The sequence below is a fragment of the Nerophis ophidion genome, linkage group LG18 (genome assembly GCF_033978795.1).
Source record: "Nerophis ophidion isolate RoL-2023_Sa linkage group LG18, RoL_Noph_v1.0, whole genome shotgun sequence".
NCBI lineage: Eukaryota > Metazoa > Chordata > Actinopteri > Syngnathiformes > Syngnathidae > Nerophis > Nerophis ophidion.
The window spans coordinates 39,284,150-39,416,649 of NC_084628.1; the positions used below are offsets into that span (position 1 = coordinate 39,284,150).

At 42.4% G+C, this 132,500-nt stretch overlaps 4 protein-coding genes across 7 annotated transcripts in view; 1 reads left to right on the top strand and 3 right to left on the bottom strand.

Moving 5' to 3' along the window:
• Window positions 1-12,768: 12,768 nt before the first annotated feature.
• On the top strand, window positions 12,769-22,647 carry LOC133537178 (high affinity immunoglobulin gamma Fc receptor I-like). The gene is made up of 5 exons (XM_061878095.1): window positions 12,769-12,901; window positions 12,967-12,993; window positions 15,018-15,311; window positions 16,993-17,265; window positions 22,240-22,647. Exons 1-5 carry the CDS (start codon window positions 12,886-12,888, stop codon window positions 22,509-22,511), a joined length of 882 nt encoding a protein of 293 aa, XP_061734079.1. The 5' UTR covers window positions 12,769-12,885; the 3' UTR covers window positions 22,512-22,647.
• Window positions 22,648-30,229: 7,582 nt separating this feature from the next.
• On the bottom strand, window positions 30,230-69,507 carry otol1b (otolin 1b). Its single transcript, XM_061878098.1, has 7 exons — window positions 57,847-69,507; window positions 45,392-45,561; window positions 42,613-42,784; window positions 41,841-42,220; window positions 41,674-41,763; window positions 31,482-31,553; window positions 30,230-31,234 (listed from the first exon to the last, which is right to left on the bottom strand). The coding sequence occupies exons 2-7, from the start codon at window positions 45,516-45,518 to the stop codon at window positions 30,342-30,344; spliced, it is 1,734 nt and encodes a 577-aa protein (XP_061734082.1). The 5' UTR covers window positions 45,519-45,561; window positions 57,847-69,507; the 3' UTR covers window positions 30,230-30,341.
• A 1,307-nt stretch (window positions 69,508-70,814) lies between these two features.
• Window positions 70,815-75,262, bottom strand: sptssb (serine palmitoyltransferase, small subunit B). The gene is made up of 2 exons (XM_061878100.1): window positions 75,106-75,262; window positions 70,815-71,093 (listed from the first exon to the last, which is right to left on the bottom strand). Exon 2 carries the CDS (start codon window positions 71,083-71,085, stop codon window positions 70,843-70,845), a length of 243 nt encoding a protein of 80 aa, XP_061734084.1. The 5' UTR covers window positions 71,086-71,093; window positions 75,106-75,262; the 3' UTR covers window positions 70,815-70,842.
• Window positions 75,263-95,142: 19,880 nt separating this feature from the next.
• Window positions 95,143-132,500, bottom strand: part of nmd3 (NMD3 ribosome export adaptor) — a 59,615-nt gene continuing 22,257 nt past the window's right edge. For all 4 annotated transcript variants that reach the window (XM_061878103.1, XM_061878102.1, XM_061878101.1 and 1 more), the window contains 9 exons: window positions 128,209-128,287; window positions 125,628-125,724; window positions 118,255-118,372; window positions 110,733-110,878; window positions 102,490-102,602; window positions 101,784-101,856; window positions 101,541-101,647; window positions 98,142-98,212; window positions 95,143-95,396 (listed from right to left, as the gene is read on the bottom strand). In XM_061878103.1, coding sequence (XP_061734087.1) covers window positions 95,263-95,396; window positions 98,142-98,212; window positions 101,541-101,647; window positions 101,784-101,856; window positions 102,490-102,602; window positions 110,733-110,878; window positions 118,255-118,372; window positions 125,628-125,724; window positions 128,209-128,287 — 938 coding nt within the window. In that variant the 3' untranslated portion in view covers window positions 95,143-95,262. The remainder of the gene's footprint in view (window positions 95,397-98,141; window positions 98,213-101,540; window positions 101,648-101,783; window positions 101,857-102,489; window positions 102,603-110,732; window positions 110,879-118,254; window positions 118,373-125,627; window positions 125,725-128,208; window positions 128,288-132,500) is intronic.

Consider the following 132,500-nt stretch of genomic DNA (forward strand, 5'->3'; position numbering starts at 1 on the left):
TTATGTTAGATCCACTATGGACTGGACTCTCACTATTATGTTAGATCCACTATGGACTGGACTCTCACTATTATGTTAGATCCACTATGGACTGGACTCTCACTATTATGTTAGATCCACTATGGACTGGACTCTCACTATTATGTTAGATCCACTATGGACTGGACTCACACTATTATGTTAGATCCATTATGGACTGGACTCTCACAATATTATGTTAGATCCACTATGGACTGGACTTCCACTATTATGCTGGATCCATTATGGACTGGACTCTCACAATATTATGTTAGATCCACTATGGAGTGGACTCTCACTATTATGTTAGATCCACTATGGACTGGACTCTCCCTATTACGTTAGATCCACTATGGACTGGACTCTTACACCATTATGTTAGATGCAATATTGACTGGACTCTCACAATATCCTGCGATATCCACTATGGACTGGACTCTCACTATTATGTTAGATCCACTATGGACTGGACTCTCACTATTATATTGGATCCATTATGGACTAGACTGTCACTATTATGTTGGATCCACTATGGACTGGACTCTCCCTATTTTGTTTGATCCACTATGGAGTGGACTCTCACTATTATGTTAGATCCACTATGGACTGGACTCTCACTATTATGTTAGATCCACTATGGACTGGACTCTCACTATTATGTTGGATCCACTATGGACTGGACTCTCACTATTATGTTAGATCCACTATGGACTGGACTCTCACAATATTATGTTAGATCCACTATGGACTGGACTCTTACACCATTATGTTAGATGCAATATTGACTGGACTCTCACAATATCCTGCTATATCCACTATGGACTGGACTCTCACTATTATGTTAGATCCACTATGGACTGGACTCTCACTATTATATTGGATCCATTATGGACTAGACTGTCACTATTATGTTGGATCCACTATGGACTGGACTCTCCCTATTATGTTTGATCCACTATGGAGTGGACTCTCACTATTATGTTAGATCCACTATGGACTGGACTCTCACTATTATGTTAGATCCACTATGGACTGGACTCTCAATATTATGTTAGATCCACTATGGACTGGACTCTCACTATTATGTTAGATCCACTATGGACTGGACTCTCACAATATTATGTTAGATCCACTATGGACTGGACTCTCACTATTATGTTAGATCCACTATGGACTGGACTCTCACAATATTATGTTGGATCCACTATGGACTGACCTCTCACACTATTATGTTAGATCCGCTATGGACTAGACTCTCACTATTATGTTAGATCCACTGTGGACTGGACTCTCACTATTATGTTAGATCCACTATGGACTGGACTCTCACTATTATATTGGATCCATTATGGACTAGACTCTCACTATTATGTTGGATCCACTATGGACTGGACTCTCACACCATTATGTTAGATCCGTTATGGACTGGACTTTCACTATTATGTTAGATCCTGTATGGACTGGACTGTCATTATTATGTTAGACCCACTATGGACTGGACTCACACTATTATACAAGATCCACTATGGACTGAACCCTCACTATTATTTTAGATCCATTATGGACTAGACTGTCACTATTATGTTAGATCCACTATGGACTGGACTCTCATTATTATGTTAGATCCACTATGGACTGGACTCTCACTATTATGTTGGATCCATTATGGACTGGACTCTCACACTATTATGCTAGATCCATTATGGACTGGATTCCCACTATTATGTTAGATCCACTATGGACTGGACTCTCATTATTATGTTAGATCCATTATGGACTGGACTCTCACACTATTATGTAAGATCCACTATGGACTGGACTTCCACTATTATGCTAGATCCACTATGGACTGGACTCTCACATTATTATGTTAGATCCACTATGGACTGGACTCTCACTATTATGTTAGATCCATTATGGACTGGACTCTCACACTATTATGCTAGATCCATTATGGACTGGACTTCCACTATTATGCTAGATCCACTATGGACTGGACTCTCACACTATTATGTTAGATCCACTATGGACTGGACTCTCACTATTATGTTAGATCCACTATGGACTGGACTCTCACTATTATGTTAGATCCACTATGGACTGGACTCTCACTATTATGTTAGATCCACTATGGACTGGACTCTCACTATTATGTTAGATCCACTATGGACTGGACTCACACTATTATGTTAGATCCATTATGGACTGGACTCTCACAATATTATGTTAGATCCACTATGGACTGGACTTCCACTATTATGCTAGATCCATTATGGACTGGACTCTCACAATATTATGTTAAATCCACTATGGACTGGACTCTCACTATTATGTTAGATCCATTATGGAATTGACTCTCACACTATTATCTTAGATCCACTTTGGACTGGACTCTCACACTATTATGTTAGATCCACTATGGACTGGACTCTCACTATTATGTTAGATCCACTATGGACTGGACTCTCACTATTATGTTAGATCCACTATGGACTGGACTCTCACTAGTATGTTAGATCTATTATGGACTGGACTCTCACAATATTATGTTAGATCCACTACGGACTGAACTCTCACTATTATGTTAGATCCATTATGGACTGGACTCTCACACTATTATGTTAGATCCACTATGGACTGGACTTCCACTATTATGCTAGATCCATTATGGACTGGACTCTCACAATATTATGTTAGATCCACTATGGACTGGACTTTCACAATATTATTATACACATCTACAGTCCCCTCCAAGGTTTCTCATTGTCATCCCATTGGTTTGAGTTTTTCCTTGGTCTGATGTGGGATCAGAGCCGAGGATGTGGTTGTGGCTTGTGCAGCCCTTTGAGACACTTGTGATGCAGGGCTATATAAATAAACATTGATTGATTGATCAATGCACAAACTCAAGTTCGACCGATTATCGGCCCCGATATTTGCCAAGTTGACGTACAGTCCGCGGATATATTTGCTCAGTAATCTGCCAAATATGAGATGATGTAAGTCAAGCAGATCAGGCAGCAGCTCACACATTCTCATACTTTCTGTAACACCCAGGAAGAAATGAAAAATGTCCCAACCTGTGGAATGCTGGTCTTATATCTTCTTAGGACAAGGACTCTTTAATGGTGAAGTTGAACACATGTGGTGTAGGTGTGAGTGTGGTCTAAAAGGGAACACATACACAGAATGATTATACATTTAGGAAATATAATATGCAATAATATAACAGGATATGCATGTTATATATAATATAATACACTCTACAATGTGTTATAAAAGAAATATACAAACAAATGTTCATGGACTATGAGACCAGTCCATTAGAGATCAATGGAGAATAAGCACTGTTGATTTAGATCAGACCAGGGCATTCCTGTCCGGCCCGCGTGAGGCCAATCATAAATTACAAAATAAATGTAAAAAAGTATCTACGTCGAGTGTGCAATACAACGGTGCTGCTTTTGTTTTGAAAAGCGTCATTTGTTTTACTTCCGTATGCTCGTGCGCCATTTTGTGAATGTGAACAACGGCGATCACAAATTACAAAATACATTTAAAAAAACATCTATGTGGTGCGTGCAATACAACTGTGCTGCTTTTATTTTGAAAAGTGTTATTCATGGGAGTATGTCCGTGTGTAAGCTGTGAGGGAAGGTGCACGGCGACGAGTGATGCCCGGTTACCCCCGAGATGTCAGCTCACGCTAAAAAAAGAAAAGTTGATGAGGGAATTTTCTACAAAACGTGGACTGCCAAGTATTTCTTTACAGAGAATAAAGGTAAAGTTGTATGCTTGATTTGTGGTTTAAAGAGTATAATTAATAGATTTTATTTGTAAAAAAAAAAAAGCACTTTACGTTGAGCAAACAACCTCAAAGTGCCATAGTGTAAAAAAAAAAATAGTAATAATAATAATGATAATAAAAAGATAATAAAAATAAACTAAATATAAAACTAGAAACAGCCCAATAGCCAGAACCAACATGCACATCTATAAAGTTTCTTTTTTAAAAGATGAATTTTTAAGCCTTTTTTTAAAGCATCCACAGTCTGAGGTGCCCTCAGGTGGTCAGGGAGAGCGTTCCACAGACTGGAAGCAACGGCGCAGAAAGCCCGGTCTCCCATAGTTCGTAGTTTTGTCCTTGGAGGTTGGAGGACGTTAGCCTGTTTGGAGCGGAGGTGCCGTGTGGAGGATTTGGGGGTGAGCGGTTCTTTGAGGTAGACTACTATGAATTAATTAACATGGACCAAGACTTAAACAAGATGAAAAACTTATTGGGGTGTTATCATTTAGTGGTCAATTGTACGGAATATGCACTGAACTGTGCAATCTACTAATGAAAGTTTCAATCAATTAATCAAAAAACGGGGGCATTTCCATGGAGGCACTGGTGAATTAGTAGGGAGATTTTGAATTCAATCCCGAGTGGAACAGGAATTTAATTTGAATCACCACTACAGGATGAAGCAGAAGGAAAAATACCGGAATTTGTCTGATGCGTTGATGGTAAAACGGCAAACGCAACAAGGACTTTTTGACAAATTTCACACCCCCAGATATGCAGCCGTCAGGACAAGTTTCGTCATTTCTCACAAAATCGCCAGAAAAAGGAAGGCGTTTTCTGACGGAGAGTGCTTATTGGACTCTGTTGCGCTGATATGCCTGGAGAAGAGGGGCGCATTTGAGAACGTGTCATTCTTCCAACGGCGGGTTGAGACCATCGCTGGGAACTTGGAGCTTAAGCTGAAGAACAGAACGGCCGACTTTGACCGTTTTTCGCTGGCTTGGGGTGAGAGGTGCGATGTGTTTGGACATGTTAGGACTGACATGTGACAAGCTGGCAGGTGTGACAACAGATGGTTGTCCGAATCTGACGTGGAAAAATGTTGTATTTTGAAAGAGGTTGCTGTGTTTGAAGAATTTAATTTGAATCGCCACTACACGAGGAAGCAGGAGGAAAAATACCGGAATTTGTCTGATGAGTTGATGGTAAAACGGCAAACCCAACAAGGACATTTTGCCAAATTTCACACCCCCAGATATGCAGCAGTCAGGACAAGTTTCGTCATTTCTCACAAAATCGCCAGAAAAAGGAAGGCGTTTTCTGACGGAGAGTTTACTAAGGAGTGCTTATTGGACTCTGTTGCGCTGATATGCCCGGAGAAGAGGGGCGCATTTGAGAACGTGTCATTCTTCCAACGGCGGGTTGAGACCATCGCTGGAATCTTGGAGCTTCAGCTAAAGAACGGAACGGCCGACTTTGACCGTTTTTTGCTGGCTTGGGGTGAGAGGTGCGATGTGTTTGGACATGTTAGGACTGACATGTGACAAGCTGGCAGGTGTGACAACAGATGGTTGTCCAAATCTGACGTGGAAAAATGTTATACTTTGAAAGAGGTTGCTGTGTTTGAAGAATTTAATTTGAATCGCCACTACACGACGAAGCAGGAGGAAAAATACCGGAATTTGTCTGATGCGTTGATGGTAAAACGGCAAACCCAACAAGGACTTTTTGCCAAATTTCACACCCCCAGATATGCAACAGTCAGGACAAATTACGTCATTTCTTACAAAATCGCCAGAAAAAGGAAGGCGTTTTCTGACGGAGAGTTTATAAAGGAGTGCTTATTGGACTTATTGTGCTGATATGCCTGGAGAAGAGGGGCGCATTTGAGAACGTGTCATTCTTCCGACGGCGGGTTGAAACCATCACTGGAAACTTGGAGCTTCAGCTGAAGAACGGAACGGCCGACTTTGACCGTTTTTCGCTGGCTTGGGGTGAGAGGTGCGATGTGTTTGGACATGTTAGGACTGACACGTGACAAGCTGGCAGGTGTGACAACAGATGGTTGTCCAAATCTGACAGGGAAAAATGTTGTACTTTGAAAGAGGTTGCTGTGTTTGAAGAATTTAATTTGAATCGCCACTACACGAGGAAGCAGGAGGAAAAATACCGGAATTTGTCTGATGCATTGATGGTAAAACTGCAAACCCAACAAGGACTTTTTGCCAAATTTCACACCCCCAGATATGCAGCAGTCAGGACAAATTTCGTCATTTCTTACAAAATCGCCAGAAAATGGAAGGCGTTTTCTGACGGAGAGTTTATAAAGGAGTGCTTATTGGACTCTGTTGCGCTGATATGCCAGGAGAAGAGGGGCGCATTTAACAACGTGTCATTCTTCCGACGGCGGGTTGAGACCATCGCTGGAAACTTGGAGCTTCAGCTGAAGAACGGAACGGCCGACTTTGACCGTTTTTCGCTGGTTTGGGGTGAGAGGTGCGATGTGTTTGGACATGTTGGGACTGACACGTGACAAGCTGGCAGGTGTGACAAAAGATGGTTGTCCGAATCTGACGTGGAAAAATGTTGTACTTTGAAAAAGGTTGCTGTGTTTGAAGAATTTAATTTGAATCGCCACTACACGAGGAAGCAGGAGGAAAAATACCGGAATTTGTCTGATGCGTTGATGGTAAAACTGCAAACCCAACAAGGACTTTTTGCCAAATTTCACACCCCCAGATATGCAGCAGTCAGGACAAATTTCGTAATTTCTTACAAAATGGCCAGAAAAAGGAAGGCGTTTTCTGACGGAGAGTTTATAAAGGAGTGTTTATTGGACTCTGTTGCGCTGATATGCCCGGAGAAGAGGGGCGCATTTGAGAACGTGTCATTCTTCCGACGGCGGGTTGAAACCATCGCTGGAATCTTGAAGCTTCAGCTGAGGAACAGAACGGTCGACAATGACCGTTTTTCGCTGGCTTTGGGTGAGAGGTGCGATGTACTCGACACCGCCCAGCTGCTCATCTTCTTACGTGGGATAACTGCTGACTTTCAAATCACGGAGTAGCTGGCGGCCATGCAGTCAATTAAAAGGGACAACTACAGGAAAGGACTTGTTCACAGAGGTAAATGCGTGTTTGGACATGTTAGGACTGACATGGGACAAGTTGGCAGGTGTGACAACAGACGGTTGTCCAAATCTGACAGGAAAAAATGTTGGACTTTTAAAGAGGATGCAGGATAAAGTGACAGAAATTGACATTTTTGCATTGTTTTATACAAACCCAGTTTCCATATGAGTTGGGAAATTGTGTATATAAATATAAATGGAATACAATGATTTGCAAATCATTTTCAACCAATATTCAGTTGAAGGCACTACAAAGACAACATTTAAACATTTTTTTCTTTGCAAATAATAATTAACTTAGAATTTCATGGCTGCAACACGTGCCAAAGTAGTTGGGAAAGGGTATGTTCACCACTGTGTTACATCACCTTTTCTTTTAACAACACTCAATAAATGTTTGGGAACTGAGGAAACTAATTGTTGAAGCTTTGAAAGTGGAATTATTTCTCATTCTTGTTTTATGTAGAACTTCAGTCGTTCAACAGTCCGGGGTCTCCGCTGTCTTATTTTACGCTTCATAATGCGCCACACATTTTCCATGGAAGACAGGTCTGGACTGCAGGAGGGCCAGGAAAGCACTCTTTCACTACGAAACCACGCTGTTGTAACACGTGGCTTGGCATTGTCTCGCTGAAATAAGCAGGGGCATCCATGATAACATTGCTTATGTTGTTCCAAAACCTGTATGGACCATTCAGCATTAATGGTGCGTTCACAGATGTGTAAGTTACCCATGCCTTGGGCACTAATACACCCCCATACCATCACAGATGCTGGCTTTTGAACTTTGCGCCTATAACAATCTGGATGGTTATTTTCCTCTTTGTTCCAGAGGACACCACGTCCACAGTTCCCAAATATAATTTGAAATGTGGACTCGTCAGACCACAGAACACCTTTCCACTTTGCATCAGTCCATCTTAGATGAGCTCAGGCCCAGCCAAGCCAGCGGCGTTCCTTGGTGTTGTTGATAAATGGGTTTGGCTTTGCATAGTAGAGTTTTAACTCGCACTTACAGATGTAGCGACCAACTGTAGTTACTGACAGTGGGTTTCTGAAGTGTTTCCTGAGCCCATGTGGTGATATCCTTTACACACAGATGTCGGTTTATGATGCAGTACCGCCTGAGGGATCAGAGGTCCGTAATATCATCGCTTACGTGCAGTGATTTCTCCAGATTCTCTGAACTTTTTGATGATTTTATGGACCGTAGATGGTAAAATCCCTAAATTCCTTTGCAATAGCTCGTTGAGAAATGTTGTTCTAAAACTGTTCGACAATTTGCTTACAAAGTGGTGACCCTCGCCTCATTCTTGTTTGTGAATTACTTAGCATTTTTTGGGAAGCTGCTTTTATACCCAATCATGGCACCCACCTGTTCCCAATTAGCCTGCACACCTGTGGGAAGTTTCAAATAAGTGTTTGATGAGCATTCCTCAACTTTATCCGTATTTATTGCCACCTTTCCCAACTTCTTTGTCACATGTTGCTGGCATCAAAATCTAAAGTTAATGATTATTTGCACACAAAAAAAATGTTTATAAGTTTGTCTTTGTAGCATATTCAACTGAATATGGGTTGAAAATGATTTGCAAATCATTGTATTCCGTTTATATTTACATCTAACACAATTTCCCAACTCGTATGGAAACGGGGTTTGTACATCATTGTGTAAGACAGTGTTAAAAATAAAACCATCAAAAGCAATCTGATTTTGTATAAAGTTAAGTTAGGTTAATTGAAATAATAATAATAATTATTATTATTACTATTTATAGGGGGGGTTGCCCACATATGTGGTCCTCTCCAAGGTTCTCATAGTCATCATTGTCACCGACGTCCCACTGGGTGTGAGTTTTCCTTGCCCTTATGTGGGCCTACCGAGGATGTCGTAGTGGTTTGTGCAGCCCTTTGAGACATTAGTGATTTAGGGCTATATAAATGAACATTGATTGATTGATTGATTGATCTTATGGTATATCAAAAATAAGTGCTTTAGACAGTGCTTTAAACGTGGTCTATGTCGCCCTCTAGTGGTCGGGTAGGGTAACTACTGTGTAACGAGAAGTATTAACAGGGGGAAAGTTCAGCTGATTGATTATTGAAACATTTATTAGTAGATTGCACAGTACAGTACATATTCCGTACAATTGACCACAAAATGGTAACACCCCAATAAGTTTTTCAACGTGTTTAAGTCGGGGTCCACGTTAATCAATTCATGGTAAACCGCTGGCGAATTATATCGTCAAACAGGAACATTGGTGCAAACAAACACTCGGTTAAGGCTACATCGAACACATTTATAGGCATTTTAACATTAATAACCGTGCTATATTCGACGTGTACTTACATTTAAGTCGAAAACGCACACGATGCTGTTAACACAATCACCTGAGCCCATTTAGCCTAGAAATGCTACAAACAGGAAATGACGTCACAGACTAGATCGCCAAATTAAGAGCACAGGAAATCTAACATCTCAAAACTGCGTCGGAATAAGATAAGATTAAAACACTTCCGGACACAAACACTTATTTCTTGTGACACCTACAATTACTAGTCCCAATTGTTTTACAAATGAACGAATCCTAATTTTGTTGGATGTATTTTTGAGTCTTAGGCTATGTCGTTTAACTCCTTAAACCAGGTGTGTCAAACATAAGGCCCGCGGGCCGGATCAGGACCTAGAACAGGTTTTATCCGGCCCGCGCGATTAGTTTGCTAACTATAAAAATAAGCCCAGATTTTTGTATTATAGAAACTGCTGTTCTAAATGTGTCCACTAGATGTCAAAATAGCAAATTTGTATCTTTGTAGATCAGGGGTAGGGAACCTATGGCTCTAGAGCCAGATGTGGCTCTTTTGATGACTGCATCTGGCTCTCGGATAAATCTGAGCTGACATTGCTTAACACAATAAGTAATGAATAATTCCACTTGTAATCACAGTGTTAAAAATAACGTTCAAAATACAAAACATGCTCATGCATATGAATCCATCCATCCTTTTTCTACCGCACTTGTTCAAGAAGTTGCATTATGGGTAAGAAGTCATTTATTTATTTATTATTGGTTAGTGTAGGACTTGCCCTCCTGGGGGTTCTTCAGACCACCAAGCACCGACATGAAAGCCTGTTTCAGGGTTACAATATTGTTTTATTTTTCAATAAGTCTCTCAGTTGCTTTCCAGCAATTGTCTTTTTCTCTTTCGTTCTCGCTCGCACTCTGGCTCCAGCCCCAGCCCTGTCTTTCCTCCTGGCTGCTACTTATAAACAGAGCGACAGGTGATTAGATAACAAGGCCCAGCTGGGCCATTTACGCACCTGTTGCTGATTTTGAGGCCGATCCTGGCAACACCCCGCTTCGCCGCAGGCCCGCAGGCCACGCCCCCTCCATAGTTAGCTTCAGAATTACAATGTAATTACGAAGAATACGAGACCTATTATACTCTAGAAATGTTGGTCTTAATTAAAAATGCACACGTTTTGTTGTGTTCAGTGTTAAAAAAATATATGCTCTTATACCGTGACCCCAAAGGGAATAAGCGGTAGAAAAATGGATGGATGGATGGATGGTTTAAGGCAGGGGTGTAAAACTCATTTTAGATCAGGGGCCACATGGAAAAAAATATACTCCCAAGTGGGCCGGACTGGTAAAATCACGGCACGATAACATAAAAATAACAAAACTTCAGATTGTTTTCTTTGTTTGAAAATAAAACAAGCACAATCTGAAAATGTACAAATCATAATGTTGTTGGAGTTCTTTTTTACACTTACATGTTGCGGTTAATAGTTTTCTATCTTTATTTGTCGTTATTTATACTTTCAGGATAAATTATGTGATAAGAATCATCAGTCAACTTATTGGTGTTAATTTCCCAGCTATCAAGATTAAAATAAATTAAAGCTGCAAGCAGCGTTGGTCGGGTCCGCCTTTGGCCGCTGCCAAGCCCTGGTCTAAGTCAGACTTACATAGAGGTCGTTGTTTCATGTCTCTACGACATTCCTAACAGAAGTTACAAGCAGTTTTGTCAGTTTTTTTTCCTAGGGGGCGCTGGAGCGCAATTTTGACTTTTGGGGTTTGGTTTTTTATTAGATGGCAATTTTCGCCAGTCCTGATGTGTGTGTAAAATTTGGTGAGTTTTGAAGCATGTTAAGGGGGTCAAATTACAGATCAGCGTTTCTGGATGTTGTTGATAAATGGCTTTCGCTTTGCATAGTAGAGCTTTAACTTGCACTTTGAAGCATTTTAAGGGGGTCAAATTACAGCTCAAAGAGGGAAAAATGACATTTTTTAGGAAACTTTGCGCAGGGTTTCTTTGAAGGCGCGTAAAATCAAAACCGGAGCAGTGGCCCATTGCAAAAGGACTCCTGTGGAGTCCTTTTGCAAGGACCCTATTGAAACTGCTGTGTTTTATTATTATTCCGCACCTTCGCACCCTAATTTGACCCCCTTAACATGCTTCAAGATTCACCAAATTTGACACACACGTCGGTATAGCAAACCTTCCCAAGTTATTAAGCAACCAAAACCCAAAAATGAAAATTGCGGGCTGGCGCCCCCTAGGAAAAAAGACAACAACAGACTGCTCATAACTTTCGTTAGGAATATTGTAGAGACATGAAACAAAAACTTCTATGTAGAACTGACTTAGACCTACAATTCATAATTTTACTTTCTCGGGCAAAAATCAACAAAAAGTTGGCAAAAACCCCTTCAATACAAAATTTTTGCAAAAAATGCTATTTTGGCCTCTTTGAACTATAATTTGACCCCCTTAAAATGCTTCAAAACTCACCAAACCTGGCACACACACCAAGACTGGCAGAAATTGCGATCTAATGAAAAAACTAAACCCTAAAATTAAAAAATGCGCTCTAGCGCAATTTTTGAATAAAACACAGCAAAAACTGCTCCTAGGAAGAAAACACAAACAAAATTGCTTGTAACTTCCAGTAGGAATGCCGGAAAGACATGAAACAAAAACTTCTATGTAGGTCTCACTTAGACCTACATTTAGATGATTGACATCCTTCGGCAAAAATCAACAGGAAGTTAAAAATTACCCCTTCAAAATAAATGTTTTGTAAAAACCCGTCACCTTTTCCAAACGTAAACTCCTCCGAGTGCGTTTGTCGTTTCGGCTTCAAACTCGCACAGGAGAGAGATTGAACCCTTTTGATTAAAACTATCCAACAAAGTTTTGATCACTGCTCCGGTTTTGATTTTACGCGCCTTCAAAGAACCCCTGCGCAAAGTTTCCTAAAAAATGTCATTTTTGTCTCTTTGAACTGTAATTTGACCCCCTTAAAATGCTTCAGAATGCAAGTTAAAGCCCTACAATGCAAAGCGAAAGCCATTTATCAACAACATCCAGAAACGCTGATCTGTAATTTGACCCCCTTAACATGCTTCAAAACTCACCAAATTTTAAACACACATCAGGACTGGCAAAAATTGCCATCTAATAAAAAACCAAACCCCAAAAGTCAAAATAGCGCTCCAGCGCCCCCTAGGAAAAAAAACGGTGTATAAAATATTCCTCTACTACTTGTCCCTTTCGGGTATGCAATGTCACCTTTTAGAATAACTTTGTTTCAAACTTTAGCTTGATCATGTCTATGATCTGAGGGACTGAAACGGGCATTTAACTTTTCCACATACCATCCTGACTCACGGTTTCAACATTTGCTTCTTCTTAGAAGTCTATTAAAAGACTTTGTACTTTCTGCAACCGTTGGCCAAAGTAAAGCGAGCGGAGACAATTCAGAGATAGCACTTTAGCAATATCAGAGAAGGGCTACTTCCACTTTTTTTGGAACAAAAGGCAGAAAAGAGGATTTCCTGAGTCGTGTGTTGTTTGGAACTACTTTCACTTCCTTTCCCACCAGGAATAAAAGTTGTCTCCACAAGTCTGATCTGTCGGACAAAAGACAGCTGCTAGGATGATCTCCTTCCTGGGTGAGTTTGCTTTGTTTCATTACAATATTTCTTAGCAACTCCTGAAAGATCTTCTCCTCTCACAGTTGTAGCCCTGCTGGCGTCCCCACTAGGTATGTATGTCATACACACACACACACACACACACACACACACACACACACACACACATATGAAAATCTGCTATACAGTACGTGGGCTTGGGTCCTATTTTTAGGAACAGTAATACAAAACCTCACAATAATGTCTGATTGAAAGCTAAAAGACGTTATGACAGAATGCATTAACAAAACAGGATGGAATTTTAATTTTTTGACTGAATGAGACACCCAGAATGTAGATGGAAGTAAAGAATGTGGGATTTACAATATTAACTATGAAGGATAAAACACTGAATATTGACAACATATGAATGTCACACCCTCCCTCCATCCACATATTTTATTTTACAATCAAGCGAAACGCAACAAAAATGCAAAAAAAAAGAAAAGAAAACAACAAGGGTAAAAAAAAAAACACCTACAATCTGATGTATCACTAAGTTTTAGAACTTTGTTGTACAAATCTCCTTCTGCTCTGTGGAAACACTCCCCGCCCACACTGCTTGGTGCCTCGTCTGAGCTGCTGTGACTCACATTAACATAGTGACTAATTAGATGACCATAGTAACTAATTACATGGCCAGAGTAACTCATTAGATGACCATAGTAACTAATTACATGGCCATAGTAACTCATTAGATGACCATAGTAACTAATTAGATGACTGTAGTAACTAATTAGATGGCCATAGTAACTAATTAGATGACCATAGTAACTAATTACATGGCCATAGTAACTCATTAGATGACTGTAGTAACTAATTAGATGGCCATAGTAACTAATTAGATGACCATAGTAACTCATTAGATGACTGTAGTAACTAATTAGATGGCCATAGTAACTAATTAGATGACCATAGTAACTAGGTAGATGTCCATACTAACTAATTGAATGATTATAGTAACTAAATAGATGTCCATAATAAACAAATTAAATGACCATAATAACTAATTAGATGACCATAGTAACTAATTAGATGACCATGGTAACTAATTAGATGACCACAGTAAGGAAATAGATGAGCATAGTAACTAATTAGATGACCATAGTAACTAATTAGATGACCACAGTAACAAAATAGATGAGCATAGTAACTAATTAGATGACCATAGTAACTAATTACATGGCCATAGTAACTCATTAGATGACCATAGTAACTAATTAGATGACTGTAGTAACTAATTAGATGGCCATAGTAACTAATTAGATGACCATAGTAACTAATTACATGGCCATAGTAACTCATTAGATGACCATAGTAACTAATTAGATGACTGTAGTAACTAATTAGATGGCCATAGTAACTAATTAGATGACCATAGTAACTAATTAGATGACCATAATAACTAATTGGATGACCATAGTAACTAATTAAATTACCATAGTAACTAATTACATTACCAGTGCAACTAATTAGATGACCTTAGTAACTAATTACATTACCAGTGCAACTAATTAGATGACCATAGTAACTAATTACATTACCAGTGCAACTAATTAGATGGCCATAGTAACTAATTAGATAATCATAGTAACTAAATAGAAGACCATAGTAATTAATTAGAATACCATGGTAACTAATTAATTACTAGTTTAACTAATTAGATGACCATAGTAACTCATTAGATGACCCATCCATCCATCCCATCCATCCCTTTTCTACCGTTTATTCCCTTTGGGGTCGGGGGGGCGCTTGTGCCTAGGCACCATAGTAACTAATTACATTACCAGTGGCTGGGTAAAGGGAAGGCTGGGTTTCTCTGCTTAGGCTGCTGCCCCCGCTACCCAACCTCCGATAAGCAGAAGAAAATGGATGGATGGAAGGGTGTATATATTATTCATTTTGTTATTACACATCTTTGTAGTGTATAACTAGAAAGGGTGTTTTGTAAAGGGTGAGGCATTTTCAGAGGTCTCAAGAAGGTAAGAAATTCCAAAAAATGTGTGTGTGAGTGTGTGTGTGTGTGTGTGTGTGTGTGTGTGTGTGTGTGTGTGTGTGTGTGTGTGTGTGTGTGTGTGTGTGTGTGTGTGTGCAGCACCCTCCGTGACCTCCACCAGCGCACGACTGGAGGTGACCTCAGGACATTCCCGGGTTTTCTCCGGTGAACAGGTCCAGCTGAGATGCAGCATCAGTGACAGCCACAATTCCACTTGGGACTACTTGTGGTTCAAGGACTCCAAGCGGCTCCCGCAAAATAGCGAGACTCCGACGTTGACGCTGAGAGGCAGCATCGCTGAGAGTGGAGCGTTTCAATGCCAGGGCGTCAGGGACACGGCGGTGGGAGACATTTTCACCCTCAAAAGCCCGCCTGTGGACATCAATGTGGACGGTGAGATTCTTCTCGTGGGGGAATTATTGTCGCTCTTGTCTGGCTGCTGTCCAAAACCCTCTCTTTCAAATAGAAATGATATATATAAATGATGTACAAACCATGTTTCCATATGACTTGAGAAATTGTGTTAGATGTAAATATAAACGGAATACAATGATTTGCAAATCAAATCAAAACTTAGAATTTCATGGCTGCAACACGTGCCAAAGTAGTTGGGAAAGGGCATGTTCACCACTGTGTTACATCACCTTTTCTTTTAACAACACTCAATAAACGTTTGGGAACTGAGGAAACTAATTGTTGAAGCTTTGAAAGTGGAATTCTTTCCCATTCTTGTTTTATGTAGAGCTTCAGTCGTTCAACACTCCGGGGTCTCCGCTGTCGTATTTTACGCTTCATAATGCACCACACATTTTCCATGGGAGACAGGTTTGGACTAAAGGCGGGCCAGGAAAGTACCCGTACTCTTTTTTCACGAAGCCACGCTGTTCTAACACGTGGCTTGGCATTGTTTTGCTGAAATAAGCAGGGGCGTCCATGAAAAAAAAGGCAGCATATGTTGTTCCTAAACCTGTATGTACCTTTCAGCATTAATGGTGCCTTTACAGATGTGTAAGTTACCCATGCCTTGGGCACTAATGCACCCCCATACCATCACAGATGCTGGCGTTTGAACTTTGCGCCGATAACAGTCTGGATGGTTCGCTTCCCCTTTGGTCCGGATGACACAATGTCGAATATTTCCAAAAACAATTTGAAATGTGGACTCGTCAGACCACAGAACACTTTTCCACTATGGATCAGTCCATCTTTGATGATCTCGGGCCTAGAGAAGCCGGCGGCGTTTCTGGATGTTGTTGATAAATGGCTTTCCCTTTGCATAGTAGAGCTTTAACTTGCACTTACAGATGTAGCGATGAACTGTATTTAGTGACAGTGGTTTTCTGAAGTGTACAAGAACCCATGTGGTGATATCCTTTAGAGATTGATGTCGGTTTTTGATACAGTGCCGTCTGAGGGATGGAAGGTCACGGTCATTCAATGTTGGTTTCCGGCCATGCCGCTTACGTGGAGTGATTTCTCCAGATTCTCTGAACCTTTTGATGATATTATGGAGCGTAAATGTTGAAATCCCTAAATTTCTTGCAATTGCACTTTGAGAAACGTTGTTCTTAAACTGTTTGACTATTTGCTCACGCAGTTGTGGACAAAGGGGTGTACCTCGCCCCATCCTTTCTTGTGAAAGACTGAGCATTTTATGGGAAGCTGCTTTTATACCCAATCATGGCACCCACCTGTTCCCAATTAGCCTGCACACCTGTGGGATGTTCCAAATAAGTGTTTGATGAGCATTCCTCAACTTTATCAGTATTTATTGCCACTTTTCTCAACTTTTTTGTCACGTGTTGTCACACAATTTCCCAACTCATATGGAAACAGGGTTTGTAGATCCCCTCCACTTGGTCAATTGAAAGAAAGTAGCTCACCTGCAGAAAAGGTGTGGCCACCCCTGAGCTAAAGACTGCAAGGACTCTTGTACCTCAAACGGTTGCTGGTAAGGTAAAGAACCACAATTAGCCGAGAGACGGCTCTTACCTGGAAGCACTCTTTAGTTGAGGTACCGGTGTAGAGAAATACCGGCTGGGATACATTGTGGTCGTCATTGATCTTTCTCCAGGAGGTTGGGCCATTCTCCAGGGCCCCCTGCATCCCGTCCTCGTCGGCGAAGCCATGAACGTGACGTGCCGCGTCCGGGGCAGCCCGCCGCTCCACGAGGTGATTTTGTACAAAAATGGCGTGGCGGTCACGACCCAGAGTGACTTCAGCCCGCGTTTGTACCTGCCCCGCTTGAACCTGGAGGACCAGGGACTGTACTCCTGCAGGGCCTCGTGGGACAACCACGGACAGACGTATTCCGGGATTTCAGCCGGCGTTCAAGTTCAGGTTTTGGGTGAGTTTACGTGCACGTTTTGACCTCCAAGTTAAGTTTTGATTATTTTCCGTTCATCCATCCATTTTCTTCCGCTTATCTGAGATCGGGTCACGGCAAACCTGAGCAAGGAAGCCCAGACTTTCCTCTCCCCAGCCACTTCGTCCAGCTCTTTCCGGGAGATCCTGAGGCGTTCCCAGGCCAGCCGGGAGACATAGTCTTTCCCGTGGCCTTTTACCGGTCGGATGTGCCCTAAACACCCCCCTAGGGAGGTGTTCGGGTGGCATCCTGACCAGATTCCCGAACCACCTCTTCTGGTTCCTCTCCATGTGGAGGAGTAGTGGCTTTACTCTGAGTTCCTCCCAAATGGCAGAACGTCTCACCCTATCTCTAAGGGAGAACCCTGCCACCTGGCTGAGGAAACCATCTACTCGTGATCTTGTCCTTTCGGTCAAGTTTCTGCTTTGGGTTATAGACTTTGGGTTATAGACTCCTGTGGCTTCCTACCGGTCGGATGTGCCCTAAACACCTCCCTAGGGAGGCGTTCGGGTGGTTCCTACCGCTCGGATGTGCCCTAAACACCTCCCTAGGGAGGCGTTCGGGTGGTTCCTACCGGTTGGCTGTGCCCTAAACACCTCCCTAGGGAGGCGTTCGGGTGGCATCCTGACCAGATTCCCGAACCACCTCTTCTGGTTCCTCTCCATGTGGAGGAGTAGTGGCTTTACTCTGAGTTCCTCCCAAATGGCAGAACGTCTCACCCTATCTCTAAGGGAGAACCCTGCCACCTGGCTGAGGAAACCATCTACTCGTGATCTTGTCCTTTCGGTCAAGTTTCTGCTTTGGGTTATAGACTTTGGGTTATAGACTCCTGTGGCTTCCTACCGGTCGGATGTGCCCTAAACACCTCCCTAGGGAGGCGTTCGGGTGGTTCCTACCGGTCGGCTGTGCCCTAAACACCTCCCTAGGGAGGCGTTCGGGTGGCATCCTGACCAGATTCCCGAACCACCTCTTCTGGTTCCTCTCCATGTGGAGGAGTAGTGGCTTTACTCTGAGTTCCTCCCGAATGGCAGAACTTCTCACCCTATCTCTAAGGGAGAACCCTGCCACCTGGCTGAGGAAACCATCTACTCGGGATCTTGTCCTTTCGGTCAAGTTTCTGCTTTGGGTTATAGACTTTGGGTTATAGACTCCTGTGGCTTCCTACCGGTCGGACGTGCCCTAAACACCTCCCTAGGGAGGCGTTCGGGTGGCATCCTGACCAGATGCCCGAACCACCTCTTCTGGCTCCTCTCCATGTGGAGGAGTAGTGGCTTTACTCTGAGTTCCTCCCGAATGGCAGAACTTGTCACCCTATCTCTAAGGGAGAACCCCGCCACCCGGCTGAGGAAACCATCTACTCGTGATCTTGTCCTTTCGGTCAAGTTTCTGCTTTGGGTTATAGACTTTGGGTTATAGACTTTGGGTTATAGACTCCTGTGGCTTCCCACCGGTCGGATGTGCCCTAAACACCTCCCTAGGGAGGCGTTCGGGTGGTTCCTACCGGTCGGATGTGCCCTAAACACCTCCCTAGGGAGGCGTTCGGGTGGCATCCTGACCAGATGCCCGAACCACCTCTTCTGGCTCCTCTCCATGTGGAGGAGTAGTGGCTTTACTCTGAGTTCCTCCCAAATGGCAGAACTTCTTACCCTACCTCTAAGGGAGAACCCTGCCACCTGGCTGAGGAAACCATCTACTCGTGATCTTGTCCTTTCGGTCAAGTTTCTGCTTTGGGTTATAGACTTAGACAACGCCGGCTGAAATCCCAGAATACGTCCGTCCGTGTTTGTCCCACGAGGCCCTGCAGGAGTACAGTCCCTGGTCCTCCAGGTTCAAGCGAGGCAGGTACAAACGCGGGATGAGTTTGTCTAAGTCTATAACCCAAAGCTCATGACCATAGGTGAGGATGGGAACGTAGATCGACCGGTAAATTGAGAGCTGAGCCGGAAGGCAAAGCTCCTTCTTCACCACAACGGATCGATACAGCGTCCGCATTACTGAAGACGCCGCACCGATCCGCCTGTCAATCTCACCATCCACTCTTCCCTCACTCGTGAACAAGACTCTTAGGTACTTGAACTCATCCACTTTAATTATTTCTAATAGTTGGACACGGGTTCTTTACCTTTTTGACCTCCGGGCAAATGTTCTCCCTAATTTGTGCGTGAGCAAACGCAAAAACTCAGTGGAGCACACCAGCAGCACACCTGTCCCAAACCTGACTAGATAACGAGTTCAATGTTTAATTATTTATGGACAGACTTTCAAGGTGCAGTCAGGGTGGGGTAGGGTTCTAATTTGGTGGCCAGAGGATCGCGTCCCTGCTTTTTGCAGATGACATGGTCCTGTTGGCTTCTTCAAGATGGGACCTGAGGCGTTCACTGACCAGGTTTTCAGCCGAGTGCGAAGCTGCTAGGATGAGGATCAGCACCTCTAAATCTGAAGCCATGGTTCTCAGTCGGAAAAGGGTGGACTGCACCCCTTTGTCAGGAGTGAAGTTCTTCCTCAAGTGGAGGAGTTCAAGTATCTCGAGGTCTTGTTCACGAGTCAGGAAAGAATGGAACGCGAGATCGACAGGCGGATTGGTGTGGCGTCTGCATGGATGCAGTCACTGCTCTGGTATGAAGGAGCTGAGCCAGAAGGCGAAGCTCTCGATTTACAAGTAAGTCTACATTCCTACACTCACCTGTGGTCATGAACTTTGGGTAAAGACCGAAAGGACAAGGTAGCGGATATAAGTGGCAGGAATTAGATTCCTCCGCAGGATGTCTGGGATCACCCTCAGAGTTAAGGTGAGGAACTTGGTCATCCGGGAGGGACACGGAGTAGAGCTGCTGCTCCTTCACGTCAAGAGGAGCAAGCTGAGATGGCTTTGGCATCTATTACAGATGTCTCCTGGATGATCTCCTGCTGGCCCCACTATGGACTGGACTTTAAAACTATTATGTTAGATCCACTATGGACTGGACTTTAAAACTATTATGTTAGATCCACTATGGACTGGACTCTCACACTATTATGTTTGATCCACTATGGACTGGACTCTCACTATCATGTTAGATCCACTATGAACTGGACTCTAACTATTATGTTAGATCCACTATGGACTGGACTCACACAGTATTATGTTAGATCCACTATGGACTGGACTCTCACACTATTATGTTAGATCCACTATGGACTGGACTCTCACACTATTATGTTAGATCCACTATGGACTGGACTCTCACTATTATGTTAAATCCACTATGGACTGGACTCTCACAATATTATGTTAGATCCACTATGGACTGGACTCTCACTATTATGTTAAATCCACTATGGACTGGACTCTCACAATATTATGTTAGATCCACTATGGACTGGACTCTCACAATATTATGTTAGATCCACTATGGACTGGACTCTCACTATTATGTTAGATCCACTATGGACTGGACTCTCACTATCATGTTAGATCCACTATGGACTGGACTCTCACTATTATGTTGGATCCACTATGGACTGGACTCTCACTATCATGTTAGATCCACTATGGACTGGACTTTCCCACTATTGGGATGGCGTGGCCCAGTGGGGAGAGTGACCGTGCGCAACCCGAGCGTCCCTGGTTCAATTCCCACCTAGTACCAACCTCGTCACGTCCGTTGTGTCCTGAGCAAGACACTTCACCCTTGCTCCTGATGGGTGCTGGTTGGCGCCTTGCATGGCAGCTCCCTCCATCAGTGTGTGAATGTGTGTGTGAATGGGTAAATGTGGAAGTAGTGTCAAAGCGCTTTGAGTACCTTGAAGGTAGAAAAGCGCTATATAAGTACAACCCATTTATTATGTTGGATCCACTATGGACTGGACTCTCACAATATTATGTTAGATCCATTATGGACTGGACTCTCACTGTTATGTTAGATCCACTATGGACTGGACTCTCACTATTATGTCAGATCCACTATGGACTGGACTCTCACTATCATGTTAGATCCAATATGGACTGGACTTTCCCACTATTTTGTTAGATCCACTATGGACTGGACTCACACTATTATGTTAGATCCACTATGGACTGGACTCTCACACTATTATGTTAGATCCACTATGGACTGGACTCTCACTATTATGTTAAATCCACTATGGACTGGACTCTCACAATATTATGTTAGATCCACTATGGACTGGACTCTCACTATTATGTTAGATCCACTATGGACTGGACTCTCACTATTATGTTAGATCCACTATGGACTGGACTTTCCCACTATTATGTTAGATCCACTATGGACTGGACTCACACTATTATGTTAGATCCACTATGGACGGGACTCTCACTATTATGTTAGATCCACTATTGACTGGACTCTCACACTATTATGTTAGATCCACTATGGACTGGACTCTCACTATTATGTTAGATCCACTATGGACTGGACTCTCACAATATTATGTTAGATCCACTATGGACTGGACTCTCACACTATTATGTTAGATCCACTATGGACTGGACTCTCACTATTATGTTAGATCCACTATGGACTGGACTCTCACACTATTATGTTAGATCCACTATGGACTGGACTCTCACACTATTATATTAGATCCACTATGGACTGGACTCTCACTATTATGTTAGATCCACTATGGACTGGACTCTCACTATTATGTCAGATCCATGACACGACCGAGGACACGTTGGAGGGACTTTGTCTCACAGCTGGTCTGGGAATGCCTCGGTATCACTCATGTTGCTCTAGAGGATGAGGCCTGGACTGCTGCCCCCACGACCCGGACTCGGATAAGGGGTGGATAATGGATGGATGTCGTATTATTACAATCAAATGACAGCTGCCCACATCAGCAGTCCCCTCCAAGGTTTCTCATTGTCATCCCATTGGGTTGAGTTTTTTTCTTGCGCCAAGGATGTCGTTGTGGCTTGTGCAGCCCTTTGAGACACTTTTGCTTCCACAGAGCTTCTGACACAACCAGTTTTGGAGGTGGTTGCAGACAACGACTTGCTTCAGGTCGATCTCATGAAGCTGGTCTGCAGAGTCCAGTACAACGCCCGCGCCCCGGCTCCGCCCATCAACTACTACTTCTACAAGGACAACAGGCGAGTGGGGACGGCCACCTCGGAGAACTTTAACCTGGTCAAACGCACCCCCGGCCTGTACAGCTGCAAGGCCAAGGTGCCGCATTTGGGTCTCTCCAAGTGGAGCGAGGAGGAAGCATTTGAAGAGTGACCCTAAACAAAAGGTTCCACTTCCTTCTATTTTGCAGGTTAGGGTTGTACTCAATAACTGACCTACCATTGCACACTTTGTTTTTTTTTATGACTTTAAATTGACCGGAAATAAAGATTATCATAACCAGCTTTAACTGGATCAATTGTATTGTAACAGAATGTTCCCCCCAGTGACCGGGACCCCGCTGATGCCTAATTTAAAACCCAAAGTCACAAATTTTGGTTTTAAAGGCCTACTGAAATGAGATTTTCTTATTCAAACGGGGATCGCAGGTCCATTCTATGTGTCATACTTGATCATTTCGCGATATTGCCATATTTTTGCTGAAAGGATTTAGTAGAGAACATCCACGATAAAGTCTGCAACTTTTAGTAGCTAATAAAAAAGCCTTGCCTGTATCGGAAGTGGCAGACGTTGTGCGCGTGATGTCACGGGTTGTGGAGCTCCTCACATCCTCACTTTGTTTATAATCATGGCCACCAGCAGCAAGAGCGATTCGGACCGAGAAAGCCATGAGTTCCCCATTAGTGTGAGCGAGAATGAAAGATTCGTGGATGAGGAAAGTTAGAGTGAAAATCTAGAAAGAAAGAAAAAAAGTAAAAAAAGAAAAAAGGCCAGGGTACTGAGAGCGAATCAGCCGTTATTAAACACATTTACTAGGATAATTCTGGAAAATCCCTCATCTGATTATTGTGTTACTAGTGTTTTAGTGAGACTATAAAGTCATACCTGAAAGTCGGAGGGGTGTGGTGACGATGTGCGCATGACGTCACCGGTTGTGGAGCTCCTCACATCCTCACATTGTTTATAATCATAGCCACCAGCAGCAAGAGCGATTCGGACCGAGAAAACGATGATTTCCCCATTATTTTGAGCGAGGATGAAAGATGTGTGGATGAGGAAAGTTAGAGTGAAAATCTAGAAAGAAAGAAAAAAAGTTTAAAAAAAAAAAGGCTAGGGTAGTGAGAGCGAATCAGACGTTATTAAACACATTTACTAGGATAAATCTGAAAAATCCCTTATCTGATTATTGTGTTACTAGTGTTTTAGTGAGATTATAAAGTCTTACCTGAAAGTCGGAGGGGTGTGGTGACGATGTGCGCATGACGTCACCGGTTGTGGAGCTCCTCACATCCTCACATTGTTTATAATCATAGCCACCAGCAGCAAGAGCGATTCGGACCGAGAAAGCCATGAGTTCCCCATTATTTTGAGCGAGGATGAAAGATGTGTGGATGAGGAAAGTTAGAGTGAAAATCTAGAAAGAAAGAAAAAAAGTTTAAAAAAAAAAAGGCTAGGGTAGTGAGAGCGAATCAGACGTTATTAAACACATTTACTAGGATAAATCTGGAAAATCCCTTATCTGATTATTGTGTTACTAGTGTTTTAGTGAGATTATAAAGTCTTACCTGAAAGTCAGAGGGGTGTGGTGACGATGTGCGCATGACGTCACCGGTTGTGGAGCTCCTTACATCCTCACATTGTTTATAATCATGGCCACCAGCAACAAGAGCGATTCGGACCGAGAAAGCCATGATTTCCCCATTAGTGTGAGCGAGGATGAAAGATTCGTGGATGAGGAAAGTTAGAGTGAAAATCTAGAAAGAAAGAAAAAAAGTAAAAAAAGAAAAAAGGCTAGGGTAGTGAGAGCGAATCAGACGTTATTAAACACATTTACTAGGATAATTCTGGAAAATCCCTTATCTGATTATTGTGTTACTAGTGTTTTAGTGAGACTATAAAGTCTTACCTAAAAGTCGGAGGGGTGTGGTGACGATGTGTGCATGATGTCACGGGTTGTGGAGCTCCTCACATCCTCACATTGTTTATAATCATAGCCACCAGCAGCAAGAGCGATTCGGACCGAGAAAGCGATGATTTCCCCATTATTTTGAGCGAGGATGAAAGATGTGTGGATGAGGAAAGTTAGAGTGAAAATCTAAAAAGAAAGAAAAAAAGTTAAAAAAAAAAAAAGGCTAGGGTAGTGAGAGCGAATCAGACGTTATTAAACACATTTACTAGGATAAATCTGGAAAATCCCTTATCTGATTATTGTGTTACTAGTGTTTTAGTGAGATTATAAAGTCTTACCTGAAAGTCAGAGGGGTGTGGTGACGATGTGCGCATGACGTCACCGGTTGTGGAGCTCCTCACATCCTCACATTGTTTATAATCATGGCCACCAGCAACAAGAGCGATTCGGACCGAGAAAGCCATGATTTCCCCATTAGTGTGAGCGAGGATGAAAGATTCGTGGATGAGGAAAGTTAGAGTGAAAATCTAGAAAGAAAGAAAAAAAGTAAAAAAAGAAAAAAGGCTAGGGTAGTGAGAGCGAATCAGACGTTATTAAACACATTTACTAGGATAATTCTGGAAAATCCCTTATCTGATTATTGTGATACTAGTGTTTTAGTGAGACTATAAAGTCTTACCTGAAAGTCGGAGGGGTGTGGTGACGATGTGTGCATGATGTCACGGGTTGTGGAGCTCCTCACATCCTCACATTGTTTATAATCATAGCCACCAGTTGCAAGAGCGATTCGGACCGAGAAAGCCATGATTTCCCCATTAATTTGAGCGAGGATGAAATATTCGTGGATGAGGAAAATTAGAGTGAAAATCTAGAAAAAGAAAAAAAAAGTAAAAAAAAAAAAGGCTTATCTGATTATTGTGTTACTAGTGTTTAAGTGAGATTATAAAGTCATACCTGAAAGTCGGAGGGGTGTGGTGACCGCCAGTGTCTCTGATGGAAGCCGTGGAGGAGCCAAGAAAGTTGCAGCTGATGCAGGAGGACGCAAGCTCCGCTCATGTCTCCGGTAAGAGCCGACTTCCATCCATCCATCCATTTTCTGCCGCTTATTCCCTTTTGGGCTTGCGTGGGGCGCTGGCGCCTATCTCAGCTACAATCGGGCGGAAGGTGGGGTACACCCTGGACAAGTCTCCACCTCATCGCAGGGCCAACACAGATAGACAGACATCATTCACACTCACATTCACACACTAGGGCCAATTTAGTGTTGCCAATCAACCTATCCCCAGGTGCATGTCTTATTACCACAATTTTCTCACCGAAACCTGCCGGTTGACCGCTCTGTTCCATATTAAAGCTTCAGAACAAACAAAGAAACACCAGCTGTGTTTTGGTTGCTACAGCCGGCTGCAATACACCGCTTTCCACCAACAGCATTCTTCTTTGATGTCTCCATTATTAATTAAACAAATTGCAAAATATTCAGCAACACAGATGTCCAAAATACTGTGTATCCATCCATCCATCCATTTTCTACCGCTTATTCCCTTTTGGGGTCGCGGGGGGCGCTGCCGCCTATCTCAGCTACAATCGGGCGGAAGGCGGTTTACACCCTGGACAAGTCGCCACCTCACCGCAGGGCCAACGCTGATAGACAGACAACATTCACACTCACATTCACACACTAGGGCCAATTTAGTGTTGCCAATCAACCTATCCCCAGGTGCATGTCTTATTACCACAATTTTCTCACCAAAACCTGCCGGTTGACATGTGGTCGGGAAACATGTTCGCTTGACCGCTCTGTTCCATATTAAAGCTTCAGAACAAACAAAGAAACACCGGCTGTGTTTTGGTTGCTGCAATACACCGCTTTCCACCAACAGCATTCTTCTTTGACGGCTCCATTATTAATTGAACAAATTGCAAAATATTCAGCAACACAGATGTCTAAATACTGTGTAATTATGCGATTAAATCGGACAACTTTTAGCCATGTGTGGTGCTGGGATAAAATGTCGGCAACGTATTCAACAGGAAACTCCGCGGGAAATTTAAAATTGCAATTTAGTAAACTAAAAAGGCCGTATTGTCACGTGTTGCAATGTTAATATTTCATCATTGATATATAAACTATCAGACTGTGTGGTGGGGAGTAGTGGCTTTCAGTAGGCCTTTAAATTGGACAATGATTTAAAATTGGAACATTAGATTAACTCCGTTGTACGATTTAAGACTTTTAGCAAAACTTAAATCAGTTTAATCTTTCGGACGACTACAATTTCCTCTATGTTGGAATGAAAAAGGCCTTAAAGGCCTACTGAAGCTCACTACTACCCACCACGCAGTCTGATAGTTTATACATCAATGATGAAATATTAACATTGCAACACATGCCAATACGGCCTTTTTAGTTTACTTAATTGCAATTAAAAATTTCCCGGGAGTTTCTTCTTGAAAACGTCGCGTAATGATGACGTGTACGCGTGACGTCACGGACTGTTATGAAATATGAGCGCTGCACACACACACACACACAGCTAAAAGTCGTCTGTGTGACAATCTGTCACTTCGTTTCTGTTAGTTTTTCGTGTTTTTGTATTTACTTCCTGTTCAGTGCTCTTATTTTGTAGTGTTTCCTGTTTATTTCACGGACCACTGTTGTTTCTCTCTTGCCGTTGATTGGCAGCGGTCACACCTGCTGCCAATCAAGATTTGCCTATTTATGTTTGACTCGAGCACTCCTCAGTGCTCGAAGATAGTTTCATTATACAAGACTGCTTTCTGTTTATTTTGTTTTTGTTGATGACAACATTAAAACCATCTTACCTGTTCTCCTCTCTCCTGGATTCTTGCATAAAACTGCAGCCAGGCGAGTTCCCAACAGTCTGCTTTAACGGCATAATTACACCGTATTTTGGACATCTGTGTTGCTGAATCTTTTGCAATTTGTTCAATTAATATTGGAGAAGTCAAAGTAGAAAGATGGAATTGGGAAGCTTTAGCCTTTAGCCACACAAACACACGGTGATTCCTTGTTTAAAACGCCCAGAGGTGAAGCTTTACTATGGATCAGAGCGGTCAAAGCGAACATGGATCCCGACCGAATGTCAACCAGCAGGTTTCGGTGAGAAAATTGAGGTAAAAAGTCGCTTCTTACCGGAGATCAGCTGAGCTGGCGTCAAGACACCCGTGGCCACACCCCTCCGACTATCAGGTAATATTAAACTCACTAAAACACTAGCAACACAATAGAAAGATAAAGGGATTTACCAGAACTATCCTAGTAAATGTGTCCAAAAACATCGGAATGCTCCGGGATACCAAAACCATCCATCCATCCATTTTCTACCGCTTATTCCCTTTGGTGCCTATCTCAGCTACAATCGGGCGGAAGGCGGCGTACACCCTGGACAAGTCGCCACCTCACCGCAGGGCCAACGCAGATAGTGTCACGGCCAGGGCGCATTCCAATGCGTCCTCATCTGTGCCTCGCGACGAGCGCACCGCGGGCCACGCCCACATGCGCTCTCTCAGCTGACAGCGGGCTCAGACACGCCCCTGCTCGCGCTGAGAGCAGCACGCCCACGCAGCTACAGGCCTGCAGACGATTGCCTTTCTACACACCTGGGATTGATGAGGGCGAGCTGCTTTATCAGGGATCGTCGCGGGAACTTAGTTCTCATATGGTGAACCGAAAGCTCTATTTTTGTTTAATCTCTGTGGCTTGATGTGTCCTTTGTCTTCTCTCGTGTTTTCCTTCCGTTGCCCTGGATTTCGACTGCCTCCCTCGTTCCTCGACTCATCGCTCGCCTCTGGACTCTGGCGCCTCTCTCTCGCCCCTGATCCTGCCTGCCCCATGGACTTCCTGGTTCCTTCGCTCTCCTCAACACTTTGGTAACACAAACTTCAGCTAATCTACACACATAGTCACACGCAGACACTCTTGGATTTTGTCACACTCAATTATATAGCTCAGTAGTATTTTTTGTTAGTATTATATATACAATACATTTATGAACATTACCCCCCTCTGGTGTCAGTCTGCCGTCACTCCTCTTGTTAAACCATAACAGATAGACAACATTCACCCTCACATTCACACACTAGGGCCAATTTAGTGTTGCCAATCAACCTATCCCCAGGTGCATGTCTTTGGAAGTGGGTACCAAAACATTTTTGGACAATTCCATGCTCCTAACCTTGCGGGGGACATTTTGGAGCCGGCCCCTTCCTCTTCCAACATGACTGTGCACCAGTGCACAAAGCAAAGTCCATAAAGACATGGACGACAGAGTCCGGTGTAGATGAACTTGACTGGCCTGCACAGAGTCCTGACCTGAACCCGATAGACACCTTTGGTATGAATTAGATTGGAGGTCGACAGCCAGGCCTTCTCCATCCATCCATCCATTTCCTACCGCTTATTCCATTTTGGGGTCGCGGGGGGCGCTGGCGCCTATCTCAGCTACAATCGGGCGGAAGGCGGGGTACACCTTGGACAAGTCGCCACCTCATCGCTTGGCCAACACAGATAGACAGACAACATTCACCCTCACATTCACACAGTAGGGCCAATTTAGTGTTGCCAATCAACCTATCCCCAGGTGCATGTCTTTGGAAGTGGGTACCAAAAAATTTGGGACAATTCCATGCTCCTAACCTTGCGGGGAACATCTTCCAACCTGACTGTGCACCAGTGCACAAAGCAAGGTCCATAAAGACATGGACGACAGAGTCCGGTGAGGATGAACTTGACTGGCCTGCACAGAGTCCTGACCTGAACCCGATAGACACCTTTGGTATGAATTAGATTGGAGGTCGAGAGCCAGGCCTTCTCCATCCATCCATCCATTTTCTACCGCTTATTCCCTTTTGGGGTCGCGGGGGGGCGCTGGCGCCTATCAGCTACAATCGGGCAAAAGGCGGGGTACACCCTGGACAAGTCGCCACCTCATCGCAGGGCCAATACAGATAGACAGACAACATTCACCCTCACATTCACACTCTAGGGCCAATTTAGTGTTGCCAATCAACATATCCCCAGTTGCATGTCTTTGGAAGTGGGTACCAAAACATTTTGGACAATTCCATGCTCCTAACCTTGCAGGGAACATTTTGGAGCCGGCCCCTTCCTCTTCCAACCTGACTGTGCACCAGTGCACAAAGCAAGGTCCATAAAGACATGGACGACAGAGTCCGGTGTGGATGAACTTGACTGGCCTGCACAGAGTCCTGACCTGAACCCGATAGACACCTTTGGTATGAATTAGATTGGAGGTCGAGAGCCAGGCCTTCTCCATCCATCCATCCATTTCCTACCGCTTATTCCCTTTTGGGGTCGTGGGGGGTGCTGGCGCCTATCTCAGCTACAATCGGGCGGAAGGCGGGGTACACCCTGGACAAGTCGCCACCTCATCGCAGGGCCAACACAGATAGACAGACAACATTCACACTCACATGCACACACTAGAGCCAATTTAGTGTTGCCAATCAACCCATCCCCAGGTGCATGTCTTTGGAAGTGGGTACCAAAACATTTTGGACAATTCCATGCTCCTAACCTTGCGGGGGACATTTTGGAGCCGGCCCCTTCCTCTTCCAACATGACTGTGCACCAGTGCACAAAGCAAGGTCCATAAACACATGGACGACAGAGTCCGGTGTGGATGAGCTTGACTGGCCTGCACAGAGTCCTGACCTGAACCCGATAGACACCTTTGGTATGAATTAGATTGGAGGTCGAGAGCCAGGCCTTCTCCACCAACACGAAAATACGGTAAAATATGGTAGTTTGACCATCGTTGTTTGCGTTCCTGATAAAGTTGTAAGATGTACGGCACACCCCTTATACCTGAGTACCACTAGAGGGAGCCACCAGTGATAATGCTCCCTGGGCCAATAATTGAAGCGGTTCCTTATAGGTGTCTTTAGACAGCACGAACTAGGACATCATATTTGACTTTCAAGGGTTTTTTAATTGAAAAGGAGCTGACAATGAAAACCATGTCCAGTAGTCCTTGACTTGACACAAAATGCAAGATGCGTAAAGAGTTCACGAGTACACGGTATCGGCGTCAGGGTGAGTAAAGTAGAAATCCCGAGAAGATGCTGTCGTCCTCACTGCTGGCGTACACCCCGTTCCAATCCCTGAGGGTCTCCATCCACACCCGGTCACCCACCGCCAACCTCAGCACCACCAGAGTGGACGCCTGGTCGATGTCTTGCCCGTACAGCGAGTCCCGCGTCCGAACCCGCCGCGAGCCGTTGACCACCAACGTGGCGCGTAGGGGCTGATTGCGCACGGTGATGTGGAAGGAGAAGACGTAGACGCCGGCGTGGACACACATGAAGCTGTTGCTGCTGACATTGAAGTGGTTCTCCTCGTTGTAGAAGACTTTGTCAAAGCGGACGGGGAAGCCGGACGGAGGGAAGGACTTTCTGGGAGAGATTCCAACGCTGAAGGCCGAGCGCTTTTGGGGAAGACCGGACCCTTTTGCTCCTTTAAAGCCCCGCATCCCCCGGTCCCCTCTCATCCCGGGATAACCTCTATCCCCCTTGGAGCCTTGCATCCCTCTTACGCCTTCAGGTCCCTGAGACCCTCTCACCCCAGTTTCCCCCTGTGCTCCGGGAGGTCCGGGATCCCCGCTGACTCCTATAGGACCCGGTGCCCCGTGCTTGCCGTTCATTCCGGGGATTCCCATTGCTCCTGGGATTCCCGCAGACCCCGTGTCTCCTCGATCACCTTTCGGCCCCCTCTCCCCGAATGTGCCACATTCCCCCTTATCCCCTTTATCCCCTTTAAGACCCAGCCCCAGAGTCACTCCTGGGGGTCCAGCTGGCCCCTCTTTTCCCGGTTCTCCTTTCTCACCAGCAGTCCCGTTCTGACCAGCGTCGCCTTTCTGCCCGGCAACACCTTTAACTCCTTGCGTCCCCTTCTCACCTTTCTGTCCTTTTGGTGCACCATCACCTGCAGAGTAAAACACTTTCTTTGTTTTACCCAGGAAATCCCATGGAGATGAAGAATCTCTTTTTCAAGGGTGTTCCGCACATTCATACACCAGTCTAAGGGCCACTGGGAGCAAGGTGGGTTAAGGGTCTTGCTTGAGACACAACGGCCGTGATCAGGATGGCGGAAGCTGGGATCGAACCCGCTCAACCATCCGATCCAAATCGAAGCTTATGGCACAAAAACAAAAAAATGAAGAACTACGTACCTTTCTGCCCTGGTTTCCCGTGACCTCCAGGGTGTCCTCCCGGGCCGGTGTTCCCCCGGTCACCCTTATCCCCTGGTGGATCAAAGTATATAGCATTAATGAAGTGTATGCCAAGGCTTTTTTGTACCATGCCATGCAGTTGTTTGCAATGAACTCATAAGCGGAAATAATGAAGAGTCAGCAGTTTGCTGATACAACATTGCTTCTGTTGCTGCAGTTGTGCAAAGTACGTGTTCAAATCTGACTATGTGCTCAAAGAAAGTTCCGCTCTCCTTTCTCATGCACTCCAAAACATTGGTAGAATAAATTTAAAAAATCAATTATAATTAGGGATGATGCTCGAAAACCGGTTCTCCCGAGTGTTTGATAAGAAAAGAACCATTTCTCAAAATCCCTTTTTGAGAAATGGTTCCCGATATCAAAGCCACTATAGTAAAGAAAAAGATTTGGTTCTTTTTTTCCGAATCCCTAGGAACGAATCCCAGGAAATGACGTAGCTCAGTCACTGGGCGGCAGATACAGAAGCAGCAACAACAATGGACCGGAAAAAAAACGCTCCAAGGCATCGCTTTACTAAGAAATAAATAAATAAATAATAAATGGGTTGTACTTGTATGGCGCTTTTCTACCTTCAAGGTACTCGAAGCGCTTTGACACTACTTCCACATTCACCCATTCACACACACATTCACACACTGATAGAGGGAGCTGCCATGCAAGGCGCCAACCAGCACCCATCAGGAGCAAGGGTGAAGTGTCTTGCTCAGGACACAACGAGGTTGGTACTAGGTGGGATTTGAACCAGGGGCCCTCGGGTTGCGCACGGCCACTCTTCCACTGCGCCACGCCGTCTTTAAATACGACGAGGATGCGGCTATCTGCAATTATTGCCAGGCTTGGCTTTCCTCTAAGGTAGGGGTGTCAAACTCAAATACAGAGCGGGCCAAAATTTAAAACTGAACAAAGCCACGGGCCAAGATTGAACAAATTAGCCTTTTAATAGGGACCCAAACAAGTTTTGCATTAAATATTGAACAAGCGAGACTTATATAACTTTATAGTAACGTGCAAAATCGAGTTTCAAATAATACTAATAATTAAAAAACAGCAATGGCATATCAAATCAAATTTAAATAGAAATTGAATGCCTCTTTTTTATTTGCAGCCTTCTCAGGTAAATATCAAAATAAACTTTTCCCACAGGCTGATAATACATTTTCATATTGCAGCGTCCAGGAAGAGGTAGTGCTGCAAGGGACGGCATGGCGTAGTGGGTAGAGCGGCTGTGCCAAAAACCTGAGGGTCGCAGGTTCGCTTCCCACCTATGAACATCAAAAGTCGCTGCCGTTGTGTCCTTGGGCAGGACACTTAACCCTTGCCCCCGGTGCCGCTCACACCGGTGAATGAATGATGAATGAATGATTGGTGGTGGTCGGAGGGGAAGTAGGCGCAAACTGGCAGCCACGCTTCCGTCAGTCTACCCCAGGGCAGCTGTGGCTACAGATGTAGCTTACCACCACCAGGTGTGAATGAATGATGGGTTCCCACTTCTCTGTGAGCGCTTTGAGTATCTAACAATAGTAAAGTGCGATATAAATCTAATCCATTATTATTATTATTATTATTATTATTATTCTGTGTATTTGTTCTGTTGTGTTTATGTTGTGTTACAACGCGGATGTTCTCCTGAAATTTGCTTGTCATTCTCGTTTAGTGTGGGTTCACAGTGTGGCGCATATTTGTAACAGTGTTAAAGTTGTTTATACGGCCACCCTCAGTGTGACCTGTATGGCTGTTGACCAAACTTGCATTGCATTAGCGTGTGTGTGTGTGTGTGTGTAAAAGCCACATATATTATGCGACTAGGCCGGCACGCTGTTTCTACGTAGGAAAAGCGAAAGGTTTTGGAGGAAGCTTGAGGCAGTGCCTTTAAGGCATTGCCCCCAATATTGTTGTCCAGGTGGGAATCGGGAGAAATTTGGGAGAATGGTTGCCCCCTGTGATTTTCGTGAGGGGCACTGAAATTTGGGAGTCTCCTTGGAAAATTGGGGGTTGTTCCAGCAATACCGCTGCTGTATAATAGCGGCGGGCCAGCTCTAATGTTAATTTGATATTGCCTCAAGGGCCAAATTAAAATAGACGGCGGGCCAAATTTGGCCTGCGGGCCAGAGTTTGACACCCATGCTCTAAGGGGAGCAGTTCAACTAAAATGTTGAAACATGTTCAGGCCGTACATAACCTGAAGGTTAGAGAAGCAGCGACAGAGATGACGAAGCACGCCCCTCTTCCTCTGCTTCAACCTGCAGTCCGAGTCATAGTGCCGGTGAGTAACTAACGTTAACTGTTGCCGGTTCATTTCCATATCTGCTCACTTGTAGCCTTTAGACTAAAACAACGTTACATCTTATGTCAACCAGGACTGCAGTAATGTTAGCTGGACTAACGTTACCTAAGCATAGTCAGGCTATTAATACATTTTTATATTGTAGCGTCCAGGAAGAGGTAGTGCTGCGAGGGGTTCTGTGTATTTGTTCTGTTGTGTTTATGTTGTGTTACGGTGCGGATGTTCTCCCGAAATTTGCTTGTCATTCTCGTTTAGTGTGGGTTCACAGTGTGGCACATATTTGTAACAGTGTTAAAGTTGTTTATACGGCCACCCTCAGTGTGACCTGTATGGCCGTTGACCAAACTTGCATTGCATTGCATTAGCGTGTGTGTGTGTAAAAGCCACATATATTATGCGACTAGGCCGGCACGCTGTTTCTACGTAGGAAAAGCGGACGTGACGAAAGGTTTTAGAGGAGGCTTGAGCCAGTGCCTTTAAGGCACGCCCCTAATATTGTTGTCCAGGTGGGAATCGGGAGAACTTTGGGAGAATAGTTGCCCCCTGTGATTTTCGTGAGAGGCACTGAAATTTGGGAGTCTCCTTGGAAAATCGGGGGGGCAGAGTTTGACACTTTTTGCAGATGATGTGGTCCTGATGGCTTCATCTGACCAGGATCTTCAGCTCTTGCTGGATCAGTTCGCAGCCGAGTGTGAAGCGACCGGAATGAGAATCAGCACCTCCCAGTCCGAGTCCATGGTTCTCGCCCGGAAAAGGGTGGAATGCCATCTCCGGGTTGGGGAGGAGACCCTGCCCCAAGTGGAGGAGTTCAAATACCTAGGAGTCTTGTTCACGAGTGGGGGAAGAGTGGATCATGAGATCGACAGGCGGATCGGTGCGGCGTCTTCAGTAATGCGGACGTTGTACCGATCCGTTGTGGTGAAGAAGGAGCTGAGCCGGAAGGCAAAGCTCTCAATTTACCGGTCGATCTACGTTCCCATCCTCACCTATGGTCATGAGTTTTGGGTCTTGACCGAAAGGATAAGATCACGGGTACAAGCGGCCGAAATGAGTTTCCTCCGCCGTGTGGCGGGTCTCTCCCTTAGAGATAGGGTGAGAAGCTCTGCCATCCGGGAGGAGCTCAAAGTAAAGCCGCTGTTCCTTCACATGGAGAGGAGCCAGATGAGGTGGTTCGGGCATCTGGTCAGGATGCCACCCGAACGCCTCCCTAGGGAGGTGTTTAGGGCACGTCCAACCGGTAGGAGGCCACGGGGAAGACCCAGGACACGTCGGGAAGACTATGTCTCCCGGCTGGCCTGGGAACGCCTCGGGATCCCCGGGAAGAGCTAGACGAAGTGGCTGGGGAGAGGGAAGTCTGGGTTTCCCTGCTTAAGCTGTTGCCCCCGCGACCCGACCTCGGATAAGCGGAAGATGATGGATGGATGGAGTTTGACACCCATAAAATAAGGGGACAGTGAGATGGATGGATGAAGAGGATCTTAGGGAAGGTGAGGGCGTGGCCACATGGATCAGGTCAGAGAGATATGATGGAGAGAGCTTATGGATGGCTTTGAAAGTGCGGAGAATTATTTTAAAGTGAATACGATGTTTGATGCAGTGGCTGGTGAGAGGGAAGTCTGGGCTTCCCTGCTTAGGCTGCTGCCCCCGCGACCCGACCTCGGATAAGCGGAAGATGATGGATGGATGGATGGACGATGTTTGATGGGTAGCCAGTGGAGTTGCTGAGGAACAAGGGGGGATGTGCTGGATTGAAGGGGTTCTGCTGATTATCCGGGCTGGAGAAGCTAAAGTTTGTGAAGTGACTTGTGAGGGAGACCAAACGGTAGAGAGAGTTGCTGTAGTCCAAGCGAGAAGTGACCAGGCTATGGACTAACATTGCAGCAGTATGTGGGGTAAGGGATGGGCAAAGACTATAGCTCTTGTCTCAAAGTAGGTGTACTGTCACCACCTGTCACATCACACCCTGACTTCCATCCATCCATCCATCCATCCATCTTCTTCCGCTTATCCGAGGTCGGGTCGCGGGGGTAGCAGCCTAAGCAGGGAAGACCAAACTTTCCTCTCCCCAGCCACTTCGTCTAGCTCTTCCCGGGGGATCCCGAGGCGTTCCCAGGCCAGCCGGGAGACATAGTCTTCCCAACGTGTCCTGGGTCTTCCCCGTGGCCTCCTACCGGTTGGACGTGCCCTAAACACCTCCCTTGGGAGGCGTTCGGGTGGCATCCTGACCAGATGCCCGAACCACTTCATCTGGCTCCTCTCCACGTGGAGGAGCAGCGGCTTTACTTTGAGTTCCTCCCGGATGACAGAGCTTCTCACCCTATCTCTAAGGGAGAGAGCCGCCACACGGCGGAGGAAACTCATTTCGGCCGCTTGTACCCGTGATCTTATCCTTTCGGTCATGACCCAAAGCTCATGACCATAGGTGAGGATGGGAACGTAGATCAACCGGTAAATTGAGAGCTTTGCCTTCCGGCTCAGCTCCTTCTTCACCACAACGGATCGGTACAACGTCCGCATTAGTGAAGACGCTGCACCGATCCACTCTTCCCCCACTCGTGAACAAGACTCCTAGGTACTTGAACTCCTCCACACCCTGACTTATTTGGACTTTTTTGCAGTTTTCCTGTGTGTAGTGTTTTACTTCTTGTCTTGCGCTCCTATTTTGGTGGCTTTTTCTCATTATTTGGTATTTTCCTGTAACAGTTTCATCTCCTTTGAGCGCTATTCCCCACACCTGCTTTGTTTTAGCAATCAAGAATATTTCACTTGTTTTTATCCTTCTTTGTGGGGACATTGTTGATTGTCATGTCATGTTCGGATGTACTTTGTCTTTGCTCCACAGAAAGTCTTTGCTGTCGTCCAGCATTCTGTCTTTGTTTACTTTGAAGCCCAGTTTAGTTTTAGTTTTCTTCTGCATAACCTTCCCTAAGCTTCAGTGCTTTTTCTTAGGGGCACTCACCTTTTGTTTATTTTTGGTTTAAGCATTAGACACCCTTTTACCTGCACGCTGCCTCCCGCTGTTTCCGACATCTACAAAGCAATTAGCTACCGGCTGCCACCTACTGATATGGAGGAGTATTTCTCGGTTACTCTGCCGATATCCAGACAGCACCGTCACTCAACAACAGAGTATAATTACTGGTTTACAATAAATATTTTAAACCCAAATATGTGAAATTAGATCATCTCCCACGGCACACCAGACTGTATCTCACGGCACAGTGGTTGAAAAACACTGGTCTAAACTAGGGTTGTCCTGATATCAATATTTTAATATCGGTACCAAACTTTTTGATACTTTTCTAAATAAAGGGGACCGCAAAAAATAGCATTGTTGACTTTATTTGAACAAAAAAACAAACTTGTTGTACATGAAAAATATGTTTATTATTGCAATTTAGTCCTTAAATAATGTGGGGACATGTATCGTGAGATTTGGAGCCAAAACCTCCTTCCATCAGTGAGAGCTTTGAATGGTTGACCAAATACTTATTTTCCACCATCATTTACAAATTAATTCAAAAAAATTCCTACAATCTGAATTCCTGGATTTTTTTTTCACATTCTGTCTCTCACAGTTGAAGTGTACTTATGATGCTGACTAAATACCTTTTTGCCCCACTGTGTGTATATATATATATATATATATATATATATATATATATATATATATATATATATATATATATATATATATATATATATATATAGATGTTCAAATTGTCCTGTATGACGGGGTGGCATAGCTCGGTTGGTAGAGTGGCCGTGCCAGCAACTTGAGGGTTGCAGGTTCGATTCCCGCTTGTGCCATCCTAGTTATTGCCGTTGTGTCCTTGGGCAAGGCACTTTACCCACCTGCACCCAGTGCCACCCACACTGGTTTAAATGTAACTTAGATATTGGGTTTCACTATGTAAAGCGCTTTGAGTCACTAGAGAAAAGCGCTATATAAATATAATTCACTAATAAAGTCCCGTCGCAAGCCGTGTAAAAAATGACACCAGTGCTTTAGATCGTGTAAACTGCAAAAAGTCAGTGTTCAAAAACAAGAAAAAAAAAATACAAAAATGAGGGGTATTTTACTAGAACTAAGCAAAATTATCTGCCAATAGAACAAGAACATTTGGCTTGTCAAGACTTTCCAAAACAAGTAAAAGTAGCTAACTTTAATGAACCCAAAAATACCTAAAAAAAAAGTATATTCTCACTAATAACAAGTACTACTATACGAGTACGTATTTTCTATTGTTTCATTGAAAATAAAACGACAAAGTCTATTTGGCTGTCATCTGTTTTAATATGAGAAACAATTGTGTCAAAGTCACGATTTTGTTTTACATTCTTGAAATAAGAAATTCTTACTTTAAGAAGTAGTTTTATACTCGTGAGTGTTGATGACACAGCTTTGCAACATTTGATATTCTCGTTTCAAGCATGTTTTACTCAATATAGGTCATCAAATCTCAGCTACAAGCTGTAATATCTTACTGAGATCATTTAGGACCTAAACACTTAAAACAAGTAAAACATAAAATCTTATGTATGGCCGCGCAAGTCCCGGGATGCCCAAAATGTCCATAACACACCCAGCCGAGTCCCATGGGGCGGGGGGGATGAAAGTTGGAAAAGTCAGCAAAAGTCCCAAAAATGTTCAAAATACCTACACAGGTTCGAGTCCCACAAGTTCCGCCGCTGACCGGGATGCCCAGAATGTCCAAAACGCGTCCTGCAAAGTCCCACGGGAAGGTGGGGAGAAAAGTCGGGGAAATGTTCAAAAGTCCCACCCTGGTCCGAGTGTGCACTCACACTCAAACTCGAACCCGGTTGGGACTCGAACCTGGATAGGTATTTTGAACATTTTGGGGGACTTTTGCCGACTTTTCTAATTTTTCCCCCCTACTTCCCGTGGGACTTTGCTGGGTGCGTTTTGGACATTTTTTGTATCCCGGGATTTGTGTGGCCAGCAGCGGGACTCGTGGGACTGGAACCCTGGGGAGGTATTTTGGACACAATTGGGACTTTTGAACATTTTGGCCGCCTTTTCCCCCTCTTTTTCCCCGCTTTTCTGTGCACCATTGCTGGGTGTGTTTTGGACACTTGGACAAAAATAGTTTCAAGCATATTTTACTCGAAATAGCTCATAAAATGTCGGAAACAAGCAGTAGTATCTTACTGAGATCATTTAGGACCTAAACACTTAAAACAAGTAAAACACTCTAACATCAAATCTTATGTATAGGCGCGCACCGGGATGCCCAAAATGTCCATAACACACCCAGCCGAGTCCCATGGGGCGGGGGGGGGGATGAAAGTTGGAAAAGTCAGCAAAAGTCCCAAAAATGTTCAAAATACCTACACAGGTTCGAGTCCCACAAGTTCCGCCGCCGGCCGGGATGCCCAGTATGTCCAAAACGCCCCCTGCAAAGTCCCACGGGAAGGTGGGGAGAAAAGTCGGGGAAATGTTCAAAAGTCCCACCCGGGTCCGAGTGTGCACTCAAACTCAAACTCGAACCCGGTTGGGACTCGAACCTGGGTAGGTATTTTGAAAATTTTGGGGGACGTTTGCCGACTTTTCTCATTTTTCCCCCCTACTTCCCGTGGGACTTTGCTGGGTGCGTTTTGGACATTTTTTGTATCCCGGGATTTGTGTGGCCGGCGGCGGGACTCGTGGGACTGGAACCCCGGGGAGGTATTTTTGGACACAATTGGGACTTTTGAACATTTGGCCGCCTTTTCCCCCTCTTTTCTGTGCACCATTGCTGGGTGTGTTTTGGACACTTGGACAAAAATAGTTTCAAGCATATTTTACTCAAAATAGGTCATAAAATGTCGGAAACAAGCAGTAGTATCTTACTGAGATCATTTAGGACCTAAACACTTAAAACAAGTAAAACATCAAATCTTATGTATGGCCGGGGATGCCCAAAATGTCCATAACACACCCAGCCGAGTCCCATGGGGCGGGGCGGGGGGATGGAAGTTGGAAAAGTCAGCAAAAGTCCCAAAAATGTTCAAAATACCTACATAGGTTCGAGTCCCACAAGTTCCGCCGCCGGCCGGGTTGCCCGGAATGTCCAAAACGCGCCCTGCAAAGTCCCACGGGAAGGTGGGGGGAAAAGTCGGGGAAATGTTCAAAAGTCCCACCCGGGTCCGAGTGTGCACTCAAACTCAAACTCGAACCCGGTTGGGACTCGAACCTGGGTAGGTATTTTGAAAATTTTGGGGGACTTTTACCGACTTTTCTCATTTTTCCCCCCTACTTCCCGTGGGACTTTTCTGGGTGCGTTTTGGACATTTTTTGTATCCCGGGATTTGTGTGGCCAGCGGCGGGACTCGTGGGACTGGAACCCTGGGGAGGTATTTTGGACACAATTGGGACTTTTGAACATTTTGGCCGCCTTTTCCCCCTCTTTTTCCCCGCTTTTCTGTGCACCATTGCTGGGTGTGTTTTGGACACTTGGACAAAAATAGTTTCAAGCATATTTTACTCAAAATAGCTCATAAAATGTCGGAAACAAGCAGTAGTATCTTACTGAGATCATTTAGGACCTAAACACTTAAAACAAGTAAAACACTCTAACATCAAATCTTATGTATGGCCGCGCAAGTCCCGGGATGCCCAAAATGTCCATAACACACCCAGCCGAGTCCCATGGGGCGGGGGGGGGGATGAAAGTTGGAAAAGTCAGCAAAAGTCCCAAAAATGTTCAAAATACCTACACAGGTTCGAGTCCCACAAGTTCCGCCGCCGGCCGGGATGCCCAGAATGTCCAAAACGCGCCCTGCAAAGTCCCACGGGAAGGTGGGGAGAAAAGTCGGGGAAATGTTCAAAAGTCCCACCCGGGTCCGAGTGTGCACTCAAACTCAAACTCGAACCCGGTTGGGACTCGAACCTGGGTAGGTATTTTGAAAATTTTGGGGGACTTTTGCCGACTTTTCTCATTTTTCCCCCCTACTTCCCGTGGGACTTTGCTGGGTGCGTTTTGGACATTTTTTGTATCCCGGGATTTGTGTGGCCGGCGGCGGGACTCGTGGGACTGGAATCCCGGGGAGGTATTTTGGACACAATTGGGACTTTTGAATATTTTGGCCGCCTTTTTCCCCGCTTTTATGTGCACCATTGCTGGGTGTGTTTTGGACACTTAGACAAAAATAGTTTCAAGCATATTTTACTCAAAATAGGTCATAAAATGTCGGAAACAAGCAGTAGTGTCTTACTGAGATCATTTAGGACCTAAACACTTAAAACAAGTAAAACACTCTAACATCAAATCTTATGTATGGCCGCGCAAGTCCCGGGATGCCCAAAATGTCCATAACACACCCAGCCGAGTCCCATGGGGCGGGGGGGGATGAAAGTTGGAAAAGTCAGCAAAAGTCCCAAAAATGTTCAAAATACCTACACAGGTTCGAGTCCCACAAGTTCCGCCGCCGGCCGGGATGCCCAGTATGTCCAAAACGCGCCCTGCAAAGTCCCACGGGAAGGTGGGGAGAAAAGTCGGGGAAATGTTCAAAAGTCCCACCCGGGTCCGAGTGTGCACTCAAACTCAAACTCGAACCCGGTTGGGACTCGAACCTGGGTAGGTATTTTGAAAATGTTGGGGGACACTTGGACAAAAATAGTTTCAAGCATATTTTACTCAAAATAGCTCATAAAATGTCGGAAACAAGCAGTAGTATCTTACTGAGATCATTTAGGAGCAAAACCCTTAAAACAAGTAAAAGACTCTAACATAAAATCTGCTTAGTGAGAAGAACTATCTTACCAGACAGAAAATAAGCAAATATCACCCTTATTTGAGATATTTCATCTTACTTAGATTTCAGTTTTTGCAGTGCGATAGCTACCTTTGTCTCCTTTGACCCCCTTTGGTCCGAACACACCTGGTGGTCCAGGTGTACCAGCTGATCCTGTAAGGCCTCTTTCCCCTGGTGGCCCTAGGTGGACAAGTCAAGTTAAAAACACTGAAAAGGATGCAAAAAAAGAATCGTCATTAGAATTTGCTGCTCATTACCTGGCGGGCCGTTGTCGCCCTTTGGCCCCCGGGGGCCTCTCTCGGGTGGGCAGCAGTCACAGAAATTGAAGTAGCACTCGCTGTAATCCAATGTGTAGTTCTCAGCACCCACAGCAGGGGGCTCTGTGCTTGCATCCTGAGGGAAAAGACCACTTGGGTTGGTGGTTCTGGCCGGGCTGAGTAGCGGGTGAGGCTCCACGGGGTTGTTGTTGTTGTTGTTGTCTGAGCCGGTCTTGGGCTTAGGTGTACCGGGGGACAGAGGTTTCTTGGTATGCTGGTACTTGGGCTTGGCTGTAGTTTTGGCCTCAACGGTGAGTGTAACCATGACAATAGCCAGAAGAATCCACTGAGCAGAGAGAATCCTCATGGTTGAACGGGATCTGCGCATTTTAAAGTACGAGTGACAATAACTCGTCATGCTGAAGATCCGCACATAATAACTTGCGGTGCCACCTATTGTTTGGGCTCAAAAGGCTTCGGAGGACATGCTAGCATCCATATAACTCAGATCTGCTTAAAGTTGTACAAAGTTTTTGCCAAGTCCTGCCCTGCTTCTGGGTTTTGCTTCACGGTTGCCAAGCATTCGTAGCTTGCGCTAATTTGACAGTTCAGTTCCCTAAAGGTATGTACAACATTTAGAGATGGTTGACCCATGGATCCTGAAGATACAGTTTTGTAAAGTGGTTTAGTAGTAGATGAGTTTACCGACACAACAATTAAGAGTGAAAGGCTGTACATAAAGTATGCAGATTCTGAAAATGTGAAGACTTACCCAGCTGTGCATAAATGGTCATTTATCCTATCTGGCGGTGGTTTAGAGGCATCCCCCTGCTGCTCCAGCTCCATCTGATACCTCTGCCAGGCTGAAGCAAGAAGGGACAACAAGGGGAAGGTCTGAAATCCAACAAGGGTAGCCTGGATGGGCCGCGAGGAGAACCACTGTGCTGTGTGCAGAAAGAGTACTATTGTGACACGGGATACCGGGAGCTCTCCGCTTACTTGACCGTGAGCTCGGCGAAGGAGCAAAAGCTTTTGGACGATGGGTCACACGATACGGATGGCTTTCTTCCAGCTTCCAAGTAGCTAGGATGCTCTTAATGTGGGGACAAAGCAAAGCTAAGAAAGTTCCGGGACAGAGGCCAGATTGCTAAAGCTCCCCGGTTCTGTGTTCAGTGTCAAATACATCTAAAACTATAATGATAAGTGACGGTTACTACACCACATCATATCACTAAATATCGCACAAATACACTTTGTGTAGTTGGAATGACTAAGTTGTTGTGTTCTACAAAACACCCACTGTAGTTTGAGGGTGTTTTCGAATCACTACAGAATTTTGTGACGCATCTTCAGGGGACTGACAAGCAAAGGTCTGTAAAACACATACCATGCTCGACATGACGTGTGGGGTAAAACAAATCATCTTGAATTAACTTTTGATACAAATAAGGGCTAACAACTCATTAATGTGTGGCTAGGAATGAGTGGAATGCTTAAGTCCTCCCTCCAGTCTCGCTACATAGCCCCCACCAAACTGACCACCCGTCCCCAGAAACCACAGTGCTCATTCTAAAGTCATTGAAATGTGGGGACCCACAGTGCCGTCAAGTCCGTTCTGGCATTTTGCCAGCCGTCATCGCAGTGGAGGACCACCACGCGATTCCACTGCAGCAACAACACATAATGTCAACGTTTTTGGAGAACTTGTGCAGTGACTCATCAGCTTAGGCCAGGGTCCCGTATTCATCTCCACCGCGGGTGTTGTCTGACCTATTTTGGCGACAGCCAACATCTTCGAGAGTTTGTTGGGCTACGAGGTGCACCTACCAAAGTCGGTCTTGCCGTCTGCCATAATAGTCGAAACTGGGTTTGCCATCTGGCCCAAACGCCAGATCAACTGGCTTGCAAAGTTCTCGTTCAAACATAAGGGCTGCCAGGGTGCACTTTGTTGTCTCTTTGACTGCCATCTGGTATGCTTATAGGACCAGCGGCAGATGAAGGTCTCATTAAGCCAGGGTCTGCTTGAAGCAATTAACCAGCCCACCTTCTGTTGAGTATATGTGAAGCATGTAAAGATTGTCTGTTGGGTTCTTCCAGTGGCAAAGGAGGAGCTCGCCGTGGATGGCAAGGCTCTCTCTCAGTCGTCCTCAGACGAGATTACGTCGGAGTCTTCAATCATTCCGGTTCTCCATACACCCAGCCAGCTCCGTAGAGCTTTCATCTCCCGCATCTTTCTTTAGGATGTCCACGTACGTAAGCGCGGGAGGTCCTCGCGATCTATTCCAGTGCGTTTGTTCCCATTGGAACCCATTGGGAGCCCCCGATGTCTGTGGCAGTGGCCGGCCAGCCTCATAGTCCTAGCTGTTACCTTCTTGCTGAGCCTCGGCAGTTGCCCGTACAGGTCCTTGTTGGTGATGTGGATGTTCTGGTCCACCTTCAGAACAGCTCGTATCATTCTGGTGTAGCACCTATCTAGGGACTTCGGCAGGGTGGGTGTCAGGGTCCAGCTTTCGTAGCCATACAGGAGGACAGACTCCACAGTGGCGTAGAATAGACTCAGCTTTAGGTGTCGGGGGAGATTCGTGCACCACACTCTGGCCCGTTGTGAGTAGAGAGCTTCCATCTCGGGTTCCAGAATGGAGATGGCAGCTCATCTAGGTCAATGGTCGGACTACACCCATTCTCAAACACAGCCAATATAAGGTCTATCTGCTTGCGCCGTAGCTGGACTGGGTCAACTTCCCGCTATACCCTGGGTCATCGTCAATGCTGTAGGGGCACCAGCTCGACTTCCTCCAGCCATTCATGTTGTCGACGTTCCTTAAAGGGACACCTGGACTGGGCGTCAGCATTCGTTTGTTGACTATTTAAAAGTTATAATCCTGCATTGTCTCCATCCACCTGGCCAGCTGCCTCTCTGGTTATTTGAAGCTGAGGAGCCAGGTGTGCAAGTCATAATCTGTTAGCAGATAGAACTGCTGTCTGTACAGCTAGGGACGTTACTGGCAGAAGGCCGGGGCCGAAAGCCAGCAGTTCTTGTCTTGCGACGGAGTGCTTGCTCTCATCACTTGAGTCTCTGCAAGTGCAGACCTGAGCCAGGAAAAGCTGCAATCACGGCGATACGGGGGCTCTGGGAGAGGTATTACCTTATTTCCGTAGCTCTACTCTTTGTTGAGTCGACAAGCACTTTGGTCCTCTCTTAGTCTCCTAAATCTTTTACGTCTGGCTCCCAAAGCCAACCCCCGGGCAATGGCTTCAGATGGCATTTGTGAGGGGACGGTGTTGGTACGGCACTGTTGGACGAATAGTTCACAGGATTGAACTAACAGCCAGGACCGAGTTGTGTTTCAGGACAACGGACCAAGGAGGTGATTGGCTGTGGTAACTCGACAGAATGGGTCCATTAGCCAAGTAAGATGACCACTTTATAAGAAGACAAACTCAAAAAACCTGGACCCCTTTGGCATCCCGTTGGATATTGACCTGAGGGATCAAAGAGCGTCAACATATCAGTAATCTTAGCAAGGGCGAGACTATCCACGTATATTTACCAAGACCTAAGTCCCTGTCATCATCGAAATCGATGGACAGCCATAGATAGAGATTAATTCGTTTTTTGTCCGGAAGTATTTTTCGGGTCAAACTCTTGTGCTGATTGCCATCGGGTTTCTGAGCCATGGACACACTCGAGTTGCCAAAGACCCCACATCCTCAGATAGATCTATGACAGGAGGAAAGGAAGGAAGGAAATGAAACGTAGGAAACACAAGAAGAAGGATAAGGTGTCAACAGAGCATGCAAACATAGGAAGATTGTATTTATTGAAATTTTTAACAAGCTTTTTACCGATTTGGGTGTATTGGTAACCCTGCTAGAAGTTAACTTTGTGACCCTGATCATTGTGGTCCTCAGTTGCCAAACGGGTTTCTTGAATTTAACAGATCTTTCAGTTCAATTCAGACCACACACAAATGGCGTTCATCTTACAGCGCCTCGCTTTGCTGGTCACAGTCATCTCAGGTACGCCGCACACATACACACACACACACACACACACGCACACACACACACACACACACACACGAAAAAGTCACAGTCATCTCAGGTACTTCGCACACACACACACACACACACACACACACACACACACACGAAAAATTCCATACATATTTCTATTTGTATATGATCCATATATATAAACATTTGCATTTACAACATTAATAATATATACATACTATACAAATATAATAAAGCTTGTGGTTAAAAATTAGTTGGAATTTCACAAGAAAAAGGTCACAATTTCACAAGAAAAACATTGAATTTTGCAAGTGCTATGATAAAAGCCATACTTTTACTCAAAGTATGTCATAATTTTACAGAAAAAACTGAACATTTATGCAATATTACTATAAAAGTTGGAATTTTATTTAATAAAAGTCATAATTGTACAACAAAAGCTGACAATTTTGGCAATTTTATTAAACTGGTTGTAATTTTACTGCTGCGATGAGGTGGCGACTTGTCCAGGGTGTACACCGCCTTCCGCCCGATTGTAGCTGAGATAGGCACCAGCGACCCCAAAAGGGAATAAGCGGTAGAAAATGGATGGATGGATGGATAATTTTACTTGACAAAAGTCACAATTTTACAAGAAAACTTAAAAATGTTGGCAACATTATAATAATAATCGGGATTTTACCTGGCAAAATTATGACAAATGTCATAATTTTACTCAAAAAAACGTCAGTTTTACGAGAACAACAAAAACATTGGCGATGTTGTGATAAAAAAAATATAATCTATATGAAAAATGTCACCATTTGTGCATTAAAAGATATTTTTTTATATAAAAAAGTAAGAATTTTACGAGAAAACATTGCAATATTACAGACGCAGAAAGAATGTGAGAAATTGTTCCTAATTTATAAGAAAAAAGTTGACACATTGTGAGTAAAAAGACTGCTTTTAGTAATTTTTATTTTTTGTTGGTAATTGTTTTTTAATCTTCATTATTTACTTCAGATTATTACAGTATGTCTCCGTATACATTTACAAAAAAAATTGTACAATTAATTTTGGCCAAAGGGAGTGCATTTCAATTTCTTACACACTTGTTATTTCATATGTTGACCAGAGGGGGAGCACTTCAAATTTTTTACACGCACTTGTTATTTCATATGTTGACCAGCAAAATCTCATGAGGAGTGCCGACAAAACCTGAAAATGGCAGAAAATGCATATTTTTGTTAAACTTTATTTCACAAAAATGTCGTAAGGGGGGGGCTTACGCAAAAATTCCAATAAACGAACTTGCTTCAGCAGCACAATACTGGTGTAGGAAATGTCTCAAAACCTCATCAGGAGTGCCGACTAAGCCTGAAAATGGCAGAAAATGCATATTTTTGGAAAACTTTATTTAGCGAAAATGTCGTAAGGGGGGGGGCCTTACGCAAAAATTCCAAAAACGAACTTGCTTCAGCCGCACAATACTGGTGCTATAGTTGTAGGAAATGTCTCAAAACCTCTTCAGGAGTGCCGACAAAAACGAAAATGGGCAGAAAATGCATATTTTTGGAAAATTTTATTTCGTGAAAATGTCCTAAGGGGGGGCCTTACGCAAAAATTCCAAAGAACAAACTTTCTTCAGCAGCACAATACTGGTGATATAGTTGTAGGAAATGTCTCAAAACCTCTTCAGGAGTGCCGACAAAACCCGAAAATGGCAGAAAATGCATATTTTTGGAAAACTTTATTTAGCGAAAATGTCGTAAGGGGGGGGGGCCTTACGCAAAAATTCCAAAAAACAAACTTGATTCAGCCGCAAAATACCGGTGATAAAGTTGTAGGAAATGTCTCAAAACCTCTTCAGGAATGCCGACAAAACCCGAAAATGGCAGAAAATAAATATTTTTGGAAAAAATTTATTTAATGAAAATGTCGTAAGGGGGGCGGCCTTACGCAAAAAATCCAAAAAACGAACTTGCTTCAGCCGCACAATACTATTGATATAGTTGTAGTAAATGTCTCAAAACCTCTTCAGGAGTGCCGACAAAACCCGAAAATGGCAGAAAATGCATATTTTTGGAAAACTTTTTTTCGCGAAAATGTCGTAAGGGGGGGCCTTACGCAAAAATTTCGAAAAACGAACTTGCTTCAGCCGTTCAATACTGTTGCTAAAGTTGTGGGAAATTTCTCAAAACCTCTTCAGAAGTGCCGGCAAAACCCGAAAAGGGCAGAAAATGAATATTTTTGGAAAACTCTATTTCGCTAAAATGTCGTAAGGGGGTGGGGCCTTATGCAATAATTCCCAAAAACGAACTTGCTTCAGCAGCACAATACTGGTGCTATATTTGTAGGAAATGTCTCAAAACCTCTTTGAGAAGTGCCGACAAAACCTGAAAATGGCAGAAAATGTATATTTTCGGAAAACTTTTTTTCGCGAAAATGTCGCAACAAATCCAAAAAACGGATTTGCTTCAGCAGCACAATACTAGTGCTATAGTTGTAGGAAATGTCTCAAAACCTCTTCAGGAGTGCCGATAAAACCCGAAAATGGCAGAAAATGCATATTTCGGGAAAACTATTTCACGAAAATGTCGTAAGTGGGTGGCCTTACGCAAAAAATCCCAAAAACCAACTTGCATCAGCAGCACAATACTGGTGATATAGTTGTAGGAAATGTCTCAAAAACCTCATCAGGAGTGCCGACAAAGGCTGAAAATTGCAGAAAATGCATATTTTTGCAAAACTTTATTTCACGAAAATGTCATAAGGGGGGGCCTTACGCAAAAATTCCAAAAAACTAACTTTCTTAAGCAGCACAATACTGGTGCTATACTTGCAGGAAATTTCTCAAAACCTCTTTGAGAAGTGCCGACAAAACCTGAAAACGGCAGAAAATGCCTATTTTCGGACAACTTTTTTTCGCGAAAATGTCGCAAAAAATCCAAAAAACGGATTTGCTTCAGCAGCACAATACTAGTGCTATAGTTGTAGGAAATGTCTCAAAACCTCTTCAGGAATGCCGACAAAACCCGAAAATGGCAGAAAATGCATATTTTTGCAAAACTTTATTTCACGAAAATGTCGTAAGGTGAGGCCTTTCGCAAAAAATCCCCAAAACAAACGTTCTTCAGCAGCACGGTACTGGTGATATAATTGTAGGAAATGTCTCAAAACCTCATCAGGAGTGCCGACAAAGCCTGAAAATGGCAGAAAACGCATATTTTTGGAAAACTTTTTTTCGCGAAAATGTCGTAAGGGGGCGGCCTTACGCAAAAATTCCAAAAAACTAACTTTCTTCAGCAGCACAATACTGGTGCTATATTTGTAGGAAATGTCTCAAAACCTCTTTGAGAAGTTCCGACAAAACCTGAAAATGGCAGAAAATGTATATTTTCGGAAAACTTTTTTTCGCGAAAATGTCGCAAAAAATCCAAAAAACGGATTTGCTTCAGCAGCACAATACTAGTGCTACAGTTGTAGGAAATGTCTCAAAACCTCTTCAGGAGTGCCGACAAAACCCGAAAATGGCAGAAAATATTTTGGGAAAACTATTTCACGAAAATGTCGTAAGTGGGGGGCCTTACGCAAAAAATCCCAAAAACCAACTTGCTTCAGCAGCACAATACTGGTGATATAGTTGTAGGAAATGTCTCAAAAACCTCATCAGGAGTGCCGAAAAAGCCTGAAAATTGCAGAAAATGCATATTTTTGCAAAACTTTATTTCACGAAAATGTCATAAAGGGGGGGCCTTACGCAAAAAATCCCAAAAACAAACTTGCTTCAGCAGCACAATGATGGTGCTATAGTTGTAGGAAATGTCTCATAACCTCTTCAGGAATGCCGACAAAACCCGAAAATGGCAGAAAATGCATATTTTTGGAAAACTTTATTTAATGAAAATGTCATTAGGGGGGGCCTTACCCAAAAATTCTAAAAAACGAACTTTCTTAAGCAGCACAATACTGGTGCTATATTTGTAGGAAATGTCTCAAAACCTCTTTGAGAAGTGCCGACAAAACCTGAAAATGGCAGAAAATGTATATTTTTGGAAAACTTTTTTTCGCGAAAATGTCGCAACAAATCCAAAAAACGGATTTGCTTCAGCAGCACAATACTAGTGCTATAGTTGTAGGAAATGTCTCAAAACCTCTTCAGGAGTGCCGACAAAACCCGAAAATGGCAGAAAATGCATATTTCGGGAAAACTATTTCACGAAAATGTCGTAAGTGGGTGGCCTTACGCAAAAAATCCCAAAAACCAACTTGCTTCAGCAGCACAATACTGGTGATATAGTTGTAGGAAATGTCTCAAAAACCTCATCAGGAGTGCCGACAAAGCCTGAAAATTGCAGAAAATGCATATTTTTGCAAAACTTTATTTCACGAAAATGTCATAAGGGGGGGCCTTACGCAAAAATTCCAAAAAACCAACTTGCTTCAGCAGCACAATACTGGTGATATAGTTGTAGGAAATGTCTCAAAAACCTCATCAGGAGTGCCGACAAAACCTGAAAACGGCAGAAAATACCTATTTTCGGAAAACTTTTTTTCGCGAAAATGTCGCAAAAAATACAAAAAACGGATTTGCTTCAGCAGCACAATACTAGTGCTATAGTTGTAGGAAATGTCTCAAAACCTCTTCAGAAGTGCCGACAAAACCTTAAAATGTCAGAAAATGCATATTTTTGCAAAACTTTATTTCACGAAAATGTCGTAAGGAGGGGGGCCTTACGCAAAAAAAAAAAAAAAAAAAAAACTTGCTTCAGCCGCACAATATTGGTGATATAGTTGTAGGAAATGTCTCAAAACCTCTTCAGGAGTGCCGATAAAACCCGAAAATGGCAGAAAATGCATATTTTTGCAAAACTTTATTTCACGAAAATGTCGTAAGGTGGGGCCTTACGCAAAAAATCCCCAAAACAAACTTTCTTCAGCAGCACGGTACTGGTGATATAATTGTAGGAAATGTCTCAAAACCTCATCAGGAGTGCCGACAAAGCCTGAAAATGGCAGAAAACGCATATTTTTGGAAAACTTTTTTTCGCGAAAATGTCGCAAAAAATCCAAAAAACGGATTTGCTTCAGCAGCACAATACTAGTGCTACAGTTGTAGGAAATGTCTCAAAACCTCTTCAGGAGTGCCGACAAAACCCGAAAATGGCAGAAAATATTTTGGGAAAACTATTTCACGAAAATGTCGTAAGTGGGGGGCCTTACGCAAAAAATCCCAAAAACCAACTTGCTTCAGCAGCACAATACTGGTGATATAGTTGTAGGAAATGTCTCAAAAACCTCATCAGGAGTGCCGAAAAAGCCTGAAAATTGCAGAAAATGCATATTCTTGCAAAACTTTATTTCACGAAAATGTCATAAAGGGGGGGCCTTACGCAAAAAATCCCAAAAACAAACTTGCTTCAGCAGCACAATAATGGTGCTATAGTTGTAGGAAATGTCTCATAACCTCTTCAGGAATGCCGACAAAACCCGAAAATGGCAGAAAATGCATATTTTTGGAAAACTTTATTTAATGAAAATGTCATTAGGGGGGGCCTTACCCAAAAATTCTAAAAAACGAACTTTCTTAAGCAGCACAATACTGGTGCTATATTTGTAGGAAATGTCTCAAAACCTCTTTGAGAAGTGCCGACAAAACCTGAAAATGGCAGAAAATGTATATTTTTGGACAACTTTTTTTCGCGAAAATGTCGCAACAAATCCAAAAAACGGATTTGCTTCAGCAGCACAATACTAGTGCTATAGTTGTAGGAAATGTCTCAAAACCTCTTCAGGAGTGCCGACAAAACCCGAAAATGGCAGAAAATGCATATTTCGGGAAAACTATTTCACGAAAATGTCGTAAGTGGGTGGCCTTACGCAAAAAATCCCAAAAACCAACTTGCTTCAGCAGCACAATACTGGTGATATAGTTGTAGGAAATGTCTCAAAAACCTCATCAGGAGTGCCGACAAAGCCTGAAAATTGCAGAAAATGCATATTTTTGCAAAACTTTATTTCACGAAAATGTCATAAGGGGGGGCCTTACGCAAAAATTCCAAAAAACCAACTTGCTTCAGCAGCACAATACTGGTGATATAGTTGTAGGAAATGTCTCAAAAACCTCATCAGGAGTGCCGACAAAACCTGAAAACGGCAGAAAATACCTATTTTCGGAAAACTTTTTTTCGCGAAAATGTCGCAAAAAATACAAAAAACGGATTTGCTTCAGCAGCACAATACTAGTGCTATAGTTGTAGGAAATGTCTCAAAACCTCTTCAGAAGTGCCGACAAAACCTTAAAATGTCAGAAAATGCATATTTTTGCAAAACTTTATTTCACGAAAATGTCGTAAGGAGGGGGGCCTTACGCAAAAAAAAAAAAAAAAAAAAAACTTGCTTCAGCCGCACAATATTGGTGATATAGTTGTAGGAAATGTCTCAAAACCTCTTCAGGAGTGCCGATAAAACCCGAAAATGGCAGAAAATGCATATTTTTGCAAAACTTTATTTCACGAAAATGTCGTAAGGTGGGGCCTTACGCAAAAAATCCCCAAAACAAACTTTCTTCAGCAGCACGGTACTGGTGATATAATTGTAGGAAATGTCTCAAAACCTCATCAGGAGTGCCGACAAAGCCTGAAAATGGCAGAAAACGCATATTTTTGGAAAACTTTTTTTCGCGAAAATGTCGCAAAAAATCCAAAAAACGGATTTGCTTCAGCAGCACAATACTAGTGCTACAGTTGTAGGAAATGTCTCAAAACCTCTTCAGGAGTGCCGACAAAACCCGAAAATGGCAGAAAATATTTTGGGAAAACTATTTCACGAAAATGTCGTAAGTGGGGGGCCTTACGCAAAAAATCCCAAAAACCAACTTGCTTCAGCAGCACAATACTGGTGATATAGTTGTAGGAAATGTCTCAAAAACCTCATCAGGAGTGCCGAAAAAGCCTGAAAATTGCAGAAAATGCATATTCTTGCAAAACTTTATTTCACGAAAATGTCATAAAGGGGGGGCCTTACGCAAAAAATCCCAAAAACAAACTTGCTTCAGCAGCACAATAATGGTGCTATAGTTGTAGGAAATGTCTCATAACCTCTTCAGGAATGCCGACAAAACCCGAAAATGGCAGAAAATGCATATTTTTGGAAAACTTTATTTAATGAAAATGTCATTAGGGGGGGCCTTACCCAAAAATTCTAAAAAACGAACTTTCTTAAGCAGCACAATACTGGTGCTATATTTGTAGGAAATGTCTCAAAACCTCTTTGAGAAGTGCCGACAAAACCTGAAAATGGCAGAAAATGTATATTTTTGGAAAACTTTTTTTCGCGAAAATGTCGCAACAAATCCAAAAAACGGATTTGCTTCAGCAGCACAATACTAGTGCTATAGTTGTAGGAAATGTCTCAAAACCTCTTCAGGAGTGCCGACAAAACCCGAAAATGGCAGAAAATGCATATTTCGGGAAAACTATTTCACGAAAATGTCGTAAGTGGGTGGCCTTACGCAAAAAATCCCAAAAACCAACTTGCTTCAGCAGCACAATACTGGTGATATAGTTGTAGGAAATGTCTCAAAAACCTCATCAGGAGTGCCGACAAAGCCTGAAAATTGCAGAAAATGCATATTTTTGCAAAACTTTATTTCACGAAAATGTCATAAGGGGGGGCCTTACGCAAAAATTCCAAAAAACCAACTTGCTTCAGCAGCACAATACTGGTGATATAGTTGTAGGAAATGTCTCAAAAACCTCATCAGGAGTGCCGACAAAACCTGAAAACGGCAGAAAATACCTATTTTCGGAAAACTTTTTTTCGCGAAAATGTCGCAAAAAATACAAAAAACGGATTTGCTTCAGCAGCACAATACTAGTGCTATAGTTGTAGGAAATGTCTCAAAACCTCTTCAGAAGTGCCGACAAAACATGAAAATGTCAGAAAATGCATATTTTTGCAAAACTTTATTACGCAAAAAAAAAAAAAAAAAAAAAAACTTGCTTCAGCCGCACAATATTGGTGATATAGTTGTAGGAAATGTCTCAAAACCTCTTCAGGAGTGCCGACAAAACCCGAAAATGGCAGAAAATGCATATTTTTGCAAAACTTTATTTCACGAAAATGTCGTAAGGTGGGGCCTTACGCAAAAAATCCCCAAAACAAACTTTCTTCAGCAGCACGGTACTGGTGATATAATTGTAGGAAATGTCTCAAAACCTCATCAGGAGTGCCGACAAAGCCTGAAAATGGCAGAAAACGCATATTTTTGGAAAACTTTTTTTCGCGAAAATGTCGTAAGGGGGCGGCCTTACGCAAAAAATCCCAAAAACAAACTTGCTTCAGCAGCACAATAATGGTGCTATAGTTGTAGGAAATGTCTCATAACCTCTTCAGGAATGCCGACAAAACCCGAAAATGGCAGAAAATGCATATTTTTGGAAAACTTTATTTAATGAAAATGTCATTAGGGGGCGGCCTTACGCAAAAATTCTAAAAAACGAACTTTCTTAAGCAGCACAATACTGGTGCTATACTTGCAGGAAATTTCTCAAAACCTCTTTGAGAAGTGCCAACAAAACCTGAAAACGGCAGAAAATGCCTATTTTCGGAAAACTTTTTTTCGCGAAAATGTCGCGAAAAATCCAAAAAACGGATTTGCTTCAGCAGCACAATACTAGTGCTATAGTTGTAGGAAATGTCTCAAAACCTCTTCAGAAGTGCCGACAAAACCTGAAAATGTCAGAAGATGCATATTTTTGCAAAACTTTATTTCACGAAAATGTCGTAAGGAGGGGGGCCTTACGCAAAAAAAAAACAAACAAAAAAAAACTTGCTTCAGCCGCACAATATTGGTGATATAGTTGTAGGAAATGTCTCAAAACCTCTTCAGGAGTGCCGACAAAACCCAAAAATGGCAGAAAATGCATATTTTTGCAAAACTTTATTTCACGAAAATGTCGTAAGGGGGGGCCTTACGCAAAAAATCCCAAAAACAAACTTTCTTCAGCAGCACGGTACTGGTGATATAATTGTAGGAAATGTCTCAAAACCTCATCAGGAGTGCCGACAAAACCTGCAAATGTCAGAAAATGCATATTTTTGGAAAACTTTATTTCACGAAAATGTCGTAAGGGGGGGGCCTTACGCAAAAATTCCAAAAACGAACTTGCTTCAGCCGCACAATACTGGTGATATAGTTGTGGGAAATGTCTCCAAACCTCTTCAGAAGTGCCGACAAAACCCGAAAATGGCACAAAATGCGTATTTTTGGAAAACCATATTTCGCGAAAATGTCGTAAGGGGGGAGGGGCCTTACGCAAAAATTCCAAAAAACGAACTTGCTTCAGCCGCAGCTCAAATTTTTACACGCACTCGTTATTCATTAAGTTGACAACAGGGGGAGCACTTCAAATTTTTACACACACTTATTACATATGTTGGCCACAGGGGGAGCAATTCAAATTTTTACACGCAATTGTTATTTCATATGTTGACCAAAGTGGGAGCACATCAAATTTTTACTCGCAATTGTTATTTCATATGTTGACCAGAGGGAGGAGCACTACAAATTTCTTACACACACTTGTTATTTCATATGTTGACCAGAGGGAGGAGCTCTTGAAATTTGTTACACACACTTGTTATGTCATATGTTTACCAGAGGGAGGAGCACTTGAAATTTGTTACAGACACTTGTTATTTCATATGTTGGCCAGAGGGGGGAGCACCTTTAAAAGCGACACAATTAGAAAAATCCCTCCTTTGTGGGAGCACCCTCATTTAGATAGTTGTCCCCGCAAATGAGACATATTCTCTATTAGATGCAATGTTATTGGGACCAGGATTTGGTCCCCATTTTGTTAGCAGTGTTGGCTTGGTCAGGAAGGGGATTACTTGCTTTTAAAATGTGTACAAGGTAATTAAATGTCTTTATTTGTTGAGACATGGTAGTCATTCTCATCTAGGATTAAACCCGCCTTTTTGGGATTTCAGAATAAGGTCAGCCTAATTTAATCCCATGACATACTGAGGACAAAATACAACTATTGATTGTTTTCTTTATGTACAATGTACATTTGTCAAGATGACGACTGGCGAGTCAACAGTCTTGACCTTCTAGAAGCTTCCTTCACTGCGCAGGCGCCACCGTCAACAAGACACACATTCACGTTCCCTCAGCGACCGATGGGGGGGAAAGTGGCGCACTAACACTGCATGAGAACTCAGCGAAGATGAAGAAGAAAGGACTTTGCAGCGACCAATCAAATGAGGTCTGGTGGGCAAGGGGGCGCGGTCATCCTAGACAGACTGCTGTTGCGACATCCAGTGGACACTTTTAGAACAGCAGTTTTTCATTTAAATAATGGAGCTCATTTTCACACATTGCAAAGTCATCTCGAAATGTTCGCATGTTTCACATGAAACACTACATTGTCGAACAACTATCTTATACCACATATATATATATATATATATATATATACACATATACATATATATACACACATTTATAAACCCACATATATATACATAAATATACACATATATACATAATTATATATACACATACATATATATACATCAATATATATTAATATAAAAAATATGCATATATGTATATATATATCTCAATATATATAAATATATACATATATATATAAACATATATATTTATATATATCCATCCATCCATCCATTTTCTACCGCTTATTCCCTTGTGGGGTCGCGGGGGCCACTGGCGCCTATCTCAGCTTCAATCATATATATATTTATATACATATATATTTATATATATATATAAAGATTTATATAAAACATGTACATAAAATATATATATATATATATATCAATATATATATATCAATATGTATAAATACACAAATATAAACACATATTTATATATAAATGTGTATTTATAGATATACCGGTATATATTTATATGAATATACATATTTATATATATAAATGTATATATATTATATACATACATATATAAATATACATATATAAATATATATCAATATATATAAATATAAAAAATATGCATATATATATATATATATATAAATATCAATATATATAAATATAAAATATATATATCAATATATATATACATATATATATAAACATGTATATTTATATATGTAAATATATATATGTATATATATATATATATACATATATATATATATAAATATATATATATATATATATATATATATAAATATTTATATAAAACATACATAATATATATAAAAATATATATAAATATAAAAATATATATATATATCATCCATCCATTTTCTACCGCTTATTCCCTTTCGGAGTTGCGGGGGGCGCTGGCGCCTATCTCAGCTACAATCGGGCGGAAGGCAGGGTACACCCTGGACAAGTCGCCACCTCATCGCAGGGCCAACACAGATAGACAGACAACATTCACACTCACATTCACACACTAGGGCCAATTTAGTGTTGCCAATCAACCTATCCCCAGGTGCATGTCTTTGGAAGTGGGAGGAAGCCGGAGTACCCGGAGGGAACCCACGCATTCACGGGGAGAACATGCAAACTCCACACAGAAAGATCCTCAGCCTGGATTTGAACCCAGGACTGCAGGAACTTCGTATTGTGAGGCAGACGCACTAACCCCTCTGCCACCGTGAAGCCAATATATATATCAATATATATATAAATATAAAATATATCAATATGTACAAATACATACATATAAACATATTTATTTATAAATATTTATGTATATAGATATACTCGTATATATTTATATAAATATATTTATATATATATATAAACATATTTATATACATATCTATATCATATATATACATATACACATATATATATAAAAAAATATTATTTTGATGTGTTTATCTAGATGTTTTGGGTATATCAATCCCATCTTTAAAAATCTTAAGGTTGTGTTTTGGACAACTGCTTTCAAACATATTCATGCAACAATGAGGTTTTTTAGTTTATGTAAACATACCAAGTGTGTGTGAGGCGGGATGACCTTGGGGTTCAGGGAGGGATAATAAGGGGACCTTCAGGAGTCCTTCGTGGGGGGCCTAGAACTTGCTTCATGCCCCCGCTTCACACCTGTGGACAACTGAAGTCACCCATTCACCTGACATAACCCAAGCTGGAGTACCTAGAGGGAAACAAGCAAAGACTAGGACCAGGCTCCGCCCCTACAATGCAGCAGAAAGTGAAACCTGTGCGCTTTTGTTTTTGCACCTTCACCTGCGGAAAACAGGTTTGGTGACTTTGTCTGTTATGAAGTCTCTGAATGTGCTGAACACTATTGTGTCAGCTTTGTGCCTTTTTATCAAAGAAAGAAAGAACACTTCAGCCTCATAACTATTCCCTTTTCTGTTTTTGTATGAACATGATAAACAAAAACTGCATTAAAAAATAGAAGGCATCTTCTCTCCTTAGGCCTCTCGCAGGCGCTTTATTCATGATGGGAATAAGTGTTAGAATGTTCCAGCAGCTATACAGTTTACAGTAATTTACCTCATTGTCATCCCATTGCGTTGAGTTTTTTCCTTGTCCTGATGTGGGATCTGAGTCCAGGATGTCGTTGTGGCTTGTGCGGCCCTTTGAGACACTCGTGATTTAGGGCTATTTAAGTAAACATTGATTGATTGAAGGTGCAAATCTGGTAACAAATGAAGGAAGAATAATTAATTCCCATCGTCTGGCGGTGGTGTGGCATCAAGCGGGAAGATGTTGAACAGACAACCGTAATATGTCAAGTATGCGGCAAAAGCGTTGCTACAAAAAGTAGCATTACTGCTAATTTGTAGCATCATTTGAAAAGTCACCCGCTAGAGAATGAAGAGTGCTTGAAACTCCGCATGTCAACATCTCCGGCCAGTGCCACACCCACAAAATGCCCAACACCGTATGGAAAAAATAGTCAGAAGGAGATAACGTCTGCAGGAACCTACCACATAGTGAAGGACATACACTGTTTGATTTCCTATTATGCAGCTCATTTTTATTTTACACATTGATATATCTTGTGTGACATCATGCACAAAAGTGCACTTCATTTGTTTTTAGGGCTATGTAAAAAGTCTTTGATTGATAAAGGGAAACCACAGTAGCTTTCCTTAGCTATTGGTACATGTTTTTGTGCATTTTGGATCTGCATAGGACCTGAAAATATGAAATCAAACCATGTAAGCGTGGAAGATATTTGAAAAACAATCCCGCCTTCCTTCAAACGTCCTCCAATTGAGATATTTGGAATTTGCCCAATTTGGGAGGTTTCTCCAATTGGTGACATATCCATACATGGTAGAAATGTACCCAAGATCTTTGTGCGAGTCCGCCATTGCAGTCATTAAGATCCTTCTTTTTGCAAACCTCTTGTTGTGGGGCAGACCGGCTCGTACGCATACTTGCCAACCCTCCCGATTTTCCCGGGAGAGTCCCGAATTTCAGTGCCCCTCCCGAAAATCTACCGGGGCAACCATTCTCACAAATTTCTCCCGATTTCCACCCGGACAACACACCCTTCGCCGTCCACCTGATGGGCACCCCTGCAGTAGAGCCGTGTCTATAGATGAATTATGGGCATTGTTGGTCTCTCAGGGCCACTTTAAAGGGGAACATTATCACCAGACCTATGTAAGCGTCAATATATACCAGGGGTCGGGAACCTTTTTGGCTAAGAGAGCCAAGAAGCCAAATATTTCAAAATGTATTCCCCTAAGAGCCATATAATATTTTTTTAACACTGAACACAGCTAAACGCGTGCATTTTTAAGTAAGACCAACATTTCCAGAGTCTAATAGGTCTCTTGTTCTTTGCAATAACATTGTTATTCTGAAGCTAACTGTGGAGGGGGCGTGGCCTGCGGGCCTGCAGCAAAGCAGGATGTTGCCAGGACCGGCCTCGAAATCAGCGACAGGTGCGTAGATGGCCCACCTGGGCCTTGTTATCTAATCACCTGTCGCTCTGTTATAAGCAGCAGCCGGGAGGAGAGACAGGGTTGGGGCTGGAGCTGGAGCCAGAGGGCGAATGAGGACGAAAGAGGAAAAAGACAATTGCTGGAAAGCAACTGAGAGACTAATTGAAAAAAATATATATATTTTAACCCTAAAAAAGGCTCTCATATCGGTGCTTGGTGGTCTGAAGAACCCCCAGGAGGGCAAGCCCAACACTAACCAATAATAAATAAATTACTTCTTACCATTAATGCAACTTCTTGAACATAAAAATGCATGAGAATGTTTTATATTTTGAATGTTATTTTAACACTATGATTACAAGTGGAATTATTCATTACTTATTGTGTTAAGAGAGCCAGATGCAGTCATCAAAAGAGCCACATCTGCCTCTAGAGCCATAGGTTCCCTACCCCTGATATATACCTTGATGGTGCAGAAAAAAAAAGACCATATCTTTTTTAACCGATTTCCAAACTCTAAAAGGGTGAATTTGCCGATTTAAACGCCTTTCAATTGATAGCCTGTCGGAGCGATGACCTTCTACCCGTGACGTCACAGCACGAAGGGATCCACCATTTTCTCAATCTCATTACACGCACCAAGTCAAATCAGCTTTGTTATTTTCCGTTTTTTCGACTGTTTTCCCGTACCTTGGAGACATCATGCCTCGTCGGTGAGTTGTCGGAGGATGTAACAACACGATCAGAGACGGATTCAAGTTGCACCACTGGCCAAAAGATGCGAAAGTGGCAAGAAATTGGACGATAATTGTTCAAAATACGAGGGTGTGGGGAAAGCCGACGAAATGGTCCCTCGTTTGTTCCGCATACTTTACTGACGACAGCTATGCTACGACAGAGATGGCAAGAATGTGTGGATATCCTGCGACACTCAAAGCAAATGCATTTCCAACGATAAAGTTAAAGAAATCTGCAATATTGGAAAATAGATCACCACTGAATCTGCCGGAGTGCGTGAGCTACTCATGGATGACGAACCTCGGGAGCACGGCAAGCACTTTTTTTCCCCCAATCATTCGAGTACATTCGGGTAGTCTTGTGTAATGCAGTATTTTGTGTCTAATGTGATAAGAGACAATGGAAAATAAAGTCCACCCGATAATCGTATATTGCAGATATCACCCAGAGCCCAGTTTTCAACACCAGATCATCCCGTAAAAATGCGCAGAAAACCGAAACAAGAATGTAAACCTAGTTTGTAGTTGTTAGTTTGTTTCCTTTAATGCCAAACAAACACATACCAATCGTTGGTTAGAAGGCGATCGCCGAATTCGTCCTCGCTTCCTCCCGTGTTGCTGTCTGTCGTGTCGTTTTCGCTTGTATGCGGTTCAAAGCAATATGTCTCAACGGCTTCAGTTTCGTTTTCACTATACCTGCCTCCACACTCCAACCATCCGTTTCAATACATGCGTAATCTGTTGAATCGCTTACGCCGCTGAAATCAGAGTCTGAATCTGAGATACTATCGCTATACCTTTCTGTGCTATCCACCATGTTTGCTTCTGCTGGCTTCACACAGTGACATCACAGGATAATGGACGGGTGGATATACTGATGGTAAAAATCAGGCACTTTGAAGCCGTTTTTCGGGATATTGCATGATGGGTAAAATTTTGAGAAAAACTTCGAAAAATAAAATAAGCCACTGGGAACTGATTTTTATTGGTTTTAACCCCTTCAGAAATTGTGATAATGTTCCCCCTTTAAGATCCTACTTTTTGCAAACCTCTTGTGGGGCAGACCGGCTCGTAAATCTCCCGGGGCAACCATTCTCACAAATTTTGAGAAATCTTCGAAAAGTAAAATAAGCAACTAGGAACTGATTTTTATTGGTTTTAACCCTTCAGAAATTGTGATAATGTTCCCCCTTTAAGATCCTACTTTTATCAAACCTCTTGTTGTGGGGCAGACCGGCTCGTAAATCTCCCGGGGCAACCATTCTCACAAATTTTGAGAAATCTTTGAAAAATAAAATAAGCAACTGAGAACTGATTTTTATTGGTTTTAACCCCTTCAGAAATTGTGATAATGTTCCCCTTTAAGACCCTACTTTTTGCAAACCTCTTGTTGTGGGGCAGACCGGCTCGTAAATCTCCCGGGGCAACCATTCTCACAAATTTTGAGAAATCTTTGAAAAATAAAATAAGCAGCTGGGAACTGATTTTTATTGGTTTTAACCCCTTCAGAAATTGTGATAATGTTCCCCCTTTAAGATCCTACTTTTTGCAAACCTCTTGTTGTGGGGCAGACCGGCTCGTAAATCTCCCGGGGCAACCATTCTCACAAATTTTGAGAAATCTTCGAAAAATAAAATAAGCAACTGGGAACTGATTTTTATTGGTTTTAACCCCCTTCAGAAATTGTGATAATGTTCCCCCTTTAAGATCCTACTTTTTGCAAACCTCTTGTTGTGGGGCAGACCGGCTCGTAAATCTCCCGAGGCAACCATTCCCACAAATTTTGAGAAATCTTCGAAAAATAAAATAAGCAACTGGGAACTGATTTTTATTGGTTTTAACCCCTTCAGAAATTGTGATAATGTTCCCCCTTTAATATCCTACTTTTTGCAAACCTCTTGTTGTGGGGCAGACCGGCTCGTAAATCTCCCGGAGCAACCATTCTCACAAATTTTGAGAAATCTTCGAAAAATAAAATAAGCAACTGGGAACTGATTTTTATTGGTTTTAACCCCTTGAGAAATTGTGATAATGTTCCCCTTTTAAGATCCTACTTGTTGCAAACCTCTTGTTGTGGGGCAGACCGGCTCGTAAATCTCCCGGGGCCACCATTCTCACAAATTTTGAGAAATCTTCGAAAAATAAAATAAGCAACTGGGAACTGATTTTTATTGGTTTTAACCCCTTCAGAAATTGTGATAATGTTCCCCTTTAAGATCCTACTTTTTGCAAACCTCTTGTTGTGGGGCAGACCGGCTCGTAAATCTCCCGGGGCAACCATTCTCACAAATTTTGAGAAATCTTCGAAAAATAAAATAAGCAACTGGGAACTGATTTTTAATGGTTTTAACCCCTTCAGAAATTGTGATAATGTTCCCCCTTTAAGATCCTACTTTTTGCAAACCTCTTGTTGTGGGGCAGACCGGCTCGTAAATCTCCCGGGGCAACCATTCTCACAAATTGTGAGAAATCTTTGAAAAATAAAATAAGCAACTGGGAACTGATTTCTATTGGATTTAACCCCTTCAGAAATTGTGATAATGTTCCCCCTTTAAGATCATACTTTTTGCAAACCTCTTGTTGTGGGGCAGACCGGCTCGTAAATCTCCCGGGGCAAACATTCTCACAAATTTTGAGAAATTTTCGAAAAATAAAATAAGCAACTGGGAACAAATTTTTATTGGTTTTAACCCTTCAGAAATTGTGATAATGTTCCCCCTTTAAGATCCTACTTTTATCAAACCTCTTGTTGTGGGGCAGACCGGCTCGTAAATCTCCCGGGGCAACCATTCTCACAAATTTGGAGAAATCTTTGAAAAATAAAATAAGCAACTGAGAACTGATTTTTAATGGTTTTAACCCCTTCAGAAATTGTGATAATGTTCCCCTTTAAGACCCTACTTTTTGCAAACCTCTTGTTGTGGGGCAGACCGGCTCGTAAATCACCCGGGGCAACCATTCTCACAAATTTTGAGAAATCTTTGAAAAATAAAATAAGCAGCTGGGAACTGATTTTTATTGGTTTTAACCCCTTCAGAAATTGTGATAATGTTCCCCCTTTAAGATCCTACTTTTTGCAAACCTCTTGTTGTGGGGCAGACCGGCTCGTAAATCTCCCGGGGCAACCATTCTCACAAATTTTGAGAAATCTTCGAAAAATAAAATAAGCAACTGGGAACTGATTTTTATTGGTTTTAACCCCCTTCAGAAATTGTGATAATGTTCCCCCTTTAAGATCCTACTTTTTGCAAACCTCTTGTTGTGGGGCAGACCGGCTCGTAAATCTCCCGAGGCAACCATTCCCACAAATTTTGAGAAATCTTCGAAAAATAAAATAAGCAACTGGGAACTGATTTTTATTGGTTTTAACCCCTTCAGAAATTGTGATAATGTTCCCCCTTTAATATCCTACTTTTTGCAAACCTCTTGTTGTGGGGCAGACCGGCTCGTAAATCTCCCGGAGCAACCATTCTCACAAATTTTGAGAAATCTTCGAAAAATAAAATAAGCAACTGGGAACTGATTTTTATTGGTTTTAACCCCTTGAGAAATTGTGATAATGTTCCCCTTTTAAGATCCTACTTGTTGCAAACCTCTTGTTGTGGGGCAGACCGGCTCGTAAATCTCCCGGGGCCACCATTCTCACAAATTTTGAGAAATCTTCGAAAAATAAAATAAGCAACTGGGAACTGATTTTTATTGGTTTTAACCCCTTCAGAAATTGTGATAATGTTCCCCCTTTAAGATCCTACTTTTTGCAAACCTCTTGTTGTGGGGCAGACCGGCTCGTAAATCTCCCGGGGCAACCATTCTCACAAATTTTGAGAAATCTTCGAAAAATAAAATAAGCAACTGGGAACTGATTTTTAATGGTTTTAACCCCTTCAGAAATTGTGATAATGTTCCCCCTTTAAGATCCTACTTTTTGCAAACCTCTTGTTGTGGGGCAGACCGGCTCGTAAATCTCCCGGGGCAACCATTCTCACAAATTGTGAGAAATCTTCGAAAAATAAAATAAGCAACTGGGAACTGATTTCTATTGGATTTAACCCCTTCAGAAATTGTGATAATGTTCCCCCTTTAAGATCATACTTTTTGCAAACCTCTTGTTGTGGGGCAGACCGGCTCGTAAATCTCCCGGGGCAAACATTCTCACAAATTTTGAGAAATTTTCGAAAAATAAAATAAGCAACTGGGAACAAATTTTTATTGGTTTTAACCCCTTCAGAAATTGTGATAATGTTCCCCCTTTAAGACCCTACTTTTTGCAAACCTCTTGTTGTGGGGCAGACCGGCTCGTAAATCTCCCGGGGCAACCATTCTCACAAATTTTGAGAAATCTTCGAAAAATAAAATAAGCAACTGGGAACTGATTTTTAATGGTTTTAACCCCTTCAGAAATTGTGATAATGTTCCCCCTTTAAGATCCTACTTTTTGCAAACCTCTTGTTGTGGGGCAGACCGGCTCGTAAATCTCCCGGAGCAACCATTCTCACAAATTGTGAGAAATCTTCGAAAAATAAAATAAGCAACTGGGAACTGATTTTTATTGGATTTAACCCCTTCAGAAATTGTGATAATGTTCCCCCTTTAAGATCCTACTTTTTGCAAACCTCTTGTTGTGGGGCAGACCGGCTCGTAAATCTCCCGGGGCAACCATTCTCACAAATTTTGAGAAATCTTTGAAAAATAAAATAAGCAACTGGGAACTGATTTTTATTGGTTTTAACCCCTTCAGAAATTGTGATAATGTTCCCCTTTAAGACCCTACTTTTTGCAAACCTCTTGTTGTGGGGCAGACCGGCTCGTAAATCTCCCGGGGCAACCATTCTCACAAATTTTGAGAAATCTTTGAAAAATTAAATAAGCAGCTGGGAACTGATTTTTATTGGTTTTAACCCCTTCAGAAATTGTGATAATGTTCCCCCTTTAAGATCCTACTTTTTGCAAACCTCTTGTTGTGGGGCAGACCGGCTCGTAAATCTCCCGGGGCAACCATTCTCACAAATTTTGAGAAATCTTCGAAAAATAAAATAAGCAACTGGGAACTGATTTTTATTGGTTTTAACCCCTTCAGAAATTGTGATAATGTTCCCCCTTTAAGATCCTACTTTTTGCAAACCTCTTGTTGTGGGGCAGACCGGCTCGTAAATCTCCCGAGGCAACCATTCCCACAAATTTTGAGAAATCTTCGAAAAATAAAATAAGCAACTGGGAACTGATTTTTATTGGTTTTAACTCCTTCAGAAATTGTGATAATGTTCCCCCCTTTAATATCCTACTTTTTGCAAACCTCTTGTTGTGGGGCAGACCGGCTCGTAAATCTCCCGGGGCAACCATTCTCACAAATTTTGAGAAATCTTCGAAAAATAAAATAAGCAACTGGGAACTGATTTTTATTGGTTTTAACCCCTTCAGAATTTGTGATAATGTTCCCCCTTTAAGATCCTACTTTTTGCAAACCTCTTGTTGTGGGGCAGACCGGCTCGTAAATCTCCCGGAGCAACCATTCTCACAAATTTTGAGAAATCTTCGAAAAATAAAATAAGCAACTGGGAACTGATTTTTATTGGTTTTAACCCCTTCAGAAATTGTGATAATGTTCCCCTTTATGATCCTACTTTTTGCAAACCTCTTGTTGTGGGGCAGACCGGCTCGTAAATCTCCCGGGGCAACCATTCTCACAAATTTTGAGAAATCTTCGAAAAATAAAATAAGCAACTGGGAACTGATTTTTATTGGTTTTAACCCCTTCAGAAATTGTGATAATGTTCCCCCTTTAAGATCCTACTTTTTGCACACCTCTTGTTGTGGAGCAGACCGGCTCGTAAATCTCCCGGGGCAACCATTCTCACAAATTTTGAGAAATCTTCGAAAAATAAAATAAGCAACTGGGAATTGATTTTTAATGGTTTTAACCCCTTCAGAAATTGTGATAATGTTCCCCTTTAAGATCCTACTTTTTGCAAACCTCTTGTTGTGGGGCAGACCGGCTCGTAAATCTCCCGGGGCAACCATTCTCACAAATTTTGAGAAATCTTCGAAAAATAAAATAAGCAACTGGGAACTGATTTTTATTGGTTTTAACCCCTTGAGAAATTGTGATAATGTTCCCCTTTTAAGATCCTACTTTTTGCAAACCTCTTGTTGTGGGGCAGACCGGCTCGTAAATCTCCCGGGGCAACCATTCTCACAAATTTTGAGAAATCTTCGAAAAATAAAATAAGCAACTGGGAACTGATTTTTAATGGTTTTAACCCCTTCAGAAATTGTGATAATGTTCCCCCTTTAAGATCCTACTTTTTGCAAACCTCTTGTTGTGGGGCAGACCGGCTCGTAAATCTCCCGGGGCAACCATTCTCACAAATTGTGAGAAATCTTCGAAAAATTAAATAAGCAACTGGGAACTGATTTTTATTGGATTTAACCCCTTCAGAAATTGTGATAATGTTCCCCCTTTAAGATCCTACTTTTTGCAAGCCTCTTGTTGTGGGGCAGACCGGCTCGTAAATCTCCCGGGGCAAACATTCTCACAAATTTTGAGAAATTTTCGAAAAATAAAATAAGCAACTGGGAACTGATTTTTATTGGTTTTAACCCCTTCAGAAATTGTGATAATGTTCCCCCTTTAAGATCGTACTTTTTGCAAACCTCTTGTTGTGGGGCAGACCGGCTCGTAAATCTCCCGGGGCAACCATTCCCACAAATTTTGAGAAATCTTCGAAAAATAAAATAAGGAACTGGGAACTGATTTTTATTGGTTTTAACCCTTCAGAAATTGTGATAATGTTCCCCCTTTAAGATCCTACTTTTTGCAAACCTCTTGTTGTGGGGTTGCCCGGCTCGTAAATCTCCCAGGGCAACCATTCTCACAAATTTTGAGAAATCTTCGAAAAATTAAATAAGCAACTGGGAACTGATTTTTATTGGTTTTAACCCCTTCAGAAATTGTGATAATGTTCCCCCTTTAAGATTCTACTTTTTGCAAACCTCTTGTTGTGGGGCAGACCGGCTCGTAAATCTCCCGGGGCAACCATTCTCACAAATTTTGAGAAATCTTCGAAAAATAAAATAAGCAACTGGGAACTGATTTTTATTGGTTTTAACCCCTTCAGAAATTGTGATAATGTTCCCCCTTTAAGATCCTACTTTTTGCAAACCTCTTGTTGTGGGGCAGACCGGCTCGTAAATCTCCCGGGGCAACCATTCTCACAAATTTTGAGAAATCTTCGAAAAATAAAATAAGCAACTGGGAACTGATTTTTATTGGTTTTAACCCCTTCAGAAATTGTGATAATGTTCCCCCTTTAAGATCCTACTTTTTGTAAACCTCTTGTTGTGGGGCAGACCGGCTCGTAAATCTCCCGGGGCAACCATTCTCACAAATTTTGAGAAATCTTCGAAAAATAAAATAAGCAACTGGGAACTGATTTTTATTGGTTTTAACCCCTTCGGAAATTGTGATAATGTTCCCCCTTTAAGATCCTACTTTTTGCAAACCTCTTGTTGTGGGGCAGACCGGCTCGTAAATCTCCTGGGGCAACCGTTCTCACAAATTTTGAGAAATCTTCGAAAAATAAAATAAGCAACTGGGAACTGATTTTTATTGGTTTTAACCCCTTCAAAAATTGTGATAATGTTCCCCTTTTAAGATCCTACTTTTTGCAAACCTCTTGTTGTGGGGCAGACCGGTTGGTAAATCTCCCGGGGCAACCATTCTCACAAATTTTGAGAAATCTTCGAAAAATAAAATAAGCAACTGGGAACTGATTTTTATTGGTTTTAACCCCTTCAGAAATTGTGATAATGTTCCCCCTTTAAGATCCTACTTTTTGTAAACCTCTTGTTGTGGGGCAGACCGTCTCGTAAATCTCCCGGGGCAACCATTCTCACAAATTTTGAGAAATCTTCGAAAAATAAAATAAGCAACTGGGAACTGATTTTTATTGGTTTTAACCCCTTCAGAAATTGTGATAATGTTCCCCCTTTAAGATCCTACTTTTTGCAAACCTCTTGTTGTGGGGCAGACCGGCTCGTAAATCTCCCGGGGCAACCATTCCCACAAATTTTGAGAAATCTTCGAAAAATAAAATAAGGAACTGGGAACTGATTTTTATTGGTTTTAACCCTTCAGAAATTGTGATAATGTTCCCCCTTTAAGATCCTACTTTTTGCAAACCTCTTGTTGTGGGGTTGCCCGGCTCGTAAATCTCCCGGGGCAACCATTCTCACAAATTGTGAGAAATCTTCGAAAAATTAAATAAGCAACTGGGAACTGATTTTTATTGGTTTTAACCCCTTCAGAAATTGTGATAATGTTCCCCCTTTAAGATCCTACTTTTTGCAAACCTCTTGTTGTGGGGCAGACCGGCTCGTAAATCTCCCGGGGCAACCATTCTCACAAATTTTGAGAAATCTTCGAAAAATAAAATAAGCAACTGGGAACTGATTTTTATTGGTTTTAACCCCTTCAGAAATTGTGATAATGTTCCCCCTTTAAGATCCTACTTTTTGCAAACCTCTTGTTGTGGGGCAGACCGGCTCGTAAATCTCCCGGGGCAACCATTCTCACAAATTTTGAGAAATCTTCGAAAAATAAAATAAGCAACTGGGAACTGATTTTTATTGGTTTTAACCCCTTCAGAAATTGTGATAATGTTCCCCCTTTAAGATCCTACTTTTTGTAAACCTCTTGTTGTGGGGCAGACCGTCTCGTAAATATCCCGGGGCAACCATTCTCACAAATTTTGAGAAATCTTCGAAAAATAAAATAAGCAACTGGGAACTGATTTTTATTGGTTTTAACCCCTTCAGAAATTGTGATAATGTTCCCCCTTTAAGATCCTACTTTTTGCAAACCTCTTGTTGTGGGGTTGCCCGGCTCGTAAATCTCCCGGGGCAACCATTCTCACAAATTGTGAGAAATCTTCGAAAAATTAAATAAGCAACTGGGAACTGATTTTTATTGGTTTTAACCCCTTCAGAAATTGTGATAATGTTCCCCCTTTAAGATCCTACTTTTTGCAAACCTCTTGTTGTGGGGCAGACCGGCTCGTAAATCTCCCGGGGCAACCATTCTCACAAATTTTGAGAAATCTTCGAAAAATAAAATAAGCAACTGGGAACTGATTTTTATTGGTTTTAACCCCTTCAGAAATTGTGATAATGTTCCCCCTTTAAGATCCTACTTTTTGCAAACCTCTTGTTGTGGGGCAGACCGGCTCGTAAATCTCCCGGGGCAACCATTCTCACAAATTTTGAGAAATCTTCGAAAAATAAAATAAGCAACTGGGAACTGATTTTTATTGGTTTTAACCCCTTCAGAAATTGTGATAATGTTCCCCCTTTAAGATCCTACTTTTTGTAAACCTCTTGTTGTGGGGCAGACCGTCTCGTAAATATCCCGGGGCAACCATTCTCACAAATTTTGAGAAATCTTCGAAAAATAAAATAAGCAACTGGGAACTGATTTTTATTGGTTTTAACCCCTTCAGAAATTGTGATAATGTTCCCCCTTTAAGATCCTACTTTTTGCAAACCTCTTGTTGTGGGGCAGACCGGCTCGTAAATCTCCCGGGGCAACCATTCTCACAAATTTCTCCCGATTTCCACCCGGTCAACACACCCTCTGCCGTCCACCTGATGGGCACCCCTGTGGTAAAATCGTTATGGGCATTGTTCGTCTCTCAGGGCCACTTTAAGGTGAATTGAACATTTTCACTGTGGCTAAAGGAAAGCCTTATTATAGCACACACCTAAAGCCTTCGAAAAAATGGGGGTGTGCCGTGTCAATATTTGCTCTGAGTCCTGGCACAGCGCCTCTGCCAATTACTGCAGAGGATTCCTTTTCCCTACCGTCTACAAATCGGCCTTATCGCAAACTGAACGTTTGGCGTAACCGACCTTCACGGTGCGTGAATTGTAGAAACGAAAGTGAAGAATTGGTTGCAACACAAACGGTAGAAACGAAAGTGAAGAAGTGGTTGCGACACAAACGGTAGATAAGGCGGTTAAGTGCATGAGAGGAATGGTATGAGCTTCCTTGTTGATAGGCCAATGTTTTCTTTGTGGCCACACCAGCATGCCAGTCAGTCCAATGAACTCGGTGCCATGGAGGGTTCACAAAATCATTGTTTTTAAAGGGATGGGATCCTTTTTCCGGAATGTTCCGAACACCCGTTTCAACACCCGTGCTATATTACGCTGCGGCTTCATCCCGCTGCAGCTCCCGAGCAAGTCCATTTCGATGATTAATTAGTTTGAGCGTCCCTAATTGAAGCTGGATCTGAGTTGAGATGTAAAAAAAAAAAAAAAAAAAAGTACCATTCAGTTCATGAGGGCCATGGTGCTCTCTGGCTGCCCGCCGCAGACGCCGGAGAAGAACTTCAGCGCCAGGCACAGGTGGATGGGCACAAACACGTAGGAGGTGTAGATCGCCATGGCGACGGCGGAGAGGAGCACCGAGTTGAAGATGGACTTCTCCCAAGGCTCCAGCACGTAGATGCCGGTGATGAGGAGGTACTGGTAGTACAGCCGGGCCAAGTACTCCCGCAGGTTTTTCAAGGGCATCCTGGGGCCTGGAACCAGGACAACAGGGTTGAGTAAGATTTTTTTTATCTGGTTGGAGCAAGCAGAAAGTTCTTGGAATGTACAAAACCCAAAAGCAGTGAAGTTGTCAGGTTGTGTAAATGGTAGAGAAAACCAAATACATCCATCCATCCATTTTCTACCGCTTATTCCCTTTGGGGTAGCTGGAGCCAATCTCAGCTACAGTCGGGTGGAAGGCGGAGTACACCCTGGAGGAGTCACCACCTCATCGCAGGCCCAACACAGATAGACAGACAACATTCACACACTAGGGACCATTTAGTGTTGCCAATCAACCTATCCTCAGGTGCATGTCTTTGGAGGTGGGAGGGGCCTAACTCCAGGTGCATGTCTTTGGAGGTGGGAGTGCCCTAACTCCAGGTGCATGTCTTTGGAGGTGTGAGGGGCCTAACTCCAGGTGCATGTCTTTGGAGGTGGGAGTGGCCTATCCCCAGGTGCATGTCTTTGGAGGTGTGAGGGGCCTAACTCCAGGTGCATGTCTTTGGAGGTGTGAGGGGCCTATCCCCAGGTGCATGTCTTTGGAGGTGTGAGGGGCCTATCCCCAGGTGCATGTCTTTGGAGGAGGGAGGGGCCTATCCCCAGGTGCATGTCTTTGGAGGAGTGAGGGGCCTATCCCCAGGTGCATGTCTTTGGAGGTGGGAGTGGCCTAACTCCAGGTGCATGTCTTTGGAGGTGTGAGGGGCCTATCCCCAGGTGCATGTCTTTGGAAGTGGGAGTGGCCTAACTCCAGGTGCATGTCTTTGGAGGTGTGAGGGGCCTAACTCCAGGTGCATGTCTTTGGAGGTGTTAGGGGCCTAACTCCAGGTGCATGTCTTTGGAGGAGGGAGTGGCCTATCCTCAGGTGCATGTCTCTTTTCCTGCCTCTACCGGAAGTCGCAGACAATGACGTCACACGTGTGGGGGCTCCTCACGTTCACATTATTTTGAATGGGAGCCTCCAACAAAAAGTGCTATTCGGACCGAGAAAACGACAATTTCCCCATTAATTTGAGCGAGGATGAAATATTCGTGTTTGAGGATATTGATAGCAACGGACTAGAAAAGAAAAAAAAAGATAAAAAGAAATAAGTTAAAAAAAAAAACGTGATTGCATTGGGACGGATTCCGATATATTTAGACACATTTACTAGGATAATTCTGGGAAATCCCTTATCTTTCTATTGTGTTGCTAGTGTTTTAGTGAGTTTAATAGTACCTGATAGTCGGAGGTTTCCTGACGCCAGTGTCTCAGGGGAGTCGACAGCAGCTTTATGGACGTCACAAGCTCAGCTTTTCTCCGGTAAGAAGCGACTTTTTACCACAATTTTCTCACCGAAAACTGCTGGTTGACATTCCGTCGTGATTCATGTTTGCTTTACCGCGCTCTGATCCATAGTAAAGTTTCACCTCCGGGAATTTTAAACAAGGAATCCCCGTGTGTTTGTGTGGCTAAAGGCTAAAGCTTCCCAACTCCATATTTCTACTGTGACTTCTCCAATATTATTTGAACAAATTGCAAAAGATTCAGCAACACAGATCTCCCAAATACTGTGTAATTATGCCGTTAAAGCAGACAACTTTTAGCTATGTGTGTGTGCAGTGCTCATATTTCCTTAAAACCTGTGACGTCTTGCGTACACGTCATCATTACACGACGTTTTCAAGACGAAACTCCCGGGAAATTTAAAATTGTAATTTAGTAAACTAAAAAGGCCGTATTGGCATGTGTTGCAATGTTAATATTTCATCATTGATATATAAACTATCAGACTGCCTAGTCGGTAGTAGTGGCTTTCAGTAGGGCTTTAAGAGACAAATCGATTTGAGTCCATTTTTTGTAATATTACAGAAGGACTACAATTATACAGTTATTTGCCGCGAAATATAAAGGGCATCTTAATTTATGCAGTCATTTGTTGTAAGGTTACACTAAATTTGGATGATAGTATTTTACTGTAAAAATGCTGTGATATCTTAGTACACTTTTAGAGCTTACAATACATAATTACTTTTTATATAACAACATTAAGTACAGTACAGGCCAAAAGTTTGGACACTTCTCATTCAATGCAATGTTTTCTTTATTTTCATGACTATTTACATTGTGGATTATCACATCAAAACTATGAATGAACAAAAGGTGAAGTAACTAAAAACACATTTTATATTATAGTTTCTTCAAAATAGCCACCCTTTGCTCTAACTGCTTTGCACACTCTTGGCATTCTCTCCATGAGCTTATACAGGTAGTCATCTGAGATGGTTTTCTCTTCAGTGCTGTGCTTGAAGCTCATAATTTTAAAGCAAGTTATATACAAAAGAATCAAATAATAAAATGCATAAGCATTTCGATTAATCATGAATAATGACAGGTTATTAGACTTATTTAGACAACCTTTTTTGATCCATAAAGGAAATTGCAGAACTGCTTTTGTGAGATAAAAACAAATACGTAAATATCTGCTTGTCACTTTTATTTACGATTTTAAAGCAAGTTATACATTAAAAAAATGTAATGATCAAATGCATATGCATTTCGATTAATCATGATTAATTACAGGTTATTAGACTTACTTAGACAAAATGTATTGATCAACAAGGGAAATTGCAAAACTACTTTTGCGAGATAAAAACAAATAGTTTTATATCTGCTTTTTACATTTATTTACAATTTTAAAGCAAGTTATACCCCCCCAAAAAATGTAATAATCAAATGCAGGTTCATTTTGATTAATCATGACTAACCACAGGTTATTAGACTTAGCCAAACTTTATTGATCCACAAGGGAAATTGCAAAACTGCTTTTGTGAGATAAAAACAAATAGTTAAATATCTGCTTGTCACCTTAATTTATGATTTTAAAGCAAGTTATACATAAGAACATTTAATAATCAAATGTATATTGATTAATCATGATTAATGACAGGTTATTCAACTTACTTAGACAAACTTTATTGATCCACGAGGGAAATTGCAAAACTGCTTTTGTGAGATAAAAACAAAGTTTTATATCTGCTTGTCACATTTATTTAAGATTTTAAAGCAAGTTATACATAAAAATGTTTAATAATCAAATGCATATTGATTAATCATGATTATTCACAGGTTATTCAACTTACTTATACAAACTTTATTGATCCACAAGGGAAATTGCAAAACTGCTTTTGTGAGATAAAAACAAATACGTAAATATCTGCTTGTCACCTTAATTTAAGATTTTAAAGCAAGTTATACATAAGAACGTTTAATAATCAAATGCATATCGATTAATCATGATTAATCACAGGTTATTCAACTTACTTAGACAAACTTTATTGATCCACGAGGGAAATTGCAAAACTGCCTTTGTGAGATAAAAACAAATACGTAAATATCTGCTTGTCACTTTTATTTACGATTTTAAAGCAAGTTATACATTAAAAAAATATAATAATCAAATGCATTTTGATTAGTCATGATTTATCACAGGACTTACTAAGACAAACTTTATTGATCCACAAGGGAAATTGCAAAACTGCTTTTGTGAGATAAAAACAAACAGTTAAATATCTGCTTGTCACCTTTATTTACGATTTTAAAGCAAGAAATACATAAAATAAACGAATAATCAAATGCATATGCATTTCGATTAATCATGATTAATCACAGGTTATCAGACTTAGACAGAAACTTTAGTAATTGTTCCACACGGTAGCTCTGTTAAAAAGGATGGAAAGGGTAAGGATGGAAAGGATAATGCAGACAGGGGCACAAAAAGAGGTATGTACTAAAATGCACCATAGTATCAATCCAAAATATAACATAAATATGCCTATAATGTCAATTGATTTAAAAAAATCGGCCATGATTGCGACGTGGCCCTCAATGAAAATGAGTTTGTGACGCCCCTGTTCTAGAACATACCATGCGGTGCGAGGACACGTGTGGGGAAAGTATCAAGTGTCAACAAACGGCGCACAATTGCAAGAAATTCAAGGCGCTCAGCCCCCAAATCCACTCACCTTCACTGCCTGAACGCCGGCTCTTGCAGACAGAAAGTAACGGGGATGGTGTGCTGCTCTGCTGCTGCTGCTTTTATGCACACACACACACAGACACACACACACACAAAGCTGCCACACCAGTTTGTGTCGGGGTTGTTAGGCAGCACTGTGACGACACCACACCCACCAGCGACACGCAGCAGCTTCAGAAAAATAAATATGTTTGGCTGGGGTGGGGGGAGAAAAGGATGTTTGAACGCACCTGGAAACTTTTTGTCGTGTTTTTGTCTTCTTGGCCGCTGCTGCTGCTGCTGCAACCGCAGTGTGATGTCAGCTGCAGCTTACCCTCTGCTGCCCATCACAGGAGGCTCAATCTGCATTATGTTCAAACATTCAGTGTTACTGCGGCATGCATTATGTTCAAACTGCGGCATGCATTGTGTTCAAACAATCAGTGTTACTGCGGCATGCATTATGTTCAAACTGCGGCATGCATTGTGTTCAAACATTCAGTGTTACTGCGGCATGCATTATGTTCAAACAACAGCATGCATTGTGTTCAAACAACAGCATGCATTATGTTCAAACAACAGCATGCATTGTGTTCAAATATTCAGTGTTACTGCTGCATGCATTATGTTCAAACATTCAGTGTTACGGCGGCATGCATTATGTTCAAACTGTGGCATGCATTATGTTCAAACTGCGGCATGCATTATGTTCAAGCATTCAGTGTTACTGCGGCATGCATTATGTTCAAACTGCAGCATGCATTGTGTTCAAATATTCAGTGTTACGGCGGCATGCATTATGTTCAAACTGTGGCATGCATTATGTTCAAACTGCGGCATGCACTGTGTTCAAACATTCAGTGTTACTGCGGCATGCATTATGTTCAAACTGCAGCATGCATTGTGTTCAAATATTCAGTGTTACTGCTGCATGCATTATGTTCAAACATTCAGTGTTACGGCGGCATGCATTATGTTCAAACTGTGGCATGCATTATGTTCAAACATTCAGTGTTACTGCGGCATGCAATATGTTCAAACTGCGGCATGCATTATGTTCAAACATTCAGTGTTACTGCGGCATGCATTATGTTCAAACTGCGGGATGCATTATGCTCAAACTGCGGCATGCATTATGTTCAAGCATTCAGTGTTACTGCGGCATGCATTATGTTCAAACATTCTGTGTTACTACGGCATGCACTATGTTCAAACTGCAGCATGCTTTATATTCAAACATTCAGTGTTACTGCGGCATGCATTATGTTCAAACATTCAGTGTTACTGCGGCATGCGTTATGTTCAATAATTCAGTTCTACTGCGGCATGCATTATGTTCAAACATTCAGTGTTACTGCGGCATGCATTATGTTCAAACTGCGGCATGCATTATGTTCAAACATTGATTGTTACTGCGGCATGCATTATGTTCAAACATTCAGTGTTACTGTGGCATAAATTATGTTCAAACATTGAGTGTTACTGCGGCATGCATTATGTTCAAACTGCAGCCTTCATTATGTTCAAACATTCAGTGTTACTGTGGCACACATTATGTTCAAACATTCAGTGTTACTGCGGCATGCATTATGATCAAACATTCAGTGTTACTGCGGCATGCATTATGTTCAAACTGCGGCATGGATTATGTTCAAACATTGATTGTTACTGCGGCATGCATTATGTTCAAACATTCAGTGTTACTGTGGCATAAATTATGTTCAAACATTGAGTGTTACTGCGGCATGCATTATGTTCAAACTGCAGCATTCATTATGTTCAAACATTCAGTGTTACTGTGGCACACATTATGTTCAAACATTCAGTGTTACTGCGGCATGCATTATGATCAAACATTCAGTGTTACTGCGGCATGCATTATGTTCAAACTGCAGCATTCATTATGTTCAAACATTCAGTGTTACTGCGGCATGCTTTATGTTCAAACATTCAGTGTTACTGCGGCATGCATTATTTTCAAACTGCAGCATTCATTATGTTCAAACATTCAGTGTTACTGCAGCATGCATTATGTTCAAACATTCAGTGTTACTGCAGCATGCATTATGTTCAAACTGCAGCATTCATTATGTTCAAACATTCAGTGTTACTGCGGCACACATTATGTTCAAACTGCGGCATGCATTATGTTCAAACATTCAGTGTTACTGCAGCATGCATTATGTGCAAATAATCAGTGTCACCGTGGCATGCATTATGTTCAAACTGCGACATGCCTTATGTTTAAATATTCAGTGTTACTGCGGCATGCATTACGGAGCCGGTAGCAAATTGTTTTGTAGATGTTAACAGCGGGAGGCAGCATTCAGGTAAAAAGGTGTCTAATGCTTAAACCAAAAATAAACAAAAGGTGAGTGCCGTTAAGAAAAGGCATTGAAGCTTGGGGAAGGCTAAGTAGAACAACACAAACTGAACTGGCTACAAAGTAAACAATAACAGAATGCTGGACAACAGCAAAGACTTACTGGGGAGCAGAGACAGTGTCCACAAAGTACATCCGAACATGACAGGACAATCATCAATGTCCCCACAAAGAACAATAAAAACAACTGAAATATTCTTGATGGCTAAAACAAAGCAGGTGTGGGGAATATCGCTCAAAGGAAGACATGAAACTGCTCCAAGAAATACCAAAAAAAAGAGAAAAAGCCACCAGAATAGGAGCGTGAGACAAGAACTAAAATACTACACGCAGGAAAAACACCAATAAACTCCAAAAAAGGCAGGGTGTGATGTGACAGGTGGTGACAGTACACCTACTTTGAGACAAGAGCTATAGTCATGCATGCTTGGTTATGCTTTAAAGTCATATCCAACAATTGCAACGACGGCTTTTCGGCTGCTGAGTTACATTTTTTACTGACTTCTGCCAGTGTAGTACCTCCGCATTTTTTCAATGAAAAAAATGTGCCTTGGCTCAAAAAAGGTTGAAAAACACAGGCTTATCCTAAGGTTACTATAACAATCTACAAGGCTCGCTTTCTTCTCCTCCTTTTATCTGCTGTCTTTTTCAAGTTATCATTACGTATATGTATTGTTGCATTTGAACAAATGTATTGTTGATAATAAAAGTAATTATTATTATTATTATTATTAGTGAAGTGAATTATAATTATATAGCGCTTTTCTCTAGTGACTCAAAGCACTTTACATAGTGAAACCCAATATCTAAGTTACATTTTTTTTAAAGCAGTGTGGGTGGCACTGGGATCAGGTGGGTAAAGTGTCTTGCCCAAGGACACAATGGCAGTGACTCGGATCGAACTTGCGGGGATCGAACCTGAAACCCTCAAGTTGCTGGCACGGCCGCTCTACCAGCCGAGCTATACCGCCCCATTATCTATTATCAATAGTGATATTTCTATTGGTATTTGTATTGCTCCACTTGTAGTGCAATACTGCTCATTGTCATATTCTATTTGCTGACGTTGTCTCTTAGTGTCTGTCTTACTTTTTTCCCTCTTTCTATTCCCTCCAGCTGCACCGAATAATAATATAAATACATTTAATAAAGTCAAATACAAATAAGGCAACAATAGAAGTATCGTGCACAGCAAATATGGGAATCTACATCAACGATATGATTTGAATAGCTGGACAGGTTGTCATGACAACTTGATCATTATAATAAAAGATTCCGTCTTCAGGACGGGTTGGAGACATGTAGCATCGAACAGCAACACTGTGTCATTCATCCACTTCTGGACTGACTCTACCGTACAGTGTTTGCATATGGAAACATGTCTTCTTCAAGACACATTTGTATACATTTCCAAACAAACTCAGCAATAGACGCACACTATGGAGCTTATTTGCATGACATTATGGACTGGACTCTCACTATTATGTTAGATCCACTATGGACTGGACTCTCACTATTATGTTAGATCCACTATGGACTGGACTCTCACACTATTATGTTAGATCCACTATGGACTGGACTCTCACACTAGTATGTTAGATCCACTATGGACTGGACTCTCACTATTATGTTAGATCCACTATGGACTGGACTCTCACTATTATGTTAGATCCACTATGGACTGGACTCTAACAATATTATGTTAGATCCACTATGGACTGGACTCTCACTATTATGTTAGATCCACTATGGACTGGACTCTCACTATAATGTTAGATCCACTATGGACTGGACTCACACTATTATGTTAGATCCACTATGGACTGGACTCTCACTATTATGTTAGATCCACTATGGACTGGACTCTCACTATAATGTTAGATCCACTATGGACTGGACTCACACTATTATGTTAGATCCACTATGGACTGGACTCTCACTATTATGTTAGATCCACTATGGACTAGACTCTCACACTATTATGCTAGATCCACTATGGACTGGACTCTAACAATATTACTAGAGGGCAACCTCTACAGTTCCTTTCACTGGTACTAAGGGGGCGAGCCCAACTCCTGACAAACAACCCAACACCATAATTCCTCCTCCAACAAATTTCACATTCCATGCAGTCCGAAATGTAGCGTTCTCCTGGCAACCTACAAACCTAGACTTGTCCCTCAGATTGCCAGATTAAAAAGCGTGACTCATCACCCCGGGGAAGGCGTCTCCACTGCTCTAGAGTCCAGTGGCGACGTGCTTTACACCACTGCATCCCACACTTTGTATTGGACTTGGCGATGCATGGCTTAGACACAGCTGCACGGCCATGGAAAACCATCCCGTGAAGCACTCTGCGTACTGTACGTGGGCCAATTGGAAGGTCGCATGAGGTTTGGAGCTCTGTGCACAAAGCCTTTGCACTATGCGCTTCAGTCAGTTTACGTGGCCTACCACTTAGTGGCTGGGTTGCTGTTGTTCCCAAACTCTCCACTTTTCTTCAGATAAAGTTGACTTTGGACTATTTAGGAGTGAGGAAATTTCATAACTGGATTTGTTGCACATCCTGGAAGTCACTGAGTGGTCCATTCCTTCACAAATGTTTGTAGAAACAGTATCCATGCCTAAGTGCTTGATTTGATACACCGGGCCAAGAGATTAGGACACCTGATTCTCACCATTTGGATGGGTGGACAAATACTTATGGCAATATAGTGTATATACATAACCATATATTTTCTGCACATTCAACATTTGCACACTAGGCGTTAGAGATGCGCGGATGGCAATATATCATCCGCAACCGCATCACTAAAGTCGTCATCCACCCGAACCAATATTTTATCAGAACCGCAACGGCCCGCCACCCGCCCGTTGTTATATATCCGGAGTCGGCGACCTTTACCACAAAAAGAGCCAGTTCGACCCGTGTCACAAAGTAAAGAAGGCAATGGGAGCCGCTAACGTTCTCGCGAATATCCGATGACGCTAATCCAGATAACGAGAATAAGGGCGTGCTGTGAAGCCGTTGCCTTTGACGCCTTCTACATCATATGCGAACCATTTGCCAGTCCAGCAACATGTTGTATGCAGCTTCCTCAAACATACGTACAAGATTGAAAGGCATACTGGGTGATACAGAGTACACTGATGGTTTTGATATAAACAATTTTAACACTCTTACTAATATGCGCCACGCTGTGAAGCCACACCAAACAAGAATGACAAACACATTTCGGGAGAACATCCTCCAAGTAACACAACAAACGCAACACAACAAATACCCAGAATCCTTTGCATCCATGACACTTCCTATATTTTACACCCCCGCACCCCCAACTCCGCCCACCTTACCGACGCACGGGGGGTGGGGGGTTTTGGTATTTGCTGCTAGCGGGGTGTATAATATAGTCAGGAATTGTCATGGATGAAAAGGATTCTGGGTATTTGTTGCGTTGCGTTTATGTTGTGTTATTGGGAGGATGTTCTCCCGAAATGTGTTTGTCATTCTTCTTTGGTGTGGCTTCACAGCGTGGCGCATATTAGTAAGAGTGTTAAAATTGTTTATCTCACAACCATTAGTGTACTCTGTATCAACCAGTATGCCTCTCAGTCGTGTGTGTGTGTCGCCGCAGACAACATATTGCCGGACTGGCAAGTAGATTGTACATATTGTAGAAGGCATCAAAGGCAAAGGCTTCATAGCACGCCCTTATACTTATTAATGTGGTGACTGCTGTCGTGGAAATTTCTTAAAGACGATCCTTTAGTGACAAATAGCTATAAAATGATTTATTAAAGTAACAAACAAATAATAACAAGCTTTGCAAAGCGAGACCAAACCAGAACGACACATCCGTTCGTTCCAGCTTGTTCTAACTCCTTTAGAATTTGACATGACAATTATACATTCTCAGAAGTCCCACCCCTCCATGCTCATTAACATACAGTTCACCAGTGGAATGAATAACCAAAGTCCTGTGAAGGGGAGAGGGTGTCGTTTGCCCAGAGGAGGGGGGTCCCTCAGGAAAGGGGAACAATTTAGCTTTGTTGGGGGTAAGGAAGAGGGAAAACACATGCCCACATCAACAATTATACATTCTCAGAAGTCCCTCCCCTCCATGCTCATTTACATACAGTCCACCAGTGGAATGAATAACCAAAGTCCGGTGAAGGGGAGAGGGTGTCGTATGCCCAGAGGAGGGGTGTCACTCAGGAAAGGGGAACAATTTAGTTCTGTTGGGGGTAAGGAAGAGGGAAAACACATGCCCACGTCAACAATTATACATTCTCAGAAGTCCCACCCTCCATGCTCATTTACATACAGTTCACCAGTGGAATGAATAAACAAAGTCCTGTGAAGGGGAGAGAGTGTCGTTTGCCCAGAGGAGGGGGGTCACTCAGGAAAGGGGAACAATTTAGCTCTGTTGGGGGTAAGGAAGAGGGAAAACACATGCCCACGTCAACAATTATACATTCTCAGAAGTCCCACCCTCCATGCTCATTTACATACAGTTCACCAGTGGAATGAATAACCAAAGTCCTGTGAAGAGGAGAGGGTCTCGTTTGCCCAGAGGAGGGGGGTCACTCAGGAAAGGGGAACAATTTAGCTCTGTTGGGGGTAAGGAAGAGGGAAAACACATGCCCACGTCAACAATTATACATTCTCAGAAGTCCCACCCTCCATGCTCATCTACATACAGTTCACCAGTGGAATGAATAACCAAAGTCCTGTGAAGGGGAGAGGGTGTCCTTTGCCCAGAGGAGGGGGGGTCCCTCAGGAAAGGGGAACAATTTAGCTCTGTTGGGGGTAAGGAAGAGGGAAAACACATGCCCACGTCAACAATTATACATCCTCAGAAGTCCCACCCTCCATGCTCATTTACATACAGTTCACCAGTGGAATGAATAACCAAAGTCCTGTGAAGGGGAGAGGGTGTCGTATGCCCAGAGGAGGGGTGTCACTCAGGAAAGGGGAACAATTTAGTTCTTTTGGGGGTAAGGAGGCTTCACGGTGGCAGAGGGGTTAGTGCATCTGCCTCACAATACGAAGGTTCTGTAGTCCTGGTTTCAAATCCAGGATCGGGATCTTTCTGTGTGGAGTTTGCATGTTCTCCCCGTGAATGCGTGGGTTCCCTCCGGGTACTCCGGCTTCCTCCCACTTTCTTGGCAACACTAAATTGGCCCTAGTGTGTGAATGTGAGTGTGAATGTTGTCTGTCTATCTGTGTTGGCCCTGCGATGAGGTGGCGACTTGTCCAGGGTGTACCCCGCCTTCCGCCCGATTGTAGCTGAGATAGGCACCAGCCCCCCCCGCGACCCCAAAAGGGAATTAGCGCTAGAAAATGGATGGATGGGGGTAAGGAAGAGCTGCCCACGTCAACTATAGTCCACATGTTACATCAAAGACACAGGAGACAGAGCTTGATCAGATAATAGATCTCTTGCTAAGTCTCACATTCCTGAGCCCAATAAGCAACTTTTGGCGACCCGTTCAAAAAACATCATCAATTAAAACGAGTACAAGTAATTTTGCTATCACACTGCCGGCAGACATTCTTGAGAATGTTTACGTCTCCTATTGTCTTCTTCGCTTTGTGACAGGGGTCCAAAATGGCTCTTTGAACAGTAAAAGTTACCGATCCCTGGACCATGTCTATCAAATATTTCCAAATGGTTCAACCGCCACCCACCCGAATCTATTTAAAATCTATTTTTTGGTCATGTCACCCGTCCGACCCGCGCATCTCTACTAGGCGTTATGGATATGATTTGAAGATCGTAGTGACAAACTGGGGCACTCCAGGCAGCTTTGAGGGTATTATTTGTCAGACATTGTGAAAATCAAGAAGCACCCGCCATGTTTTGCATTGTGTTGATACCATTGTCGACATTGCAAATTAAAAAATACATTAGGCTTTTTTTTGGGTGCTAAGACACTGACAGTTAAGGAATCTTACCTCCCCATCAGCAGGCGGACTCAGGTCCTAAACAGCCATTATTGACATGTAAACACTGCTGTGCACACATGGATTCCCTCTGCTGCATGCGCAGCATTCTTTCCTAGCGGGAAAACAAAACAAGACACAATAAGAACATCAGATCGCACAACAACATTCAACCTTTCCCCAAAGTTCTCCCCAGTGACAAGGACATGTCTTGTGCACGACCTCCCCCCCCATATACACTTGTGTTCACTTTCATCATGTTAAACAGCAAAAGTGTTGGCGTTCAACGGGCAATATCTAGGACAGACTTTTTCAACCACTAGTGTACCGTGAGATATTGTCTGGTGTGCCGTGGGAGATTATGTAATTTCACCTAATTGGGTTAAAAAATACATTTTTTGCAAACCAGTAATTATAATCCGCAAATATGCCGTTGTTGAGCGTCTACGACAGGGGTCGGGAACCTTTTTGGCTGAGAGAGCCAAGAAGCCAAATATTTTAAAATGTATTTCCGTAAGAGCCATATAATATTTTTTTTTAACGCTGAACACAACAAAACGCGTGCATTTTTAAGAAAGACCAACATTTCTAGAGAGATCTCTTATTCTTTGTAATAACATTGTTATTCTGAAGCTAACTGTGGAGGGGGCGTGCAGCGAAGCGGGGTGTTGCCAGTACCGGCCTCGAAATCAGCGACAGGTGCATAGATGGCCCACCTGGGGCTTTTTATGTGATCACCTGTCGCTATGTTATAAGCAGCAGCCAGGAGGAGAGACGGGCTTGGGGCTAGAAACCAGAGCGCGAGCGAGAACGAAAGAGAAAAAGATAATTGCTGGAAAGCAACTGAGAGACTTATTGAAAAATAAAACAATATTGTAACCGTGAAACAGGCTCTCATGCCAGTGCTTGGTGGTCTGAAGAACCCCCTGGAGGGCAAGCCCCACCCTAACCAATAATAAATAAATGACTTCTTACCAACTTCTTGAACATAAAAATGCATGACAATGTTTTATATTTTGAACGTTATTGTGGAAGTCTGCTGCTTCCGGGTTCTCGGGACCACCAAGGACTGACATGACAAGCTTTCAAGTTCGACAATTTTCATTTTCTGCTTTTCAGCAATTGTCTCACATCCCCATGTCACTCTCTGCCTTTCGGCATTGTCGTCTGTCCAACTCTCTCTCTCGCCGCCTCCCGACTGCGGCCTTTTAACAGAACGACAGGTGACTAGATGAACACTTTGAGCTGTGTCATCCACTCACCTGTCACCAACCTGCCACAAACCGCTTCCCCACAGGCGCGCAGGCCACGCCCACCACAGTCATTTTTAACACTGTCATTACAAGTGGAATTATTCATTATTTATCATGTTAAGCAATGTCAGCTCAGATTTATCCGAGAGCCAGATGCAGTCATCAAAATAGCCACATTTGGCTCTAGAGCCATAGGTTTCCTACCCCTGATCTACGGCTTTTGGAGCTCAGTGTGCAACTGCACACACAACAAGAAGGAGACCATTATATATGTCTCTGTTATCCATAGGTTTATCTATAACCCATAAAGTAGGCAGGCACGGAGCTATTCCTCAGGGTGTGTTTATTCCAGCCGGCACGTTAATACACTGACACACAACATCCGGAATCCCATTATGCATTGCTTCAAAACTACGGCAAGTAGTAATGTCCAAAAAAATGAGTGACAGAGGATAAAACGAAGATGGACAATTCAACCCTAAACTCACTACTTTCCTGCTAATTAAATGTCACAGTTGCTGCCCATACCTATGCTCCTTCAAAGGCTGTGCTACGGGCTGCAAAGCATTGCACTTTCAAAGACAACAATGAGTAGAACAGTGTTATGTGTGTGTTTATGTGTAAATTAATATGTAAATATATGTATATAAATAAATTAATTCTTGAATTTCAGTGAATTCTAGCTATGAATATACTCCTCCCCAATCTCCCGAATTCGGAGGTCTCAAGGTTGGCAAGTATGATGTACTGTAATCAACAGAAAGATATTGTTTTGACCCAAGAACTGGGTGCAGGTAAAAAGGAGTCTAATGCTTAAACCAAAAAATAAGCAAAAGGTGAGTGCCTCTAAGAAAAGGCATTGAAATTAAGGGAAGGCTATGCAGAATGAAACTAAAACTGAACTGGCTACAAAGTGAAAAAAAACCAGAATGCTGGACGACAGCAAAGACTTACTGTGGATCAAAGACTGCGTCCACAATGTACATCCGAACATGACATGACAATCAACAATGTCCCCTGCCGTGAGACACAGTCTGGTGTGTTGTGGGAGATTATCTAATTTCACCTATTTGGGTTAAAAATATTTTTTGCAAACCAGTAATTATAGTCTGCAAATGATGTGTTGTTGTTCAGTTTCGGTGCTATCTAGAGCTCGGCAGAGTAACCCTGTAATACTCTTCCATATCAGTAGGTGGCAGCCGGTAGCTAACTGCTTTGTAGATGTCAGAAACAGCAGGAGGCAGTGTGCAGGTAAAAAAGTGTCTAATGCTTAAACCAAAAATAAACAAAAGGTGAGTGCCCCTAAGAAAAGGCATTGAAGCTTAGGGAAGGCTATGCAGAACCAAACTAAAACTGAACTGGCTACAAAGTACACAAAAACAGAATGCTGGACGACAGCAAAGACTTACAGCCTGTGGAGCAGACGGTGTCCACAAAGTACAACCGAACATGACATGACAATCAACAATGTCCCCCACAAAGAAGAAAAAAACACAAAAACTGAAATATTCTTGTTTGCTAAAACAAAGTTTAAATATCCCTCAAAGGAAGACATGACACTGGTACAGAAAAATACCAAAAAAATGGAAAAAGCCATCAAAATCGGAGCGCGAGTCAAGAAGTAAAACACTACACACAGGAAAACAGCAAAAAAAAGTCAAAATAAGTCACGGCGTAATGAGACAGGTGGTGACAGTACACCTACTTTGAGACAAGAGCTATAGTGATGCATGCTTGGTTGTCAACCGAGTTTCGTTTTTTTAATGATCTCCACTGGTGGTGTGCCCCTGGATTTTTTCAATGGCTTGGGCTGAAAAACACTGATCTATGAAACAGCCACCATGGCACACGTCCTCATCAAAACTGGGTGAGAGGAAAAAAAAACGAGTAAAACCTTCCAGACCCCCTTCGCTCCCGAGCGTTCTCCTTTCCTACGCCGCTCGCCAATAGCGGATGAGGGCTTTAGCTCCCGTACAAATCCATCCATCCATCCATTTTCTACCGCTTATTCCCTTTTGGGGTCGCGGGCGCCTATCTCAGCTACAATCGGGCCGAAGGCGGGGTACACCCTGGACAAGTCGCCACCTCATCACAGGGCCAACACAGATAGACAGACCACATTCACACACTAGGGCCAATTTAGTGTTGCCAATCAACCTATCCCCAGGTGCATGTCTTTGGAAGTCATTCTAAATTTGCGGCAGATTATGTTATCTCCTGGGCGAGACGGCGGTGAAATATGATATGCAAGGCCGCTATTGATTGCCCGATCCGCCAGCGGAGGAGGGATGCGGAATGAACTTGGAATGAACACCATGCCTCAACTCATTGTGCGTATAATACTCTACTTAATCCCACATTTTTTTTCTGTGCTATGGAATTCAATTGATCAATCATGTTCCACTGATGGTACTATTTCGGGGGCGTTATTGCAAAGCGAAGAGAAAGCAGGATCTGTCCAAGGTCCAGACATCTCTTCTTTGAACTCTTTTGCAACTTTTTCTTTTGAACTGTTTTGTAATCAAAGGCAATGGCTGTTTACAACCCCCGTCCCTTTAGAAACAGCTGTTGCCATGTAATCAGGGAAAGTCCAAACAAAAGAGGAGGCGTACAATCTTCGTGGTGACACTCTACAAGGGTACAGGTGTACGCCTCTTTGAGCCGAATTGAATTCTTTCTCTGTTTGATTCTTTGCTTCTTGTCCTGTTTAATAGATGTCATCAGTGTTTGAACCGAACATCTTCCTTAACGCTTAAACCAAAAATAAACAAAAGGTGAGTGCTGTCAAGAAAAGGCATTGACGCTTAGGGTGGGCTATGCAAAACAAAGTTAAAACTGAACCGGCTGCAAAGTAAACAAAAACAGAATGCTGGAGGACAGCAAAGACTTACAGCGTGTGGAGCAGATGGCGTCCACAAAGTACATCCGTACATGCCATGACAACACCAAAATAGGAGCACAAGACAAGAAGTAAAACACTCCACAGGAAAACAGCAAAAAAGTCCAAATAAGTCAGGGTGTGATGTGACAGGTGGTGACAGTACACCTACTTTGAGACAAGCGCTATAGTGATGCATGCTTGCTTATGCTTTAAAGTCTTATCCAACAATTGAGAGAACGACTTTTTACTGTCAATATGGGCTGCTGGGTTTCATTTTTTATGTTTTCTGCTGGTGGTGTGCCTAAATGAAAAAAAATGTGACTTGGCTCAGAAAAGGTTGAAAAACACTGATCGAGGTGTGTCAGTCAGGTGGGAACAGAAAAAAAAAAAAAAAGTCCGTTATACACTCATGACCAACCCATTCCATTCACTTCACTCACTTTCCCGAGATCATGTGGCAACAGCTCAAGATTTTGAAAAAAACAATCATCCTTTTTTCCCTCAAGAGACGTGTCATATAGACAATTACATGTAATATTAACACCTGCAACATAGAAAAGTCACAATTTTTGATGTGCGATACCACTGATTTTTGACTTAGTAAATACCAGTGACGTGCGATACCACTGATTTTTGACTTAGTAAATACTAGTGATGTGCGATACCACTGATTTTTGACGGTAAATACTAGTGATGTGCGATACCACTGATTTTTGACTTAGTAAAAACTAGTGTGGGATACCACTGATTTTTGACTTAGTAAATACTAGTGACGTGCGATACCACTGATTTTTGACCTGGTAAATACTAGTGATGTGCGATACCACTGATTTTTGACCTGGTAAATACTAGTGATGTGTGATACCACTGATTTTTGACTTAGTAAATGCTAGTGATGTGCGATACCACTGATTTTTTGACTTGCTAAATACTAGTGATGTGCGATACCACTGATTTTTGACTTAGTAAATACTAGTGATGTGGGATACCACTGATTTTTGACCTGGTAAATACTAGTGATGTGTGATACCACTGATTTTTGACTTAGTAAATACTAGTGATGTGCTATACCACTGATTTTAGACTTTGTAAATACTAGTGATGTGCAATACCATTGATTTATGATTTAGTAAATACTAGTGATGTGCGATATTACAGATTTTTGACTTAGTAAATACTAGTGACGTGCGATACCACTGATTTTTGACCTGGTAAATACTAGTGATGTGCGATACCACTGATTTTTGACTTGGTAAAAGCTAGTGATGTGCAATACCACTGCTTTTTGACTTAGTAAATACTAGTGATGTGTGATACCACTGATTTTTGACTTAGTAAATACTATCGATGTGCGATACCACTGATTTTTGACTGAGTAAATTCTAGTGACGTGCGATACCACTGATTTTCTTTGCCAAGTAAAACTCAGGCTGTTATCAGCGATACCAATCTGATAAGGTGTGCAAAAATACCTGACATGTCTGCTAAAATTGAAAATGTTGTGTATTTCAAGTAATGTATCCATCTAAAACAGGCTGTCAAACTTGTTTTTATGGAGAGCCACATCGCAGTAATGGCTGCCTTCAGAGGGAAGCTTTTTTTAATTAATCAAAATTATGCATGCGGGCAATAACCTGTGATTAATCAAAATTCAAGTTGATCTGATTAAAATATATATATATATATATATATATATATATATATACACACACACACACACATGGGGCTTCACGGTGGCCCTAGTGTGTGAATGTGAGTGTGAATGTTGTCTGTGTTGGCCCTGCGATGAGGTGGCGACTTGTCCATGGTGTACGCCGCCTTCTGCCCGATTGTAGCTGAGATAGGCGCCAGCGCCCCCCGCAAAGGGAATAAGCAGTAGAAAATGGATGGATGGATGTATATATATATATTTCGACAGCATTGATATAAATGTGTAGCAGTAATCACCTCTCAGAGGTATAGCTCGGTTGGTAGAGATGCCGTGCCAGCAACTTGAGGGTTCCAGGTTCGATCCCTGCTTCCGCCATCCTAGTCACTGCCATTGTGTCCTCGGGCAAGACACTTTACCCGCCTACTCCCGGTGCCACCTACACTGATTTAAATGTAACTTAGATATTGGGTTTCACTATGTAAAGTGCTTTGAGTCACTTGAGAAAAGCGCTATATAAATAGAATTCACTTCACTTCACAATCACATGTAATATTAACACCTGCAACATAGACAAGTCACAATTACATGTAATATTAACACCTGCAACATAGAAAAGTCACCATTTTTGACTTAGTAAATAATAGTGATGTGCGATACCACTGATTTTTGACTTAGTAAATACTAGTGACGTGCGATACCACTGATTTCTGACTTAGTAAAGACTGATAATGTGCGATACCACTGGCTTTCTTTAAATATTAACACCTGCAACATAGACAAGTCACAATTTTTGAATGAGTAAATACAACAGATGTGGGATACCACTGATTTATGACTTAGTAAAGACTAGTGATGTGCGATACCACTGATTTTTGACTTAGTAAATACTAGTGATGTGCGATACCACTGATTTTTGCCTTAGTAAATACTAGTGATGTGGGATACCACTGATTTTTGACTTAGTAAATACTAGTGATGTGCGATACCACTGATTTTTGACTTAGTAAATACTAGTGATGTGCGATACCACTGATTTCTGACTTAGTAAAGACTGATAATGTGCGATACCACTGGCTTTCTTTAAATATTAACACCTGCAACATAGACAAGTCACAATTTTTGAATGAGTAAATACAACAGATGTGGGATACCACTGATTTATGACTTAGTAAATACTAGTGATGTGCGATACCACTGATTTATGACTTAGTAAAGACTAGTGATGTGCGATACCACTGATTTTTGACTTAGTAAATACTAGTGTTGTGCGATACCACTGATTTTTGTCTTAGTAAATACTAGTGATGTGCGATACCACTGATTTTTGACTTAGTAAATACTAGTGATGTGCGATACCACTGATTTCTGACTTAGTAAAGACTGATAATGTGCGATACCACTGGCTTTCTTTAAATATTAACACCTGCAACATAGACAAGTCACAATTTTTGAATGAGTAAATACAACAGATGTGGGATACCACTGATTTATGACTTAGTAAAGACTAGTGATGTGCGAAACCACTGATTTTTGACTTAGTAAATACTAGTGATGTGCGATACCACTGATTTTCGACTTAGTAATAAATACTAGTGATGTGCGATACCACTGGCTTTCTTTAAATATTAACACCTGCAACATAGACAAGTCACAATTACATGTAATATCCATCCATCCCATCCATCATCTTCCGCTTATCCGAGGTCGGGTCGCGGGGGCAGCAGCCTAAGCAGGGAAGCCCAGACTTCCCTATCTCTAGCCACTTCGTCTAGCTCTTCCCGGGGGATCCCGAGGCGTTCCCAGGCCAGCCGGGAGACATAGTCTTTCCAACGTGTCCTGGGTCTTCCCCGTGGCCTCCTACCAGCTGGACGTGCCCTAAACACATCCCTAGGGAGGCGTTCGGGTGGCATCCTGACCAGATGCCCGAACCACCTCATCTGGCTCCTCTCGATGTGGAGGAGCAGCGGCTTTACGTTGAGCTCCTCCCGGATGGCAGAGCTTCTCACCCTATCTCTAAGGGAGAGCCCCGCCACCCGGCGGAGGAAACTCATTTCGGCCGCTTGTACCCGTGATCTTATCCTTTCGGTCATGACCCAAAGCTCATGACCATAGGTGAGGATGGGAACGTAGATCGACCGGTAAATTGAGAGCTTTGCCTTCCGGCTCAGCTCCTTCTTCACCACAACGGATCGATACAACGTCCGCATTACTGAAGACGCCGCACCGATCCGCCTGTCGATCTCACGATCCACTCTTCCCCCACTCGTGAACAAGACTCCTAGGTACTTGAACTCCTCCACTTGGGGCAGGGTCTCCTCCCCAACCCGGAGATGGCACTCCACCCTTTTCCGGGCGAGAACCATGGACTCGGACTTGGAGGTGCTGATTCTCATTCCGGTCGCTTCACACTCGGCTGCGAACCGATCCAGTGAGAGCTGAAGATCCCGGCCAGATGAAGCCATCAGGACTACATCATCTGCAAAAAGCAGAGACCTAATCCCGTGGCCACCAAACCGGAACCCCTCAACGCCTTGACTGCGCCTAGAAATTCTGTCCATAAAAGTTATGAACAGAATCGGTGACAAAGGACAGCCTTGGCGGAGTCCAACCTTCACTGGAAACGTGTCCGACTTACTGCCAGCAATGCGGACCAAGCTCTGACACTGATCATACAGGGAGCGGACTGCCACAATAAGACATTCCGATACCCCATACTCTCTGAGCACTCCCCACAGGACTTCCCGAGGGACACGGTCGAATGCCTTCTCCAAGTCCACAAAGCACATGTAGACTGGTTGGGCAAACTCCCATGCACCCTCAAGAACCCTGCCGAGAGTATAGAGCTGGTCCACAGTTCCACGACCAGGACGAAAACCACACTGTTCCTCCTGAATCCGAGGTTCGACTATCTGGCGAAGCCTCCTCTCCAGTACACCTGAATAAACCTTACCGGGAAGGCTGAGGAGTGTGATCCCACGATAGTTGGAACACACCCTCCGGTCCCCCTTCTTAAAGAGAGGGACCACCACCCCGGTCTGCCAATCCAGAGGTACCGCCCCCGATGTCCACGCGATGCTGCAGAGTCTTGTCAACCAAGACAGCCCCACAGCATCCAGAGCCTTAAGGAACTCCGGGCGGATCTCATCCACCCCCGGGGCCTTGCCGCCGAGGAGCTTTTTAACTACCTCAGCGACCTCAGCCCCAGAAATAGGAGAGTCCACTACAGATTCCCCAGGCACCTCTTCCTCAAAGAAAGACGTGTTGGTGGGATTGAGGAGGTCTTCGAAGTATTCCCTCCACCGATCCACAACATCCGCAGTCGAAGTCAGCAGAACACCATCCGCACCATACACGGTGTTGATAGTGCACTGCTTCCCCTTCCTGAGGCGCCGTATGGTGGTCCAGAATCGCTTCGAAGCCGTCCGGAAGTCGTTTTCCATGGTTTCCCCGAACTCTTCCCATGTCCGAGTTTTTGCCTCCGCGACCGCTAAAGCTGCACACCGCTTGGCCCGTCGGTACCCGTCCACTGCCTCCGGAGTCCTATGAGCCAAAAGAACCCGATAGGACTCCTTCTTCAGCTTGACGGCATCCCTCACTGCTGGTGTCCACCAACGGGTTCTGGGATTACCGCCACGACAGGCACCAACAACCTTGCGGCCACAGCTCCAATCAGCCGCCTCGACAATAGAGGTTCGGAACATGGTCCACTCGGACTCAATGTCCCGCACCTCCCTCGTGACATGTTCAAAGTTCTCCCGGAGGTGTGAATTGAAACTCTCTCTGACAGGAGACTCTGCCAGACGTTCCCAGCAGACCCTCACAATGCGCTTGGGCCTGCCAGGTCTGTCCGGCATCCTCCCCCACCATCGCAGCCAACTCACCACCAGGTGGTGATCGGTAGAAAGCTCCGCCCCTCTCTTCACCCGAGTGTCCAAAACATAAGGCCGCAAATCCGATGACACAACTACAAAGTCGATCATGGAACTGCGGCCTAGGGTGTCCTGGTGCCAAGTGCACATATGGACACCCTTATGTTTGAACATGGTGTTTGTTATCGACAAACTGTGACGAGCACAAAAGTCCAATAACAAAACACCACTCGGGTTTAGATCCGGGCGACCATTCTTCCCAATCACGCCTCTCCAGGTTTCACTGTCGTTGCCAACATGAGCGTTGAAGTCTCCCAGTAGGACAAGGGAATCACCCGGAGGAGCACTTTCCAGTACTCCCTCGAGTGTACCCAAAAAGGGTGGGTATTCTGAACTGCTGTTTGGTGCGTAAGCACAAACAACAGTCAGGACCCGTCACCCCACCCGAAGGCGAAGGGAAGCTACCCTCTCGTCCACTGGGTTGAACTCAAACGTACAGGCTTTGAGCCGGGGGGCAACCAGAATTGCCACCCCAGCCCGTCGCCTCTCACTGCCGGCAACGCCAGAGTGGAAGAGGGTCCAGTCCCTCTCGAGAGAACTGGTTCCAGAGCCCTTGCTGTGCGTCGAGGTGAGTCCGACTATATCCAGCCGGAACTTCTCTACCTCGCGCACTAGCTCAGGCTCCTTCCCCCCCAGTGAGGTGACGTTCCACGTCCCAAGAGCTAGCTTCTGTAGCCGAGGATCGGACCGCCAAGTGCCCTGCCTTCGGCTGCCGCCCAGCTCACAATGCACCCGACCTCTATGGCCCCTCCTATGAGTGGTGAGCCCATTGGAGGGATGACCCACGTTGCCTCTTCGGGCTGTGCCCGGCCGGGCCCCATGGGAACAGGCCCGACCACCAGGCGCTCGCCATCGTGCCCCAACTCCGGGCCTGGCTCCAGAGCGGGGCCCCGGTGACCCACGTCCGGGCGAGGGAAATCTGGGTTCATTTCGTTACAACGAAATGAAAAAAATGAACATTTAATATTAATATTAATAAAAATGAACATGTAATATTAACACCTGAAACATAGACAAGTCACAATTACATGTAATATTAACACCTGCAACATAGACAAGTCACCATTTTTGACTTAGTAAATAATAGTGATGTGCGATACCACTGATTTTTGACTTAGTAAATACTAGTGATGTGCCATACCACTGATTTTTGACTGAGTAAATACTACAGATGTGGGATACCACTGATTTATGACTTAGTAAATACTAGTCATGTGCGATACCACTGATTTTTGACTTAGTAGATACTAGTGATGTGCGATACCACTGATTTTCGACTTAGTAATAAATACTAGTGATGTGCGATACCACTGGCTTTCTTTAAATATTAACACCTGCAACATAGACAAGTCACAATTACAAGTAATATTAACACCTGCAACATAGACAAGTCATAATTTTTGACTTTGTAAATACTAATGATGTGCGATACCACAAATTTTTTGACTTAGTAAATACTAATGATGTGCGATACCACTGATTTTTGACTTAGTAAATACTAGTGATGTGCGATACCACTGATTTTTGACTTAGTAAATGCTAGTAATGTGCGATACCACTGCTTTTTGACTTAGTAAATACTAGTGATGTGCGATACCACTGATTTTTTGACTTAGTAAATACTAGTGATGTGCGATACCACTGATTTTCTTAAAATATTAACAGCTACAACGTAGACAAGTCACAATTACATGTCATATTAACACCTGAAACATAGACAAGTCATAATTACATGTCATATTAACACCTGCAATAACGATTCTATAATTGCATATTGGAACTTGTCCTATTAAAAGCACCTTTGACTCACCTTTCTAAACAAATGCAGCACCCATAAAGCACACCTTCAAGTTTATTTGCATGCCATCCATCTTCCAAGCCGGGGTTGTCCAAAACCCATGCAGGTTGAAGTTGGGTTGACTTGCCTTTGAAAAGTGCAGCTGAAACGCCCTCTGCTGGAAGCTTCAATCTAGACAATGAATCCCAAGGTAGTGTACATATATGGTGAAGTATGTTTTTTAATGTGATCAATTAGGGATCAATTGTTTCAAATCATTCATTATGAAACATGATTTAGGAGGTTAAAGATAAAACTTATGTGCAAAGTCTCTCTGTGAAGGCTACTCGGTCATCATGCCGGCCCCCTCGCCTCCCGTGGCGTCAGAGAGGCTGAGCTCCTCCAACATGTCCGTCAAGGAGATCCGTGGTGCGCCGTCGTCTTCTGTGTCACTCTCCACTGGCATCTTTGAAGCATCTGAAATGATAAAACATACACATTCATTGGCCATTTTGGCGTGAAGCTAAAAGGTAAGCAGGCCCTTTAAAAGTATTTTAATGTTAATTTAATGACTGCATCCAAACGAGCACTGGACATACATGCCTCTAGTTAGATAATTATGAGAACAAGGGAAAGATATGTTCGGCCCCAAAAATATTTTTACAGGGCTGAAGTCCGTTGTTGGGCCGCGAGCGCCTGATAAGAAATAGGGGCCGCAGCAGTACTCAGATGTAATACAGTTTTCCACCACTTGTGGCAGTAATGACAATCTCAAACAAAAGAAGTCTGGAGCTTAAGTCATAGAGAAGTTGTTTAAGCGCAAAAATGATGACCAAAATGCTGAAGCTGTATTTATTTGCACTTAAATTTCATAGACTTTTTTTTTTAACAAACATTTATTTATTTTAGCACTGCGTAATTGTATTATAAATAATTTGTAACGAGTCTTTTTTTTTGCGGTCAATCTGATTAGTATTTTTTTGTAATCAGCCTGACGCATGCCTTGATAAAATTCTTTGTGATTAGTACATGTTTTTATATTATTTGACAAGGTTCGACACTGTAAGTAGGTTCAATAATTTCTATTGAAAACAATTAAATTCAGGGGTAAGATTACCAATTGAATGGCAATATTTAAATGGGCCCCAGGCAGTTCTATAGTGAAAACGTTTGGCTCAACTGCATACACTTCCATCCATCCATCCATCCATTTTCTACCGCTTGTCCCGTTCGGGGTCGCGGGGGCAATGGAGCCTATCTCGACTGCATTCGGGCGGAAGGCAGCGTACACCCTGGACAATACAGATAGACCGACAACAATCACACTCACATTCACACACTAGGGCCAAATATGTGTTGCCAATGAACCTATTCCCAGGTGCATGTCTTTGGAGTTGGGAGGGGCCTATCCCCAGGTCCATGTCTTTGGAGTTGGGAGGGGCCTATCCCCAGGTGCACGTCTTTGGAGGTGTGAGGGACCTATACCCAGGTGCACGTCTTTGGAGGTGGGAGGGGCCAATCCCCAGGTGCATGTCTTTGGAGGTGGGATGGGCCTATCCCCAGGTGCATGTCTTTGGAGGTGGGAGGGGCCTATCCCTAGGTGCACGTCTTTGGAGGTGTGAGGGACCTATCCCCAGGTGCAAGTCTTTGGAGGTGGGAGGGGCCTATCCCCAGGTGCACGTCTTTGGAGGTGGGAGGGGCCTATCCCCAGGTGCATGTCTTTGGAGGTGGGAGGGGCCTATCCCCAGGTGCACGTCTTTGGAGGTGGGAGGGGCCTAACCACAGGTGCATGTCTTTGGAGGTGGGAGGGGCCTATCCCCAGGTGCATGTCTTTGGAGGTGGGAGGGGCCTACCCCCAGGTGCATGTCTTTGGAGTTGTGAGGGGCCTATCCCCAGGTGCATGTCTTTGGAGGTGGGATGGGCCTATCCCCAGGTGCATGTCTTTGGAGGTGGGAGGGGCCTATCCCCAGGTGCATGTCTTTGGAGGTGGGAGGGGCCTATCCCCAGGTGCACGTCTTTGGAGGTGGGAGGGGCCTAACCCCAGGTGCATGTCTTTGGAGGTGGGAGGGGCCTATCCCCAGGTGCATGTCTTTGGAGGTGGGAGGGGCCTATCCCCAGGTGCATGTCTTTGGAGGTGGGAGGGGCCTATCCCCAGGTGCACGTCTTTGGAGGTGGGAGGGGCCTAACCCCAGGTGCATGTCTTTGGAGGTGGGAGGGGCCTATCCCCAGGTGCATGTCTTTGGAGGTGGGAGGGGCCTACCCCCAGGTGCACGTCTTTGGAGGTGTGAGGGGCCTATCCCCAGGTGCATGTCTTTGGAGGTGGGAGGGGCCTATCCCCAGGTGCATGTCTTTGGAGCCGGGAGGGGCCTATCCCCAGGTGCATGTCTTTGGAGGTGGGAGGGGCCTATCCCCAGGTGCACGTCTTTGGAGGCGGGAGGAAGCCGGAGTACCCGGAAGGAACCCACACAGTCACGGGGAGAACATGCAAACTCCACACAGAAAGATCCCGAGCGTGTGATCGAACCCAGGACCTTCGTATTGTGAGGCAGACGCACTAACCGCTCTCACACCGTTTTGTTTTGAGAAAAAAGTCACTATTGTAAAACCAAACAAATGTAACAAAAATATTGATTTTAAAATGTAAACAAGACTACAATTACTGACATACAGATATTTTTAAATATATATAACGCTGTTTGCACTGACAGTGGAGGAGAAACCAAGATTTGGGGCTTGGAGAACTGGAGTCTGGCTCTGTGGTGGGACAGAATCGTTATGTACTGTATATAATATAAGATATCAGTATATATCATATACTGTACATATATTATGTAAATATTACATGTTATATTTTATATTGCTACTACTGTACATTTTTAGTCTATTTTATACCTGCATTGTCCTGTCCATCCTTTGTAACTGAGCTACTGTGTGGAACAATTTCCCTTGTGGATCATTGAAGTTTGTCTAAGTCTAATTTGTGCTGTGCTGATATTATTCAGCACAGCACACACAAAGATCAAAACTGCTAAATGCCTGAGTTTTTGTCTTTATGTGTGGGGTTTATAACAGACAAAAGACCTCAAAGTGTTTAAACAATCGTTATGTGTGGAGTGGGGGTTATATTCTTAAGATATTTGCACCAACGTGACACGGTTTCCACTGGTAGCTTAAGTTGACACAAAGTATATAAGGCAATGTTAGTCACGTGCAGTTGCTTACCTCTGTAGATGTTAACATTCTTTCGCAGAGCCTCATCTTCCTCCAGGTCTTCAAGGAAGTCCTGGTATTGTCTGAGAACAAAAAACAGGGTTAACCCAAAGCGACTCCATCTAGTCACCATCGTAATATCAATAGTGAAATCAAAACCAGGTTTAGATTTTTTGGGGGAGACAATCTTATGTTTAGAAAACCCATATTATAGGTAGTGGGCTGTTTTGAGGAGTTATTGTTCAAATGTATCTGTAGTAGTAATATTAATTAAAACTGCAAGCAGCGTTGGTCGGGCCCGCCTTTGGCTGCTGTCCCCGCGACCTAAACCCGGATAAGTGTTAGAAGATGCATGGATAGTAGCTACTATTATATATAGGGTATTGTGTGTAGAATTTTGAGGACAAAAAAGAATTGATTCAATTTCACATTGTCATTGTCTACTGTTAGTCCTAAGTGTCCCAATACTTTTGCCTAGTGTTACTCCTGAGTGTCCCAATACTTTTGTCCAGTGGTAGTCCTAAGTGTCCCAATACTTTTGTGTAGTGTACCTACCTTCTCTGCATTGTGTGGGCACGCTAGTGCTTCCTGCTTTTAAGCAGCCATCTTAAGACAACTGTAGCACAGCAGCATCAGCGCAGTGGTTCTTTGAAGGTTCATAAAATCAAAACCGGAGCAGTAATCAAAACACTTTCGATAACTTTTAATCAGAAGGGTTCAATCTCTCTCCTGTGCGAGTTTGAAGCCGAAACGACAAACGCGCTCAGAGGAGATAATGTTTGAAGAAAGGTGACAGGTTTTTACAAAACTTTTGTTTTGAAGGGATAATTGCCAACTTCCTGTGGATTTTTGCTGAATATTGTCAATTATTAAAATGTAGGTCTAAGTGAGACCTACATAGAGGTTTTTGTTTCATGTCTCTCATACATTCCTACCGGATGTTACAAGCAGTTTTGTCTGTGTTTTCTTCCTAGGAGCAGTTTTTTCTGTGTTTTATTCAAAAATTGCGCTAGAGCGCAATTTGGAGTTTTTTTTTTTTATTAGATTGTAATTTTTGCCAGTCCTGATAGGTGTGTCAAGTTTGGTGAGTTTTGAAGCATTTTAAGGGGGTCAAGTTACAGCGCAAATAGACAAAAATTGCATTTTTTTAAGGCAAATTTTGCTTTGAAGGGATTTTTGCAAAATTTTGGCCCTAGAAGGTAAAATTATGAAATCTAGGTCTAAGTCAGCCCTACATAGAAGTTTTTGTTTTATGTCTCTATGACATTGCTAACGGAAGTTAAAGGCAGTCTGTTTTTTTTTTTTTCCGTAGGGGGCGCTAGAGGCAATTTTGGTTTTTGGGGTTTGGTTCTTTAATAAGTTGGGAAGGTTTGCCGGACCGATGTGTTTGTCAAATTTGGTGAGTTTTGCAGCATGTTAAGGGGGTCAAATTACAGCGCATAGTTGCGGAAAAATAATAAAGAAAGAAACAAAGAATAAAACGCACAAAATTCAATAAGTCCTTTGGCCCTTTGGCCCATTGCAAAAGGACTCCTTTGGAGTCCTTTTGCAATGGGCCATGCGGCCCTAATAATGTTGCGTTTATTTTGCGTGGTGCGCTTTAAATAATTTCGACCACATCTAGGAATTGATTTGACGGGAATCTTCAGATTGTTTGCTTGGTGCTGTGATACACGGAAAGCGTCGTAATTTGCCACCTCAGTAGAATGCATGTCCACCTTTGGCACAGTCACTGCAGAAAAAACATTATGTGTATTATTCTAGGACAAATGCTATGTGTGCAGGGATTTTCCAGCCTGGCGCTGGCTAGTTCTAGCTTAACTGACTCCAAACCCGGACAAACAGACAGTGTAATTGCCTGTGACCGGGCTTGCTCTAGTGTAGTTAGTCAAGTGTGACTATGTTCCTAGACAGGATTGATAGCGCCTTCCTGGTTAGGGTGAAGGCCGTCCCTCATCAGCCCCAGAAATAGGGCCAATTATCAATAAAGGTCAGTGACTTCACTATAAAAGTGGGTGACATTGTTATCACCAGGAAGGATGAGATCACCTACCTAGGTTCCATTCTAGAGGCTAATCTTTCCTGTGATAAAATGGCAACCAAGGTGATCAAAAAGGTCAACCAAAGAACGAGATTCCTCTACAGAATCTCCTCTCTGGTCAACAAAAGTGAAGTGAAGTGAATTATATTTTATATAGCGCTTTTCTGTAGTGACTCAAAGCGCTTTACATAGTGAAGCCCAATATCTAAGTTACATTTAAACCAGTGTGGGTGGCACTGGGAGCAGGTGGTTAAAGTGTCTTGCCCAAGGACACAACGGCAGTGACTAGGATGGCGGAAGCGGGAATCAAACCTGCAACCCTCAAGTTGCTGGCAAGGCCACTCTACCAACCGAGCTATGCACCTTGAGGATTCTAGCGGGAACTCTCATTCAACCCTTCTTCGATTACGCTTGCATCACCTGGTACCCCAGCACCTCCAAAACCCTCAAATCTAGACTCCAAACATCCCAGAATAAGCTAGTCCGGTTACTTTTAGACCTCCACCCCAGATCACACCTCACTCCAACCCACTTCTCCAAAGTGGGCTGGCTCAGGGTGGAGGACAGAGTAAAACAACTTGCACTGAGCCTAGTCTATAAAATCCGCTACACCTCCTTGATACCGAAGTACATGTCAAACTACTTAACGTAAATGACCGCCGTAACCACAACACCAGGGGGAGCTCCACAAACCACGTTAAACCCAGATTCCCATCTAACAAAGGTCTTAACTCATTCTCTTTCTATGCCACATCAATGTGGAATGCACTACCAACAGGTATAAAAGTAAGTGCATCTCTATATTCCTTCAAAACCGCTCTAAAACAACACCTCCAGGCAACTTCAACACTTTACTAATACCCTCCTCCATTCACATCCCATCTCCCCGGATTATAAACAACTCAAATGTACTTCTAATGTATATACTTGTTCTTATGCTATGTGAACTCACTATGTTCTCTGCTGGCTGTACATATCCTACTAAATAAGACCTACACTGTTTCAATGTCCACATTTCTCTGTTGATGCAATTGTTGATGACTGGAGTTCTGATATCAACCAAAGCTCCTCATCCCACCCCCCGGATTGTAAATAATGTAAATAATTTAATGTACATACTATGATAATTAACTTGTGTGATGACTGTATTATGCTGATAGTATATATTTGTACCATGAATTGATTAACGTGGACCCCGACTTAAACAAGTTGAAAAACTTATTGGGGTGTTACCATTTAGTGGTCAATTGTACGGAATATGTACTGAACTGTGCAATCTACTAATAAAAGTATCAATCAATCAATCAAAAAAGGTTAGTTCCTGTTGTCTAATGTTTTTCTTGTAGCTTCACAGTGAATGACGGCGATACCTCTCGTCATCTGTGTCCATGCTCTCTCGGTCTCTTGCCATCTCCAGCAGTTTCCAGTTCCTGCGCCTTGCTCTGCGGCTGCGGTCGTAGCTCTTCTTGATTAGCACCTTAAGGGAACATTTCCTTCTGATTAGTTCAACGGCGCCACGGTTTGCGAGAATAGTTTTACTTATGTGGGAGACGGGCCACATGTTGTGGCTCGCCACTAGGTGGAAGTATTAAGTCATTGAAGACGAGTATTACCACATCAGGTACATGGTGTGGGTTCATCTTATTCAGGAATTCGTCGTTGACATTGGAATTGGCAAAGTCGAAGCTGTGAGGAACAAAATAGCAATTAGATAGTACTTTATTTATTCCATTAGGAGAGTTCCTTCAGGAAAATAACAATTTTCAGCACAATCCCATTCAAGATCAGACAAACATTAAAGGGAGACAGAACAGGATCGCTGTCGGGTCTGCCGGCTTCCAGCGCCCCTTAGAAAAAAAGATGAGATACAGGTAAACAAATAGAAGATTAAAATAAAAAAATCGGTCTTAGCCTGGGCCCTGGAGAGGGGGTGCAGACTGAGGCAAAGGGAAAAAAAAAAAAAACTCATAGCCATAGTACACATCCCTCTTACATGTATGTAAGAGGGAAACATCAAAGAACACAGAGGACATTAAAGACATTAAAGCAGCAGATGCAACCAGACACTTCTACATACAGCTATGAATAAAAAGTAAAAGAAACATATCCACTGTGGTGGCCTCTGCGGTGTTCCACTCCATTGTCCGCTGGGGTGGAGGGAGCATGGCCAGAGACAGGAGCAAACCCAACAAAGCAACCAAGACAGCCGACTCCAGTCTCGGCCAGTGTCCAGTCCGCATGGATGAGCGATGATACGCCCAAATTGTAATCAGTCTTTCTGTTGATCCAGCAAAAAAGTACTCAAGTGCTAGTCCTTACCCCATGACCAGGTCTCCGATGTTAAGCAGGTGGCCGAGGAATGTGCGGCAGTGGTACTGCTGACTGGTGTCCATCTCAGATGTTTTTTGTACCCACACCTCAGCCAGAGTGTGCTGTACAACAAAGAATAGATACATCAATTGTTGGCAGAGCTACAAATGGGCAGCCCACAGGTTATATTAGATTTATATTGTAAATCATAACATTGATGAATAATGACCAAGTAATGGACAAAAATGTTAGGGTCTATGTGTGCGTAGGTAACCTTTATTAATGAGACATATGGGTGGGGAAGTTCTGGATTTGTAAAATTGTATCCATGCAAGACTCTGTCAATGGCTTACTGCAACACAGGTAACACGGTGTATTAACAGTGACGAAAGCTTAACATTTAAATCAACACATCAAATTATAGTATATTACTTGGGAAATAATATACAATATATACCAAGTCACTGACTTTACCTCGGGGAAAATAATAAAACAGCTCTTTATTCTGTTCTACATGGTAGTGTGCTGGGGGGGCAGTACATCTAAAAAGGACAGCTCCAGACTTGAGAAACTGATCAGGCGGGCCGGTTCTACAGTCGGAATGAAACTGGACTCACAGAGAAGAGGACTGTTGACAAACTAGTGAGCATCCTGGATGATGCCAGTCACCCTTTGCATAGCGTTATCAGTAGCCAGAGGACCCTGTTCAGTGCTAGACTGCTTCATCCCAAGTGCAGGACTAATAGACTCAAAAACTCCTTTGTCCCACATGGCATTAGACTGTACAACTCCTCTCTGGGGCAGGAGGCGGGGGGTACTAGGATGACAAACAATAACAGTGCAATACGTTTTCATAACATGGTCACTACTGCCTACTTTGTCTTGTTATATTCTTATTTTACTGTTATATTGTTATTCCCATAGTTGCTTTTTATTTTTTATTCTTATTGTAATATTTCTCTATTTTGTTTCCATTTAAACCCCCATTATTTACTTTTTTAAATTGATCTCAACTCTGTACACTGCTGCTGGAATTTTAATTTTCCTGAAGGAACTCTCCTGAAGGAATCAATAAAGTACTATCTATGTATCTATCTATTCATTTTGGGAGTGAACGGAGTTGTCAGAACGCTGGTTCGTAATCTATTAATAAAGTGTGACTGACCTATCTGACTGTTTGTTGACATTCCCTTTAGCGCAGCTCCATCTAATGCGGGGGTCTCAAACTCAGTTTACCTGGGGTAGGCTGACCATATAGTGAAATCTCAAAAAGACGCCACCTATATGCGTGCCAAGCCCGGGACTAGGTGAACATTTGCCAATGATGCTCGACATTGATTTATAAATAATATATTTATTTAAATAAAGCATTTTTTCTCCTCTATTGAATAGTATAACAAACTAGGCCCACTTATATTCTGTAATATTCACAGTTTAAGAAAAAGTGCAGAGGTAGCAATATTCAAAATAACCTCTTGTATGTAATATAAACATAAATAATGCCTCAAAACAGGTTAATTAAATTTAAACAAAAAACGGGTAACAGCCCATTTATTAAAATGTCTCATCTCAGTCCGGTGGACCATTCTAATGTAAGAAATATAAATATCGCCTCAAAACATTTGAAACAAAAACAGAGGTTCTCAGAGAATACGCCACAGGTGAAGAGAATTTCACAAATCAGTTAAAACAACACAAATTGAGGTAGCATTTCTGAGCCAATTATTTTAGGCTTATGTAAAAAAAAAAAAAAAAAAGGCCCCAAAAGTCGCCCCCAGGTCTTGGGGTCCTGGAATTGTCTTTGCTCATCACAAACCTTTTTCTTCACTGCAGGCTTTAAAAAAACATGTTTAGGGTTGTGGAATACATTTGTATTTAGCCCACGTATGGAGAATAATGTTATTTCTGCGATGTGCGTCGTTCTGCTTTTCTTCCCTACAACAACACGGTAGTCGGCGGATAATAGTACCGGGATAGCGAGCGCAAAAAAAGTGACAGCTCCCGAAGTGTTATATAGAAATATATGTAGTGTTCATCGTGTGAGGCAATGCAAATTAAACAATAAAGAAAACAAGTAACGGTTTGAATTGGTCCAGGTTATCGGGGACTGTTAGTACTGACGGACAGGTGTCGCGGTGTGACTGCAGCCCAGCCACGTAAGAAAATCCTTGTCTCCATGGCGACGTCTCTGTCGCTTTCACTCATTTGCCGCTTTTCCACTAACGCAGGGGTAGGCAACCCAGAACGTTGAAAGAGCCATTTTGGAGCCAAATAACACAACGCTGTCAAGCGCCATTCATATAAAACTCGCGGGCCGCCCTAACGTTTAACTTTCATATTAAGTTGGGGGCCGCAAAATAACGTCTCGTGTCTGAGACCCCTGATCTGATGGATGCATAACGTAACCCCAGCCTCTACTGTAGCGTCTATTCCAGACCTGAGCAAATTAAGGCCCCGGGGCCACATGCGGCCCTTTAAGCGTTACCATCTGGCCAGTAGGACATTCCCAAATAATTGTTTTAGATCTTTAAGATGGAAAGTGTAGCTGCCATTATGATGTGCAATGTTTTCTAATGCCGTGGTTCTCAAATGGGGGTACGCGCAGCCCTGGGGGTACTTGAAGGCATGCCAAGGGGTACATGAGATTTTTTTTAAATATTCTAAAAATAGCAACAATTCGAAAATCCTTTATAAATGTATCTATTAGAGATGTGGGGAAAAATCGATTCGAATACGAATCGAATCCGTTGTGCGATTCAGAATCATTTCTCATTTTTAAAAGAATCGATTTATTTTTTATATTTTTTTTAAATAAATCAATCCAACAAAACAATACACATCAATACCATCCAATTCCAAAACCAAACCTGACCCAGCAACACTCAGAACTGCAATAAACAGAGCAATTGAGAGGAGACACAAACACCACACAGAACAAACCAAAAGTAGTGAAACAAAAATGAATATTATCAACAACAGTATCAATATTAGTTATAATTTCAGCATAGCAGTGATTAAAAATCCCTCCTTGACATTATCATTAGACATTTATAAAAATAATAAAAAAGAACAATAGTGTCACAGTGGCTTACACTTGCATCACATCTGTACTATGGCTATGAGTCGTTTTTTTTTTTCCCCCTTGGCCTCAGTCTGCACCCCCACTCCAGTGCCCAGGCTAAGACCGATTTTTTTTTTTTGGATTTTTTTTAAATTGTATTTTAATCTTTTATTCTTTTCTCCCACCCCCCGTTTACCTGTATGTAGACTTTTTTTGTAAGGGGCGCTGGAAGCCGGCAGACCCGTCAGCGATCCTGTTCTGTCTCCCTGTAATGTTTGTCTGATCTTGAATGGGATTGTGCTGAAAATTGTAATTTTCCTGAAGGAACTCTCCTGACGGAATAAATAAAGTACTATCTAATCTAATCTAATAAATTTGACAACACACTGTGTCCAATGTTTTCACAAAGATAAAATAAGTCATATTTTTGGTTTGTTTAATAGCTAAAACAAATTTACATTATTACAATCGGTTGATAAAACATTGTCCTTTACATTTAGAAAAGCTTTTTACAAAAATGTACTACTCTGCTAGCATATCAGCAAACTGGGTAGATCCTGCTGAAATCCTATGTATTGAATGAATACAGAATCCTTTTGAATCGGAAAAATATCGTTTTTGAATCGAGAATCGCGTTAAATCGAAAAAAATCGATATATTATCGAATCGCGACCTTAAGAATAGATATTGAATCGAATCGTGGGACACCCAAAGATTCGCAGCCCTAATATTTATTGAATAATACTTCAACAAAATATGAATGTAAGTTCATAAACTGTGAAAAGAAATGCGACAAAGCAATATTCATTTTTGTGGACATGTTCCATAAATATTGATGTTAAATATTTCTTTTTTTGTGAAGAAATGTTTAGAATGAAGTTCATGAATCTCTATTACAATCCCCAAAGAGGGCACTTTAAGTTGAGGATTACTTCTATGTGTAGAAATCTTTATTTATAATTGAATCACTTGTTTATTTTCAACAAGTTCTTTTTTCCAAATAGTTCAAGAAAGACCACTACAAATGAGCAATATTTTGCACTGTTATACAATTTAATAAATCAGAAACTGATGACATAGTGCTGTATTTTACTTCTTTGTCTCTTTCTTTCAACCAAAAATGCTTTGCTCTGATTAGGGGGTACTTGAATTAAAAACATTTTCACGGGGGGTACATCACTGAAAAAAGGTTGAGAACCACTGTTCTAATCAGCCTAAGTCTTCAACTATACGAAGTCTTTCAATGGTTGGAATCTGCATCATATACTAGTTAACTATGGTCATCTAATTACTTACTATGGTCACCATGAGGTATCATATTGTAGGAGGTTTTTTCTTCCACTTTGTTAAATTTTGGTTGATTGTAAAATATGTTGTTAATATTCAGTGTTTTATCCTTCATAGTTAATATTGTAAATCCCACATTCTTTATTTTCATCTACATTCTGGGTGTCTCATTCAGTAAAAAAAACATTTCTAATTCCATTCCGTTTTTTAAGGCGGCCTGTCATAACGTTTTTAGCTTACAATCATTATTGTGAGGTTTTGTATTAGTATTCCTAAAAATAGATATACTGGCCCCCCCAGACACAGTTTTTTTTTATCTAAATCTGGCCCCCTGAGTAAAATAATTGTCCACGCCTGGTCTATTCTATGTGCCTTATAACGGACCTGGGCAAAAAAAAGGCCCGGGGGTCCACATGCGGCCATTTAAGCTTTTCAATCTGGCCTGCCGGACATTCCCCCCAATTTTTTTTTTTAGATCTTCAAGACGGAAACTGTAGCTGCCATTATGATGTGCACTCATGTTTTCTAATGACCGTAAGTCTTCAACTGTACAAAGTATTTCAATGGTTGGAATCTGCGCTTTTGCATGACATACCAGTTACTAAGGCGATCTAATTAGTTACTATGGTAATCTAATTAGTTATTATGGTCATCTAATTAGTTACTATAGTAATTTACGTCACAGCAGCTCAGACGAACTGCCAAGCAGTGTGGGCGGGAAGCGTTTCCACAGACGTGGAAGGAGCTTTTCACAACACAGTTCTAAAGCTTAGTGATATATCAGATTGTTGGTGGGTTTAATTTTTACCTTGCGTTCATATTTCACTGTTTGTTGCATTTTTGTTGTGTTTCACGTAGGGGTGTAACGGTACGTTTGTATTGAACCGTTTCGGTACAGGGGTTCCGGTTCAATGCGGAGGAATATCGAACGAGTTCAACACGTACATATGAAGTAGCCGCCTATGCTAAAGTCTTAACAAGCTGCCCCGCTCCGTTCTGCCTCTGTGTATGTACACAGCACCCTGCATTGTCCCGCCCACACAACCATCTAATTGGTTACATACAAAGCCAATCAGCAATGCGTATTCAGAGCGCATGTCGTCAGGGCTTCAGTGTCGGTGTCGAGCAGATAGGTCTTTAGCAGGGGAACAACGCACTCTCCCCAAATTATATTCCAAGTAAACTACTTTCTAAACATCATTTTGATGTTGACCTTCTAGAAACAAACTGATGCTCAGCTCACTCGCAGTCCTGGCTTTAGGTGAAGGCTAGTTAGCTTTTAGCGAAACGTTAACTCATTTTGCGGTGTGTGTGTGTGTGTGTGTGCGTGCGTGTGTTACGGACAGTGTTGATATAGGTGTGTTGAAGCAGCAAAAAAGGACATTATATTAAATGAAGAGTTTCTGTCTCTGATAGTGTATAAAATAATTTAAGTGCATCATAAAGCCTACATAAACTCCATGGTAGTCAGGCATGAATTTTCAGCTATAGTTACATTAATCATTAGTAATGTAGCAGCCTAGTTTTGAATGGCAGGGTCCCTGCTATCACATGTTGATACATATATAACATTTACATAATAAAAATCAACTACAGGCTTCCCCAATGCTGTAATAAATTAAGCATGATGAGTTGACTTGAAACTGTTTAATGTTGCATTTTTTATATGTAGAAGAAAAGTTGTGTCATTTTATTTAATCAAAGCAACAACTTGAGGCAGTTTAATGTGGATTAACGTGGGCAGAATTATTATAGTGTTCCCAATGTTAAAAGGATCAAGCCATTGTTTACAAATTTGGTAAATAAATACCCCAAAAAATGTATTTTTTGTTGTTTTCTTACTGTACCGAAAATGAACCAAACCGTGACCTCTAAACCGAGGTACGTACCGAACCGAAATTTTTGTGTACCGTTACACCCCTAGTTTCACGTGATTGTAAAATATGTCAATTGAAAGGGTGTGTGACATTCATTGTTTGTCAATATTCAGTGTTTTATCAGTCATAGAAAAATGTAAAATTACATTACATTTTTTGAGGCGGTCTGTCATAATGTTTTTAGCATTCAATCAGACATTAATGTAAGGTTTTGCATTTGTGTTCCTAAGAATAGATAAACCAGCCCCCAGACACATTTTTTTTCTCTAAATGTGGCCCTCAAGTCAAAACAATTGCCCAGGTCTGCCTTATAATGTGGTGCGCCTTTTATACGAACAAAGTTAAAATAGGCCATTCGTTGAAGGTGCGCCTTATAATCCGGTGCGACTTATAGTGCGGAAAATACGGTACATCAGGTAATGTCAACAGTCATGAGCAATTCTACAAATGCTATTCCTGTGTCGCACATTAATATTGTTAAAGGCCTACTGAAAGCCACTACTACCCACCACGCAGTCTGATAGTTTATATATCAATGATGAAATATTAACATTGCAACACATGCCACTACGGCCTTTTTAGTTTACTAAATTACCATTTTAAATAGGCGCCAGCGCCCCCCGCGACCCCAAAAGGGAATAAACGGTAGAAAATGGATTGAGGGATGGGAGTTTCTTGTTGAAAACGTTGTGTAATGATGAGGTGTACGCAAGACGTCATGGGCTGTTAGGAATATGAGCACTGCACACACACACAGCTAAAAGTCGTCTGCTTTAACGGCATAATTATACAGTATTTTGGACATCTGTGTTGCTGAATCTTTTGCAATTTGTTTAAATATTATTAGAGAAGTCATAGTAGACAGATGGAGTTGGGAAGCTTTAGCCTTTAGCCACACAAACACACGGTGATTCCTTCTTTAAAATTCCTGGAGGTGAAACTTTACTATGGATCAAAGCGCGGTCAAGCCAACATGGATCCCTACCGAATGTCAACCAGCAGGCTTCGGTGAGAAAATTGTGGTTAAAAAGTCAGTTCTTACCGGAGAAAAGCTGAGCTTGTGCCGTCCATAGCTGCCGTTGACTCCCCTGAGACATTGGCATCAAGACACCCGTGGAGACACCCTTCCGACTATCAGGTACTATTAAACTCACTAAAACACTAGCAACACAATAGAAAGATAAGGGATTTCCCAGAATTATCCTAGTAAATGTGTCTAAAAACATCGGAATCTGTCCCAATGCAATGCAATCGCGGTTTGTTTTTTTTATTTAACTTTTTTTTTTTTTCTAGTCCGTCGCAGTCAATATTCTCAAACACGAATCTTTCATCCTCGCTCAAATTAATGGGGTAATTTTTGTTTTCTCAGTCCGAATAGCACTTTTTGTTGGAGGCTCCCATTAAAATCAATGTGAATATGTGAGGAGCCCCCACACGTGTGACGTCATCGTCTGCGACTTCCGGTAGAGGCAGGGTTTTTCTCTTAGCACCGAAAGTTGCGAACTTTATCGTGGATGTTCTCTACTAAATCCTTTCGGCAAAAATATGGCAATATCGCGAAATGATCAAATATGACACATAGAATGGACCTGCTATCCCCGTTTATATAAGAAAATCTCATTTCAGTAGGCCTTTAAAAATGTATTTAAAACATTGCTAGTACAGCAAAAGGTTTTCTCACGGTCACAGCCTGACTCTGGAACAAATTCATTCAATTGCCTTTTTTTGTATGGAAGAGGGAAAAAAAATTGTTCGGCTGTGAAAATTCTGCAGGAATTAACAAAAATTCTGGCCGCTAAATATGAAACCCTAACTGGTGCTACTTCAGGATTTTTTGTGGCCAATGTTTTGTGAGAGGAGCATCAATATTAATAAAAGCATTCAGAGAACTGCATCACGGCAAACCTCATTCCCCATGCCATCGATTTGCTAACATTTCTGTCACGTTGGCTTGAATTCCACACGCCGCTCCAGAAATACTGTAATGGATCATCATTGATTGCAGTCTGTTCTCCAGCCACGCTCACCTTATTGGACCTCATGCAGGCCCCGGCAGACAGCTTCTGGTCTCTGATGATGTCAATATCCATGACGATAAACTCCTCCAGTTGCCGTGGGTTACAGAGGCTGTTGAAGGGATGGCGCCAGTATGTGTTCCCTTCCACCTCAGCAACTGGGAGTCAGAAAATGCTTTATTTATAAGAAACATATGCATGTCATGGTGCAAACGTACAAAATAGTGGTTAGCGTTATTTACATTTATTTTCTTGATACTGTTTTTTAATCAATTAAGTTGCAAACACTGAGCCTCCTTGGTAAGGTCTATTCAGGTGTACTGGAGAGGAGGCTACGCCGGATAGTCCAACCTCGGATTCAGGAGGAACAGTGTGGCTTTCGTCCTGGTCGTGGAACTGTGGACCAGCTCTATACTCTCGGCAGGGTTCTTGAGGCTGCATGGGAGTTTGCCCAACCAGTCTACATGTGCTTTGTGGACTTGGAGAAGGCATTCGACGGAAGTCCTTTGGGGTGCTCAGAGTACGGGGTATCGGACTGTCTGATTGTGGCGGTCCGCTACCTGTATGATCAGTCAGAGCTTGGTCTGCATTGCCGGCAGTAAGTCGGATACGTTTCCTGTGAGGCTGCCCTTTGTCAACGATTCCCTTCATAACTTCTTTGGACAGAATTTCTAAGCGCATTTAAAGGGGAACATTATCACCAAACCTATGTAAGCGTCAATATATACCTTGATGTTGCAGAAAAAAAGACCATATATTTTTTTAACCGATTTCCGAACTCTAAATGGGTGAATTTGGGCAAATTAAACGCCTTTCTGTTTATCGTTCTTGGAGCGATGACGTCCGAATGTGACGTCACCTGGGTCATAAAGCCGCCATTTTCATTTTCTCAAACACATTACAAACACCGGGTCTCAGCTCTTTCCGTTTGTTCGACTATTTTTTGGAACCTCGGAGACATCATGCCTCGTCGGTGTGTTGTCGGAGGGTGTAACAACACTAACGGGGAAGGATTCAAGTTGCACCACTGGCCCGAAGATGCGAAAGTGGCAAGAAATCTGCCGCTAGACCCCCATTGAATGTGCCGGAGTGTCTGCACATTTTACCGGCGATGACAGACATGGCACAGAGATGTATGGATAACCTGCAGATGCATTTGCAACGATAAAGTCAACAAAATCACAAAGGTGAGTTTTGTTGATGTTGTTGACTTAAGTGCTAATCAGACATATTTGGTCGCAGCGTGACTGCCAGCTAATCGATGCTAACATGCTATTTAGGCTAGCTGTATGTACATTTGAAACTAGATACCCACATGTAATGCGAAACAAACACTTACCACTCGACGGATTTAAGTTTCTCCAGTGTTACAAGATGCGAAAGTCCTGATCGTTTGGTCCACACATTATACCAGCGATGCTAATAAGGCAGCTATTCGCTCAATAGCTTCAGTTTCTTCTTCAATTTCGTTTTCGCTATCTGCCTCCATACTCCAACCATACGTTTCAATACATGCGTAATCTGTTGAATCGCTTAATCCGCAGAAATCTGAGTCTGAATCCGAGCTAATGTTGCTATATTTTGCTGTGCTATTCGCCATTGTTTTTTTACATTGGCAGCACTGTAGGACGTCACAGGAAAATGTGTGGCTTCGAAGATAGCGAAAATAAGGCACTTTAAAGCTTTTTTTAGGGATATTCCGGGACGGGTAAAATTTTGAAAAAGACTTCAAAAAATAAAACAGGCCACTGGGAACTGATTTTTATTGGTTTTAACCCTTTTGAAATCATGATAATGTTCCCCTTTAAGACGTTGAGGGTATCTGGTTTGGTGGCTGCAGGATTAGGTCTCTGCTTTTTGCAGATGATGTGGTCCTGATGGCTTCATCTGGCCAGGATCTTCAGCTCTCACTGGATCGGTTCGCAGCCGAGTGTGAAGCGACTGGTATGGGAATCAGCCCCTCCAGGTCCGAGTCCATGGTTCTCGCCCGGGAAAGGGTGGAGTGTCATCTCCAGGTTGGGGAGGAGACCCTGCCCCAAGTGGAGGAGTTCAAGTACCTCGGAGTCTTGTTCACGAGTGAGGGAAGAGTGGATTCTAAGATCGACAGGTGGATTGGTGCGGCGTCTTCAGTAATGCGGACGCTGTATCGATCCGTTGTGGTGAAGAAAGAGCTGAGCCGGAAGGCAAAGTTCTGAATTTACCGGTCGATCGACATTCCCATCCTCACCTATGGTCATGAGCTTTGGGTTGTGACCAAAAGGACGAGATCACGGGTACAAGCGGCCGAAATGAGTTTCCTTCGCCTGGTAGCGGGGCTCTCCATCCAAAGCTCTGCCATCCCAGAGGCGCTCAAAGGAAAGAGGAGCCAGATGAGGTGGTTCGGGCATCTGGTCAGGATGCCACCAAAACGCCTTCCTAGGGAGGTGTTTAGGGCACGTCCAACCGGTAGAAGACCACGGGGAAGAACCAGGACACGTTGGGTAGACTATGGACTCCCGGCTGGCCTGGGAATGCCTCGGGATACCCCCAGAAGAGCTGGACGAAGTGGCTAGGGAGAGGAAAGGCTGGGCTTCCCTGCTTAGGCTGCTGCCCCCGCAACCCCACCTCTGATAAGCGGAAGAAGATGGATTGAAGTTGCAAACTGTTAAAGTTAAAGTACCAATGATTGTCACACACACACTAGGTGTGGTGAAATGTATCCTCTGCATTCGACCCATCCACTTGTTCACCCCCTGGGTTGGTGAGGGGAGCAGTGGGCAGCAGCGGTGCCGCGCCCGGGAATAATTTTTGGTGATTTAACCCCCAATTCCAACCCTTGATGCTCAGTGCCAAACTGTACTGCTAAAAAACGAAGGAACAATTATACAAGCAATTCTTAGGGCTGCCGTTAATTGCCATAAAAAAATTGTTTTCAGCTATTTCCTCTTTCTAATAAGCTAAAAAAAAGTTCTGGACCAAAATTAGCCTGATCTCTGAAGAGCTAAGATAGTGCATGAAGCTTCTGAAATGTCAAAACTCTGCTGAGGAACACGGTAGATTACACCGGAAAAAAGAGGGGGGAAGCACATCACCACTAATTGCTGCTATACTTAACGACTGATTAAGCAGCGCTCACTGTGAGCGGACTTGTGCTAATGAGCCACGATAGCTTGCATAACAAATGTGTGGTTTTCCTGCCTCCGTACATGTGGCGACATGCTGTGTGTCGTGACAAGAAGCACATGGAAGACGACGGCGACGTGGATTGTTGTGGTGACCATGTGGTCAGCAGACTGAGGTCATTTTAGCACAAGAACTGCTTCAGAAACACACTAATTATTGTGGACAAAAGTATTTTTGAGCTTTTAAAAGTCCATCCATCCATTTTCTTCCGCTTATCCGAGGTGGGGTCGCGGGGGCAGCAGCCTAAGCAGAGAAGCCCAGACTTTCCTCTCCCCAGCCACTTGGTCCAGCTCCTCCCAGGGCATCCTGAGGCGTTCCCAGGCCAGCCGGGAGAGATAGTCTTCCCAACGTGTCCTGGGTCTTCCCGGTGGCCTCCTACCGGTCAGACTTGCCCGAAACACCTCCCTAGGGAGGCGTTCGGGTTGAATTCTTAAAATATGTTTAACCTTCGTCTTGTGTTAGGGTCGGCACCGACCCGTTTTAGTTTTTAAATACATAAAAACACCACATACATTTATTTTTTTGCATCAAAGCTTTTTGACTTTGTCAGGAACCTCTTTGTCAACAAAATAAAACATTTTATTTTTTTTCACTAAATTATAAAATGCTCTGGTAGAAATTATGCCCTTGGTGTTGTTAGGGTCGGTTTCGACCCAGTTATAAAAATAAGATGATAAAGCAATGATAAGAGCCAAAACTGAACACACTGACAGCCAGCTCCTCTCCCAATCATGTGAGCTTTAGTGGATTCTCATTTTACCTTGTTATCCTGTACAATAACAAACAAAAGACACTAAAAGTGTCCCTTTTTGCCGCTCTGATTTTGTTTTTTTATTAGTTTTGGAACTAGTAATCTATTTCTCTTGGTTTCATTTGCTTGATTGGTTGTTGGTTGTTGTTTGTTTGATGTTGGATTTCTGTTGCTGAAAAAAATACGTTTTAGCCTTTTTCTTGAAGTAAATATATATGGGTCGAAATTGACCCGTAACACCATATATGTTACTATAGCTAAAATTCTTAAAATGAAAAAATAAATAAAACACATTTATTCAAGAGATGTGTTCTAATACCCCTTAGTAATAGTTAGGTAACGCAACAACCTTTTTTTTATTTATATGATTCTCTTGAGGTTCGTTTTAGCATTTTTAAAAATTGAAATCGAGGGGTATACTGACAAAAAAAAGGCCCAATGGCCCAAACCAAAAATATTAAAACCAATATTTTCAAGGATAAGGAAGCCTAACGAGGTAACCAAGAGATGAGAAACAAATTGGATGATAGATAATTGTTTTTAGTGTATTTTACAGCTGATTTAAGACATGGGTCAAAACCGACCCGTTAACATAAGAGATGGTAACAGAAAGCTAACACAAGAGGAAGGTTAACAGTGTCTCGAGTGCCTGTTTATACCACCAAACATGTGAAAATCTATAATTTCCCCCACTTGTTTGCGCCATTTTTGATAACAAGCACTCAAACGGTGGCCTAGTGGTTCGAGTGTCAACCCTGAGATGGGTAGGTTGTGAGTTCAAACCCCAGCAGAGTTATACCAAAGACTGTAAAAATGGGACACTCAGCATCGAGGGTTGGAATTGGGGGTTAAATCACCAAAAATGATTCCCGGGCGCGGCAACCGCTGCTGCTCACTGCTCCTTTCACAACCAAGGGGGTGAACGAGAGGAGTGGCTAGAGTGTCCGCCCTGAGATAGGTGGTTGTGAATTGAAGTGAAGTGAATTACATTTATATAGCGCTTTTTCTCTAGTGACTTAAAGCGCTTTACATAGTGAAACCCAGTATCTAAGTTACATTCAAACCAGTGTGGGTGGCACTGGGAGCAGGTGGGTAAAGTGTCTTGCCCAAGGACACAACGGCAGTGACTAGGATGGCGGAAGCGGGAATCGAACCTCCAACCCTCGAGTTGCTGGCACGGCCGCTCTACCAACCGAGCTGAACCGCAGTTGAAACCCCAGCCGAGACATATTTATAGTCAGGACTATAATAATGGGAGCCATTACCTCCCTACTTGGCACTCAGCATCAAGGGGTTGGAAGCGGGGGATAAATCACCAAAAATGATTCCTGGGCGCGGCCACCGCTGGTGCTCACTGCTCCCCTCACCTCCCAGGGGGTGATCAAGGGCAATGGGTCAAATGCAGAGAATAATTTCGCCACACCTAGTGTGTACTTGACTATCATTTGTACTTTAACTTTTAAATTCCCCTGTTTTCATGAGTTCCTAAAAAAAACACACAAAAAAACTTCCGTCCTTTAGGACAGGATACCGGCTCTGACCCCCACCGAGCTAGAAATGACCGCCCTTATTTTATCAACCACAGATTTCTAGAAAAATATGGCTTTATACGACACATCTTGAAGTCCTGACTTAAAATCAATTTGTATGATCTAACCTTTAAATAGACCCCCCTTTTAGACCAGTTGACCTGCCGTTTCTTTTCTGCTCTGCCCCCCTCTCCTTCGTGTGTGTGGGGTGGAGGGAGGGGGGGATACAGGTTCAGTGGCCACGGATGAAGCACGAGCTTTCCAAAGTCGGGACCCGGGGTGGACCGCTCGTCTGTGCATCGGTTGGGGACATCTCTGCACTGCTGAACTGTCTCCGCTCGGGATGGTCTTCTGCTGGCCCCACTATGGACTGGACTATCACTATTATGTTAGATCCACTATGGACTGGACTCTCACTATTATGTAAGATCCACTACGGACTGGACTCTCACTATTATGTTGGATCCACTATGGACTGGACTCTCACTATTATGTTAGATCCACTATGGACTGGACTCTCACACTATTATGTTAGATCCACTATGGACTGGACTCTCACACTATTATGTTAGATCCACTATGGACTGGACTATCACTATTATGTTAGATCCACTATGGACTGGACTCTCACACTATTATGTTAGATCCACTATGGACTGAACTATCACTACTATGTTAGATCCACCATGGACTGGACTATCACTATTATATTAGATCCACTATGCACTGGACTATCACTACTATGTTAGATCCACTATGGACTGGACTATCACTATTATGTTAGATCCACTATGCACTGGACTATCACTATTATGTTAGATCCACTATGCACTGGACTATCACTATTATGTTAGATCCACTATGCACTGGACTATCACTATTATGTTACATCCACTATGGACTGGACTATCACTATTATGTTAGATCCACTATGGACTGGACTATCACTATTATGTTAGATCCACTATGGACTGGACTATCACTTATGTTAGATCCACTATGGACTGGACTCTCACATTATGTTAGATCCACTATGCACTGGACTATCACTACTATGTTAGATCCACTATGGACTGGACTATCACTATTATGTTAGATCCACTATGCACTGGACTATCACTATTAAGTAAGATCCACTATGCACTGGACTATCACTATTATGTTAGATCCACTATGGACTGGACTTTCACACTATTATGTTAGATCCACTATGGACTGGACTCTCACACTATTATGTTAGATCCACTATGGACTGGACTCTCACAATTTCATGTTAGATCCACTATGGACTGGACTCTCATAATATTATGTTAGATCCACTATGGACTGGACTATCACTATTATGTTAGATCCACCATGGACTGGACTATCACTATTATGTTAGATCCACTATGGACTGGACTATCACTATTATGTTAGATCCACCATGGACTGGACTCTCACTATTATGTTAGATCCACTATGGACTGGACTATCACTACTATGTTAGATCCACTATGGACTGGACTATCACTATTATGTTAGATCCACTATGCACTGGACTATCACTATTATGTTAGATCCACTATGGACTGGACTCTCACTATTATGTTAGATCCACTATGGACTGGACTCTCACACTATTATGTTAGATCCACTATGGACTGGACTCTCACTATTATGTTAGATCCACTATGGACTGGACTTTCACACTATTATGTTAGATCCACTATGGACTGGACTCTCACACTATTATGTTAGATCCACTATGGACTAGATTCGCACAAGATTATGTTAGATCCACTCGACGTCCATTGCACCGGTCGCCCAGGGGGGGCGGTCCTCCTAGGTTTGACTTTGTCCCATTGGGTTGAGTTTTTCCTTGCCCTGATGTGGGATCTGAGCCCAGGATGTCATTGTGGCTTGTGCAGCCATTTGAGACACTGGTGATTTAGGGCTATATAAGTAAACATTGATTGATTGATTGACATCTTCCAATAAGGTCTGGTCAAACAGCTGATGTTGCTGTTCAAAAGTGACCGTCATGTTCGGGCTGCAGACCTGGAAACCTTGTAGAAAATATTGCAAATGTGAATTGTGTAAAGATACTCACTCTGCAGGCTGTTTGGGTCAATGAGGTGTATGGTGCTGGTGACGCGGACGCACACGCACACTTGACCCATGTTCCCCAGGCTCTGAGCCAGCCGTGGTGAAAGGCACACCACGTTGTCCTGGCAACAGCAGACAGTCATGAGTTAAAGTGATGACACCAATGAATAGAGCTGAAGTAAATAGTCCAGCATTTAACAGATTTTAAATGTAGTTTCTGTGCCATTGGAATTGTAATCACACCAGTGTTTTAATATCGCACAATACCAAGCCTTGTTTTATAAAATAATGATTTATTTATTTTTTTACACTTACCATTTCCACATCAACACCGTATGAACTGATAAGTCAACAACAGCAGGAACCTACCACATAGTGAAGGACATACACTATTTGGTTTACTATTATGCAGCTCATTTTTATTTGACACTTATTAAAATATCTTGTGTGACATCATGCACAAAAGTGCACTTTATTTGTTTTAAACTATTACAGTGGCGTTCTGTACAAAAAGTGCATTTTATTTTAGTGTTGTTTTGATATGTCATCTTAGTGACATCATGCACAAAAGTGCACTAACAGCTTGTTTTAAAATGTCTCTGACAATCTTGCACTTTCTGTTTTGAAATGACATGAATGTTTGTATCACTGCTTAATAACTGTTTAGTAAATACACTTTTAGTTGTGATTTCCCTCTCTGCCTGAAAGTTTAAAAGTAGCATATATTAATGCAGTATGAAGAGGAATGTTTTAATGTAGACCATGGGTGTCAAACTCTGGCCCGCTGTGTAATTTCATTTGGCCCTTGAGGCAATATCAAATTAAAGGGGAACATTATCACCAGACCTATGTAAGTGTCAATATATACCTTGATGTTGCAGAAAAAAAGACCATATATTTTTTTCAACCAATTTCCGAACTCTAAATGGGTGAACTTTGGCAAATTAAACGCCTTTCTGTTTATCGCTCTGGAGGCGATGACGTCAGAATGTGACGTCGCCGAGGTAATACAGCCGCCATTTTCATTTTCAACACATTGTAAACATTGGGTCTCAGCTCTGTTATTTTCTGTTTTTTCCACTATTTTTTGGAACCTTGGAGACATCATGCCTCGTCGGTGTGTTGTCGGAGGATGTAACAACACTAACAGGGAGGGATTCAAGTTGCACCGAAGATGCGAAAGTGTCTGCCGCCAGACCCCCATTGAATGTACCAAAGTGTCTCCACATTTTACCGGCGATGACAGACATGGCACAGAGATGTATGGATAACCTGCAGATGCATTTGCAATGATAAAGTCAACGAAATCACAAAGGTGACTTTTGTTGATGTTGACTTATGTGCTAATCAGACATATATGGTTGCGGTCTGACTGCCAGCTAATCGATGCTAACATGCTACGCTAATCGATGCTAACATGCTATTTACCGGCGATGCTAAGGCAGACATGGCACAGAGATGTATGGATAACCTGCAGATGCATTTGCAACTATAAAGTCACAGAAATCACAAAGGTGAGTTTTGTTGATGTTGACTGCCAGCTAATCGATGCTAACATGCTACGCTAATCGATGCTAACATGCTATTTACCGGCGGTGCTAAAGCAGACATGGAACAGAGATGTATGGATAACCTGTAGATGCATTTGCAACTATATAACGTTTCCTTCCACCCACATTTAATGCGAAAAAAACACTTACCAATCGACGGATTTAAGTTGCTCCAGTGTCACTAAATAAGAAAGTCCTGATCGTTTGGTCCGCACATTTTACCGGCGATTTTAACGCAGCTATTCGACCATGCTATGGCTATGAATAGCGTCGATAGCTATTCGCTCAATAGCTTCAGTTTCTTCTTCAATACTTTCGTACTCCGACCATCCGTTTCAATACATGCGTAATCTGTTGAATCGCTTAAGCCGCTGAAATCCGAGTCTGAATCCGAGCTAATGTCGCTATATCTGGCTGTGCTATTCGCCATTGTTTGTTTACATTGGCAGCACTGTATGACGTCACAGGGAAATCGATAGTCGCATCGCAAATAGCAAAAATCAAGCACTTTAAAGCTTTTTTGGGGGATATTCGGAGACCGGTAAAAATTAAAAAAAAAACTTCAAAACTGATTTTTATTGTTTTTAACCCTTTTGAAATTGTGATAATGTTCCCCTTTAACATTGGAGCTGGCCCGCCGGTATTATACAGCGGCAGAGCATATACTCATACTTGCCAACGCTTCTGATTTTCCCGGGAGACACCCGAATTTCAGTGCCCCCTCCCAAAAATCTCCCGGGGCAACCATTCTCCCGAATTCCTAATTGGGGGCGTACTGCCTTTAGCGTCCTCTACAACCTGTCATCAAGTCCACTTTTCCTACATACAATTACATAATATTTGCGGCTTGTACACACACACTTCAGTAAATGCAAGGCATACTTGTTCAACAGCCATACAGGTCACACTGAGGGTGGCCGTACAAACAACTTTAACACTGTTACAAATATGTGACACACTTTGAACCCTCACCAAACAAGAATGACAAACACATTTCGGGAGAACATCCGCACCGTAACACAACACAACAAATACCCAGAACCCCTTGCAGCACTAACTCTTACGGGCCCACGTCATTGTTATTTTTATTTCAAATGTATTAGCCTGTGGGAAAATGTAATGTTGATATTTACCCCAGAAGGCTGCAAATAGAAAAGAGGCATTAAATGATTACAGTTGGTACAAAATGCGGCTGCTAGACTTTTGACAAGAACAAGAAAGTTTGATCACATTACGCTTGTACTGGCTCACCTGCACTGGCTTCCTGTGCACTTAAGATGTGACTTTAAGGTTTTACTACTTACGTATAAAATACTACACGGTCTAGCTCCATCCTATCTTGCCGATTGTATTGTACCATATGTCCCGGCAAGAAATCTGCGTTCAAAGGACTCCGGCTTGTTAGTGATTCCCAAAGCCCAAAAAAAGTCTGCGGGCTATAGAGCGTTTTCCGTTCGGGCTCCAGTACTCTGGAATGCCCTCCCGGTAACAGTTCGAGATGCCACCCCAGTAGAAGCATTTAAGTCTCACCTTAAAACTCATTTGTATACTCTAGCCTTTAAATAGACTCCCTTTTTAGACCAGTTGATCTACTGTTTCTTTTCTTTTTCTTCTATGTCCCACTCTCCCGATCCGGTGGCCATGTACTGCTTGCCTGTGTATCGGCTGGGGACATCTCTGCGCTGCTGATCCGCCTCCGCTTGGGATGGTTTCCTGCTGGCTCCGCTGTGAACGGGACTCTTGCTGCTGTGTTGGATCCGCTTTGGACTGGACTCTCGCGACTGTGTTGGATCCATTGTGGATTGAACTTTCACAGTATCATGTTAGACCCGCTCGACATCCATTGCTTTCCTCCTCTCTAAGGTTCTCACAGTCATCATTGTCACCGACGTCCCACTGGGTGTGAGTTTTCCTTGCCCTTATGTGGGCCTACCGAGGATGTCGTGGTGGTTTGTGCAGCCCTTTGAGACACTAATGATTTAGGGCTATATAAGTAAACATTGATTGATTGATTGAATGTTTTATTAAAATTTTATTTAATATACCATTTTTTTGTTTGTTTTTTGAAAGTTGATTTTGCACTATTAAGTTATATAAGCGTTGCTTGTTCCATATTCAGTGTTAAAGCAAATCAGTGTCGCAAACTGTGCAATAATTAATGTTTTATTCATGCACTTTCTCTTGCTACTTCAGGGCTTGAGTGTTTGATTCATTCATTATTTTATTTTAAAATGTATTACTACCCTGTGGAAAAAGTTGATTTAGATTTTTACCTCAGAAGGCTGCAAAAAGAAAAAAGGCATTCCATTTTTATTTAAATGTTATTTGATATGCCATTGATGTTTTTAAATTACTATTATTATTATTTGAAACTCCATTTTGCATGTCACTATAAAGTTATATAAGCCTTCCTTGTATATCAATGCAAACCTTGCTTTGGTCCCTATTAAAAGGTTCATTTGTTCAACCTTGCCCCGCGGCTTTGTTCAGTTTAAAGTTTTGGCCCACTCTGTATTTGAGTTTGACACCCCTGATGTAGACACATAGAATCATCATAGTGCTGTGATTATATGCATCAAGTGTTCATTCAAGGCTAAGGCAAAAATATCCACATATATTTGGTGTATCGTAGTTGCATCGGCGCATGGGTCGACCTCATAGAGCAAAACCCTGTGTCGGTGCGCGTACCGCTTTTCGAAAGTCATGTGATCGATCATGAGCTGTTTCGGTCACGTGACCGACACGCGAACTGTGTCGAACTGATGCTTGCGCGCCAAACTGTGTTTATAAGGAAGCGCATCTGTCAACCAGATGCTGCTGCCAACAGAATCGCCGCACTTCTGTCATTGGTCATTAAAAATTTATAGTCGTCGGAGATCATTTCCGCCGTGTGGGAATATTTTGACCATATATCGGAAGAAAAAGGTATTTGTGTTAATTTCCTTGTTGTTTCATCATATTCTCTCAAAGTTTCTACTTGATCTGTTAGGAGTGTAACGGTACGTGTATTTGTATTGAACCGTTTCGGTACGGGGGTGTTTCTAAGCTAAAGTCTTAACAAGCTGCTTTGCTTCTTCTGCCTCTGTCTCAGCACCCAGCACTGTCCCACCCACACAACCATGTGATTGGTTACATTAAAAAGCGGTAACAACCAATCAACAGTATTCAGAGCGCACGTAAAAAATAAAAATAAAATAAAAAAAATTCCCCAGTCCACAATCATTCTCATTCACAACACGTTCTCTTAGATTTCCATGTTATGATACATGTTCACATTATTTATTGACTGTATCTAAAAAAGATAAAAATATTTTTTTATTTAAGTGAAGATATGAAAAAATCCTAAATGAAATACAACGACTTGGTTTATATTATTGTATATACTGGTTAAAGGGGAACATTATCACCGGACCTATGTAAGCGTCAATATATACCTTGATGGTGCAGAAAAAAGACCATATACTTTTTTAACCGATTTCCGAACTCTAAATGGGTGAATTTTGGCGAATTAAACGCCTTTCTGTTTATCGCTCTGGAGGGGATGACGTCAGAATGTGACGTCTCAGAGGTAACACAGCCGCCATTTTCATTTTCAACCCATTGTAAACATTGTGTCTCAGCTCTGTTATTTTCCGTTTTTTCGACTATTTTTTGGAACCTTGGAGACATTATGCCTCGTCGGTGTGTTGTTGAAGGGTGTAATAACACTAACAGCGAGGGATTCAAGTTGCACCACTGGCCCGAAGATGCGAAAGTGTCTGCCGCCCGACCCCCATTGAATGTACCAAAGTGTCTCCACATTTTACCGGCGATGACAGACATGGCACAGAGATGTATGGATAACCTGCAGATGCATTTGCAATGATAAAGTCAACAAAATCACAAAGGTGAGTTTTGTTGATGTTGACTTATGTGCTAATCAGACATATTTTGTCGCGGCGTGACTGCCAGCTAATCGATGCTAACATGCTACGCTAATCGACGCTAACATGCTATTTACCGGCGGTGCTAAAGCAGAAATGGCACAGAGATGTATGGATAACCTGCAGATGCATTTTTAACGATAAAGTCACAGAAATCACAAAGGTAAGTTTTGTTGATGTTGAATGCCAGCTAATCGATGCTAACATGCTATTTACCGGCGGTGCTAAAGCAGACATGGCACAGAGATGTATGGATAAGTTGCAGATGCATTTGCAACTATATTACGTTTCCTTCCACCCACATTTAATGCGAAAAAAACACTTACCAATCGACGGATTTAAGTTTCTCCAGTGTCACAAGATGCCAAAGTCTTGATCGTTTGGTCCGCACATTTTACCGGCGATGCTAACGCAGCTATTCGGCCATGCTATGGCTATGAATAGCGTCAATAGCTATTCGCTCAATATCTTCGGTTTCTTCTTCAATACTTTCATACTCCAACCATCCGTTTCAATACATGCGTAATCTGTTGAATCGCTTAAACCGCTGAAATCTGAGTCTGAATCCGAGCTAATGTCGCTTTATCTTGCTGTGGTATTCCCATTGTTTGTTTACATTGGCAGCACTGTGTGACGTCACAGGGAAATGAATAGTGGCATCGCAAATAGCGAAAGTCAAGCACTTTAAAGCTTTTTTTAGGGATATTCGGAGACTGGTAAAATTTTGAAAAAAACTTCAAAAATACAACATGCCACTGGGAACTGATTTTTATTGTTTTTAACCCTTTTGAAATTGTGATAACGTTCCCCTTTAAGAGGTTCTCAACCTTTTTTCAGTGATGTACCCCTTGTGAACATTTATTTAATTCAAGTACCCCCTAAACAGAGCAAAGCATTTTTAGTTGAAAAAAAAAAAATAAAGAAACAAAATACAGCACTATGTCATCAGTTTCTGATTTATTAAATTGTATAACAGTGCAAAATATTCCTCATTTGTAGTGGTCTTTCTTGAACTATTTGGAAAAAACGATATAGAAATAACTAAAAACTTTTTGTAAAATGAACAAGTGATTCAATTATAAATAAAGATTTTCTACACATAGAAGTAATCATCAACTTAAAGTGCCCTTTTTGGGGATTGTAATTGAGATCCATCTGGATTCATTAACTTAATTCTAAACATTTCTTCACAAAAAAATACATCTTCAACATCAATATTTATGGAACATGTCCACAAAAGATCTAGCTGTCAACACTGAATATTGCATTGTTGCATTTCTTTTCACAGTTTATGTACTTACATTCATATTTTGTTGAAGTATTATTCAATAAATATATTTCTAAAGGGTTTTTGAATTGTTGCTATTTTTAGAATATTTTAAAAAAATCTCACGTACCCCTTGGCATACCTTCAAGTACCCCCATTTGAGAACCACTGAACTAGTTAATAAAATCATTGTCAGTTGAGTCGGTCCATAGGTTGCCTGTAGGGATTTTTAATGTCCAGTAGATGTCTGTATTTAGTTACACAGTATCGATACAGTTTTGCAATGTGTCAAAACGCTTCATGACACCTGATCGACCCATCACTAGTGTATCGTGACATGGCCTAAAAATATCCAGATATTAAAAAAAGGCCATATCGCCCAGCTCTATATGAAAGGCCAAAACGAAACAATACTTCACATATATCCATCCATCCATCCATTTTCTAACGATTGTCCCTCTCGAAGTAGCCGGAGCCTATCCCAGCTGCACTCGGGCAGAAGGCAAGGTACACCCTGGACAAGTCGCCACTTCATTGCAGGGCCAACAGTTTAGATCTAATAATAGTTCCGTATTGATAAGAGTCTTTGTTGGTGTGAAAACTTGATGAAAAGTTTGAAGCTGGTGTCAGTACATACCTTGCAAACAGGCACTATCTCCACAGAGAACGTGCTCTTGTAGTTGTACGTGTTTGAGTGGATGTCATGAGATATAAGACGCTGGGATGTCTTTGACCTTGAGAAAGAAAAAAAATATTTCAGAGACACAATGAACACGACTTCCTTGAAAGGTTTGATTGCAAATTATACTGAAAAATGTAATCAGATTGTGGAACCTTTTGTTTTGTCATTATCTAAACGACTTAACACTTGTGTAATGTTCATATTGTTGTTAGTCAGCGTTCGTGGGTCTGGTGGTACCCGTTGCATTTTGTGGCTTCTATTGGGGGCGTACTGCCTTTAGCGTCCTCTACAACCTGTCATCAAGTCCGCTTTTCCTCCGTACAATTCATAATATTTGCGGCTTGTACACACACACTTTAGTAAATGCAAGGCATACTTGGTCAACAGCCATACAGGTCACACTGAGGGCTGCCGTATAACCAACTTTAACACTGTTACAAATATGCGCCACAATGTGAACCCTCAACAAACAAGAATGTAATCAGATTGTGGAACCTTTTGTTTTCTCATTATCTAAACGACTTAACACTTGTGTAATGTTCATATTGTTGTTACTCAGCCAGCGTTCGTGGGTCTGATGGACCCGTTGCATTTTGTGGCTTCTCATGCCTCACAACCAAACACTTTCATGTTCAAATACTGAACAGATGTTTACCATATCCAAATAAACATCTGTTCAGTATTTGAACATAAAAGTGTTTGATTGTGAGGCATGAAAAGCCACAAAATGCAACGGGTCCACCAAACACTTTAATGTTGAAATACTGAACAGATGTTTACCTTATCCCAATAAATTTCTGTTCAGTATTTCAACATAAAAGTGTTTTATTGTGAGGCATTAAAAGCCACAAAATGCAACGGGGTCCATCAGACCCACAAACACCAGCTGAGTAACAACAATATGAACTTTGCACGGAAAATTTCTCTGCCAGTTTCTGCATCCCACAAAGATTTTTCTTTTGTGTTTCTGCACCTGTGGTTCCCACACCAGGTTGCAACATTGTTTGTCAACACTGTCTGCTCTCATTTTCTCGCACATTTGACCCTCTGATGTTCTGTGTACCTACATTCTGTCCTCCTCCTGTCTAGGCCTGCTGTGTGGGTGTGTGGCTGTATGCGTGTACAAGGTTGCAACATTGTTTGTCAACACCGTCTGCTCTCATTTTCTCGCACATTTGACCCTCTGATGTTCTGTGTACCTACACTCTGTCCTCCTCCTGTCTAGGCCTGCTGTGTGGATGTGTGGCTGTATGCGTGTACCAGGTTGCAACATTGTCAACACCGTCTGCTCTCATTTTCTCGCACATTTGACCCTTTGATGTTCTGTGTACCTACATTCTGTCCTCCTCCTGTCTAGGCCTGCTGTGTGGGTGTGTGGCTGGATGCGTGTAAAAGGTTGCAACACTGTTTGTCAACACTGTCTGCTCTCCATTTCTCGCACATTTGACCCTCTGATGTTCTGTGTACCTACACTCTGTCCTCCTCCTGTCTAGGCCTGCTGTGTGGGTGTGTGGCTGTATGCGTGTACTAGGTTGCAACATTGTCAACACTGTCTGCTCTCAATTTGTCACACATTTGACCCTCTGATGTTCTGTGTACCTACACTCTGTCCTCCTCCTGTCTAAGCCTGCTGTGTGGCTGTATGCGTGTACAAGGTTGCAACATTGTCAACACCGTCTGCTCTCATTTTCTCGCACATTTGACCCTCTGATGTTCTGTGTACCTACACTCTGTCCTCTGTGTACCTACACTCTGTCCTCCTCCTGCCTAGGCCTGCTGTTTGGGTGTGTTGCTGTATGCGTGTACAAGGTTGCAACATTGTTTGTCAACACGGTCTGCTCTCAATTTCTCGCACATTTGACCCTCTGATGTTCTGTGTACCTACACTCTGTCCTCCTGTCTAGGCCTGCTGTGTGGGTGTGTGGCTGTATGCGTGTACAAGGTTGCAACATTGTTTGTCAACACCGTCTGCCCTCATTTTCTCGCACATTTGCCCCGCTGATGTTCTGTGTACCTACACTCTGTCCTCCTCCTGTGTGTGTGTGTGTGTTACACAGAACATCAATATCCACACTTCTATTAGCCCCGGGTCCAGTGGACCCGGACATCTTATATCTTGTATGTATTAGAAATGTGTAGGGGGGGTATATGGTGTGCGGTCATTAAATATGTATTCTGATATATGTTTTTCACAGAAAATAAGCCAAAGTCAGTGAGTCTCAGTTTGAAAAATTAATGTGCAGCATATAAAAAAAAGCCTTCAAAACACTCAGAAAGGGGCTTGAAGATGGGTCTGTTAAGCAAAATTTACAGTTCGCACACATTTGACTAAAGCGGCACAAATGCAGGTTATGTAGACCGCAAAGAAGTAATAAACCTCCTTTAAGTTTACATTTTACTATCATAAAAATAAAATACACAAATAATACTTGACTCAAGAGATCAATTTTGCCAAAACAATTTAGCTACACAAGCTAGATCAGCTTAATTAATTGTAAATAAAATAAGTGAAAGGTTGACCTAATGCTGGGCTCACCTGCATGGAACAGTACACTGGAGAAAGTCCAACATCTTCTGCGCATGCTGCTTGGTGCTGTAGTAAAAGTCGATGCCATCTGAGAAAAAGAAAGCGGGAACATTACACAGCGCATTGCCAAACCTACTATAATGTGTTTCAAATGTTAGTACATCACAACATAAACATAGGGGGATGTTGGTCACGTGGGATAGTGTTTTTCAACCTTTTTTGAGCCAAGGCACATTTGTTGTGTTGAAAAAATGCGGAGGCACACCAACAGCAGAAATCATTAAAAAAACGAAACTCAGTTGACAGTAAAAGGTCGTCGTTCCAATTGTTGGATATGACTTTAAAGCATAACCAAGCATGCATCACTATAGCTCTTGTCTCAAAGTAGGTGTACTGTCACCACCTGTCACATCACACCCGGACTTATTTGGACTTTTTTGCTCTTTTCCTATGTGTAGTGTTTTACTTCTTGTCTTATGCTCCTGTTTTGGTGGCTTTTTCTCTTTTTTTGGTATTTTCCTGGAGCAGTTTCATGTCTTCCTTTGAGCGATATTCCCCGCATCTACTTTGTTTTAGCAAATCAAGAATATTTCAGTTGTGGGGACATTGTTGATTGTCATGTCATGTACGTATCCTCGCTCATCCATTCGGACTTTCGGACTGGACACTGGCCGAGAGTGGAGTCGGCTTTCTTGGTTGCTTTGTTGGGTCTGCTCCTGTGGCCATGCTCCATCCACCCCAGCGAACGATGGCGTGGAACATCGCAGAGGCCACCACAGTGGATATGTTTCTTTTACTTTTTATTCATAGCTGTATGTAGAAGTGTCTGGTTGTATCTGCTGCTTTAATGTCTTTAATGTCCTCTGTGTTCTTCGAGGTTTCCCTCTTACACACATGGAAGAGTTATGTGTTATATGGCTATGAGTTGTTTTTTTCCCTTGGCCTCAGTCTGCACCCCCTCTCCAGGGCCCAGGCTAAGACCCATTTTTTAAATTACAAAATCTTTTTTGTAAGGGGCGCTGGAATCCGGCAGACCCGTCAGCGATCCTGTTCTGTCTCCCTGTAATGTTTGTCTGATCTTGAATGTGATTGCGCTGAAAATTTTAATTTTCCTGAAGGAACACTCCTGACGGAATAAATAAAGTACTATCTAATCTAATGTTCGGATGTACTTTGTCTTTACTCCAAAGTAAGTCTTTGCTGTCGTCCTGCATTGTGTTTTTGTTTACTTTGTAGCCAGTTCAGTTTTAGTTTCGTTCTGCATAGCCTTCCCTAAGCTTCAATGCCTTTTCTTAGGGGCACTCACCTTTTGTTTTTTTTTTGGTTTAAGCATTAGACACCCCTTTACTTGCACGCTGCCTCCCTATGTTTATGACATCTACAAAGCTACCGGCTGCCACCTAGTGATATGGAAGAGTATTACAGGGTTACTCTGCCGCGCTCTAGAGAGCACCGACACTCAACAACAACACATCATTTGCAGACTCTAATTACTGGTTTGCAAAAAATATTTTTAACCCAAAGAGGTGAAATTAGATAATCTTCCACGGCACACCAGACTGTATCTCACACCACACTTGTGTGCCACGGCACAGTGGTTGAAAAACACAGATAACCAGCCACTGCAATGTTGAGATATTTTATTTTACAGTAATTTAGGTATGTGTACTAGGGCTGGGCGATATATCGTTACGCTCGATATATCGCGGGTTTGTCTCTGTGCGATATAGAAAATGACTATATGGTGATATTGGAGTATACGTTCTCACGCAGTTGCTTTTAGCTGCGGGCATTAACACTACAGGCTCTTCTCACTCTTTGTCTCTCCTTCTCAAAAAGACGTAAAACAAGCGCACCTTCTTACATACGCGTGCAACGTCACACGCCCTCCCCGAGCAGAGGTAGCGACATGGTGACATTAGCTGAGATGCTAGCGGTGTGTTCCGAGTGGTAATACGAGAAAGAGAATGTGCCAATCTGGTAACAAATGGAGGAAAAATTAATTCCCAAGAAAAACAGCACTGGGTGCATTGTCTGGCGGTGGTTTGGCTTCAAGCGGGAACATGCTGAACATTTACACGGCGGAAGCGTTGCTAGAAAAAGTAGCAACACGACTAATTCGTAGCATCATTTGAAAAGTCACCTGCTAGAGAATGAAGAGTGCTTCAAACTCTGCATCAACATCTCCGTTCGGTGCCATACCCACAAAATGAACAGTGTCTTGGCAGAGAGCGAAAAAAAAAAAAGCTCTTTAAAGCTTTTTTTAGAGATATTTTGGGACCGGTAAAATTTTGAAAAAAACTTCAAAAAATACAACAAGCCCCTGGGAACTGATTTTTATTGTTTTTAACCCTTTTGAAATTGTGATAATGTTCCCCTTTAAGCACATGAGCAGCTGTTGTGCCTGGGTGGAAGTAGGAAACCTTCCTGATCCTCCCAAGGAGGCGCTCCATCCTATTGACTGAGATGCAGAGGTGGGTAGAATAGCCAGAAATTGTACTCAAGTAAGAGTACTGTTACTTTAGAGATTTATTACTCAAGTAAAAGTAAGGAGTAGTCATTCAAATATTTACTTGAGTAAAAGTAAAAAGTATGTTGTGAAAAAACTACTCAAGTACTGAGTAACTGATGAGTAACCTGTTCGTTTAATAATTACGGCAACAGATAATGAACAAAAACATAAAAATAGCAATGAGCAAATTCATAGCCAGGAATATCTCTTAAGCAACAATAATATATATTAAATAATAATACATTAAAATAAAAAAATTAAGGCAAATTGAGCCACAATAACTTAACAGCACCATAGGCTCAGTAGGCATTTATTGATTGATTGAAACTTTTATTAGTAGATTGCACAGTACAGTACATATTCCCTACAATTGACCACTAAATGGTAACACCCCAATAAGTTTTTCAACGTTAATCAATTACTTAGTAAATGATCAAGTCGAGGTGATCTACCTCATATATACATACGCACACATATCATATATATACATACATTTATATATACAGTATATAATTTATAGTTTTTTTATTTTGCCATTTTTGTTGAAATGTTAAAGGTGTTTTAATGAATATACATGCATGTTTAACATATAGATTCCTATCTTTCATGAAGAATATAAGTTGGTGTATTACCTGATTCGGATGACTTGCATTGATTGGAATCAGACGTCCACATGTTCAAATGGAGGAGAAAAAAAGTTCCTCCTTTCTGTCTAATACCACATGTAAGTCATTGGTTTTTGGCATCTTATTTGTCCAGCTTCCATATTCGCTTTTATACACTCTACAAGAAATACATTGGCGGCAAACTCCGTAGCTTGCTCGCTTGTTAGTGCTGGCTTTCGGAGACTCTTATTTTGGTAGCGCAGGCACGATGGAGCGGCGCTTTTATTGTGAAGACAGGAACTGTGCGATCAGTCTTTAGGCTTTTGACGGGAAGTACGGTTGAAATAAAAAGTGTCTTTTTTCCTTTACACTTTTGATCGATTGATTGAAACTTTTATTAGTAGCTTGCACAGTACAGTACATATTCCGTACAATTGACCACTAAATGGTAACACCCCAATACGTTTTTCTACTTTTTTAGGTCGGAATCGACGTGTGACGGTCACGTGACCGCCTGGTTTTGTTTGATTGGTCCAACGTCACCAGTGACTGCATTTGATTGGTGAAACGCAGGCATGCGTAGTTCCTACTTTGAATGTGTGTCTGACAAAATCAAAACAAACAGAGCGTGCATTAACAGATCGCTAAAAAAAAGTAGCGAGTAACGAGCTGATTGTAGATAAATGGAGCGGAGTAAAAGGAGCGTTTCTTCTTTATAAATATACTCAAATAAAAGTAAAAGTATGTTGCATAAAAACTACTTTTGGAAGTACAATTTATCCCAAAAGTTACTCAAGTAGATGTAACGGAGTAAATGTAGCGCGTTACTACCCACCTCTGCTGAGATGTGATGCCAAATTCACTACATGTGCAAAGCACTCTACCTGTGGTCCCAGTCCTGCCTCATTCACTGCATTTATTTGATTTTTGGCATTATCAGTTGTGACTGGGATATCTTTATCTTCCATTCCTCCACTGCTTGTGTCGGTACCTGCGCAAGGTGACTCTCATAGAGGGGGCGTGTCTTCTCATCTCCCACTCTGCTGTGATGAAGTGAGCGCTTATATCGATACATCGTCACATAGTTCCCCTGGACCTCCACCCTTCTGTCATGAGCGCAACAGATGACGCTCTGGATAGTTCGTCCACAACTTTTTTCTTCTCTTGCTCATAAAAATCTGGCA

Coding starts and splice junctions, on each gene's coding strand:
- otol1b (XM_061878098.1), bottom strand. CDS start 45,518: ATGGCTCAGAAACCCGATGGCAATCAGCACAAGAGTTTGACCCGAAAA. Junction 42,221..42,612: donor GACCATTTATGCACAGCTGG/GTAAGTCTTCAC, acceptor TAAAATGCGCAG/ATCCCGTTCAACCATGAGGA. Junction 31,554..41,673: donor GGGGGTCAAAGGAGACAAAG/GTAGCTATCGCA, acceptor TTGATCCACCAG/GGGATAAGGGTGACCGGGGG.
- sptssb (XM_061878100.1), bottom strand. CDS start 71,085: ATGCCCTTGAAAAACCTGCGGGAGTACTTGGCCCGGCTGTACTACCAG.
- LOC133537178 (XM_061878095.1), top strand. Junction 12,994..15,017: donor CCTGCTGGCGTCCCCACTAG/GTATGTATGTCA, acceptor GTGTGTGTGCAG/CACCCTCCGTGACCTCCACC. Junction 17,266..22,239: donor CGTTCAAGTTCAGGTTTTGG/GTGAGTTTACGT, acceptor TTGCTTCCACAG/AGCTTCTGACACAACCAGTT.